Source organism: Dendrobates tinctorius, unplaced genomic scaffold (genome assembly GCF_039654945.1).
Source record: "Dendrobates tinctorius isolate UK_male_01 unplaced genomic scaffold, ASM3965494v1 ptg000022l, whole genome shotgun sequence".
In the NCBI taxonomy this organism is placed as follows: Eukaryota; Metazoa; Chordata; class Amphibia; order Anura; family Dendrobatidae; genus Dendrobates; species Dendrobates tinctorius.
Genome location: NW_027361690.1, coordinates 67,929,949 through 68,074,127, shown reverse-complemented (window position 1 = coordinate 68,074,127; position 144,179 = coordinate 67,929,949). Strand labels below are relative to the sequence as shown.

At 46.1% G+C, this 144,179-nt stretch overlaps 1 protein-coding gene across 3 annotated transcripts; it reads left to right on the top strand.

Annotated features, from left to right (window-relative positions):
* Nucleotides 1–74,641: 74,641 nt before the first annotated feature.
* RGMA (repulsive guidance molecule BMP co-receptor a) lies at nt 74,642–139,544 on the top strand. 3 transcript variants are annotated; one of them, XM_073568755.1, is made up of 4 exons: nt 74,642–74,789; nt 104,949–105,064; nt 131,590–132,104; nt 134,776–139,544. In XM_073568755.1, the coding sequence occupies exons 1-4, from the start codon at nt 74,776–74,778 to the stop codon at nt 135,460–135,462; spliced, it is 1,332 nt and encodes a 443-aa protein (XP_073424856.1). In that variant the 5' UTR covers nt 74,642–74,775; the 3' UTR covers nt 135,463–139,544. The 3 variants fall into 3 exon arrangements, with proteins under 3 accessions (XP_073424856.1, XP_073424855.1, XP_073424858.1); XM_073568754.1 differs by lacking the exon at nt 74,642–74,789 and adding an exon at nt 104,593–104,612; XM_073568757.1 differs by lacking the exon at nt 74,642–74,789 and adding an exon at nt 104,669–104,811.
* The last annotated feature ends 4,635 nt before the right edge of the window (nt 139,545–144,179 follow it).

Genomic DNA, 144,179 nt, shown 5'->3' with positions numbered 1-144,179 from the left:
TGAACACAGCACTAGAGATGATCTGCACGTTTGCCAGATTATAAGGTCCAATGGGTGATTTTCTTTTATTTTAATGAATCTACCATAAGTAAAATGTAAATATCTGAAGTTTATCCTAAAAACCGATAAATACCGTAATAAAAATTTAGAGTCCTCAGTAAATTATACTGTTTTTATAGCAATACCTAACTCCACATTCTAAGTAGCTAACATATTTTTCCAATTCTAATAACTGATAGGTGATAAACTGTTTTGCAAATTGGTAAACCTAAATAACTTTAGTAATAAAATTCAGAAAATTCACAAGTTCACCAATTTGCTAAACTTCATATTATAGAACTGCTTATAAGAAAATAAATATATGAATACAAGAAATACTGGAGACATATCATTATTATCATAACTGAAAAATATTCAGAATTGAGAGTCCTCAGTGGTTGATACCTTTTAATGGCTAACTGAAAAGATGGTAACACATTGCAAGCTTTCGAGACTACTCAGGTCTCTTCTTCAGGCTAGACTAATACAAAATCTGAAGAGTCACATATTTATGCACAATACAACACAGAAAAAATGCAATGGATAAGACAAGTGACGTGAAGCAGAACTATCAATATGGGAGAGGGAGAATAAATTTATGACGACCTTTGACACTCTCAGTGCTGGAATGAATGTGTCGCATGGATTTATATCTTTTTACATCAATTAAGGAATTTGCTTTCAAGACCTGGTGGGGGCATCACAACACATTAGGAGACCCCAATCAGAGGACTATAAAAGATCCGGACTCCTTATCTACAGTATGTACTGGTCCAATATTTATGTTTCTCCCTCTCCCATATTGATAGTTCTGCTTCACATCACTTGTCTTATCCATTGCATTTTTTCTGTGTTGTATTGTGCATAAATATGTGACTCTTCAGATTTTGTATTAGTCTAGCCTGAAGAAGAGACCTGAGTAGTCTCGAAATCTTTCAATGTGTTACCATCTTTTCAGCTAGCCATTAAAAGGTATCAACCACTGAGGACTCTCAATTCTGAATATTTTTCTACCTACTGGCTAACACGGTACAAAGATATACATCTTTCCTGTATTATCATAACTTACATTATTTAAAAATAAAGTGTTTTAATAGGAAATAAAAAATAACTGTGAAGTTGTTAATCTCTACTTAGTCCTATAATAATAAGGGAAAAACTTACTCTACCAGCATTTGATTAGTAGCTGTGATTGGTGTCATGTATGAATTTTTCAAAATGATGATCATGTCATGTCATCTGGAGAGGCCATCATCATATGTAAAGGACATCATTACTCCCTGAAGAAGCCCGTGTGAAGCATGCGTTGGAGTATGGGGAGGCGAGAAAACACCTCCAGCATGAACTTGAGTCAGTAACTACCCTTTCTATGTGCTCAGGTATTTTCCTGTGCCAACTTACATATTTTGGCATATACTTCCCACAACTATTATTATATTAGTCATTTTTTGTGCACTTGCATTTTATATTTTATATACTTATGTCTCTTTTGACCAAGCACTTTACACATACCATTTCATGCTGCTGATGCTTCTTCGCATCTCCATTTATTTATCATTTTTAACCTTGTCTTGCATGTTTGTAATGTGGTGTCAGAATAAATCATTATTAATTTATTATTGATATCATGCTATTTTTACTCTTTTTTTTATCCCAAGTAGCTTTTCTTTTTTGGTTCTATAATATGTGTCTATTTATCTGAATTGTATTTATTGCATACTCTACTTTGGAACATATTCCTTATAGGTTTAATGTGTAAATGACAGTAGGGAAGAAAGGGCCAAATCCAGAATTAGGTGAGCAGAACCTGAACAGGACAATTTTGTCACCTGCAAGAGACTGAATGGTCTTGTGTTATTACCTGCAGGTCTCAGACCACTTATTACAGGTGACACCACACTTTGTCATGCCCATTGGTGCAATGAGCCAAAGAAGGGACTAACTAGAAGAGGAATATGACAGAGATGAATAAAGGTGTTTACTTGTATCACACACTGGATAATTAATGGCGTTAGTTTACTTGTCTTCCAACAAGGGCATTTCAAGAACAATGCAAATATTAAGTTTGCAGAAGGGCAAAAATAAATATCTGTTTTTAAAAAATACATATATTTTGAAGGGTTCATTCAACTATTTAATTCTCACACCAGTTCTACTATTGTTCAAAGTATTCACTTTTTTAATAAATTTGCAAAAATTTCTACATTTCAGTTTTTTTCAGTCAAGATGGAGTGCAGAGTGTACATTAACCCCTTCATGACCCAGCCTATTTTGACCTTAATGACCTGGCCATTTTTTGCAATTCTGATCAGTGTCCTTTTATGAGGCAATAACTCAGGAACGCTTCAACGGATCCTAGCGATTCTGAGATTGTTTTATCATGACATGTTGCGCTTCATGTTATTGGTAAATTTAGGTCGATAATTTTTGCGTTTATTTGTGAAAAAAACAGAAATTTGGCAAAAAATGTGAAAATTTCGCAATTTTCAAAATTTTTAATTTTTATTCTGTTAAACCAGAGAGTTATGTGACACAAAATAGTTCATAAATAACGTTTCCCACATGTCTACTTTACATCAGCAAAATTTTTTTGGAAACAAATTTTTGTTTTGTTAGGAAGTTATAAGGGTTAAAAGTTGACCAGCGATTTCTGATTTTTACAACAAAATTTACAAAGGCATTTTTTTTAAGGATCACCTTACATTTGAAGTCACTTTGAGGGGTCTATATGGCAGAAAATACCCAAAAGTGACACCATTCTAAAAACTGCACCACTCAAGCTACTCAAAACTACATTCAAGAAGATTATTAACCCTTCAGGTGCTTCACAGGAACTAAAGCAACGTGGAAGGAAAAATGGACATTTTAATTTTTCAAACAAAAATTTTCTTTTAGCATCAATTTTTTCATTTCACATGGGCAACAGAATAAAATGGATCCTAAAATTTGTTGGGCAATTTCTCCTGAGTACCACTGTTTGGGTGCACGGCAGGGCTCAGAAGGGAAGGAGCGCCATTTGACTTTTTGAATGGAAAATATGCTGGAATATTTATCGGTTGCCATGTCGCATTTGGAGAGCCCCTGTGTGCCTAAAAATTGGAGCTCCCCCACAAGTGACCCCATTTTGGAAACTAGACCCCCCAAGGAACTTATCTAGGTGCATAGTGAGCACTTTGAGCTGCCAGGTGCTTCACAAATTGATCTGTAAAAAAAAGTACTTTTTTCACAAATATTTTCTTTTAGCTCCAGTTTTTTCATTTTCACATGGGCAACAGGATAAAATGGATCTAAAATTTGTTGGGCAATTTCTCCTGAGTACACTGATACCTCATATGTGGTCATAAACCACTGCTTAGGTGCACAGCAGTGTCCGAAAGGGAAGGAGCGCCATTTGACTTTTTGAACAGAAAATTAACTCCAATCGTTAGCGGATACCATGTCGCGTTTGGAGAGCCCATTTGATGGAATGTTCTGCAAGTGTCATTTTGCATTTGTAGAGCCCCTGATGTGCCTAAACAATAGAAACCCCCCACAAGTGACCCCATTTTGGAAACTAGGGAAGGAGCGCCATTTGACTTTGTGAATGGAAAATTAGCTCCAATCGTTAGCGGACACCATGTCATGTTTGGAGAGGCCCTGTGTGCCTAAACATTGGAGTTCCCCCACAAATGACCCCAATTTGGAAACTAGACCCCCTAAGGAACTTATCTAGATGCATAGTGAGCACTTTGAACCCGCAGGTGCTTCACAGAAGTTTGTAACGCAGAGCCATGAAAATAAAAAATCATTTTTTTCCTCAAAAAATTATTTTTTAGCCCGCAATTTTTTATTTTCACAAGAGTAACAGGAGAAATTGGACCCCAAAAGTTGTTGTCCAGTTTGTCCTGAGTACGCTGGTACCCCATATGTGGGGGGAACCACCGTTTGGGCACACATCGGGGCTTGGAAGGGAAGTAGTGATGCTTTGAAATGTCAACTTGATGGAATGGTCTGCGGGCGTCATGTTATGTTTGCAGAGCCCCTGATGTGCCTAAACAGTAGAAGCCCCCCCACAAGTGACCCCATTTTGGAAACTAGACCCCACCATGGAACTCAACTAGATGTGTGGTGAGCACTTTTAATCCCCAAGTTCTTCACTTCACAGAAGTTTAGAACGCAGAGTCGTGAAAATAAAAAATCATTTTTTTTCCACAAAAATCATTTTTTTAGCCACCAATTTTTTATTTTCCCAAGGGTAAAAGGAGAAATTAGACCCCCAAAGTTTTGGGGCAATTTTTCCTGAGTACGATGATACTCCATATGTGGGGGTAAACCACTGTTTGGGCACACGTCGGGGCTCGGAATGGGGGAGCACCATTTGACTTTTGAGCGCAAAAATGGCTGGAATCAATGGTGGCGCCATGTTACGCTTGGAGACCCCCTGATGTGCCTAAATAGTGGAAACCCCTCAATTCTAACTCCAACCCTAACCCCAACACACACCTAACCCTAATCCCAACCCTAACCATAACCCTTACCACAACCCTAACCCCAACACACCCCTAACCCTAATCCCAAATCTAACCCTAACCACAAGCTTAACCCTAATCCCAACCCCAACCCACCCCTAACCCTAATCTTAACCCTAATTCCAACCCTAACCCTAATTCCAACCCTAATCCTGATTCTAACCCTAATTCCAACCCTAACCCTAATTCCAACCTTAACCCTAACCCTGATTCCAACCTTAACCCTAACCCTAATTCCAACCTTAACCCTAATCCTAATTCTAACCCTAACCCTAATTATAACCCTATACGTAATTCTAACGCTAATGGAAAAATAAAAATCTTTTCTTTATTTTATTATTTGTTTCTACCTATGGGAGTGATAAAGTTGGGGTTTATTTACTTATTTTTACTTTGAACACTGTGAGAGTTTATCACAGTGATCAAAATGAATGAATGAATCTGCCGGCCGGCAGATTCGACGGGCACACTGTGCATGCACCCGCCATTTTGCAAGATGGCGACACCAATGAAGGATCCGGGAGGGACACCGGGAACGTACACAGGTACATAGGAGGTACCAGGGGGTGAGGGGGCAAAATCGGAAGGCGGGGGAGTGGAGGGAAGGGGGAGGGGAGCAGATGCTGACGACGGCAGATCGCCGCTGTCAGTCGGTGGCGGGGGCCGATTGCCCCCGTCAGTCGTTGGGGGGTCGGATCGAGGTCTCCAGCCATAGCCGATGATATTGCAGCATCGGCCATGGCTGGATTGTAATATTTCAAATTTCATTGGTGAAATATTACAAATCGCTCTGATTGGCTTTTTCACTTTTAACAGCCAATCAGAGCGATCGTAGCCACGGGGGGCTAAGCCACCCCCCCGGGGTGAAGTACAAGGGGTCCTGTATCTGCAGGTCAGGTGACCTTTCAGTGACCCCAGTCACCTGACCTGCAGGGGGGCTATCAATTCATGACACCACATAGGCGTCATAAGTCGGCACTGACTTTCATGACGCCTACGTGGCGTCAAAGGTCGGGAAGGGGTTAATGAGAAAATTTACCAAATGGCTGCAATGAAACAAAGAGTGAATCATTTAAAGGGGTCTGAATACTTTCCGTACCCACTGTAGGTGAGGTATTGGTCGATATTTTGGCCAAGATATACAAGCTCGCAACCTGCCTAAAGGGTCTCACACTTGCGAGTCCTAACACTAAACTTAATAGCAAAGCCACAAAGAGAGGACTAAAAGTCCTTCAAAAATTCAAGAATTAATACAGTTGAAAAGGGTCAGCAGTGCTTAGCTGCCCAGGTCTCCGAACAAATGCAGAATGCAGAAAACCCATGTATTAAAGATGGTGGCAACACAGGTACAAAATACAAATAAGACAACCACTCACAGCCTACCAATTCATGGAGGGGGTGATTGCTCATTATATGAGTGCACCAAATACTGATAAAGGAAAAATATGGCTCAATCTTTGATTAGTGTTAGCAATATAATCGTAATGTTTCTTTTTACATTTTCTATAAAGTCTGGCTAGCCACTATAATTTTTTTCTATTTTACATTCTAAATCCATCTGTTCTTTTGCTCCGTTTAAAATCTATATCCACATTTCTAACATTTAAAGATGCACTCACATCAATATTTTTATCTCCTTAATATACTGCAATCATTATATTATATGGCACTGTGTACTTACAATTGCTCATTTTGCCCTTCTACCTAGCTCTTCTCTTCTCTTTGTAGAGAGGAAGTAACTTCTCCCTGCATTTATCATCCCCCTCTTCAACTCCTGACCCAGCTGCTCCTCCTCTCTGCCAAGAACTTCTGCAGTGACTTTTGGCTCATAATGGTAAAATTGACCTCCTCTTGTTTCTACATAGAGTTTAGAAGGATTCAGCTACTCAATTTTAAATCACATTATGTCATATACCTAATGGAAAAGAGAATAAATAACTGGGTAGAAAAGCAAAATGAGCAATTGTAAGTACTCAATGCTATACAATATGATGGCTGCAATACATTAAGCATAAACATTTTGATTAGAGTGATTTGGGCAAAATTAAATTAATTAATTTTAGGAAAGTCACTGGGCCTGTTGAATTATGAAATTGTCAATTCAATTCATGAGAATTGTCAAAAATACCTATTGCTATTTTACACAATGTAAAAAAGTAGCATTGGGCACAGAACACTCACATGACCTTGGTTGCTGTTAGGCGTTGGGTTCCTGCAGCGGCACAGCAGGAATCCAGAGCCTTGCATTCAGTGGTCTCTCATTCTCCATCGACCGCAGAGGAGCTTGCTCAGCAGCCCCGTTGTTCCCGACGCTCTGCTCAGATCTGCTCTGTGGTCTGGCTGTTGCTGCCACCTCTGGGCCAGCAATAGCAACGCAGGCTGCTCAGCAGTAAGCCACTCCAGAGGCTAAGTCCTTCCGTTGCTCCACTGAGCATGCTCACGAGACGATCACATGTACAGGTCCTTCTCCAGATCTGATTGGTCCATCTCAGGGTGTCATGATCCCAGTGCAGGTTTTGACCTGCATGTCAGGGGTTAATGTCTTGGGCTCAGTGCAGGCTTGACTTGCATGCCGGGGGTTAATTATTGTCGCCTCTCTTTGGCTCAAGGAGGGCTTCTTATAGCCCTGGGAGACTCCCATCCCTGTCAGTTATACTTTTGCCTTTGGCCGAGTGTGGTGACCCCTGTGTGCCTGTGCCTTCTGATTGTCTTCTAGCTTGCTTATATGGTTCTGACCCGGTTCTGTCCCCTGTTGTGAGTTTGTCTCTTGATTCTGTACTGTTTATCTGCTTCTCTGGTTTCGGACTCATTGCCTATGTCCTGACTAGTCTCTGATTGCCCCTCTTGTACTGTGCTGCTATCTCCATGTATGACTCATTGCTTATGTTCTGACTACTCTCTGCTTGTCCCTCTGGTACCGCGCTGCCCTCTCTGTGTATGACCCCCGTTTGTCCGATTTTGAGGATCCCTCTAGTAGGATCCTGCACTTATCTCCAGCAGCAGGACGCTAAGCCCCGCCCCCTGCAGTCACATGATCGTAGGTCCTTCACTGCTTTCTACCTTCAGTGACACAGGTCCTGTGAGCCTAGAACATGCATCGTCACCACTGCTGCCCCGCTCCATAGGTATATTTGGGCACAGGTTTGTACTCAGGACATGCGCACTGACTCAGTGAGCAAGTGCAGTGCGGCGTTCCTGACACAAGGATCTGGAAGCTTTCGGAAGGTCCCGGCTATAAAAGGTTCGCATGGCCGCTTGGCCATGCGCTAGTATAGACTCTAGTTGCTACCTGTGTGAATGATGGATGCATGGACTTGCAAATGACTCATTAAGAGTCCCCTCCCTCTGATATTATGTGTGTGGATAGGGAACTAGTGTTAGAGTCAGCGCCAGTCAGTGGAAAGCTACAGGCCACAGTGCATATCATCCACGGTACTAGCGTCCGACAGTGTGCCTGCTACCGGGCATTGTCGTACAGTGGCAGTGTCTGTCGCCGCGCTGCAGTCAGCAGTACTTATTGGCGTCCGCGGTTGCAACGCCGCACGCACGGTAGGTCTAGAGGGATGCTGACCCTGTGTCTTGGGCCCGAGTTCTGTGACCATATACCATGCGTGCATTCCGCTGAGTCCTGTGACGTCAACAGGCTCAGCATTTGTGTTTAACGCTTCGGCGCCTCTGTGAAGCAACAGAGACCCCCAGCGCACTCCGGGTGATGTTCAACCTATGTGCGTTATACCGCCATATTGTGCGTCTGCCATTACATAGCAGCAGCGTAACACTTTCTGCACGGTGGACCCCGGGCAGCGAACGCACTTACTACTATTTATTATTTGGTGCATTCCAAGCCCTAACATTATACTAGCACCAGGGTCTGGCTAGTAATGGCGGACCAGCAGCAGCTATGGCAGTACATTCAGCAGCTGGAGGGCAGGTTGGCGGTCCTCGAGAGTTCCACCTCAGCTGCGAATGCTACAGCGGCTGCTGCCCAGGCAGTCGCTGAGGCTGTCTCGCGTGGGTCCACATCCATGCCTGGCCGACAATATCCCGCCTCCCGTTGCCCGATAAATTTTTTGGTGACAGCGCCACCTGTAGGGGTTTTGTGAGACAGTTCTCCATCCAGCTCGAGTTACTGGCCGCGCAATTCCCTACAGAGCGGGCTAAGGTGGGGTTTATCGTCTCCTTCCTGTCGGGCAGGGCGTTGGAATGGGCCATGCCACTGTGGGAGCATGGTGACCCCGTGGTTTTGAGCGCTGCTCAGTTTCTAAAGTCCCTAAAGCAGGTCTTTTTGGGGCCCCGGGTCACTCACGACACCTCTCTCCAGTTACTTGCAATAACACAGGGATCCCTTTCGGTCAGCCAGTACGCCGTCCGTTTTCGGACACTGGCTTCTGAGCTGGAGTGGCCTGATAAGACACTCGTCCCTGTGTTCTGGAGAGGTTTGGTGGAGCATGTCAAGGATGCCCTAGCTACCAGGGAGGTTTCTGTAAGTCTGGAGGAGCTGATTGCTATTTCCACCCGCACTGATCTCAGTTTTTCAGAGCGCGGTTTGGAGCGTGCTCAATCCAGACAGGTTAGCTTGGCTCCCAACTTCTCTGAACCTCTTGAACCCCCCCGAGCTGGAAATTATACCTCCTGAGCCCATGGAGGTGTCTCACACTGGTCTCAAGCTGTGCCCGGCACAAAGCTCCGCACGCTGTTATCAGAGTCGACAGCCTGGTCACCTGGCTAACAGGTGTCCGCAGCGGTCGAAAAAACGATCACATCCAGTGGTAGTTGGTGGGGGCCTATTTGATATGGAGACTTTCTCCCCCAAACCGGCATTCCGAGGGATGTTAGATAGCGGTGCTTCCCCCTGGGAGGTAGAGTTCACGGTGGACTCCGGGGCAGAAGGGAATTTTGTGTCCTCGGCCTTTGCCCAACAGCACGCAATTCCGTTGGTGCCACTTCCTCACCCCGTGCCCATCAGGGTGGTCAATGGTTCGACCTTACCATCCCAGATTACCCACCAGACAGCACCCCTTAGGCTCTCAATCCCACATCTCACAATGAGACACTGTCCCTGCTCATTATGCCAGAGGGCATCGACCAGGTGCTCCTCGGAGTTCCCTGGCTCTGTTGCCATTCCCCTCATAAAGAGTGGTCCTTGGGGAGAATACTGGGATGGAGCAAGGACTGTGAGGGAAGGTGCATGGGGGGCAGCATCCAAGTAGCCTCTGCGGAGGTGCCCACGGATCTTTCCGCGCCCCCCACTGAGAATCTGAGGACCGTGGCTCTGGTCGCCCTTGAGTCAGTGCTGCCGGGCAAGACCTTTATCCTTCCTTGCCTGCGGCCAAAGGTTCTCGCGTGGGCACACGCGTCCAGGGTGGGTGGTCACTTTGGCTACAAGCGGACCACAGAACTCCTAGCAAGGTCTTATTGGTGGCTGCACAGGGCTCGGGACATGAAAGAATACATTCAGGCATGCACCTCTTGTGCTTGGAACAGGTCCTCTAGGCAGAGGCCGGCTGGGTTACTGTATCCCTTGACATAGTAACATAGTAACATAGTAACATAGTTATTAAGGTTGAAGGGAGACTTTAAGTCCATCTAGTTCAACCCATATCTTATCCTAACTTGCCCTAACATGTTGATCCAGAGGGTGGCAGTGGCGGGTCGCAGACCGGGCAGACCGGGCAGTGGAGGGTCGCGACATTTGGGATCACACCCAGCATGCCATTCTAGCCTCTAAGGAGAGAATGAGGGCGTCCGCCGACACACATTGGCACCCCGCTCAAACTTTTGCCCCTGGCGACAGTGTGGCTCTCTGCCCGAAATATCAGGCTGCGAGTCGAGTCCACCAAGTTCACGCTGCAATACATTGGTCCCTTCAAAATCCTCGAGCGGATCAGCTCGGTGGTCTATCGTTTGGCTCTTCCACCACACTTGGCCATCTCTGACGCCTTCCACGAGTCCTGTTAGGGCTGGCGGAACGCACCACATTATAAATAATAGTAGGTGCGTTCGCAGCCCGGGGTCCACCGTGCAGAGGTGGTACACTGCTGCTAGGTAATGGCGGAATAGAGTGGCGTGAAAACAGTCACACGTGGGTTACGTCACCCAGTGTGAACAGGAGCGAACTCTGTTGACTCACAGAGCCGCACAGCTGCTGAACACAAATACCGGAGCCTGTTTAGCTCACAGGGCCCGGCCAAAAAGCGCACAGAAAGCGGCCACAGAACTCTTCCCCAAAGACACGGGGTTAGAGTTCCTCTAGGCCCTCTGAGCGCACGGTGTCGCTGCCACCAACTCCGCTATAGACACTGGCTACGGAGTGTGGAGCACGTGCACTGTGGCATGCCGAGTCACTGATGGGGACTAATGCCTGACTCCGACTCTGCCCTACCTACACCTAAGCCTGGACGCTAGCAGGCTAGGTTGCACAACACATGCGTACCAAGGGTAGGGGTTTCATAATGAGTCAGTCACCAGAGACATTCATATGTGCATACATCACTCACTCCTCATAGACTGAAAATACAGTGTATCTTAGCGCATGGCCAAGCGGTCATGCAAACCTTTTATAGCCGCGAGCGTCCGGGACCTTCCTGGCTTCTCGGATGGGCCAATCCGAACAGGACCAGGACCTGAGCACATGACCTTCGATCTCCAATGGGAGATCACTCCACGGGCATGCTCAGTGGCCCGACATGAGGACTTAGTCCCTGGAGAATCTCGCTGCTGAGCAGCCTGCATTGCCATAGCTGTGCCAGAGGTGGCAGCAGCAAGCAAACCCATGGAGGTGGTCTGGGCAGAGTGCTGGGACAGACGAGTTTGCTGAGCAACCTCCTCTGTGGCTGGGGAGGAATGGGAGACCGCCTGGAGCAGGGCTCGGGATTCCTGCTGTACAGGAACCTGACGCCTAACAAGTCCCTTCTCAAACCTGTTCACATGTCCCGGTTTTCCGAGTCATCTGCCAGGACATAAGACTTGTCTTCGGATGAGTTTGAGGTCAATGCCATTGTGGGGTGCAGGGTGGTGCGTGGCAAAAAAATTTATTTGGTGGATTTGAAGGGTCATGGTCCAGATATGGGAGCCAGTGGAGAACATCCACGCCCCGCTCCTTATCGCGGCATAAGAGCATAGCAAGGCTCAGAGGGGAGGGGGGTAATGTTAGGCATCTGGTTCCTGCAGTGGCACAGCAGGAATCCAGAGCCTTGCATTCAGCAGTCTCCCATTCTCCATCGACCACAGAGGAGCTTGCTCAGCAGCCCCATCATTCCCAACGCTCTGCTCAGACCTGCTCTGTGGGTCTGGCTGTTGCTGCCACCTCTGGGCCAGCAATAGCAATGCAGGCAATCAGCAGCAAGCCACTCCAGAGGCTAAGTCCTTCCGTCACTCCACTGAGCATGCTCACAAGACGATCTCCCACTGGAGATCGGGAGTCACATGCACAGGTCCTTCTCCAGATCTGATTGGTCCATCTCAGGGATCTGGAAGCTTCTGGAAGGTCCCGGCTATAAAAGGTTTGCATGGCCACTCGGCCATGCGCTAGTGTAGACTCTAGTTGCTACCTGTGTGAATGATGATGGATGCATGGACTTGCAAATGACTCATTAAGATTCCCCTCCCTCTGATATTATGTGTGTGGATAGGGAACTAGTGTTAGAGTCAGCGCCAGTCAGTGGCAAGCTAAAGGCCACAGTGCATATCATCCACGGTACTAGCATCCGACAGTATGCCTGCTACCAGGCATTGTCGTACAGCGGCAGTGTTTGACGCCGCGCTGCAGTCAGCAGTACTTATTGGCGTCCACGGTTGCAACGCCGCACGCACGGTAGGTCTAGAGGGACGCTGACCCTGTGTCTTGGGCCCCAATTCTGTGACCATATACCATGCGTGCATTCTGCTGAGTCCTGTGACGTCAACAGGCTCGGCATTTGGGTTTAACGCTTCGGCGCCTCTGTGAAGCAACAGAGACCGCCCAGTGCACTCCGGGTGACGTTCAACCCGCATGCGTTATACCGCCATATTGTGCGTCTGCCATTACATAGCAGCAGCGTAACACCTTCTGCACGGTGGACCTTGGGCGGCGAACGCACTTACTATTATCTATTATTTGGTGCGTTCCGCCAGCCCTAACAGGTGCTACCAGGCAGGCTGTCCAATAATGCTTTGCACCTATCACAAAAACACAACAGCCATCACAAAGTATAGAACAGCCCATCATGGTCTATATAAAAGCTGAGGCAGGGAATGCAGCACAGCAACTATATTGGGGTGACTTGTTTTAGTGAGAAGATGTCACAGTTCCCAGTTAATAAATAGAAATAGGGAGTAAAAAGCCAAAAAAAACTCTGAGTACATGGTACAGATGCTGTGTGACAAAACAGCAGTGAAGAACAATCACCAGGTTTTTGTTACCCCATCTGAGAGCAGCATGATGTAGGAGCAAAGACTCTGATTGCAGTAATGTATCACTTACTGAGCTGATTGCTGCAGTTTTGATTAAAACCTATTTTAACTGCTGCTGATCTACCAGTTCTTTGAATGCTCACTCTGTATAACCCCATCCACATGACTGATTTGTAGCTTTCTTTGTACATTTTGCATAGGCAGAAAGCTGCCAACCCGTGTTGAGGACATGGCTGGACTACCTAGCAGCAGGTTTACTAGTCCTCTACTGATAGTCTCCTAGTGATAAAAAAAATTATTGTTATAAAAACTACTCTAAGCAGCCCTGCAATGATATATCGCTGGAATCAGTGTCTCTGACCCAACATCATGTTGATCTCAGATTGTCTAGCAAAATCCTGGTGACAGATTCCTTTTAAACAAAGTTTTAGTATATTTGGAGAGGGGGTTATGCGCTCACCCCATGCCATGCCGTATGATGCTAAAAGTTGAAATCTGTGTGTCGGGTGCCGATCCTGCTGGTGAAGTTGAGCCAAAGGTTTGAAGAAAGGAAAGTAAGCGGCACAATTGTCCAATGATATATAAAAATTATTTCATGCTTTATTGAAGATTCATTAAAAATATGGAGTCCAAACATATAGAAACCTGACGCGTTTTTGGCGTCCAAGCACCCTTTAGTCATAGTCTTAGCATTAATGAATCTTTAATAAAGCATGAATTCATTTTTATATCATTGGATGGATGTGCCGGTTATTTTCCTTTCTCCGAATATATGGTTTTAGTATAGTTGAAAATACATGGAGATTTTAGTTAACTGACTCCAGTTCTGAAAGACTGCAGTGCTATCCACCAATTCAATGTAACTCCCACATAGAGAATACCACAGTCATAGTGAAAATGTCATTCAGACTGAACTTAGCTGTAAGTCGCCTCATAAATAAAGTTTAATTAATGCACGCTCATCTTGTCAGTGAGTCCTGCATATATTACGTCTGCTTTCTTACTAATGGATGATCTGGCTGCAGATGCACATCACGCACCCTCTGTTTGGGTATTTGTTTCATTTGGTGTTAAATAGCCTGGTAAAAATAGCAGATGCTTATTTAATGCAGCGTTTGGATTCAGAATGCACAAGTTGTACATTTTAGCTGTGGGCAAACAACAATACACACTTTGTTCAAGCAAGAGCTTATTTCTACGAGACTAGTAGCTAATTCACAATCTGTTATAACAGCTTGGGTCTGGGAATGTGTGTTTTTGGGATCATGCAGACAGGGCAGGCAGTGGGAATAATAATTCCAGTGACTAGTACACTATAAGAAAATCCTGCATTGAGTTTACCAATTTGGGTCAGTTTTTCGGAATAGCTTATGTTATTAATAACCAACCATTTATTACAATTGTCTATAAAAAAACAACATGATTTAAAACTCAAAACCATAATGAAAATAATCTATTCTATTATTTCTAAACACAGTTTTTTGGTGATTACTTTGTATCTCCATTTATACTCCACCCACAAACACAAATGATTCACCATTTGAAAGGTAAACTTGCTCCCTTCAGCAAGAAAAAAGACAAACAAACCACACATCCACGATTTGAAAACAAAATACAGTTTAAACATTAATTTTCATAAAACTGCAGTAAGGAAAATGACCTGCAGGTGGCACCACAGTACCCCAAAGAACACTACCACAAAGCTGCTTACAGACATCACAAACAAATCCAAACATTTGCCTTTGGGGATTTCCAGCTTGCCGAACTGCTTGCCCAGCCTATTTCAGGCAAATTGGAGGATTGCACACTTCACTGCAGGTGAGGCACATATGCAAACACATTTGTAAACATGCACTGCCTACTGAATTGCACACTTGCTCAATTCATACTCCACCCGCACAAACAAATGATACACCATTTGAAAGGTCAAATGACCTGCAGGTGGCATCACACCACCCCAAAGTACACTACCACAAAGCTGCTTACAGACATCACAAACAAATCCAAACATTTGCCTTGGGGTCTTTCCAGCTTGCCCAAGTGCTTGCCCAGCGTATATCAGGCACATTGGAGGATTACACACTTCACTGCAGGTGAGTCACATATGTAAACACATTTGTAAACATGCATTGCTTTTTCGCTGATTACTTCGCCTCACACACAAATGATACACCATTTGAAAGGTAAACTTGCCCCCTTCAGCAAGAAAAGAGCGAATCAAACCACACATTCATGATTTTACCACTAAATACAGTTTAAAAATTCATTTTCATAAACCTGCAGAAAGAAAGAATGACCTGCAGGTGGCACTTCAACAGGAAAACATTTTTTGGCCTCTACTTATCAAAACAATTTATTGTATTACCAATCTACATATATAAATACCTGTCTGTGTTCATCATCTCATGAAATACATTTACATTTGAACGGCTTCCTTTTTCTAAAATTGCCTGCGCCCCCGACGACCAATGTGCGAAAATTTTGCACGGGCCGACTAGTTAGTCTATATTTATATAGTGTCAGGAACACCGCACTGCACTTGCTCACTGAGCCAATGCGCGTGTCCTGAGTACAAAAACTGTGCACAAAGATACCTGCGGAGCGGGACAGCAGTGGTGACGATGCATGCTCCAGGCTCACAGGACCTGAAGCATGTGACTGCTGGGGGTGTGGCCTAAGCTCCACAGAGCAACAGTTGTGGCCAAAAGTATTGACACCCCTGCAATTCTGTCAGATAATATTCAGTTTCTTCCTGAAAATGATTGCAAACACAAATTCTTTGTATTATTATCTTCATTTAATTTGTCTTAAATGAAAAAACACAAAAAGAATTGTCCTAAAGCCAAATTGGATATAATTCCACACCAAACATAAAAAAGAGGGTGGACAAAAGTATTGGCACTGTTCGAAAAATCATGTGATGCTTCTCTAATTTGTGTAATTAACAGCACCTGTAACTTACCTGTGGCACCTAACAGGTGTTGGCAATAACTAAATAATAATAATAATAATCTTTATTTATATAGCGCCAACATATTCCGCAGCGCTTTACAGTTGAACAGTTTCAAACACAACAGTCATAAGTAACAACGTTAACAATACAATAATTAAAGCGAAATAAGACGACCCTGCTCGTGGAGCTTACAATCTACAATGAGGTGGGGGGGATACAAAGCACAGGTTTGTATTTACAATGATGTATTTACAATGACAGTCCAGCCATCTTCAGGGGGTGGGGGTTAGATGGAGATAGTGAATGGGCTACACACACACAAACATGACTTTGATTACTGAATGTGATAGGCCGCTCTGAACAAATGTGTTTTGAGCGAGCGCCTAAAACTATGCAAATTGTGGATGGTCCTAATATTTTGGGGTAGAGCATTCCAGAGGATTGGCGCAGCACGGGAGAAGTCTTGGAGTCGGGAGTGGGAGGTACGGATTCGGGCAGAGGTTAGTCGAAAGTCATTTGCAGAGCGTCATTTAAATCACACTTGCAGCCACTTGACATGGATTAAAGTTGACTCAACCTCTGTCCTGTGTCCTTGTGTGTACCACATTGAGCATGGAGAAAAGAAAGAAGACCAAAGAACTGTCTGAGGACTTGAGAAACCAAATTGTGAGGAAGCATGAGCAATCTCAAGGCTACAAGTCCATCTCCAAAGACCTGAATGTTCCTGTGTCTACCGTGCGCAGTGTCATCAAAAAGTTTAAAGCCCATGGCACTGTGGCTAACTTCCCTAGATGTGGACGGAAAAGAAAAATTGACAAGAGATTTCAACGCAAGATTGTGCGGATGTTGGATAAAGAACCTCGACTAACATCCAAACAAGTTCAAGCTGCCCTGCAGTCCGAGGGTACAACCGTGTCAACCCGTACTATCCGTCGGCGTCTGAATGAAAAGGGACTGTATGGTAGGAGACCCAGGAAGACCCCACTTCTTACCCCGAGACATAAAAAAGCCAGGCTGGAGTTTGCCAATACTTACCTGAAAAAGCCTAAAACGTTTTGGAAGAATGTTCTCTGGTCAGATGAGACAAAAGTAGAGCTTTTTGGGCAAAGGCATCAACACAGAGTTTAAAGGAGAAAAAAAAAGGCATTCAAAGAAAAGAACACGGTCCCTACAGTCAAACATGGCGGAGGTTCCCTGATGTTTTGGGGTTGCTTTGCTGCCTCTGGCACTGGACTGCTTGACCGTGTGCATGGCATTATGAAGTCTGAAGACTACCAGCAAATTTTGCAGCATAATGTAGGGCCCAGTGTGAGAAAGCTGGGTCTCCCTCAGAGGTCATGGGTCTTCCAGCAGGACAATGACCCAAAACACACTTCAAAAAACACTAGAAAATGGTTTGAGAGAAAGCACTGGAGACTTCTAAGGTGGCCAGCAATGAGTCCAGACCTGAATCCCATAGAACACCTGTGGAGAAATCAAAAAATGGCAGTTTGGAGAAGGCACCCTTCAAATATCAGGGACCTGGAGCAGTTTGCCAAAGAAGAATGGTCTAAAATTCCAGCAGAGCATTGTAAGAAACTCATTGATGGTTACCGGAAGCGGTTGGTCGCAGTTATTTTGGCTAAAGGTTGTGCAACCAAGTATTAGGCTGAGGGTGTCAATACTTTTGTCTGGCCCATTTTTGGAGTTTTGTGTGAAATGATCAATTATTTGCTTTTTGCTTCATTCCCTTTTGTGTTTTTTCATTTAAGACAAATTAAATGAAGATAATAATACCAAAGAATTTGTGTTTGCAATCATTTTCAGGAAGAAACTGAGTATTATCTGACAGAATTGCAGGGGTGTCAATACTTTTGGCCACCACTGTAGGAGCTGCAGGAAAACTCCTAAAAAGGTAACTACTGGACAATGTTACCAAGGGGCATAGACAGAGACAGAAACCAGATCAAGACGAGGTCACAGCACGAGATCGCACGACAGTACCAAAGGGTTAGACAGAATGGATAGTCGGGACGTAGCAATAGATCAGAAAACCAGAACAGGCAATAGATGGTACAATAGGGACAAACTGTAACGGAGTAACGATAGCCAAGCCAGGAGGTCAGAATCGGAAAAGACAATAGTACCAAAACGAGAGATGGAGTACAGAGTGAGGGGATGGACCGGGTCATACACGGGAAGCTAACAAGCAATGCAATATACAAGCACACCAGGGGCGTCATACACACAGCCAGAATAACAGTATAGCTGACAGAGAACCCAGGTAAAGAGTGAGTATAAATACCCCTCCCAGATCCAGAAAGAGGCCATGTACACTTAACCCTGTGAGTGCAGGGCAAGAACTCTGATCAAACCATGACCTATAGCACCAAGATATTTCACATGGTTCAAACCAAGTACAGGTACTCGGTGCACCCTTGGCGTGGCCAAACTTTTAAGTCCACCTTCCCACCTACTTATTTCACATCTGTCTCCACCCTCCCTCTACTTTGATTGACAGCTCTGCCTTTATAGTCAGAGAAAGGTGGAGATAGTTGTGCGCACAACTAAATGACACAGCGGTGACAAGGTGCCACAGAGGGGATGGTGAGCCATCTTCCTACATAAGACTCTCCTGATGAATCTAATGGAGGAAACGTGCCGAGAGCAGATAGAGCACCGGCGCCTTATCCTGGACCAGACAGGCTGAGCATTGGACCCACACCAGAGGTACCTGTCGGACGGGATTATACAACCCCTAGAAACCACAAACATGGTGAGAGCATGTTGATTTTGTTTTTTTAAATGTTATTATAACTCTCATTATTGGACAGGGGAAGACATATTTGTCATAGTGTTGGTGATTTAGCAAGGCACAAATTGCATATATATATGTATATATATATATATATATATATATATATATATATGGGGAGCAGTAACAGCTGCCCCCCAAATCATCAACACACCACTAACAGAGTGATGATACCCGGTAAGGGAAGCAACGTGAATTACCCTAAAAACTCTGTTTAAGTGCTTGTATAGTTTATTTCTGCACTTTTTTTTAGCACTTTAAGCCAAAAGTGTTTCATTTCATGTTGGTCTCAAGTATACTTTAAAGAAATAGATTAAAAGTTAATTTTGATAGCACTCATTTCGGAGGCATGCAGACCACTGGACAGGGTTCATATCTTTCTGTACACATCCTAAAAAGCACCGCGCACATGAGGGCCGTAATATATAGCCATTGCACTGTAATGTGTGGCAACTTATAAAGGTAATATACATGAAAATTATATTTTAGGTATAACTATTTAACCAAATTAGATTTGTGAATGTTGAATTAGAAGGAAGATTTATTTCGTCTTATTTTGCTTTAATTATTGTATTGTTAACGTTGTTACTTATGACTTGTGTTTTGAAACTGTTAAACTGTAAAGCGCTGCGGAATATGTTGGCGCTATATAAATAAAGGTGATTATTATTATTATTATCTACAACATCTTCTAATGTCAGTGAGACATATGGTGGTCCCCACAGAGACATCATAACTGCTAAAATGACAGGATCTCAGACTCAGTGCTCCTCAAGGATATATAAAAATATGTATTAACATAACCTTTCCATTACATATTTTGCAGTGAAAATGCCATGATTCTATGCATATTTTACAGGTATTTGTGGTAATATTCATACATGGATTTTTCCTCATTAGCTGTTCACCAATAATGAACCTTTGAACTGTGTCTTAGGGCTCATTCAGATGAGCGTGGTATACGCACCATGGACCACACATGAAGAGCTCCTATACTCATTGTAGTCATAGTGCCAGTGTACATGGCCGATTTTTCACAGGAACCAATGGTCTGGGTGGAAAAAATTGTAACACATGCTATTCTGGTCTGATTTACAGATCGGACTAGTGCATGTATATAGCAGGCAGGTCCTGCACTCATTATATGTGGATGAGAACACAGAACTGCACACAAAACCTAGAACGAATGACCCGAGTTTTAGTATGGTCGTCTGAACCCAGCCTACGGTATCATATTCAGATAATAAGTACCCTGCTCTGCCCTGATGAGGGGCAAGAACCTCGAAAGTTTTGTTTACAGAAGTGTCTCATCAAAAAAGTAAAAAAAGAAAACTTTAAAGATATCACCCATAGCAACCAATCAGACCTCAGCTTTAATTTTCTAAATGGCTCTGGTAAATGAAGGGTGTGATGATTGGCGGTTGAGGGCAACACAGACAATTTTATTTTTAGTCTATTTTTGATAAATCTGCTCCATTGCTTGTAGCACATCCTTGCTTTTGCCAATGGCTCACGGTCAATATCTGGTCTCAGAAAAATTCCTGAAAAAGCATTGCAATGAATGACTAATTTTTGCAAAAAAAAAAAAAAAGACATGTGAAACTAGATTTTTGGGGTATATTGCATGATATCTTTTTCAGGCAAAGAGTTTGCTCTGAAGCCCCACCTAAAATGTCAGAACACTTAAAAGGATGAACATATACATTTCTACTAATGATGAGCGAACGTGCTCCGATAACATGTTATCCCAGCATGCTTGCATGTAATCCGAGCGTCTTCAAAGTGCTCGGATAATATGTGCAAGTCTCTGCGGCTGCATGTTTTGTGGCGGTAGACAGCCACAACACATGCGGGGGGGGTTGCCTGTTTGTTAGGGAATCCCCAGATGTGTCGAGGCTGTCTACAGCCACAAATCATACAACCGCAGAGACACAAATATAATATATGAGGAAGCCCATGATAAGGGCAGCACGGTGGCTCAGTGGTTAGCGCTGCAGCCTTGCGGTCAGGATCGCTGGTGCATCGCTAAGTGGTCGATAGTGAGCTGCCACACAGGCAGATCTCACCAGCGACATCGCAGGGGACGGGGATCGCTACTTACCTGTCAGACGCGGCGATCCTGCGTCCTCCCGCCCGGCTCCACGCGTCGCTCGTCGGCGCCACAGGAAGCCCAGCAGGAAGTGGCCGACGAGGAATGGTCCAGGAGCTTCTCGCGCGATCAGCAATAACCAGCGGGGGAGCCAGTTGTAGGTAAGTATCACATGCAGCGATATCGCTAGCAATATCGCTGCTACGTCACAAAATCGGTGACTTTACAGCGATATTGCTAGCGATATCGCAGTGTGTAACGGGGGCTTTAGAGAAGTGAGCTGACCATTCTTCAGACATTTTCTGATGAAGCTTTGTACTTTACAATACATGTTAAAGAGTAGGCTGAAAAAAAACACCCAGAAGATGACTGGGGATATGTTCGAGCTTTTTGTCAAAAATGTAAATAAAATGATCAGGAAAAGATAACAAACATTAAAAAGACGCTTCAGGTTTACAAATGTCAGAGAAATGGAGAGTTTCTCTTCCGCTTGAAAAATGCACATTTTGGGTGAGTCTGAAAAGCACCTTGGGTGCAAATATCTTTTGGACTCCCTGAGCAGAAACAATGGAGTTTTTCATATTCAATGAAGCTCTTTAATTCAGAAATTGAGTGATGGTCCAATATCACCAACGTGATATTCTCACTTGTTTTTATGACAAATTAGATCATTTTTTCTCAATTTCTCCTTTAAGAGGATAGAAAAGGTGGAATGGTATTGCTGAATCTCAGGATCCAGGTGTTAATAGTGAAGCGTATCTTTCATAGATACAGTTTGTAGAACTAATTGCTGTTTATTAGCTGCTCATTAAGTACAGGTTTAATTGCATCCACAGCCGGCACAACTGTCTGTTCTTCTGCACTCTACAACTGCTCGCTGTCCATCATCCTCTGCTGTCAGCACGCCTCATTATGTTACCACATTCCTTAATAAGGTGTTACTAATTACTAATGACATAATCAGTACGCCAAACTGATTCAGAAATGATGTAATAAAACAATGGTGGCCTTATTATTTACTAGGTTTCATTAAATCCACAGACTTGTAAGAGACATTGGCATCACTTTACACATTTTTATGAGAACTCATGACTTTGTAGCCTTTGGGTGAGTTGTTAATATCATTACAGAAAAAGAGCTGTACCGGCGCAGGAGACAAGAAACCACTGATATCTTAAAGGGGTTTTCACATTAAGAAAAGTGAAAACAAAATGCTTTTGTATATGTAAAATAACAAACTGAGCAGGTACGCACCCTCCCTGGGTCCAGCACTGGCGACTCACCTTGAATGTTACACACCTGGTCCGGGTATCCTGGGCTCCGCTCCCTTTTCCTGGGTCAGCTGCCCTATGTTGTGCTCCAGGTCGAGGCTTGCAAGGTTGCCCTGCATGGATCTACGACATCATCTCCTTAGACCTATTTAAAGAGAATCTGTCAGCAGGTTTTTTATGTAATCTAAGGACAGCATAAGGTAAGGGCTGAGACACAGATTACAGGAATGTGTTACTTGTTAGGCTGTGTGCTGTTGTTTCAATAAAATGAATTGTCACCAAGAGATTATCACTGCCTGGACTGCTGATCTGCTAGACCGACAATGCCCTCTCCTCAATTTAGCGGCTTACTGTTAATGTTATACTATGGGGAAGTGAAGATCTTTTTTTTCTTTTCCTCATACCAATTAAGCATCAGAAAACGATCACAGCATGCTGTGGGTGCATCCGATGATTGTATCATGTGCATCCATATAAGTCTGTGAGTGCATGTGAAATATCGGACTGTACTCGCATGCCATCCGAGTACAGTCCGTTCATCGCAGATAGAGACAATGGAGAAGATGCACAAATTAAGTTCCCCGTCTTCTCCGCACCTGATTCACTCATGCGAGAGAATTGGCTCACACTAAGGTGACACTCAGATCAAACTCTGACAGTTTGATCCGAGTGGCATTAGCATAATCGGTCAAATGACAGAATCTATACTAGTGTGACCCCAGCCTTAAAGTGTCTCTATCATCAGATTATGTAGATTATGTAGAGAAATAAGCAAAAGGTGGCTAAGGCTACTTTCACACTTGCTTTTTTTTGCAGCGCGTTTTTCCCGCAAAAAAACGCATTGAAAAAACGCATACAAAAGCATACAACTGCTGCGTTTTTTTCAAGCATTTTTATGAGCATGCATGAAAAAAACGCAGCGTTTTTATGCGTTTGTACGCATTTTTAGTGCGTTTTTACCGCGTTTGCGGTTTTTTCCAACATTAGGTGGCCCCTCACACTAACCCAAACCATGACTTTACTAACCCTAACCCTGACCCTAACCCTAACCAAACCATACCCTGATCCTAACCCTAACCCTGACCCTGACCCTGACCCTAACCCTAACCCTGACCCTAACCGTAACCCTAACCCTGACCCTAACCCTTAACCAAACCATACTAACCCTAACCTGGAATCATTGGGCTGTCTAGGGACCAAGAGAGAATGTAGAAATTACTATTGCCCATAGGAGAAGAGACCCAGTGGTACAGCAAGCGGTGGATGTAGAGGAATGTCGGTCGCACCGCATTCCTCTACATACCTCTACGTCCACTGCTTGTCACACCACTGGGTCTCTTCTCCACAGGGAATAATGACATATAACATAACAAATATTTTGCAGAGAGAAAACTTGGCACTCAAAAAAATTTTTTTTGGAGTAAAAGATTCCATTTATTAACATCCAGGTGACACCTGGGTGTTAATAAATGGAATCTTTTACTGCAAAAAAATTTTTACGTGCCAAGTTTTCTCTCTGTGGATAAAGACGGGCTGGATACCCTACTTGAGCACCAATACTTCATACTGTATGAGTGCCGTGTTTATCTATATTGATGAAAAATATTTTGAATTAATATTGCACACGTATAACACAACGCATTTGCTGTTACCTGTGCCCGTCAGCAGTGTGTTAGATGACTAATCAGAATTCAATACATTTTATTTCTACCATTGGTTTTGCACGACACATCACACAGACATTTCATTATGTGGAACACTTTCCTAGCCATACCTGGTGTAAAAGCTGTCTCTCCTAGAATCACACTTTTTCTAGGGAATAATTCTATAGTTAGGGGCCCGTCACACATAGCGAGATCACTGATTTTGTGACGCATCAGCGACTGCCCTCCCTGTCGGGTATTGCTGATTGTGAAGGAATGTCCTGGGCCATTTTTTGATCATTGGTCTCCCGCTGGCCAGCGCGCATCACTGCGTGTGGCAGCAGAGACCAACGATCAGCAAGCTCCCAGCGCTGTAAGCAGACGCTGGGAGCTGGTATCCAAGGTAAATATCGGGTAACTAAGCGCGCGCAGCGCTTAGTTACCCGCTGTGTACCTTGGATACCAGAGAGCTCGCGCTGGGAGCTGGTATCCAAGGTAAACAGCGGGTAACTAAGTGTTGCGCGGGCTTAGTTACCCGATATTTACCTTGGATACCAGCGTCCTCGCTGGTCCTGATCACTGGTGAGGTCTGCCTGTTTGACAGCTCACCAGCGATCATGTAACGATGCACCAGCGATCCTGACCAGGTCGTATCATTGTAGGGATCGCTGGTGCATCGTTTGGTGTGACGGGACCCTTAAATTGCAAACCCCTCTTTAAAGCGGTTGTCAAGGATTAGAAGAAAGACTACCTATTTTAGGGCTCATGCAGAAGAGCAAATAAATCAGACGTGTGCGGTACGATTTTTAACTGGATAGCACACATAGCACTCTGAGCCAAGTTATTCACTTGGGCTGTTTTTTTCTCTCGGTCTAACTATCTGTGAGAAAACAATCGAAGCATGCAGTACTTTCTTCCAAGTCTCCGATGAGCCCACCCATTCAAGCCTATGGGTGCAAGAAAAAAATCGGATCCCATTCAGAACTTCTGAATGGCATCTGATTTTTACAGGTGCATACCTTTTATAAACCTAGAAATTATATTTGATCATGTACATTTTTTATTTTAGATGTATGAAAATGGACCACACACGGACAGCACACGGATGTCGCAGGGATGTAAAAAAACAGACACATAGCACACGGATGAAAATTAGAGAAAAAATTGTTACGAGTTTTCTGGATGAAACTTGGCCAATTTTTCAAACACTCATCCACAGCCGGCCTTAGGCTACTTTCACACATCCGTCTTCCGGAATCTGGCACGATGCGGCGAAAATGTAAAAAACCTGATCCGGCGCCGGTTGGCACCGGATCCGTCTTTTTCCCCATTGACTGTTATTATCGCCGCATCGTGCCGGATGGGCATGCGGCGTGTCAGGTTTCTGCCGGAGAAGGCAAAAATGCGCCGTCCGGCGTCTGCAAAAAACGTTCCCTGGAATGTGTTTTTGACAGCGCCGGAACGGTTTTCCGAACAGCGCATGCCCGGACACTTTGTGATTTAACCCCATAAGTGACTGCCGTCTGCAGGAAAAAGTCTCTCTCTCTCCCTTCTCCCGTCCCCTGGATCTCTCTCCCGCCTCCCGTCCCCTGGATCTCTCTCTGGATCTCTCTCTCCTCCCGTCCCCCGGATCTCTCTCTCTCTCCTCCCGTCCCCCAGATCATCATACCTGTCTGCGTCTCTCGCCCTCTTTGCGGTCTGGCTCCTTTAAATCTTCATGACACCGTATTCGGCTGTGCACATACATCCGGTGTCAGCACTGCACGCCACATCCGGCTGTACGGCTTATCACCGCACGGCGCCGGAACACAAAAGACGGATGTCTGAAAGTAGCCTTATAGAGACAAGACTATAGTGTTTGTTATTGCAGCTCATCTCCATTTCAGTGAATGAATGAGCTGCAGAGCCAAATACAGCTTATGGACAAGACTGGGAGGAAAAAGCAGATCTATAACTAAGGCTGGATTCACATATATCTGTTGCATGTCACTCTGTTTTTTGAGCCTGATGCAACCAGATAAAAACTAATCGCAAAACTTTTCCAAATTTGCTTAATTTGCCATAGGTCTGTTTCACCATTTTAAATGCAACATTGCGATCCAGCCACTAGACCTGTTTGGTGATACAAGTGCTGCACTGGACAGGTGGAAATTACCACACTGCAAAAAATGCCAAAGCACTGCACATGCGTGCAGGGGGGCCTAGCATAGAAACCAAAGAGAAAAAGAGGTATTCATACAACTAGGGATCACCTTAAAAAAAAATTTTCATTTATATTTGTATACAAAAAGAGACACAACCATAAACAATAAAAACATTTAAAATGCCAAAAAGGCTAACGAAACCTGACCAAATAGGGTGCTCCCTAAGACATAGACAAGGGTACACCATCAAGCACAATAGTAAGTGTCAAAATTTGACAATGTGAATACAAGCATAAAAAAGAATTAATAAGGCTAGTTTCAGATTTGCGCCTTTTTGCGCAGCGCAACATGCGCAATTGAAACGCATGCAAAAAAGTCATGCAAACGCAGCAATTTTTATACGCATCAGCGTACGCATGACGACAAAAAAAGCAAAGTTTGCATGCGTTTGCGTGTTTTATGCGCATGCGTTCTCTAGGTGTCACATTTCACAGGAGGAAAATCCTTGAAGCATACTCCACCAATGAGACACCAGTGGGTATGTGTCATGGCAATTCTTTATATAGACCCTGTTAGGCTAGTTTCACACTAGCGCTTTTGAGCGCAGCGACGGCCTGCGCACGGCCGCCGCTAAGCCTCGCCCCCTGCCGCGCCTCCGCCGGTAGCTCTGCCTACCAGCGCATGACGCTGCATGCGTCCTGCGTCCCCTATCTTTATCACTGGAGGCGCAGGCCGTGCGCAGTATGCGTTTGGCAGTGCATGCGTCCTTTTGACGGTGCGCCGACCTGCGCCAAACGCAACCTGCTGCAGTTTGGTTGCGCTCGGCACACCGTCAAAAAGGCGCATGCGCCGCCAAACGCATACTGCGCACGGCCTGCGCCCCCAGTGACAAAGATAGGGGACGCAGGACGCATGCAGCGTCGTGCGCTGGTAGGCGGAGCTACCGGCGGAGGCGTGGCAGGGGCGGGGCTTAGCGGCGGCCGTGCGCAGGCCGTCGCTGCGCTCAAAAGCGCTAGTGTGAAACTAGCCTTACAGCTCAGTTCTTCAGATTTTGCTGTGTTTCCTTTGTCACCATGGATCTGCATTGGAAGAGTTTTCGCTTCAACTTGGATCTGGACATCGCGCTGTCTCAGGCTTTTGCATTTGCTTGCTAGCAACAAAGGGAGAGAGAGAGACAGCGAAGACAGCAGCGGCGGCGTTTTTGGAGACATCCAATTATTGAAGTTCGGGAGAGCCGTGGAGCATACCACACTCTCTACAGCGAGCTCTAGACAAACCCGGAGAAATTTAGTGACTATACTCGGATGTCCCAAGAAAGCTTCATGGATTTGCTTGCTCGTTGTTCAAGGAGCCATCCGGAGACAGGACACACAGCTCCGTCGTGCGATTCCTCCTGAGATACGGCTCCTTGTCACATTACGGTACGTAATATTTAAAAACCAATGCCTGCATAATTGTTTTTGTTCTGCCATGTACTATTCCAAAGCCTGCAAAATTATTGTTCTGCCATGTAGTAAACAAAAGCCTGCAGAATTATTGTTATGCCATGTCCAAATATTTTTTCATTTCCGTGTTTTGCAAAACCCTAGACATAAACATTAGTTTTTTTCTTTCTCTGTTTGGCAGATTCCTGGCTACTGGAGAAACCCTATCTTCACTCCACTTCCAGTACCGGCTTGGAAGCTCCACCTTGTCAGGAATAGTTGCGGACACCTGCCGGGCTTTGTGGGATGTTCTCTGTACAGAATTTATGCCCCTGCCCACTGCGGAAAAGTGGATGGAAATTGCTGAAAAATTCTGGACAGTCTGCAATTTCCCCAACTGTTTGGGAGCAGTTGATGGGAAACACATCAGGATAACCAAACCTGCAAGAAGTGGATCGGAGTACTATAACTATAAAAAGTACTTTTCTACAGTACTCATGGCCATTGCGGATGCAGACTGTCTGTTTGTTGCGGTGGACATCGGGGCATTTGGCTGGGGGAATGAATCCCAGGCTTTTAAGAACTCGGACATGGGCCATAGGTTGTACGGCAACCATTTTAATTTCCCTCTGCCACGGCCTCTTCCCCACACCGAAGGTCCGCCACAGCCATTTGTAATGGTTTGGGAAGAGGCCTTCCAAATGTGCCAAAACCTGCTGAAACCCTACTCCAGCTGGGACTTGGACCACACAAGAAAAATATTTAATTACAGACTGACTAGGGCACGAAAAACTGTAGAGAGTGTGCCTTTGGTATTCTTGTCTCCAGATGGCGCATTCTCGGCACAGCCATTAATCTTAAACTGGAAACAGTGGATGAGGTGGTGAAAGCGTGTGTGGTTCTTCACAATTTTGTTATGTCTAAAGCGTGCCTTAACTTTGAACTAGATGAACCAGCTGTCAACCCATTGCCTGATTTCACTCAGCACCCTCTCAGGTCATCAGTTGAAGTTGGCCACAGAGTGAAATGAAGATGGTCAAAACGCACCATCATCAATTCACTCTTTATGATACCTGGCAAGGTGAAAATTGATATGTCTTGCACTCAACACCATCCTCTATTCAGTCTGTGCAATATTAGCAGACTGAAGGTACTGGTAGTGAAAATACAAGTTATATATTTGTGTTTTTGACAACACATATCTCCAGGACTGACACAAGAAACATGTGTCAGTACTGGAGCTATGTGGTGGCCAAAACACAAAGTGTACGTCGCAGTGTGTGTAGGCGGCGAAAGACAACAGTATTAGGCTTGTTTCACATTAGCATTTTTTAGCGCAGTGCATCGTGCGCGTCCATGCGCATGCACCATGCGCCTCTATGTTTAACATGGCGGGCGCATGGTCTAGCGTTTGCACGTGCACATATGCGTTTTCGTGCACATGCGTTTTTTGTAGTGTGCGCCTATGCGTGCTCGACGCAACCTGTTGCATTTTTGGGTCTGTCCAATGACAACAAAAAACGCATGCGCACGCTAGCACACGGAATGCGCAAAAATAACACATTGCAGTCTATGGGAGCACAATGGGAGAGGAAGGGGTTCTAGGGGAAGGTGCAACAAAAGTAGTTGGGGAATGGAGTTCAGGGATGGAACTAGAGGCAGGGTGAGACACAGTGTGAGGTGAGGGGGGAGGGAGGGTCAGAGTTTTTCGCTTTTTGTGTCTCCTGTGGCCTGGTGTGTCCTACCTGGAGTGCCTGCTACTTGTGGACCCCCTGGAGCTGGGTGACCGCATGCAGCTGGGGGACATCCTGGTAGGAACCTGTAGCTGCTACATGCTTGAAGTGGTAGAGGTCCTGCCAGGTTCCGTGGGTGCAAATATAGAATGAGGGTCCCCCTGTTGCTGCACGGGGGTGGCGGTGGTGGTGGTGGTCCAGGCAGGTGGAGTGGTGGCAGTGGTGATCCAGGCAGCCGGACTGGTTGCAGTGGTGGTCCAGGCAGGAGGAGTGGTGGCGGTGGTGGTCCAAGGCAGGAGAAGCACTTGCCATGGTGGTGGCGGGGGAGTGTCCAGCAGCACTCTGCCTTGGGGTGGTGTACTGGTGTCCGGCATGGCTTGGAATGCAGATGGCCGTGCACTGATATGTAGCAGAAGTCGGTAGTGAGGTGAAGTGAGTCAGTGGTGGCACAGTTGGAAATGCCACCAATGACTGGTGCATGTACTGACTCTGCTGCATAGCCTGCATGTAAGCAGTGTTGCAGGCCTGCATCAAAGTCAGCTGTAGCTCAGGACTAAGGTGTTCCGCCATGCCCCGTGCTATTTGATGAAACAAATGGTGCGCTGGTCTGTCGAGGTCGGCTTCCAGATGGTCAGGGCGACGATCGACAGCCTGGAAGCGATTTTCCATTAGAGTAAAACCGCTTTCAAGTCTGTCTGACAGTGCCTTGAGGCCATTCTAAAAGACCGAGCTCACTTGAAGGAACTCGGGCATGATAGTCCTGTCCGAGGCCTTCTGCCGCTGGCGGGAAGTGCCCGCAAAACCAGTGGCAAAGACCTGGGACAGGGGAACACCTGTTTGACCAGCTTCCTGGTCTCCAGCTGTCTGTGGTGCCGACCCGCAAGCTGCTTCTTGGCTGTCGGATGGCTGGGACGGGTCCGAGGTCGTTCGATTAAGGACCGCTTCAGGGACAGGTTGCAGGGAGCTGCTCCAGGTGCTGTGAAAAGAAAAGCATTAGAATAATGCATTTACAATAGTTAAAGCGCCAACTCCTGTGGAATAGAAAGACAGAGTAAAACACAATCCAATAGGGCAACAAAATACTTACGCTCTGGTGGTAAGGACCGGTCTTAAGAAGGCCAACGCCGATGGTATCTATATTTCCTTGAGGTCCTTGCACCAGCACCACTGGGAACCCTGCTCTCCTGACGTACATCCCTGTTGAAGCGGTCCTTCATCGAGTGCCAACGGTTTTCATTTTGTTCACTGTGGAAAAAGCAAAAAACAAAATTAGACAATGTACTGTAGACCGGGATAACACAAATGTGTGTGATGCCTTATACAGCCCCATCATCAGTGTACAGCACCCTCATCATCAGTATACAGCCTCATCATCAGTATACAGCTTCATCATCAGTATACAGCCTCATCATCAGTATACAGCAACATCATCATCAGTATACAGCAACATCATCATCAGTATACAGCAACATCATCATCAGTATACAGCAACATCATCAGTATACCGCAACATCATCATCAGCATACAGCCTCATCATCAGTATACAGCAACATCATCATCATCAGGTCAGTGCCGCGTCACACAGCATTTTAATACTTACGAAATTCTTTGCTCCTGCTGTTCCTCCTCACTTGCCATGGCCGATGAGGTCTGAAAAAGAACAAAAATTAATTTGGTACATGTGTAGATGCGACAGCAAATACTTACCCAAACTGTAGGGCAGGAAGGTACTCACTTCACGCTCTGCTTGGGTCAGTTCACCACAGGCCGGTCTGTATTCCTCTCCAGAAGACATGCTGCAATTAAAAAAGAGACATTAGTACATAATAAATTGAGAAAAAAGTACAAGCAGACATTAGGTTTAAAACTCACATTATTAAATTTGCTGCAAGTCTCCAAAGGACTTCTCTTCAAAAAATTCTGGCTGCTTCTCTCTTCCAGGCTGGCTGTAGAGTAGTGGACTGCCAGTCCCAACACCTTATTTTATCTACACTATCCCCCAAACAATGTTTCTTTGTTTAGGGGGTGGATTAAACCAGTGTCTAGACATGTTTACTCTTAAAACGCATGCGTTAGAAAGCGCACGCCATGTGTTCCTATAGACTACAATGCTTTGTTTCGTCGCATTCCGTGCGCACAGCGAACGCATTTGTTTTTTGACACCTTTGGGCGGAACCAAAAATGCAACATGTTGCTTCGAGCGCGTCTAGACGCACACCTGGAAAAAGCGCATGCGCACGATAATGCAGACGAACGCGTGCAATCGCAAGACCATGCGCCCCCATGTAAAACATAGGTGCGCACAACGCATGCGACCGATAGCGCATGATGCGCTGCGCAAAGAAAAACGCTAATGTGAAACTAGCCTAACAGATGCAGGTAAATTTTGAAAGTCAAATCACATTGAAAAACACAAATGAATTGATGTGGTGGTGTGCTACCAGCCCTATCTAGTGAGCTAAAGAAGATCTCAAAAAAAGTTTAACATCATTAAAATAAGCATGGTCAACAGCCAGGAAGAAATTCTCTGTTTAAAATGACGGAGCCATTACCAAATGCGGTTCCAGCCGGTATAAGCTCAACGAGCACTAGACAGCCATATGACCCTTCATTCATAAAGTGATGTGTGCAGCCAGGGAAGCAGGCACCCCACGTGTATCAACACTAAATAGTGTCTTCCTCAGGGGTGATGTTATGCCTGTGGTCAGTACCTGCCTCTTATATGTGCAAACAATAAACAATAATAATTACCAGCTGTAGTCAAGAGGTGGCACGTCCAAATCCCTGTCTCACGAGGTATATGAAGACCAATACCTGGTATTGCCGGTATGCATTTGCACAGGCATGCAATGAGAAAATCAGGGCACCCATGTGCCGCCGACATCAAAAAGACCTAGTGTGCATGCGTCTAATTTCCCATATGAGATTCAAGCACCCGGCGTTGCCAGTATGCATTTGCGCAAGCGTGCGATGAGCCAATCAGGGCACACATGTGCCGACGACGTCCAAGAAAGCTAGTGCGCATGCGTCCGATTTCCCATTACGTACAATGAAAGGAGCATTAGTGGTCAGAGATGCTTTCCACATGCGTCCAAGCTATGGAGTATAAGCTCATGACTGAACCTTATAAAAGCCTGTATACTGTATAGGAGCTACTCATTTAAGCCCAAAGGTGCTAGAGTAAATTAAAAATCAATTTAGAGTCACACCTGAGGAGCTCCATAGTAACATATTACCCTCTAATAGTGATTTTAACCCCTTCAAGACTCATCACCCCAAGACCCCTACTCGAACTGTCATGGTGTAAAAGAAAGTGAGAAGCAACTGAAGAAAGCTTCTTACCATTTTCTTTGCCGTACCCATGTTTGATAAGTGCTGCTGCACCCGACGCCTGAGATCCTGTGTGGTCTGTCCCACACAGATCTTCTGACAGCCACAGATAAGGGCGTAAACATTGTTCCTTGTCCGACAAATAAATAGGCACATGACAACCTGTAGGGAAAGATTTGGAAGTGATATAATTTGGTCAGCAATCATATGGCAGCAGATATTGCATCCGCCACAGTGATAGGAACCATTTAAAGAATTATTGGGATTTAATTTGACAGTAGCCCGTCTGAGGTGGCTTGAGCTTAAGTTATCTTTGAGGTTGCAAGCTCTTTTAGCAACCATCTTGGGGGTTGGTGAAAGCCAGGGCTAAAGTTTTGATTCGCTTAATAGAATATCCCAATTCTTCCTTAGTATGCCATATACGTCACCCCATTGGTTATGGTATGTGGTTACGAGGTTAATTGTTCAAATTGGGCTTCTCATAATGGGTTTCAGTATCTCTGTACGCTCAGATTGTTGGGAGTGATTAAAGGCCTGTGAGATAATCTTACATAATCTCTGTGTGAGTTCACAAGACTCAACATAAAAATCCTCCATAGCACTGCAATTTCGCCTCAAGCACAAAAATTGGCCCTGCAGGATGCCATTTTGCAAATAGTGCAGCAGGCTATTGATCGCCATTTCCTTACGGTTCTTTGAATAGAAATCCTGAGATCCAGGAAGTCGACCATAGTGGTGGAGATGCAAGATGTGTTTTATATTACAGGAATTGTCATTCCGACCATCAATGAAAAGATTGCATTCCTCAAAGGTGCCTGTCCAGAAGAGTAGAATGTCATCTATATAACGGTACCATTTTAATACATGAAATTGAAACAGCATCAGATTCCGCATGAGTGTTCTCCCAACACCCCATAAAGAGGTTTGCGCATGAGGCGCACATCTCGCTCCCATGGTTGTACCGGATGCCTGTCTATAGAAAGCACGATCAAAAGTGAAGTAGTTTTTTTCAAGAATCATTTTCAAAAGGTCCAAAATGAAAGAGTTGTGTTTTCTAACACTGCTGGTGTTCTGGTCCAGGAAATACACCACCTCATGGACCCCTAGATGGTGCTCTATGTTGGTGTAGAGTGACTCTACATCTAGCGTCAAAATCATGGTACCGGCTGGTATGGCAAGGTCTTCCAGTTCTGGATAAGATGCGGCGAGTCCCTGACAAATGAACCTAAGGAGTAGACAAGAGGTAGCAAAGAATAGTCCAAAAAGATGCAGGGTCGCTCAAATAGTCCACCAATCCCTGAAATTATTTGCCTACCTGGGGGGTTCACTAAGGATTTGTGCACTTTCAGCAACATATAAAACTTTGGTACCCTCGGGCAATCCGTGGAGAAGAAATTCTGTTCTTTTTTACCGATGATGCCGTGACGAAAAGCAGTGGAAACAAGTCAGTCATTCTGTCTTGAAGATCACTGTTGGATCTGAGGGCAGAACCTGATAATGAGGTGTTTAACACTTGCCATTTTTCCTCCATTTTGCTAGGGGGGGCCTAGCAGTTTCTAATACAAGGATCCACTTCGATAGATTTAGTAATCCTACACATGACATCCTTGAGACACTGCTGGGAACGCCAAGTTTTCTTAGGTGAAGCTGCTTCAAGTAAAATCTGGTGGTCTGTTACCTAAAGCAACTTCGTTAGCGGATTTGCCATCCTTTTTGCGACAAATTCATCATTTTTTTTCTATTATTTAAACTATGTTAGCAAGTGGCTTCCTAGCACATGACCATGCTACTTCTTTTAACAATTTCATGGTTTCCAAACCCGTAAGCGCTTAAAAAAAGTAACAAAAGACTAAATATGCGTGCGGCTGTAACGTGGCAGGTATCGGCTTCCGCAGGCGAAACACTAGTTTTCAGCACCCCGGCATGTTACATAAAAGTGTGGGTCCTGGCTGTGTGTGGCCTTGTGCTGTGAGGGCCTTATGCCAATGCAGGCCGCATGTAGCCAGTGTTGTGGGCTTGCCAGTACCAGATGTTTCACAGTTCAATGAGGGAGACGACCTTTCCAAAATAAACTCTTTACTGAATGGTAATTTAGTAAGGGTCTTTTTGGGGATCTGAAGACTAGATTGGGGAGTGTTTTACAACATTCCAGTATGCTGTGAAAAAAAGTCGCTAATGGTGGTGGCCACACTTTATATAGGAAAAACATGGTGACAGGTTCCCTTTAAGATGTTCATAGCAGAATTCTGGTGTAAAACAACGTAATAAGTCACAAAATTTTTGCGATACATGGAAGATGTGCAAAAATATTGTGATATTTGGCATTTACACTCCAATACAAATATAGGCATGGCAAGGGTGGTATAAGGCATGGCTATGCCCGCCTGTCAAATTCATGATAAGCTAGTGGCATAACTTGCTCCAAAAATGTACTCCAGTCCTCACTAAAGTACCGTAACTTTTTGGAAAGGGTAACAAATGTACCTAATTTTTTAAGCGGTGCCATGTGAACAAGCTGTCAGGACTCAAATGTCAGGACCCTGTCAGCGTTGGCAAACTGCTACGCCGAGCAGGGTGACTTACTCCCACTATGGGAGAGCGCGGGGTCCAATACAGTAGTGACGGTTCAAGCAGACAGGACCTGCGGCATTGAAAATAGTAAGGAGTCCCAGGACCTAGATCATGTGACTGCAGGGGGCAGGACTTAGCGTCCTACTGCTGCAGATGGTATAATGTACCTACTGCAGGGAAACTGTAGTAGAGGAAAACGCAGGTCAGACAAGCGAGGGTTCGTACACGGAGAGGGCTGTGCGGTACCAGAGGGACGAGCAGAGAATAGTCAAGTCACAGGCAGAGGGTCATACACAGAGAGGTAGCGCAGTACAAGATGGACAGGCAGAACTCGCAACAGGGACAGAACCGGATCAAAACCAAACAAGCAAGCAAGATATCAGGCACAAGGCACATGTACGCACGAGGTCAACTAACTCAGCCGAGGGCAGGAGTATAACTGACACCGGACCTAGGTCAAGTGAGCATTAAACAGCCGCCCTCTGCCAGAGAGAGGCAGAAACAATTAACCCCTGTTTGACCAGGATGGGCCAAAGACAAAGCCCATCCTGGATCATGACACTACCCTCCTCTCAATGGGGGGCCACTGGACCCCGGGTCTCTCAGGATACTTGGCGTGAAAGGCCCGGACCAACCGATCCGCATGAACCGATCGAGCAGGAACCCACGACCGGTCTTCAGGACCGTAGATTTTCCAATGTACAAGATATTGAAGGGCACGACGGACCAACCAAGAGTCAACAATTCGTTCCACCTCGTACTCAGACTGCCCGTCTACCAAAACCGGTGGTGGGGAGACGATAATCCCTCCCCACAGGACCTCACAGGTTTCAAAAGGGCCCTATGGAAAACATTGGGGATCCGTAGAGATGGCGGGCGACGCAACAGAAAAGCCACCGGGTTAACTGCTTCGGTAATTTCATAGGGACCAATAAACTTAGGTCCAAGCTTCTCAGAGGGGACCTTGAGCCTTATATTCTTGGTAGATAACCATACCTTATCCCCAATCTGGAACACCGGCCCCACGAACCGTTTTTTGTCTGCAAAAAACTTATATTTATCCTGGGCCTTCGTAATGTTACTCTGGACCTCCCGCCATACCTCCCCCAACCGCTGGATAGTCTCATCCGCCCCATGACACCCAGAGACCAAACAGGAAAACTCTCCGAAATGAGGATGAAACCGATTGTTGCAGAAAAAGGGAGATGTACCCGTAGACTGGTTAATGCGGTTGTTAAACGCAAACTCGGCCAAAGGTAATGCAGTACACCAATCATCCTGTCGGGCTGAGGTCAAGCAACGCAGAATTTGCTCCAGAGACTGATTGGTCCGTTTGGTCTGCCCATTAGTCTCTGGATGGTAAGCGGATGAAAAGGACAGACCAATACCCAACCTCTTACAAAATGCCCTCCAAAATCTGGAAACAAATTGTACTCCTCTATCAGATGTCAGGAACACCGCACTGTACTTGCTCACTGAGCCAGTGCGCGTGTCCTGAGTGTCAGCGCCGGCGTGCAGCCTCCGCTGAGCAGTGACTCACCCGCAATGTAGGGGTATCGGGGTCAGGTACAGCCAGAAAGTACCGATGCACAGGACCTGTGGATGCTGAAGTTTAGGAAGCCAGCATAGGACCTATGGTCATGTGAATGGTCATGTGACTGCAAGGGGGCGGGGCTTAGCATCCTGCACACAGAGAAGGAAGAGAACTCAGAGTCCAAGCAAAGCAGAGGTTATGCACAGTACAGACCAGCGAGGTACAGGAGAGATAAACAGATGGGAGGTCAGACAAAGCCAAAGGTCATACACAGGATCACAGTACAGTACCAGGGAGGAGACAGAGCGGATAATCAGGGTCAAGCAGAGATCAACACCAAACAGACATAGGAGGTACCAGGCAGAATCTAAAGCGATATCCAGGGAACAGACCGAGTCATACACAGAGAATCAAGTAACCAGAACACAGCACAAACACACTCGGGTCACCACACAATGCCAAGGGCGAAAGTATAACTGACAGGGATGGGAGCGTCCTGAGGCTATAAGAAGCCTCCCCCAGAACCAGGGAGAGGCCACAATCATAGCCCCAGGTGTGCAGGTAAGCCTGCACCGGGATCACAACCTTTAACCCCAGAAATGCCAGTCATCAGCACTGGTTCCAAACATTAACCCCACGTGTGCGAGTCAAACCCGCATTGAGATCATGACAGTACCCCCCTCTCAACGGGGGGCCTCTGGACCCCCAGGCTTGCCCGGGTACTTAGCATGGAAATCCCGCACCAGGCGATCAGCATGCATCAACCGGGCTGGTACCCAGGACCTGTCCTCCGGTCCATACCCCTTCCAATGAACCAGGTACTGTACCGACCGCCGTACCAACCTGGAATCTACGATATGACCAACCTTGTACTTCACCTGCCCCTCGACCAAAACCGGAGGAGCAGCAGACTCGGAGTCTCCCCGTACTGCTTCAAAAGGTTTCAGTAGAGATTTGTGGAAGACGTTAGGGATATTGAAAGAGGGTGGAAGGCACAGCCTATACGCCACTGGATTGATTTTTTTCCACAATCTTGTACGGGCCAATGAATTTGGGTCCCAACTTGGCTGACGGAATCTTTAACTTAATGTTTCGCATGGAGAGCCAAACTTTCTCTCCCACCCGAAACATGGGACCAGGTGTTCGTTTCCTGTCCGCGAAAAACTTATACCTGCCTTGAGACCTAGATATACGCCGCTGGACTTCTGCCCATGTATCTTTTAACCGCTGAACAGAATCCTCAGCCCCGGGACACCCCGAATCCAGACGAGAAAACTCACCAAAATGAGGACTGAACCCATAGTTAATCAAGAAAGGGGACCTACCAGTGGATTGACTCACCCGACTATTGAAGGCAAATTCAGCCAACGGCAGTGCATCGCACCAGTCATTCTGTCTAGCAGAGGTTAGACACCTGAGGATCTGTTCCAGGGACTGGTTAGTGCGCTCCGTCTGCCCATTGCTCTCAGGATGGTATGCAGACGAAAAGGACAGAGACATACCTAATTTTTTGCAGCACACCACGATCAGACACCACATTCAGGGGTACCCCATGCAACCGGATCACATGCTGCACAAACAACCTGGACAACGTCTCAGCTGACGGTAGTGCGGACAGGGGTAGGAAATGAGCCTGCTTAGAAAACCTGTCCACCACTACCCATACTACTGTATTACCCTTAGATGGAGGGAGATTGGTAACAAAATCCATGGATAAATGAGTCCATGGCCTTTCGGGCACTGCCAAGGGTATCAGCTCCCCTGCCGGCCGGCTATGAGAGCTTTTAGAACTAGCGCAGACCCCACAACCAGCAATGAATTTTTTTATGTCCGAACCAAGGGTAGGCCACCAAAAGATCCTAGCCACCGCCAGACGTGTGGCTGAAATACCAGGGTGAGCACTCAGCTTGGATTCATGGAACTCCTGCAAGAGTTTCAGGCGAAGTTGCTCTGGGACAAACAACTTCCCCTCCGGCTTGGCCGCCGAGGCCTGCGACTGGGCCCCCAGAATCTCCCGTTCCAATTCAGATGAGACCTCTGCTATCACAACCCCAGGGTGAAGAATGGAGGACGGTCTCTCAGTAGGCGACACCAGCTGAAAGCTGCGTGATAAGGCGTCAGCCTTGACATTCTTAGACCCTGGACGAAATGTAATCGTAAACTGAAAACGGGAAAAAAAAGTGACCAACGGGCCTGTCTGGGCGTTAGTCTTTTAGCAGACTCAATGTACGACAGATTTTTGTGATCCGTGATCACCGTAACCGGGTGACTGGCCCCCTCCAAAAAGTGCCTCCATTCTTCAAACGCCAATTTGACCGGAGATTCGGGGGACGCTAATGACACATCCCTACCCCCAGAACTAGAAGCCCCTGCATCGACAGCCTCCTGCACAGTAACTACCAACTGTTGCTGGGTCTGGGCCATCGTGCGTTGTTCCACATTGAGCTTATGGAACATTTGGGTCAGGTGCTTGACCTGATCAGACAAGGCTTGTATGGGATCCATAAGGATAACACACACCTTTTTTTTTTTTTTTTCTGAAGAAAAAAAAACTGAAATGGTCAGTGACTGCAAGGGGGCGGGGCTTAGCGTCCTGCACACAGCGAAGGAAGAGAACTCAGAGCCCAAGCAAAGCAGAGGTTATGCACAGTACAGACCAGCGAGGTACAGGAGAGATAAACAGATGGGAGGTCAGACAAAGCCAAAGGTCATACACAGGATCACAGTACAGTACCAGGGAGGAGACAGAGCGGATAATCAGGGCCAAGCAGAGATCAAAACCAAACAGACATAGGAGGTACCAGGCAGAATCCAAAGCGATATCCAGGGAACAGACCGAGTCATACACAGAGAATCAAGTAACCAGAACACAGCACAAACACACTCAGGGGTCACCACACAATGCCAAGGGCGAAAGTATAACTGACAGGGATGGGAGCGTCCTGAGGCTATAAAAAGCCTCCCCCAGAACCAGGGAGAGGCCACAATCATAGCCCCAGGTGTGCAGGTAAGCCTGCACCGGGATCACAACCTTTAACCCCAGAAATGCCAGTCATCAGCACTGGTTCCAAACATTAACCCCACGTGTGCGAGTCAAACCCGCACTGAGATCATGACATCAGACACCACATTCAAGGGTACCCCATGCAACCGCACCACATGCTCAACAAACAATATGGACAACGTTTTCCGCATTAGGTAGAGCTGCCAAAGGTATAAAATATGCCTGCTTACTAAACCTGTCCACCACAACCCAAACGACAGTATTACCCTTGGAGGGGGGAAGGTTGGTGATGAAATCCATGGACAAATGAGTCCATGGTCTCTCAGAAATTGGCAGTGGTACCAATTCGCCGGCCGGTTATGGGGGGTTTTCGCATGGGCACAATCATCACACGCAGACACATATTCCCCAACATCAGAGGCTAAAGAAGACCACCAGAATATTCTAGCAATGGCCTTCCGGGTAGCCGAGATCCCTGGATGTCCACCCAGAACTGAGTCATTTTACTCCCGGAGGACCTTGAGACGAAACTGAGCTGGTACGAAAAGTTTATCCACCGGCTTAGCTGGAGGAGCAAGAGACTGGGCTTCCCGAATCTCCCATTCCAACAAATTAGAAATACCTGCCACCACCACCCCGGGCTGAAGAATGGAGGATGGAGGTTCGGGGGGGGGAAACCGGATCCAGACTGCGTGACAAGGCATCAGCTCTGACATTTTTGGATCCTGGACGAAAAGTGATAGAGAAGTGGAATTGGGAAAAAAAAGTGACCAGCTAGCCTGTCTAGGAGTCAACCTTTTAGCTGACTCAATGTAAGCTAGATTCTTGGGGTCTGTAATTACAGTTATAGGATGGACAGCCCCCTCCAAGAAATGCCTCCATTCTTCAAAGGCCAACTTCACGGCCAGAAGTTCTCGATTCCCAACATCATAGTTTCAGGGGAGAATTTCTTCGAGAAAAAGGCGCAAGGTCTCAAATTAGTCAAAGTGGCAGGTCCCTGGGACAATACCGCCCCCACCCCCACCTCTGAGGCGTCCACCTCAACAATAAATGGTTCAGACGGGTCCGGTTGAATAAGAACCGGAGCAGACATGAAACATTTTTTTAAACACTGAAACGCCGCTATCGCTGCGGCTGACCAATTCTTGATATCGGCCCCCTTTTGAGTCATGTCTGTGAGGGGTTTAACCACCTGTGAGAACCCCCCTTATAAATTTGCGATAATAATTGGCGAATCCTAGGAAATGCTGCAGAGCTTTTAAATCACAAGGTTGGACCCAATCGACAACGGCATGCACCTTTTTAGGATCCATGCGATACTCCTCAGCAGACACAATGAACCTCAGAAAAGATAGTTCCTGAACAAAAAAATAAACATTTCTCTAGTTTAGCAAAGAGACAGTTCTCCCGAAGCCTTTGGAGGACTGCTCGAATATGACCAATGTGAGCCTGTTTATCAGGAGAGTAGATCAGTATGTCATCCAAATACACCACCATAAAACGTCCAATAAAATCAGAGAACACGTGATTGATGAAATTTTGGAAGACCGCTGGAGCATTGGTCAGACCAAATTTTTAAACAACCCTTCAGTAGTGAGAAAAGCAGTTTTCCACTCATCACCTTCCCGGACTCGGATAAGGTTATACGCTCCCCGTAGATCTAATTTCAAAAACCACTTAGCTCCGGACAACTGGTTGTACAAATCAGGAATAAGTGGGAGGGGATACGTATTTCTCACAGTTATCTTATTTAACTCTCGAAAATTGAGGCATGGGCGTAAACCACCGTCTTTTTTCTTTACGAAAAAGAACCCTGCCACCACGGGAGAGACAGAAGGACGAATGTGTCCCTTACGGAGACTCTCAGAAATGTATTCCTTCATAGCAGCCCGTTCGGGACCCGAAAGGTTATACAAGTGGGCCTTGGGTAATTTAGCACCTGGAACCAGGTCAATGGCACAATCAAATGGGCGGTGTGGTGGTAAAATCTCAGCCTCTTTTTCGGAGAAAATGTCCGTATAGTCTATTAGGTACTCCGGAATTCCTTCCAGACCCACGGACGACAGACACAGTAGCAAGACTTTTTTCAGAACAATAGGGACCCCTGTTGTGAGTTCATTTTCCTCTTCACTACTGAGGCCCGAGGAACTCCCTCTTCTGGTAAAGAAAGGTAGTGAGCCTGATTATCAGACACCTGAGACTGATGATGATGACTGGCTGAGTGGAGTTACTGACTGGATATAAGGCTGCCGACGCCCTTCTGCCCTGCGGGTGATTTCTCTGTGGGATCATTGGAGACCAGTCTGAATTCCTGCTCTAAAGCTAAGTTTTCTGCTCGGCTTTTTGCATTGGTGCTTTGACTTTGTTTTGCTTTGTTTTTCTGGATTTCTGCCATTCCCTGCTGGGGTGTGCTGAATTCCTTTAGCTCTGTCTTCTGAAAATACCTGAGTGCTGATTTAGTTTTTGAAGCCTAGCTGCTTCAGGGTCTTTTTCATATCAGCTTGTTGGCTTTTGTCTTTGATAGGGTTTTGGCAGATTGCAGACAGCAACCTTCCTTTCCTTTTCTGTTTAGTTAGCTTGGGCCCCATCGTTTGCTCAGCTTATCTTTCTATCTGTGTGAGTGTTTTTTCATCTTGCTTCACCGTCATTATATGTTGGGGGCTGCCTTTTACTTTGGGGTCTGCTCTGGGGCAGTTTAGATTTCCTTTTCTGTCTTTAGGCTATTTAGCGCTCCGGCTGTGATCGAGGGGTCTAGGGCATCGTAGGAACCCCCCACGGCTACTGCTAGTTGTGTTGATAGGTTCAGGGGTCTGCAATCTGATAGTTGCCAACTTCTCTGGTTTTCTGGACGTAGCTTCTATTTTTGTGTCTGCCTCCTACGGTGACTCAATCATAACAGACCCCATTTAACAATGTCCCGAGATTCCCAATTAATCACTGGATTATGTAATTGTAACCAGGGGAACCCCAACACCAGTCCCGCAGGCAGATTGTCCATAACAAAGCATGAAATATGTTCCTGGTGCAAGGAACTCACTTTAAGGAGAAACTCCTCTGTAAGAAATGACATCATTCTTAGCCAGTGGTGTTTTGTCAATGGCAACAACGTGGATAGGAGTCTCCAGCCTAACTGTCCCTAACTTACACCTGGACACCAAGTCAGAGTCAATAAAGTTCAACGACGATCCGCAATCCATGAAAGCAGAAGTGGGTGTGGAGAAACTCCCACAACAAAGTTCCACTTGCAATAACATTTTTGAAAATGGAAAAAAAGGTACCTGAGAGCCTGGGTGACCTCCACGACAATCACCCGGGCTCAGTCGCTTGCTGGTCAGTGGACAGGAGGGGCAATCCTTTTTCCAATGTCTGGAATCACCACAGTGAAAACAGCATTTTCCCAAGCGTCATTGTCTCTTTTCTTTCTCCTTGACGTCGATGGTTCCCATCTCCATGGTTTCCAATGTAGGACTGGCTCCCCTTCCTTGGGAAAATAATGGGGTTTCAATCTGCATCACTCCCCTGGCCCGTAGCCTGCGATCCATTTGGACGGCTTGTGTCATACCGTCCTCCAAGGAATCAGGCGGAGGGTGGAGAGCCAAGGCATCCTTCAGACAGGCCTCTATGGAACAAACCCCGGAGGGCGGCATCATTCCAGCAGACCTCAGCAGCCCAGCGTCTGAACTCTGAGCAAAACCACTCGGCTGAGTGCTTCCCCTGGCACACACTCATCACCCTGTCCTCAGCCATACGCATCCGATCAGGCTCATCATAAATATGCCCCAAGGCCTCAAAAATGCATCCACAGTCATACGCTCAGGGGCAGTGGTCGGAAGGGAGAAAGCCCAAGCCTGGGGAGCTCCCCTTAACAGAGACATAATGACCCCCACTCTCTGACTTTCATCCCCAGAAGAATGTGGTCTCAATGAAAAAAAAAGCTTACAGCCCTCCTTGAACACTTTGAATTCCCTTTTATCTCCAGAAAAGGTATCTGGTAACTCAACCGGAGACTCTGGGGAAATTAATGTAACATCCCGAGCCCCCGATGATAAAACCCCCTGTACAGTGTCAGCGATCAACTGCTGAGACTGAGCCAGGGCGAGTTGTTCCCCCAGGAGTCTCTGAGACATCTGAGTCAGCTGCTTTACCTGCTCAGAAAGAGCGTGCATAGGATCCATCACACACACAGGAGAAAGGGAGCAGAGAAAAAAAAAATGGTAACGGTCAGTTATAATGTCAGGACTCAAATGTCAGGACCCTGTCAGCGTCATGGATCATGACTAGTGTTGAGCTTTCCGATACCGCAAGTATCGGGTATCGGCCGATATTTGCCGTATCGGAATTCCGATACCGAGTACCGATACTTTTTTCGTATCGGATACCGGAATCGGAAGTCCAAAATGCAATGAGCCACTTTTGTGGCTCTGATTGGCTGCCGAAATGACGTCATCATGATGCGCTGTCTGTGCGCATCATGATGCGCCCTTAGTTCGGGCCTTCGGGGGGGGCTGTGCCGACTGTCCGGGGGTCTGTGCCGGCCTGCCGGTGGTCTGTGCAGGCTCCGGGGGTCTGTGCCGGCCTGCCGGGGGGCTGTGCCGGCCTGCTGGTGGTCTGTGCAGGCTCCGGGGGTCTGTGCCGGCCTGCCGGGGGGGCTGTGCCGGCCTGCCGGTGGTCTGTGCAGGCTCCAGTGGTCTGTGCCGGCCTGCCGGGGGGCTGTGCCGGCCTGCCCGTGGTCTGTGCAGGCTCCGGTGGTCTGTGCCGGCCTGCCTGGGGGCTGTGCCGGCCTGCCGGTGGTCTGTGCAGGCTCCGGGGGGCTGTGCCGGCCTGCCGGTGGTCTGTGCAGGCTCCGGGGGTCTGTGCAGGCATCGTCCGATGGGACTACAAGTCCCATCGGGCGATGCCTGCTACCATGACAGTGATTGACACATTAGCCAATGATGGGACAGTAGTAGTCCCATCATCCGGCTAATGTGTTGAATGTAAAAAAATAAAAAATAAAAAAAATTACATGCTACATACATGCTACATACATACAACATGCATACTACATATATACTACATGTAACATACATACTACATGCAACATGCATACTACATACATGCTACATACTACATGCATGCTACATACATGCTACATACTACATACATGCTACATACATACTACATACATAATACATATATACTACATGCATGCAACATACATACAACATGCATGCAACATGCATACTACATATATTATATATACATGTAACATACATACTACATATATACTACATGCTACATACATGCTACATACTACATACATGCTACATACTACATACATAATACATATATACTACATGCATGCAACATACATACAACATATATACTACATGCATACTACATATATACTAATTCCCACGCAGCAATGGCATAAAGTGAGACTAGGGACTTTTTTTTTTTTAAAGAGGTGGAGGAATACAGTGCGGAAGGATACCTACCTTCCGTCATTGTATTCCTGGAGCTGGTAGAGAATGGTAGCATCAGCTGATGCTGCTGTTCTCCACGCAAGATGGGCGTGGGACCCTCGTGGACTTCTGCGGATCGGGGTAAGTATATTGGTGTTTTTTTATTTTGATATTTATTCCTCAAGGGGACAATGGCTTCGGGGATCAAAGTGACAAGTGACGGTGAGTATATACTCTATGTTATATGTACTGTATGTCTATATGTATGTATTGTATGTAGTACAGTGGGGAAAAAAAGTATTTAGTCAGTCAGCAATAGTGCAAGTTCCACCACTTAAAAAGATGAGAGGCGTCTGTAATTTACATCATAGGTAGACCTCAACTATGGGAGACAAACTGAGAAAAAAAAATCCAGAAAATCACATTGTCTGTTTTTTTTCATTTTATTTGCATATTATGGTGGAAAATAAGTATTTGGTCAGAAACAAAATTTCATCTCAATACTTTGTGATATATCCTTTGTTGGCAATGACAGAGGTCAAACGTTTTCTGTAAGTCTTCACAAGGTTGCCACACACTGTTGTTGGTATGTTGGCCCATTCCTCCATGCAGATCTCCTCTAGAGCAGTGATGTTTTTGGCTTTTCGCTTGGCAACACGGACTTTCAACTCCCTCCAAAGGTTTTCTATAGGGTTGAGATCTGGAGACTGGCTAGGCCACTCCAGGACCTTGAAATGCTTCTTACGAAGCCACTCCTTCGTTGCCCTGGCAGTGTGCTTTGGATCATTGTCATGTTGAAAGACCCAGCCACGTTTCATCTTCAATGCCCTTGCTGATGGAAGGAGGTTTGCACTCAAAATCTCACGATACATGGCCCCATTCATTCTTTCATGTACTCGGATCAGTCGTCCTGGCCCCTTTGCAGAGAAACAGCCCCAAAGCATGATGTTTCCACCACCATGCTTTACAGTAGGTATGGTGTTTGATGGATGCAACTCAGTATTCTTTTTCCTCCAAACACGACAAGTTGTGTTTCTACCAAACAGTTCCAGTTTGGTTTCATCAGACCATAGGACATTCTCCCAAAACTCCTCTGGATCATCCAAATGCTCTCTAGCAAACTTCAGACGGGCCCGGACATGTACAGGCTTAAGCAGTGGGACACGTCTGGCACTGCAGGATCTGAGTCCATGGTGGCGTAGTGTGTTACTTATGGTAGGCCTTGTTACATTGGTCCCAGCTCTCTGCAGTTCATTCACTAGGTCCCCCCGCGTGGTTCTGGGATTTTTGCTCACCGTTCTTGTGATCATTCTGACCCCACGGGGTGGGGTTTTGCTTGGAGCACCAGATCGAGGGAGATTATCAGTGGTCTTGTATGTCTTCCATTTTCTAATTATTGCTCCCACAGTTGATTTCTTCACTCCAATAGCTGGTTGGCTATTGCAGATTCAGTCTTCCCAGCCTGGTGCAGGGCTACAATTTTGTTTCTGGTGTCCTTTGACAGCTCTTTGGTCTTCACCATAGTGGAGTTTGGAGTCAGACTGTTTGAGGGTGTGCACAGGTGTCTTTTTATACTGATAACAAGTTTAAACAGGTGCCATTACTACAGGTAATGAGTGGAGGAAAGAGGAGACTCTTAAAGAAGAAGTTACAGGTCTGTGAGAGCCAGAAATCTTGATTGCTTGTTTCTGACCAAATACTTATTTTCCACCATAATATGCAAATAAAATGAAAAAAAAACAGACAATGTGATTTTCTGGATTTTTTTTTCTCAGTTTGTCTCCCATAGTTGAGGTCTACCTATGATGTAAATTACAGACGCCTCTCATCTTTTTAAGTGGTGGAACTTGCACTATTGCTGACTGACTAAATACTTTTTTTCCCCACTGTATATATGTATGTTGCATGCATGTAGTATATATGCAGTATATATGTAGTATGCATGTTGCATGCATGTGGTATATATGTAGTATGTATGTAGCATGTATGTAGTATGTATGTTGCATGTATGTAGCATGTAGTGTGTATGTATGTAGCATGTATGTAGTATGTATGTTGCATGTATGTAGCATGTAGTGTGTATGTTGCATGTATGTAGCATGTAGTATATATGTAGTATGTATGTTACATGTAGTATATATAGTATATATGTAGTATGCATGTTACATGCATGTAGTATATATGTTGTATGTATGTTGCATGCATGTAGTATATATGTATTATGTATGTAGTATGTATGTAGCATGTATGTAGTATGTATGTTGCATGTATGTAGCATGTAGTATATATGTAGTATGTATGTTACATGTAGTATATATAGTATATATGTAGTATGCATGTTGCATGCATGTAGTATATATGTTGTATGTATGTTGCATGCATGTAGTATATATGTATTATGTATGTAGCATGTATGTAGTATGTATGTTGCATGTATGTAGCATGTAGTATATATGTAGTATGTTACATGTAGTATATATGTAGTATGCATGTTGCATGCATGTAGTATATATGTTGTATGTATGTTGCATGCAAGTAGTATATATGTATTATGTATGTAGTATGTAGCATGTATTTAGTATGTAGCATGTAGTATATATGTAGTATGTATGTTACATGTAGTATATATAGTATATATGTAGTATGCATGTTGCATGCATGTAGTATATATGTTGTATGTATGTTGCATGCATGTAGTATATATGTATTATGTATGTAGCATGTATGTAGTATGTATGTTGCATGTATGTAGCATGTAGTATATATGTAGTATGTTACATGTAGTATATATGTAGTATGCATGTTGCATGCATGTAGTATATATGTTGTATGTATGTTGCATGCAAGTAGTATATATGTATTATGTATGTAGTATGTAGCATGTATTTAGTATGTAGCATGTAGTATATATGTAGTATGTATGTTACATGTAGTATATATAGTATATATGTAGTATGCATGTAGTATATATGTTGTATGTATGTTGCATGCATGTAGTATATATGTATTATGTATGTAGTATGTATGTAGTATGTAGCATGTATGTAGCATGCATGTAGTATGTAGCATGTATGTAGTATGCATGTTGCATGTAGTATATATGTAGTATGTATGTTACATGTAGTATATATGTAGTATGTATGTTACATGTAGTATATATGTAGTATGCATGTTGTATGTATGTAGCATGTAATTTTATTTTTTTTTTTTACATTCAACACATTAGCCGGATGATGGGACTACTACTGTCCCATCATTGGCTAATGTGTCAATCACTGTCATGGTAGCAGGCATCGCCCGATGGGACTTGTAGTCCCATCGGACGATGCCTGCACAGACCCCCGGAGCCTGCACAGACCACCGGCAGGCCGGCACAGACCACCGGAGCCTGCACAGCTCCCAGGCAGGCCGGCACAGACCCCCGGAGCCTGCACAGACCACCGGCAGGCCGGCACAGCCCCCCCGGCAGGCCGGCACAGACCCCCGGAGCCTGCACAGACCACCGGCAGGCCGGCACTGCCCCCCGGCAGGCCTGCACAGACCACCGGAGCCTGCACAGACCACCGGCAGGCCGGCACAGCCCCCCGGCAGGCCTGCACAGACCACCGGAGCCTGCACAGACCACCGGCAGGCCTGCACAGACCACCGGAGCCTGCACAGACCCCCCGGCAGGCCGGCACAGCCCCCCGAAAGGCCCGTACAGACCCCAGAGAGGCTGTACAAGGCAAAAATAGGGTTTTTCTTATTCCGATACCGGAAGTCCCATAGACTTGAATGGGACTTCCGGTATCGGAATCGGCGATACCCGATATTTTTTTTAGATCGGCCGATACCATCCGATACGATACTTTTAAGTATCGGACGGTATCGCTCAACACTAATCATGACACAAGCCCTTAAAAAGATACTATATAGAGCTAATAAAACGTGAACATTAATTTTAAAATCAAACATATTAAGAGTAGTAAATCTGCTTTATTGTATTTAACACTTGCACCAGTATTATTCTAGACATGAAATTGCTGAATAAAGAAATTTTACTATATTGCATTTATGTGTGTGATTTTATTTTTTTGTTACTGCATTTCTGTCACCATTGTAAGGGATGGACATTGAAGCCACAAAATGATACCTATCATGTTATCCTGACCTTGTGCTTGACATTCTGGCCTTGTCCTTGACAGTGTGTAATTTCTTTTTGGTGCTTTGGTGCAATCCATAACAAGCAAATGTCATGAACAAAATGGCAATGAACAAGGTTGTGCACCTGCTGAGATGTAACAAAAAAAAATCTGTTCAATTACATTCAACACAATGACAAATATCTGACTTTAACTTGTCAATTCAATGCTAGTTTCAATATTTTTTTTTTAATTACAGTTGTTTGTATTTGTAGCATTTTATAATATTATAATTTATAACTTGTTGCTAAAAGATTTGTGCCCAATTTTAATTTATTACGTTAAAATAATAAATATAAAATGCGTCAGATAGGGGATAATTTACAAACTTGGTGTAAGTTCTTTAAGCTAGAATTACACGTGAAGATTTTACAGTATTTTGAGCCAAACACAATAGAGGATACAAAAGAGAGGAAGTGTGTGTGTCGCTGTGGATGGAGACAAGATATTAATCTTTGCCTCTTTTGAATCTCTGATCATTGTTCTTTCAAATCTTATGTGTATGGTCACCAGTCCTGCAGTGCGCAAGCATCGGGAGAGGTCTGGCGCCTGCGCACTGCAGAATTCTGCTCTGCCCTCAACAGGGCAGCGCAATGCGCCTGCGCCATTACAGGATGGGAGAAGAGGACATCATCACATGAAGAAGGGAGGCGCCGGACCGGACCGCAACACCCATCGGACCGGACCTCCCACCTTGGTGAGTATAATATAACGTGTTTTTCTTCTCTTTCAGGTTACATCGGGGGCTTATCTACAGCATTACAGAATGCTGTAGATAAGCCCCCGATGTCTATGCCGGCAGCTAATAGGGGAAAAAAAGGGTGACAGATTCCCTGGTTAATTGTATGCAGTGATATGATATGCAGTCTAATCCAAGTGTCAGATTTATTTTTCTGTGGGAGTCTCTCTGAGTAATATATAGTATGGATATAAGTTCTGTGTATATCCAGCATGCTGCGGTCTTCACTTTCTTTCTTATATCAGCACAGCTTCTATTCTGCATTTATGTCTTCTTCGTGTGTTTTCCTCCTTACCTGTACTTTGTTTTCTCTGTCCTCCCTGAATCTATACATACTTTCCCTCCTCTCCACTCATGAAATCTGTGTACTTACTTTACTCACTCAGAGGGCTGGTGCACACGGTTTGGAAAATATGTCATTTATACGTAGCTTCATGGTCTTTGTGTGCTGGTACAAGACTTTTTTCAGTGCCTTGTAGGGAAAAGTATTCTCTCTTGAAATCAACACATTTTAAAATTGGAGGCGTATGAAAGTACAGTAAAAGCTACATGGTACCCAATGTTTCTAAAGTTTCTATGCTGTTTCTTATTCTGTTACTTGATTCAATGTTGAAGTTCCATGATTTTATTTTTTCCAATTATAGTTATATATTAGGCATATATACACTTGCAATGAAAATTATTCATCCCCCATTTGTAGCAAAGCCAAGAGGACGTGTTCTGGGGTAATGCAATGAATAGCTGTTGGGCACACAAACATTGAGCATTTGTTACAGCTTTACACCTTGACTCTATCATTCTGCAAATCGTGGCTGACGAGTATCCGATTATCGAGGTGCATGTGTGCTTCTTTCTCCAATTAAGTTTATTGGAGTCACAGCCATATCTAAGAGATTTTTTTTAAGGCACCACTACAGTGAGTTTTTATATTGCAGTGACGGAGGAGTGTTGCTAATGTAAGGTCCCTGAACCTTATAGTATATACACCACTCGCCATATTCAGCACTCCCTGGCACCGCTCCAGTTCTGTGCCGCCATCTTGTGACCACAACTTCTGACTGACATGAAGTCTGAGGTAACAAGCTCCCAATGTAAGTCTATGAGAGCCAGAATGTGACCGAAACAAGGCTCTCAGACTTACATTGAAAAGTGACCTCCAGCTCGCTGCAGAAACACTGAAGAGATCCGTCAGGTCACAAACTACTGGAGACTTACAGGAACGTCACAGATAACAGCAGAAGACGGTATATGTTAAGTATAAGACTAAATGCAGGAGTCCTACATTAGTGGCACCACTACAGTGAGTTTTTATATTGCAGTGCTGGAGTGGTGCTACTAATGTAAGGTCCCATATAGTATATACACCACTCACCATATCCAGCTCTTACGGGCACCGCTCCAGTTCTGTGCCGCCATCTTGTGACCAAACTTCTGACTGACAGGAAGTCTGAGGTAATAAGCTCCCAATGTAAGTCTAGGAGAGCCAGAATGTGGCTGGAACAAGGCTCTCATAGACTTGTGAGGCGCCCCAGGGGCCGTGGGATACTCGGTACCGAGCCGGTTGTCTTAAAGGGATGTGTCACAGTGGCAGTGACCCGGTCAGTGGCCCCAGGCGTTCATGAAAAAAGGTGGAATGGAATAGGAATAAAGTTTATATGTATATTTGTGACACCACCTGTGGTATTCTGGTCAGTGGTGACTAGCGCTGCAGTGTTGCTTCTCTGGGACAGATGTTATGATGCAGTAGAGTTGGTGAAGCTCTCCACAGGCAGAGCTGTAGTCCCAGGGCAGTAGAGATCAGTTTGTAGTGTGGAGTAAAGGATGTAGCAGTGTTGAGTTGAAGACGCAGGAAGAAGACAGAGACACAGTGGCATGTAGTTCCAAGGCTTTACTTACAGTGTGGTGCACACAGATGCCCACTTCAGTGCTGCATTCTCCAGGCGAGGGGTCCAGACAACTTCCAGGTAAAATGAAGTACACCCTTCCAGCACTCCCTGTCAGTATGTACCTTTCCTGGCCGTCTCCACACAATATGCTGCTTTCCACTTTCCTTCCTTTCCAGCACTTCACAATTATCGTCCCAGGCCAGCAGCTGCGATGGCTGTCAGTGTGGAAATGAGCCCCACGGGGAGTACGCTCCAACCGTGTCTCAGAAGAACCAACTTTCCTTTTAGGCTATGTGCCCACATATGCAGAAAATTTCTGCTTCAAAACCGGACTCCTTCCCAGAAAACGCGCGTTTTATTTCCGCGCGTTTATTGCTCAAAAACCGCGCGTTTTTGATGCGTTTTTTTTCCGCGCGCATTCTGACTCATAGAAAATAGCTAAAAACGCAGACTTTTCCGCAAAATGAATTAGCATACTGCATTTTTTACCGCGAAGCGTTTTTTTCACGGAAAAAACGCATCAATGTGCACAAAAAGTGCAGAATTCATTTAGGGTATGTGCACACGTAGTTTTCTTGGTGTGCGGATTTTGTAGAGAAAATAGCAAGTAAATCCGCAGGACATATGTCCTGCGGTTTATCTGAGGTTTTGCCTGCGGTTTTACACCTCATAATGGATGAGGTGTAAAACTGCAGCGTTTCTGCACCAAACAATTGACATGCTGCGGATTGTAAACCGCAGGAAAACCGCGCGGAAAAATCTGCAGCATGTGCACAGCGTTTTTTAATTTCCATAGAAACTAAAGGTACTGTACAACGCAGTAGAATCCGCACTGTGTGCACATACCCTTAAAATGAATGGGATGCTTCTTGTATGCGTTTTTGAAGCGTTTTGACCGGGACAAACGCTTCAAAAATGCAAAAAAAACGTTTACATGGGCACACAGCCTTAGGGAACTTTCTGTCAAGCTATTCAGTCCGGAAACTTCTGCTGACTGGAGCTGCACAAGACACGTCTTCCTCCTTCCCTCCCTCTGAGGGAACTTCACTTCCTGTAATTCTCCCTCTCCAACTACGCTCCACCCACCTCCCAACCCCCTTTGTGTTCCAAAGCAGGGGCCATAAAGGGTGCTCTGCTATGCTATGTGTGTGTGGGATGTGGGATGGAATGTGGTCGGGTGTCTCCACCTTACCTGGTCGTGGGATAGCACACCTCTGGGTTAGGTGCAGCATCTCTGTGGCGACTGGACCCTCAGGGGCGCCACACTTGCATTGAAAAGTGACCTCCTGCTCGCTGCAGAAACACTGAAGAGATCCGGAAGGTCCCAAACTACTGGAGACTGACAGGCGCATCACTGATAACAGGAAAAGACAGCGGATGTTAAGTATAAGACTAAGTGCAGGAGTCTTACATCAGAGACACCACTCCAGCACTGCAATAAAAAAAGTGGCGCTTTAAAAAAAAAAAAAAAAAGAATAGTTCTATGAAATATATTTTCTCCTTAGGGCTCGCTCAGACACATGTATAATCCATCCATGTGCACCATGAACCACGCATGGACTGCACAGAGAGAGCACAGTACAGCCAGTGTGCAGTACACATGGCCAATTTTCCACTGTCTACATGAAAAAAATTGCAGCATGCACTACTTTGGTTCATTTTACATACCGGAATAACACATATAATAAACCGCAAGTACTTCACAATTCTGCAATGTGGACAATCACATGGAGCTAGTCAGGTCCACAATTTATGGTTGTGACTGGCCCAATATGGCTGTTTGAACTTGGCCTTAGGCCGGATTCAGATGACAGTACTAAAATTGTGGTTGTAACAAGCAGAGTTTTTGTGTGCAGCTCAGTATGTGAACGAGTCCAGGAGCTGCCTAATATTTACATGATATAAATCGGACCAGAATAGTGCATACTGAGATTTTTTTCTACGTAGACTGTTAGTTTGTAAGGAAAATCGTCCAAGTGCCTTGGCAATCTGGTTATAATTGATGTGCGTCTTCTCAGTGTGCAGTTTATGGTGTACATGGAACAATATTTAGAATTGAGAGTCCTCAGTGGTTGATACCTTTTAATGGCTAACTGAAAAGATGGCAACACTTTGCAAGCTTTCGAGACTACGCAGGTCTCTTCATCAGGCTAGACTAATACAAAATCTGAAGAATAACATATTTATACACAAGGCAGCACATAAATAACTCAATAGATAAGACAAGTGATGTGAAGCGGAATAGTCATTGTGGGAGAGAGATAAGCATAAATATTGGCACAGTTCATAGATAAGCAGTGTGAAGGTTTTATTGCCCTCTGATTGCAGTCTGGTTCTGTGTTGTGATGACCCCAGAAGGTCTGAGGGGCAAATTCCTTAATTGATGTAAAAAGACATAAATCCATGCGACACATTAATACCTGCATTGAATGTGTCGAAAGTTTTCATAAATTTGTACTCAGAGATTCTTTTCTCTCTCTCTCTGAGACTTGAAGTTACCTTTTAATACAAGTAATTTAATGTCCATCATGCTATGACCAGGGATACAAAAATGTTTTGCCACAGGTAGATCCATTCTTTTTTCTCTTATTGTGTGGCGATGAGAATTCATCCTTGTTCTCAGCTTTTGCCCGGTCTCCCCCACATACAGACCCCCAGTAGGACATTTAGTACAAATTATTAAGTACACCACATTAGATGTGATGCAGCTGAACGTACCTGGGATCTTGTAGTCCTGATGTCAGTTGGGGATCTTTATCTTGTCCATGGTCAAAACTGAGAACAAGGGTGAATTCTCATCGTCACACAATAAGAGAAAAAAGAATGGATCTACCTGTGGCAAAACATTTTTGTATCCCTGGTCATAGCATGAGGGACATTAAATTACTTGTATTAAAAGGTAACTTCAAGTCTCAGAGAGAGAGAAGAATCTCTGAGTACAAATTTATGAAAACTGACACATTCAGTGCAAGTATTAATGTGTTGCATGGATTTATATCTTTTTACATCAATTAAGGAATTTGCCCCTCAGACCTTCTGAGGTCATCACAACACAGAACCAGACCGGCAATCAGACGGCAATAAAACCTTCACACTGCTTATCTATGAACTTCTCCAATATTTATGCTTATCTCTCTCCCACAATGACTATTCTGCTTCACATCACTTGTCTTATCTATTGAGTTATTTATGTGCTGTCTTGTGTATAAATATGTTATTCTTCAGATTTTGTATTAGTCTAGCCTGATGAAGAGACCTGCGCAGTCTCGAAAACTTTCAATGTGATACCATCTTTTCAGTTAGCCATTAAAAGGTATCAACCACTGAGGACTCTCAATTCTAAATATTCTTCTATCTACTGGCTAACACGGTACAAAGATATCTTTCCTGTATCAACATGGAACAATATACACTCATCTGAACAAGCCCATTACTTTTGGTACAAGTTTGCAGTCACGCTATGTGACTGCAGACTTGTGAATCTTCACAGCGCGTGCACTGCTTGGTGTGCAGACATGTCCAGCCTCAGGCACTACACTTGCACATGACTGCATGTATGTAAATCGCATAGTCTCTATTGAATGGAATGATCCTAGAAGTAAATATAGAGCAACTATGAGCCGTGCAGCATGATTTAAAAAGTAAAAACTATAAATGGTCCTAACCCTTCTCTACTGAAAATCCAGTACCAATGTACTAAACTGTACTAAAAATATTATTCTCAGCTTTGCTCCATCTGACCAACCCCTCTCTAGCACATCAAGCTTAGCACTGGTGCATCTCTCCAGCTCTGCTGCACTAGACAGTCTCACGCCTGCTGCTTCTGAGACACCACGGTCTGCTGCATCTCTCCAGCTCTGCTGCATTAGACAGACTCACTCCAGCTGCTTCAGAGACACCAGGGTCTGCTGCTTCTGAGACACCAGGGTCTGCTGCATCCCTCCAGCTCTGCTGCATTAGACAGACTCACTCCTGCTGCCTCTGAGACACCAGGATCTGCTGCATCCCTCCAGCTCTTCTGCATTAGACAGACTCTCCTGCTGCTTCTGAGACACCAGGGTCTGCTGCATCCCTCCAGCTGTGCTGCATTAGACAGACTCACTCCTGCTGCTTCTGAGACACCAGGCTCTGCTGCATCTCTCCAGCTCTGCTGCACTAGGCAGGCTCACTCCTGCTGCTTCTGAGACACCAGGCTCTGCTGCATCTCTCCAGCTCTGCTGCACTAGGCAGGCTCACTCCTGCTGCTTCTGAGTCACCAGGCTCTGCTGCATCTCTCCAGCTCTGCTGCACTAGGCAGGCTCACTCCTGCTGCTTTTGAGACACCAGGCTCTGCTGCATCTCTCCAGCTCTGCTGTATTAGACAGACTCACTCCTGCTGCTTCTGAGACACCAGGCTCTGTTGCATCCCTCCAGCTCTGCTGCATTAGACAGACTCACTCCTGCTGCTTCTGAGACACCAGGCTCTGCTGCATCACTCCACCTCTGCTGCATTAGACTGGCTCACTCCTGCTGCTTCTGAGACACTAGTGTCACGGACGTGGTGTGTGGAACCGCTGTGCCATGGACCGTGGAGAGCCTGGAAGGGCGTGACTAAGTGAACACCTGACTGTTCCCTAGAGCCTCTGATGGTGAGGTTAGACTTGGCTCCTGATGAACGCCAGGTCCCACTCCAGGACAGACCAACGTACGCACAGCAGCTGGACCCAGAGGACAGACTGGAGGGAGCAGCGTTTGTATTAGAATGCAGCAGAGTTTCCATCAGAGTGCAGCAGAGTTTGTATCAGCGTGAAGTAGGCAGGACTTGCACCAGAGTGCAGCAGGGACTGGCATGCAACCTTACACAACTTAGATTGCAAAACAGGAAGGGTTCTCAGGCACCTCCCCAGTGGAAAGGAAGCAATATATACATAATGCCTCTCAACCATTGGCTGGGGAGGAAATAACAAGTGCACATGCTGACCCTTTAAGAGGGCAGAAGTGCGTGCGTCCCTAAGGACATGGCTGGAAGTGCTGCTGGGAGCATGCAGAGCTTGAGGACGAGAGGAACTGACCACAGCCCAGGTGAGTGAAATGACACGCCGGAGACCCTGCCTGTCAGAGCAGGACTCTGGCGTGGTGCTAATAACTAGGCTCTGCTGCATCCCTCCAGCTCCAATGCATTAGACAGGCTCACTCCTGTGGCTTCTGAGATACTAGGCTCTGCTGCATCTCTGCAGCACTAGACAGGTTAACTCTTGCTGCTTCTGAGACACTAGGCTCTGTAGGGAGGAGGACCCCCGGAGAGTGTCCGGGCCGGAACCAAGGGGACCGCCTTCTGAGTTCCTAAGGAAACAGTACCCGGGGACCAGAGGAGGAGAGTGGACTGCTGAGAGTGACAGGACAGCAAGGGGAGGGGCGTACAAAAGAGACAGGGAGCGCGCAGGGGAGTCAGTTGGTGATACATCAGACACGAAGCAGGAGGCGGAGGGGGCGTGAGCGAACGAGGAGGACATAGACAGTTCAGAGAGGAGACCAGCAGCAGAGGGTAGATACGCAGTGGCCCTCAGGAGAGAGGCACCGAGCTTACTGACAGGGGACTGCCTCTTCACCCCAAGCCTATCCGCTGCCCCTCCCGGCCACTGCCATGTCACTTCAGCCCGTGGTTGCGGCCTGTATATCACCGCTCACAGCCGCCTTTACCCCGCTGCAAGTAATAGAAAAAACTGACAGCACATCTAGAACTAGTCTGAATAGGTGCATACCAAAAGGCAACTTACATATTAAATAGAAAATGGTAGCACACCAAATATGAAATATGTGAAATACGAATAGCAAAATGGCTTTAGTAATACATTTCATAATGGCTTTTGTAAGGCATATCAAATATGAAATAAGTGAAACATGAATAGCATAATGGCTTTTGTAATCTAGAAAAACATATGAGATACTTAGACAAAATTTGGCCAAAAGATAGCCAGAGGTCAGTTCACACCAGGCAGTCAGTTTAGGGACCCATTCAATCTGAGATCACCTTGTCGTTGGTGAATGGGCTCACATCTTTTGGCCAAATTTTTACCCCGCTGCAGACGGCAGTTGGGGCCTGTTCCTCGTCAACAGAGACACTTTGCACACAGCCTCAGGCTGTGCGCGTGGCCAGTAAACCGCCACTCTTGAAGACTGCGACACAACCCTGTTTGAGTACAAGAGTCCCATTGAACTCGCTAACAAGCGCAACCCCGCTATTACTACAGGAGGTTACTTCATCGCAAGACTCCATCAGGGCCTGTTGTGCCCCAACTCCTCCTGGGTGCTGGGGCGCCCAAAGACTACTCCAAATCTTCAGCGGCTGGGCCCAGCGGCTGCATCACCAAAGCAGCCTCACCAAAGACGCCAAAGCAGCCTCACCAAAGACGCCAAAGCAGCCTCACCAAAGACGCCAAAGCAGCCTCACCAAAGACGTCAAAGCAGGTTCATCCGCAACGCAGCTCCAACAGAGACACCGAGGGACGTCAAGACGGATAAGTGACATTATAAAGTATAAGGACCCGTAGACGGCCATACCGCGGCCCCATAGTCACCAGCCTTGGCCGGGTTTGTCGTGTTCATTTCAAATAGTGTTTAGTTGTACTGAATCCCTGCGAGGACAACTTTGTTATCCCTTTTTGGTTGCTTAGTACAGCCCTAGCGGCTTCAATTTATAAAAGTTTGCTTTCCAAAGTTCAACCAGTCTCGCGTCTCGTCACTGCATCCTGCGAACCTGCTGTTACCTACAGCTTTGCTGCATCTTTCCACCTCTGCTGCACTAGACAGGCTCACCCTGCTGCATCTCTCCCGCTCTGCTGCACTAGACAGGCTCACTCCTGCTGCATCTCTCCAGCTCTGCTGCACTAGACAGGCTCACCTCTGCTGCATCTCTCCAGCTCTGCTGCACTAGACAGGCTCACCCCTGCTGCATCTCTCCCGCTCTGCTGCACTAGACAGGCTCACTCCTGCTGTATCTCTCCAGCTCTGCTGCACTAGACAGGCTCACTACTGCTGCATCTCTCCCACTCTGCTGCACTAGACAGGCTCACCCCTGCTGCATCTCTCCAGCTCTGCTGCACTAGACAGGCTCACTCCTGCTGCATCTCTCCTGCTCTGCTGCACTAGACAGGCTCACCCTGCTGCATCTCTCCAGCTCTGCTGCACTAGACAGGCTCACCCTGCTGCTTCTCTCCAGCTCTGCTGCACTAGACAGGCTCACCCTGCTGCATCTCACCCGCTCTGCTGCACTAGACAGGCTCACCCTGCTGCATCTCTCCAGCTCTGCTGCACTAGACAGGCTCACCCTGCTGCATCTCTCCAGCTCTGCTGCACTAGACAGGCTCACTCCTGCTGCATCTCTCCCGCTCTGCTGCACTAGACAGGCTCACCCTGCTGCATCTCTCCCGCTCTGCTGCACTAGACAGGCTCACCCTGCTGCATGTCTCCCGCTCTGCTGCACTAGACAGGCTCACCCTGCTGCATCTCTCCAGCTCTGCTGCACTAGACAGGCTCACCCCTACATCTCTCCCGCTCTGCTGCACTAGACAGGCTCACCCTGCTGCATCTCTCCAGCTCTGCTGCACTAGACAGGCTCACCCTGCTGCATCTCTCCAGCTCTGCTGCACTAGACAGGCTCACTCCTGCTGCATCTCTCCCGCTCTGCTGCACTAGACAGGCTCACCCTGCTGCATCTCTCCCGCTCTGCTGCACTAGACAGGCTCACTCATCTGCATCTCTCCCGCTCTGCTGCACTAGACAGGCTCACCCTGCTGCATCTCTCCAGCTCTGCAGCACTAGACAGGCTCACCCTGCTGCATCTCTCCAGCTCTGCTGCACTAGACAGGCTCACCCTGCTGCAACTCTCCCGCTCTGCTGCACTAGACAGGCTCACCCCTGCTGCATCTCTCCAGCTCTGCTGCACTAGACAGGCTCACCCCTGCTGCATCTCTCCCGCTCTGCTGCACTAGACAGGCTCACTCCTGCTGCATCTCACCCACTCTGCTGCACTGGACAGGCTCACCCCTGCTGCATCTCTCCAGCTCTGCTGCACTAGACAGGCTCACTCCTGCTGCATCTCTCCCGCTCTGCTGCACTAGACAGGCTCACCCTGCTGCATCTCTCCCACTCTGCTGCACTAGACAGGCTCTCTCCTACTGCATCTCTCCTGCTCTGCTGCATCTCTCCCACTCTACTGCACTAGACATGCTCACTCCTGCTGTATCTCTCCCGCTCTGCTGCACCTCTCCCGCTCTGCTGCACTAGACAGGCTCACTCCTGCTGCATCTCTCCCGCTCTGCTGCACTAGACAGGCTCACCCTGCTGCATCTCCCCCACTCTGCTGCACTAGACAGGCTCACTCCTGCTGCATCTCTCCAGCTCTGCTGCACTAGACAGGCTCACTCCTGCTGCATCTCTCCCGCTCTGCTGCACTAGACAGGCTCTCTCCTGCTGCATCTCTCCAGCTCTGCTGCACTAGACAGGCTCACCCTGCTGCATCTCTCCAGCTCTGCTGCACTAGACAGGCTCACCCTGCTGCATCTCTCCCGCTCTGCTGCACTAGACAGGCTCACTCCTGCTGCATCTCACCCACTCTGCTGCACTAGACAGGCTCACTCCTGCTGCATCTCACCCACTCTGCTGCACTAGACAGGCTCACTCCTGCTGCATCTCTCCAGCTCTGCTGCACTAGACAGGCTCACCCTGCTGCATCTCTCCAGCTCTGCTGCACTAGACAGGCTCACCCTGCTGCATCTCTCCCGCTCTGCTGCACTAGACAGGCTCACTCCTGCTGCATCTCTCCCGCTCTGCTGCACTAGACAGGCTCACCCTGCTGCATCTCTCCCGCTCTGCTGCACTAGACAGGCTCACCCTGCTGCAACTCTCCCGCTCTGCTGCACTAGACAGGCTCACCCTGCTGCATCTCTCCAGCTCTGCTGCACTAGACAGGCTCACCCTGCTGCAACTCTCCCGCTCTGCTGCACTAGACAGGCTCACCCTGCTGCATCTCTCCAGCTCTGCTGCACTAGACAGGCTCACCATTGCTGCAACTCTCCCGCTCTGCTGCACTAGACAGGCTCACCCTGCTGAATCTCTCCAGCTCTGCTGCACTAGACAGGCTCACCCTGCTGCATCTCTCCAGCTCTGCTGCACTAGACAGGCTCACCCTGCTGCAACTCTCCCGCTCTGCTGCACTAGACAGGCTCACCCTGCTGCATCTCTCCAGCTCTGCTGCACTAGACAGGCTCACCCTGCTGCAACTCTCCCGCTCTGCTGCACTAGACAGGCTCACCCTGCTGCATCTCTCCAGCTCTGCTGCACTAGACAGGCTCACCCTGCTGCATCTCTCCAGCTCTGCTGCACTAGACAGGCTCACCCTGCTGCATCTCACCCGCTCTGCTGCACTAGACAGGCTCACCCTGCTGCATCTCTCCAGCTCTGCTGCACTAGACAGGCTCACCCTGCTGCATCTCTCCTGCTCTGCTGCACTAGACAGGCTCACTCCTGCTGCATCTCTCCAGCTCTGCTGCACTAGACAGGCTCACCCTGCTGCATCTCACCCGCTCTGCTGCACTAGACAGGCTCACTCCTGCTGCATCTCACCCGCTCTGCTGCACTAGACAGGCTCACTCTGCTGCATCTCTCCCGCTCTGCTGCACTAGACAGGCTCACTCCTGCTGCATCTCTCCAGCTCTGCTGCACTAGACAGGCTCACCCTGCTGCATCTCTCCAGCTCTACTGCACTAGACAGGCTCACTCTGCTGCATCTCTCCAGCTCTGCTGCACTAGACGGGCTCACTCTGCTGCAACTCTCCTGCTCTGCTGCACTAGACAGGCTCACCCTGCTGCATCTCTCCCGCTCTGCTGCACTAGACAGGCTCACCCTGCTGCATCTCTCCAGCTCTGCTGCACTAGACAGGCTCACTCCTGCTGCATCTCTCCCGCTCTGCTGCACTAGACAGGCTCACCCTGCTGCATCTCTCCAGCGCTGCTGCACTAGACAGGCTCACTCTGCTGCATCTCTCCAGCTCTGCTGCACTAGACAGGCTCACTCTGCTTCATCTCTCCCGCTCTGCTGCACTAGACAGGCTCACCCTGCTGCATCTCTCCCGCTCTGCTGCACTAGACAGGCTCACCCTGCTGCATCTCTCCATCTCTGCCGCACTAGACAGGCTCACTCCTGCTGCATCTCTCCAGCTCTGCTGCACTAGACAGGCTCACCCTGCTGCATCTCTCCCGCTCTGCTGCACTAGACAGGCTCACTCTGCTGCATCTCTCCCGCTCTGCTGCACTAGACAGGCTCACCCTGCTGCATCTCTCCCGCTCTGCTGCACTAGACAGGCTCACCCTGCTGCATCTCTCCCGCTCTGCTGCACTAGACAGGCTCACTCCTGCTGCATCTCTCCCGCTCTGCTGCACTAGACAGGCTCTCTCCTACTGCATCTCTCCTGCTCTGCTGCATCTCTCCCGCTCTGCTGCACTAGACAGGCTCACCCTGCTGCATCTCTCCAGCTCTGCTCCACTAGACAGGCTCACTCTGCTGCATCTCTCCAGCACTAGACAGACTCACTCCTGCTGCATCTCCCCCACTCTGCTGCACTAGACAGGCTCACCCTGCTGCATCTCTCCAGCTCTGCTGCACTAGACAGGCTCACCCTGCTGCATCTCTCCCGCTCTGCTGCACTAGACAGGCTCACCCTGCTGCATCTCTCCCGCTCTGCTGCACTAGACAGGCTCACCCTGCTGCATCTCTCCATCTCTGCTGCACTAGACAGGCTCACCCCTGCTGCATCTCTCCAGCACTAGACAGACTCACTCCTGCTGCATCTCTCCCGCTCTGCTGCACTAGACAGGCTCACCCTGCTGCATCTCTCCCACTCTGCTGCACTAGACAGGCTCACCCTGCTGCATCTCTCTCCAGCTCTGCTGCACTAGACAGGCTCACCCTGCTGCATCTCTCCCGCTCTGCTGCACTAGACAGGCTCACCCTGCTGCATCTCTCCCGCTCTGCTGCACTAGACAGGCTCACCCTGCTGCATCTCTCCAGCTCTGCTGCACTAGACAGGCTCACTCCTGCTGCATCTCTCCCGCTCTGCTGCACTAGACAGGCTCACCCTGCTGCATCTCTCCCGCTCCGCTGCACTAGACAGGCTCATCCCTGCTGCATCTCTCCAGCTCTGCTGCACTAGACAGGCTCATCCCTGCTGCATCTCTCCCGCTCTGCTGCACTAGACAGGCTCACTCTGCTGCATCTCTCCCGCTCTGCTGCACTAGACAGGCTCACCCCTGCTGCATCTCTCCAGCTCTGCTGCACTAGACAGGCTCACTCTGCTGCATCTCACCCGCTCTGCTGCACTAGACATGCTCACCCCTGCTGCATCTCTCCAGCTCTGCTGCGCTAGACAGGCTCACTCTGCTGCATCTCTCCCGCTCTGCTGCACTAGACAGGCTCACTCTGCTGCATCTCTCCCGCTCTGCTGCACTAGACAGGCTCACTCCGCTGCATCTCTCCAGCTCTGCTGCACTAGACAGGCTCACCCTGCTGCATCTCTCCAGCTCTGCTGCACTAGACAGGCTCATCCCTGCTGCATCTCTCCCGCTCTGCTGCACTAGACAGGCTCACCCTGCTGCATCTCTCCAGCTCTGCTGCACTAGACAGGCTCACTCCTGCTGCATCTCTCCCGCTCTGCTGCACTAGACAGGCTCACTCTGCTGCATCTCTCCAGCTCTGCTGCACTAGACAAGCTCACTCTGCTGCATCTCTCCCGCTCTGCTGCACTAGACAGGCTCACTCCGCTGCATCTCTCCAGCTCTGCTGCACTAGACAGGCTCACCCTGCTGCATCTCTCCAGCTCTGCTGCACTAGACAGGCTCATCCCTGCTGCATCTCTCCCGCTCTGCTGCACTAGACAGGCTCACCCTGCTGCATCTCTCCAGCTCTGCTGCACTAGACAGGCTCACCCTGCTGCATCTCTCCTGCTCTGCTGCACTAGACAGGCTCACCCTGCTGCATCTCTCCCGCTCTGCTGCACTAGACAGGCTCACCCTGCTGCATCTCTCCAGCTCTGCTGCACTAGACAGGCTCACCCTGCTGCATCTCTCCAGCTCTGCTGCACTAGACAGGCTCATCCCTGCTGCATCTCTCCCGCTCTGCTGCACTAGACAGGCTCACTCCTGCTGCATCTCTCCCGCTCTGCTGCACTAGACAGGCTCACCCTGCTGCATCTCTCCAGCTCTGCTGCACTAGACAGGCTCACCCTGCTGCATCTCTCCAGCTCTGCTGCACTAGACAGGCTCACTCCTGCTGCATCTCTCCCGCTCTGCTGCACTAGACAGGCTCACCCTGCTGCATCTCTCCAGCTCTGCTGCACTAGACAGGCTCACCCTGCTGCATCTCTCCAGCTCTGCTGCACTAGACAGGCTCACCCTGCTGCATCTCTCCAGCTCTGCTCCACTAGACAGGCTCACCCTGCTGCATCTCTCCCGCTCTGCTGCACTAGACAGGCTCATCCCTGTTGCATCTCTCCCGCTCTGCTGCACTAGACAGGCTCACTCCTGCTGTATCTCTCCATCTCTGCTGCACTAGACAGGCTCACCCTGCTGCATCTCTCCCGCTCTGCTGCACTAGACAGGCTCACTCTGCTGCATCTCTCCAGCTCTGCTGCACTAGACAAGCTCACTCTGCTGCATCTCTCCCGCTCTGCTGCACTAGACAGGCTCACTCCGCTGCATCTCTCCAGCTCTGCTGCACTAGAAAGGCTCACCCTGCTGCATCTCTCCAGCTCTGCTGCACTAGACAGGCTCATCCCTGCTGCATCTCTCCCGCTCTGCTGCACTAGACAGGCTCACCCTGCTGCATCTCTCCACCTCTGCTGCACTAGACAGGCTCACCCTGCTGCATCTCTCCCGCTCTGCTGCACTAGACAGGCTCACCCTGCTGCATCTCTCCCGCTCTGCTGCACTAGACAGGCTCACCCTGCTGCATCTCTCCAGCTCTGCTGCACTAGACAGGCTCACCCTGCTGCATCTCTCCAGCTCTGCTGCACTAGACAGGCTCACCCTGCTGCATCTCTCCAGCTCTGCTCCACTAGACAGGCTCACCCTGCTGCATCTCTCCCGCTCTGCTGCACTAGACAGGCTCATCCCTGTTGCATCTCTCCCGCTCTGCTGCACTAGACAGGCTCACTCCTGCTGCATCTCTCCATCTCTGCTGCACTAGACAGGCTCACCCTGCTGCATCTCTCCCGCTCTGCTGCACTAGACAGGCTCACTCTGCTGCATCTCTCCAGCTCTGCTGCACTAGACAAGCTCACTCTGCTGCATCTCTCCCGCTCTGCTGCACTAGACAGGCTCACCCTGCTGCATCTCTCCATCTCTGCTGCACTAGACAGGCTCACCCCTGCTGCATCTCTCCAGCACTAGACAGACTCACTCCTGCTGCATCTCTCCCGCTCTGCTGCACAAGACAGGCTCACCCTGCTGCATCTCTCCCACTCTGCTGCACTAGACAGGCTCACCCTGCTGCATCTCTCTCCAGCTCTGCTGCAGTAGACAGGCTCACCCTGCTGCATCTCTCCCGCTCTGCTGCACTAGACAGGCTCACCCTGCTGCATCTCTCCCGCTCTGCTGCACTAGACAGGCTCACCCTGCTGCATCTCTCCAGCTCTGCTGCACTAGACAGGCTCACTCCTGCTGCATCTCTCCCGCTCTGCTGCACTAGACAGGCTCACCCTGCTGCATCTCTCCCGCTCCGCTGCACTAGACAGGCTCATCCCTGCTGCATCTCTCCAGCTCTGCTGCACTAGACAGGCTCATCCCTGCTGCATCTCTCCCGCTCTGCTGCACTAGACAGGCTCACTCTGCTGCATCTCTCCCGCTCTGCTGCACTAGACAGGCTCACCCCTGCTGCATCTCTCCAGCTCTGCTGCACTAGACAGGCTCACTCTGCTGCATCTCACCCGCTCTGCTGCACTAGACAGGCTCACCCCTGCTGCATCTCTCCAGCTCTGCTGCACTAGACAGGCTCACTCTGCTGCATCTCTCCCGCTCTGCTGCACTAGACAGGCTCACTCTTCTGCATCTCTCCCGCTCTGCTGCACTAGACAGGCTCACTCCGCTGCATCTCTCCAGCTCTGCTGCACTAGACAGGCTCACCCTGCTGCATCTCTCCAGCTCTGCTGCACTAGACAGGCTTATCCCTGCTGCATCTCTCCCGCTCTGCTGCACTAGACAGGCTCACCCTGCTGCATCTCTCCAGCTCTGCTGCACTAGACAGGCTCACTCCTGCTGCATCTCTCCCGCTCTGCTGCACTAGACAGGCTCACTCTGCTGCATCTCTCCAGCTCTGCTGCACTAGACAAGCTCACTCTGCTGCATCTCTCCCGCTCTGCTGCACTAGACAGGCTCACTCCGCTGCATCTCTCCAGCTCTGCTGCACTAGACAGGCTCACCCTGCTGCATCTCTCCAGCTCTGCTGCACTAGACAGGCTCATCCCTGCTGCATCTCTCCCGCTCTGCTGCACTAGACAGGCTCACCCTGCTGCATCTCTCCAGCTCTGCTGCACTAGACAGGCTCACCCTGCTGCATCTCTCCCGCTCTGCTGCACTAGACAGGCTCACCCTGCTGCATCTCTCCCGCTCTGCTGCACTAGACAGGCTCACCCTGCTGCATCTCTCCAGCTCTGCTGCACTAGACAGGCTCACCCTGCTGCATCTCTCCAGCTCTGCTGCACTAGACAGGCTCATCCCTGCTGCATCTCTCCCGCTCTGCTGCACTAGACAGGCTCACTCCTGCTGCATCTCTCCCGCTCTGCTGCACTAGACAGGCTCACCCTGCTGCATCTCTCCAGCTCTGCTGCACTAGACAGGCTCACCCTGCTGCATCTCTCCAGCTCTGCTGCACTAGACAGGCTCACTCCTGCTGCATCTCTCCCGCTCTGCTGCACTAGACAGGCTCACCCTGCTGCATCTCTCCAGCTCTGCTGCACTAGACAGGCTCACCCTGCTGCATCTCTCCAGCTCTGCTGCACTAGACAGGCTCACCCTGCTGCATCTCTCCAGCTCTGCTCCACTAGACAGGCTCACCCTGCTGCATCTCTCCCGCTCTGCTGCACTAGACAGGCTCATTCCTGTTGCATCTCTCCCGCTCTGCTGCACTAGACAGGCTCACTCCTGCTGCATCTCTCCATCTCTGCTGCACTAGACAGGCTCACCCTGCTGCATCTCTCCCGCTCTGCTGCACTAGACAGGCTCACTCTGCTGCATCTCTCCAGCTCTGCTGCACTAGACAAGCTCACTCTGCTGCATCTCTCCCGCTCTGCTGCACTAGACAGGCTCACTCCGCTGCATCTCTCCAGCTCTGCTGCACTAGACAGGCTCACCCTGCTGCATCTCTCCAGCTCTGCTGCACTAGACAGGCTCATCCCTGCTGCATCTCTCCCGCTCTGCTGCACTAGACAGGCTCACCCTGCTGCATCTCTCCAGCTCTGCTGCACTAGACAGGCTCACCCTGCTGCATCTCTCCCGCTCTGCTGCACTAGACAGGCTCACCCTGCTGCATCTCTCCCGCTCTGCTGCACTAGACAGGCTCACCCTGCTGCATCTCTCCAGCTCTGCTGCACTAGACAGGCTCACCCTACTGCATCTCTCCAGCTCTGCTGCACTAGACAGGCTCATCCCTGCTGCATCTCTCCCGCTCTGCTGCACTAGACAGGCTCACTCCTGCTGCATCTCTCCCGCTCTGCTGCACTAGACAGGCTCACCCTGCTGCATCTCTCCAGCTCTGCTGCACTAGACAGGCTCACCCTGCTGCATCTCTCCAGCTCTGCTGCACTAGACAGGCTCACTCCTGCTGCATCTCTCCCGCTCTGCTGCACTAGACAGGCTCACCCTGCTGCATCTCTCCAGCTCTGCTGCACTAGACAGGCTCACCCTGCTGCATCTCTCCAGCTCTGCTGCACTAGACAGGCTCACCCTGCTGCATCTCTCCAGCTCTGCTCCACTAGACAGGCTCACCCTGCTGCATCTCTCCCGCTCTGCTGCACTAGACAGGCTCATCCCTGTTGCATCTTTCCCGCTCTGCTGCACTAGACAGGCTCACTCCTGCTGCATCTCTCCATCTCTGCTGCACTAGACAGGCTCACCCTGCTGCATCTCTCCATCTCTGCTGCACTAGACAGGCTCACTCCTGCTGCATCTCTCCATCTCTGCTGCAGTAGACAGGCTCACCCTGCTGCATCTCTCCAGCTCTGCTGCACTAGACAGGCTCACCCTGCTGCATCTTTCCCGCTCTGCTGCACTAGATAGGCTCATCCCTGCTGCATCTCTCCCGCTCTGCTGCACTAGACAGGCTCACCCCTGCTGCATCTCTCCAGCACTAGACAGGCTCATCCCTGCTGCAACTCTCCCGCTCTGCTGCACTAGACAGGCTCACTCCTGCTGCATCTCACCCACTCTGCTGCACTAGACAGGCTCACCCCTGCTGCACTAGACAGGCTCACTCCTGCTGCATCTCTCCATCTCTGCTGCACTAGATAGGCTCATCCCTGCTGCATCTCTCCCGCTCTGCTGCACTAGACAGGCTCACCCCTGCTGCACTAGACAGGCTCACCCTGCTGCATCTCTCCCGCTCTGCTGCACTAGATAGGCTCATCCCTGCTGCATCTCTCCCGCTCTGCTGCACTAGACAGGCTCACCCCTGCTGCATCTCTCCCGCTCTGCTGCACTAGATAGGCTCATCCCTGCTGCATCTCTCCAGCTCTGCAGCACTAGACAGGCTCATCCCTGCTGCATCTCTCCCGCTCTGCTGCACTAGATAGGCTCATCCCTGCTGCATCTCTCCAGCTTTGCTGCACTAGATAGGCTCATCCCTGCTGCATCTCTCCCGCTCTGCTGCACTAGACAGGCTCACCCCTGCTGCATCTCTCCAGCTCTGCAGCACTAGACAGGCTCATCCCTGCTGCATCTCTCCCGCTCTGCTGCACTAGACAGGCTCACTCCTGCTGCATCTCACCCACTCTGCTGCACTAGACAGGCTCACCCCTGCTGCACTAGACAGGCTCACTCCTGCTGCATCTCTCCATCTCTGCTGCACTAGATAGGCTCATCCCTGCTGCATCTCTCCCGCTCTGCTGCACTAGACAGGCTCACCCCTGCTGCACTAGACAGGCTCACTCCTGCTGCATCTCTCCATCTCTGCTGCACTAGATAGGCTCATCCCTGCTGCATCTCTCCCGCTCTGCTGCACTAGACAGGCTCACCCCTGCTGCACTAGACAGGCTCACTCCTGCTGCATCTCTCCCGCTCTGCTGCACTAGATAGGCTCATCCCTGCTGCATCTCTCCCGCTCTGCTGCACTAGACAGGCTCACTCCTGCTGCATCTCTCCATCTCTGCTGCAGTAGACAGGCTCACCCTGCTGCATCTCTCCAGCTCTGCTGCACTAGACAGGCTCACCCTGCTGCATCTTTCCCGCTCTGCTGCACTAGATAGGCTCATCCCTGCTGCATCTCTCCCGCTCTGCTGCACTAGACAGGCTCACTCCTGCTGCATCTCTCCATCTCTGCTGCAGTAGACAGGCTCACCCTGCTGCATCTCTCCAGCTCTGCTGCACTAGACAGGCTCACCCTGCTGCATCTTTCCCGCTCTGCTGCACTAGACAGGCTCACCCTGCTGCATCTCTCCATCTCTGCTGCACTAGACAGGCTCACTCCTGCTGCATCTCTCCATCTCTGCTGCAGTAGACAGGCTCACCCTGCTGCATCTCTCCAGCTCTGCTGCACTAGACAGGCTCACCCTGCTGCATCTTTCCCGCTCTGCTGCACTAGATAGGCTCATCCCTGCTGCATCTCTCCCGCTCTGCTGCACTAGACAGGCTCACCCCTGCTGCATCTCTCCAGCTCTGCAGCACTAGACAGGCTCATCCCTGCTGCATCTCTCCCGCTCTGCTGCACTAGACAGGCTCACTCCTGCTGCATCTCACCCACTCTGCTGCACTAGACAGGCTCACCCCTGCTGCACTAGACAGGCTCACTCCTGCTGCATCTCTCCATCTCTGCTGCACTAGATAGGCTCATCCCTGCTGCATCTCTCCCGCTCTGCTGCACTAGACAGGCTCACCCCTGCTGCACTAGACAGGCTCACTCCTGCTGCATCTCTCCATCTCTGCTGCACTAGATAGGCTCATCCCTGCTGCATCTCTCCCGCTCTGCTGCACTAGACAGGCTCACCCCTGCTGCACTAGACAGGCTCACTCCTGCTGCATCTCTCCCGCTCTGCTGCACTAGATAGGCTCATCCCTGCTGCATCTCTCCCGCTCTGCTGCACTAGACAGGCTCACTCCTGCTGCATCTCTCCATCTCTGCTGCAGTAGACAGGCTCACCCTGCTGCATCTCTCCAGCTCTGCTGCACTAGACAGGCTCACCCTGCTGCATCTTTCCCGCTCTGCTGCACTAGATAGGCTCATCCCTGCTGCATCTCTCCCGCTCTGCTGCACTAGACAGGCTCACTCCTGCTGCATCTCTCCATCTCTGCTGCAGTAGACAGGCTCACCCTGCTGCATCTCTCCAGCTCTGCTGCACTAGACAGGCTCACCCTGCTGCATCTTTCCCGCTCTGCTGCACTAGACAGGCTCACCCTGCTGCATCTCTCCATCTCTGCTGCACTAGACAGGCTCACTCCTGCTGCATCTCTCCATCTCTGCTGCAGTAGACAGGCTCACCCTGCTGCATCTCTCCAGCTCTGCTGCACTAGACAGGCTCACCCTGCTGCATCTTTCCCGCTCTGCTGCACTAGATAGGCTCATCCCTGCTGCATCTCTCCCGCTCTGCTGCACTAGACAGGCTCACCCCTGCTGCATCTCTCCAGCACTAGACAGGCTCATCCCTGCTGCAACTCTCCCGCTCTGCTGCACTAGACAGGCTCACTCCTGCTGCATCTCACCCACTCTGCTGCACTAGACAGGCTCACCCCTGCTGCACTAGACAGGCTCACTCCTGCTGCATCTCTCCATCTCTGCTGCACTAGATAGGCTCATCCCTGCTGCATCTCTCCCGCTCTGCTGCACTAGACAGGCTCACCCCTGCTGCACTAGACAGGCTCACCCTGCTGCATCTCTCCCGCTCTGCTGCACTAGATAGGCTCATCCCTGCTGCATCTCTCCAGCTTTGCTGCACTAGATAGGCTCATCCCTGCTGCATCTCTCCCGCTCTGCTGCACTAGACAGGCTCACCCCTGCTGCATCTCTCCCGCTCTGCTGCACTAGATAGGCTCACCCTGCTGCATCTCTCCAGCTCTGCTGCACTAGACAGGCTCACCCTGCTGCATCTCTCCAGCTCTGCTGCACTAGACAGGCTCACCCTGCTGCATCTCTCCAGCTCTGCTCCACTAGACAGGCTCACCCTGCTGCATCTCTCCCGCTCTGCTGCACTAGACAGGCTCATCCCTGTTGCATCTTTCCCGCTCTGCTGCACTAGACAGGCTCACTCCTGCTGCATCTCTCCATCTCTGCTGCACTAGACAGGCTCACCCTGCTGCATCTCTCCATCTCTGCTGCACTAGACAGGCTCACTCCTGCTGCATCTCTCCATCTCTGCTGCAGTAGACAGGCTCACCCTGCTGCATCTCTCCAGCTCTGCTGCACTAGACAGGCTCACCCTGCTGCATCTTTCCCGCTCTGCTGCACTAGATAGGCTCATCCCTGCTGCATCTCTCCCGCTCTGCTGCACTAGACAGGCTCACCCCTGCTGCATCTCTCCAGCACTAGACAGGCTCATCCCTGCTGCAACTCTCCCGCTCTGCTGCACTAGACAGGCTCACTCCTGCTGCATCTCACCCACTCTGCTGCACTAGACAGGCTCACCCCTGCTGCACTAGACAGGCTCACTCCTGCTGCATCTCTCCATCTCTGCTGCACTAGATAGGCTCATCCCTGCTGCATCTCTCCCGCTCTGCTGCACTAGACAGGCTCACCCCTGCTGCACTAGACAGGCTCACCCTGCTGCATCTCTCCCGCTCTGCTGCACTAGATAGGCTCATCCCTGCTGCATCTCTCCCGCTCTGCTGCACTAGACAGGCTCACCCCTGCTGCATCTCTCCCGCTCTGCTGCACTAGATAGGCTCATCCCTGCTGCATCTCTCCAGCTCTGCAGCACTAGACAGGCTCATCCCTGCTGCATCTCTCCCGCTCTGCTGCACTAGATAGGCTCATCCCTGCTGCATCTCTCCAGCTTTGCTGCACTAGATAGGCTCATCCCTGCTGCATCTCTCCCGCTCTGCTGCACTAGACAGGCTCACCCCTGCTGCATCTCTCCAGCTCTGCAGCACTAGACAGGCTCATCCCTGCTGCATCTCTCCCGCTCTGCTGCACTAGACAGGCTCACTCCTGCTGCATCTCACCCACTCTGCTGCACTAGACAGGCTCACCCCTGCTGCACTAGACAGGCTCACTCCTGCTGCATCTCTCCATCTCTGCTGCACTAGATAGGCTCATCCCTGCTGCATCTCTCCCGCTCTGCTGCACTAGACAGGCTCACCCCTGCTGCACTAGACAGGCTCACTCCTGCTGCATCTCTCCATCTCTGCTGCACTAGATAGGCTCATCCCTGCTGCATCTCTCCCGCTCTGCTGCACTAGACAGGCTCACCCCTGCTGCAGTAGACAGGCTCACTCCTGCTGCATCTCTCCCGCTCTGCTGCACTAGATAGGCTCATCCCTGCTGCATCTCTCCCGCTCTGCTGCACTAGACAGGCTCACTCCTGCTGCATCTCTCCATCTCTGCTGCAGTAGACAGGCTCACCCTGCTGCATCTCTCCAGCTCTGCTGCACTAGACAGGCTCACCCTGCTGCATCTTTCCCGCTCTGCTGCACTAGATAGGCTCATCCCTGCTGCATCTCTCCCGCTCTGCTGCACTAGACAGGCTCGCTCCTGCTGCATCTCTCCATCTCTGCTGCAGTAGACAGGCTCACCCTGCTGCATCTCTCCTGCTCTGCTGCACTAGACAGGCTCACCCTGCTGCATCTTTCCCGCTCTGCTGCACTAGACAGGCTCACCCTGCTGCATCTCTCCATCTCTGCTGCACTAGACAGGCTCACTCCTGCTGCATCTCTCCATCTCTGCTGCAGTAGACAGGCTCACCCTGCTGCATCTCTCCAGCTCTGCTGCACTAGACAGGCTCACCCTGCTGCATCTTTCCCGCTCTGCTGCACTAGATAGGCTCATCCCTGCTGCATCTCTCCCGCTCTGCTGCACTAGACAGGCTCACCCCTGCTGCATCTCTCCAGCACTAGACAGGCTCATCCCTGCTGCAACTCTCCCGCTCTGCTGCACTAGACAGGCTCACTCCTGCTGCATCTCACCCACTCTGCTGCACTAGACAGGCTCACCCCTGCTGCACTAGACAGGCTCACTCCTGCTGCATCTCTCCATCTCTGCTGCACTAGATAGGCTCATCCCTGCTGCATCTCTCCCGCTCTGCTGCACTAGACAGGCTCACCCCTGCTGCACTAGACAGGCTCACCCTGCTGCATCTCTCCCGCTCTGCTGCACTAGATAGGCTCATCCCTGCTGCATCTCTCCAGCTTTGCTGCACTAGATAGGCTCATCCCTGCTGCATCTCTCCCGCTCTGCTGCACTAGACAGGCTCACCCCTGCTGCATCTCTCCAGCTCTGCAGCACTAGACAGGCTCATCCCTGCTGCATCTCTCCCGCTCTGCTGCACTAGACAGGCTCACTCCTGCTGCATCTCACCCACTCTGCTGCACTAGACAGGCTCACCCCTGCTGCACTAGACAGGCTCACTCCTGCTGCATCTCTCCATCTCTGCTGCACTAGATAGGCTCATCCCTGCTGCATCTCTCCCGCTCTGCTGCACTAGACAGGCTCACCCCTGCTGCACTAGACAGGCTCACTCCTGCTGCATCTCTCCATCTCTGCTGCACTAGATAGGCTCATCCCTGCTGCATCTCTCCCGCTCTGCTGCACTAGATAGGCTCATCCCTGCTGCATCTCTCCCGCTCTGCAGCACTAGACAGGCTCACTCCTGCTGCATCTCACCCACTGTGCTGCACTAGACAGGCTCACCCCTGCTGCACTAGACAGGCTCACCCCTGCTGCACTAGACAGGCTCACTCCTGCTGCATCTCTCCATCTCTGCTGCACTAGATAGGCTCATCCCTGCTGCATCTCTCCCGCTCTGCTGCACTAGACAGGCTCATCCCTGCTGCATCTCTCCCGCTCTGCTGCACTAGACAGGCTCATCCCTGCTGCATCTCTCCCGCTCTGCTGCACTAGACAGGCTCATCCCTGCTGCATCTCTCCCGCTCTGCAGCACTAGACAGGCTCACTCCTGCTGCATCTCACCCACTGTGCTGCACTAGACAGGCTCACTCCTGCTGCATCTCTCCATCTCTGCTGCACTAGATAGGCTCATCCCTGCTGCATCTCTCCCGCTCTGCTGCACTAGATAGGCTCATCCCTGCTGCATCTCTCCCGCTCTGCTGCACTAGACAGGCTCATCCCTGCTGCATCTCTCCCGCTCTGCTGCACTAGACAGGCTCATCCCTGCTGCATCTCTCCATCTCTGCTGCACTAGATAGGCTCATCCCTGCTGCATCTCTCCCGCTCTGCAGCACTAGATAGGCCCATCCCTGCTGCATCTCTCCCGCTCTGCAGCACTAGACAGGCTCACTCCTGCTGCATCTCACCCACTGTGCTGCACTAGACAGGCTCACCCCTGCTGCACTAGACAGGCTCACTCCTGCTGCATCTCTCCATCTCTGCTGCACTGCACTTTAACACACAGTGTAGTGATGCAGTTACAAGGTGAGCTCAGCTCCATCTGACAGTCGTGCTCCACACACTCGTGTGCTGCATGTTTCACAGCGTGCAGGATGCCGTCCGGCCAGTGCCCAGCTCTAGAAGCCTCTGCCAGGAGGAGGAGCCGGGGGAGTGCCCGCAGCGCCGCTCGCTGAGTGTGCCGGGGCAGACGTGTCTGTGTCGGGCTGAGTGCTGCTGCGGCATGTGGGGGAGACGCGCGGTGCCCCCCATGTGAGCGCTGGACATATCCTATGGGAGGGAGACCCCCGGCTTGGGCAGGCTCATGAAGCCGACAAGGTGAGACACTCCGGACTTCTCCTGCAGCTCAGGCTCCTCTTTGTCACAGACGGGCAACTTCTCTGCCATGTGTACCCGTGCCAGTGTGGGCATTGCAGGGAAGAGACAGTGTCGGCATGCGATTAACCCTTCAGATGCTTGATTGCCTTATGAATGTACCCACATCTCCCTGTGATTAGCAATGATATATACTTATATTCTTATTTCCAGGCCCCCAGAGGGAGAGTTAGCAGACACGGGCTCATGGCTTGATCTGATTAATCGCTTTGCCTGTGGGTCATTGGGGTAATGGTGATCTTCTATAGCTTACTGTGGTGTGAGTATAGTCCTACTGATTAGTCCATGGTACTGAGCTGTCCGGCTCTGCACACCTGTCATGGGGGGATTCTGGGGAGATCTATGTGGAGATCTCATGGGGGCATCATGGGCTCTAATTCCTCCATATCCCAGCACCCATTATTACCTGGGATTTCTGGATGGTACATGTGGAGATTGCTGCATTTGTTGCTTCCTCCAACAAGGCTGTGGCCGTAAATCAGGGGATGATTGCGGGTGGTCACACAGTGTGCCCACCGGAGAACTGCTTTGTAATGTGGCACCTTTATACCATATAGGATTTTATGTTATGTGCGGATGTATAAACTACAGCAACATCCGAGGACGAATTTAGAGACTGTGTGACATATAGAACATATATATGCATACCATAGACGTACATCTATATGACTTGTCAGGTGTAGCTTCATTATTTCATGCAAACTGCTCACTGAATAATTGCCATTATATGTTATCTCATCCCTTCTTAACTTCTAATTGTCTATCTATCCATCTCGCATGTATCTATCCCCTATCTATTGATCCAACAATTTGATATCCATCTATCTATTGTCTATTTTATATCTATCCCCAACCATCTATTAATCCATCCATCATCGCTCTGTCATATCTGTGCCCTTGTACTGGTGCTTGCTCTTCTAGGCACCTACACGATCTGGTCTGTACATTGCACAGAAATGAGCCCGCTACTTGCATCCGTATTTTCTCGCTGTGCTTTACAGACCTGGTTGTTTCCGTGTCTCCCCATTCTGACCAGACCCAATCAGACTGATCCCAATCTTGCGCCTGACACCATCGGACCTGTAAAGAAATATTACTACAATCAGAACATTTATTCCCGTAGGACGCGGAATACATGACAGCAAATACAAGGCTGAATCTTCTCCCCTACATTGCCCATTACCAATGTCACCATTTCTATGCACCCCCCTCTCTCTGTTATACCCCATCTAGGCAGGATATCTATTTAATCGCTATTCCTGCACACGCTCTGCCCACCATACTGACGTTATACTGAACCCCTTGCCTAGGATAATTGATGGGCGCAGTGACTTTGTATGTGATTATATCTATACATAGTGTGTGTCTATACCTCTATATTAGGGGAGGCTATAGGGGCGAGCAGCGCCCTGTATAATCACAGCTTGGTCTCGCAGGATGATGGGAGTTATCTGATGCAAGACATATTATTCCACATGATTTGGACTCTGCCGAAGCCCCGTGCAACCAGCGGAACATTACAATGACTGATTTGGGATATGAAGCCATTTTATCGTTAATCTGTCAGACTAATGGTGATTGCAGCTATGTATCGCTATAAAGTAGCATTGAACAGATGAATAGCCGCCAGCTCCATTCATCTTCATATTTGATACTCAGCATGTCTAATTTAATTACAGCTTAATGATGGCACCTTGGGAACAAGTTATTCAATTCTCGTCCATAGTTCCCATTATTTGACACCCAAAACGTCCAGAGTCGGAGAACGTCTAAGATTCAACGGGAAGAATCGTTTACAGTCGCTTTTTATCTTTCTCTAGGAAACGTACAGCGGCAGGTGGTGTCATTTCATTAATTAGATTCCCCGTGCTTAATTAATACGCTGCTTGGAAATATACCAGCCTCACAACATCAACATTCTAGCAGACGTATGTACACTGCATGTAGAATACTGAAAATCATACTTCAGCTGGCTCAGAGCAAGATTAGGGTGAAGAGCGCCACCTACTGCTAACAATCAATGTGACACTACATGTAGATAGTATACAGCCGGGATCTGTTCATCATGCAGATAGCAAGCATTACAATCTAAATTTAGGATCTATTCTCCGAGCAATCTGTAGATCAGCCTAAGGAAGGAACATGTCTGCAGAAGTGACAGGAAAGGCCGCCCTAAGAATGTTCTAGTGCACCCAGCACCAAGTATAATAACCCTGCCGTCATTTTCAGAGCTTAACCAATACTCTTTTGGACATAGCTAATCAATACACAAGGTGCCATTGACAGCCTGCAGCAATGCCACTGCTTCCTCCATATGACCGGTGAGGGAGTATTTGCCTGAATATTGATTAACCCATAAAGCGGCAGCCTACACGGTGTCCAGGTGTCAGATGCACTTTACAGATTAACGTCCTTGTCAAATGGATCACTTAATGTGTATACATCTTCGTCCGGTTGCAAGAGGAGGGGACAAGCCAATCACTTGTCAGTGTCGGAAGGTCATAAAAAGCCCCTAAGAATCGAATGGCTATTGTGCTTTGCAGTTTGCATTCAGTATTTAGCGCCACTGCTAATAGGAATCACAGGGAACTTGGTTTTCAGCTGCTTTTTGAATACAGTAAGATTTGGACACAGTGAAAATTAGGACATAAATCCTTGGATGTTCCACGTAAGATTGGAGCACAGTTCACACCAGGCAAGTTTCTGACCCATCAGTCAGATCTTACAGATGGCGATACTGAATTGTGTTGACCGTTTACACAGGAGTTTTTTTTGCTGGGATGATTGTCCTAAAATAACACCCTCCTATTTCCTATAATGGGGTTGTCTTTTAGACGCTACTTACATGTGTCAATCAATGCGACTGTGCAGAAAAAGTTCTGTCAATCTGTTTTCAGGCAGATTAGAAATGGATCTTTTGGCCTCTTACATGGGAGGTGAGGGTAAGGCCACGATTCCACGCTGTTGAGACCCTTTGTGCTTTTAAAATCGCCTATTTAACAATGATTTGATTTTGAAGTGGAAATTGCCGTTTCACCCCCAAAACCGCGGTCACAATATTCTTTGATGCCATGCATCCGCACCTGGCATTATCCTAAACATGGCCAGCGGTTATGATGCGCCTCTTTTATGCTGGTTACACCATTCTCACGGGTCAGCGGCACATTGACCAAGGTGCTTCTACCATGTAAAGTAACGGGAGGTGTGTGAGAGAACCACTGCATAAAAAATCATTTGTATGAATCCTTATCAAGAGCACTGTTACATGTAATTAAAGTTTTGACATTTTGGAGAATATTGGTATCACAAGGCCAAATATACAATTCTTCTCCTTTGTAAAAACACTCAAACCTTGAAGTCTCACGATGCCAGTCACACCATCGTCGCCTTTTCAGTTCTGTAAACTGGGCGACGAGTCACCAGCATAGGTGTGAGATTGACATGTCATGTTTAAAGGTGTTTTTTTGCTTAAACAGTTCTTTCTTGTGGCATTTTATGTGCTGAGATAAGGGGGAGCAACAGTGAAGACACCTTGATTTTGGCTAAAGACCCCCTTCCACATTAAACTAATGACGAACCCCTCGATAAGGATAGATTTGGCAGACGGTCTAATGTGTATGGAGACACCGGCCGATTTATGAATATGAATGTCCAATTTCGGACTGCCGATCGCTTTTGGAGATAAACTTCTGGCCATTCTGCAATAGCAGTTGTTGGCGATCTCCGAGAGCTGCTAGTGCGCAGGCGGCGCCATCTTGGTGGAGGACATTTTTTTTTCTTCTCCAGCAAGATGGCGCCCCCAGAGCCTGCGCAACCGGTAGCTGCTACTGCGCAGGCGCCCGGGGCGCCATTTTCAAAATTACAAATAGAAACAACCACAAGACTTACTACCTCAACCAAGGTATCATTTTATTCAGTATAACGGCGCCGACCTGACACTGTGTGTAGGTTACTGTGCACAATCCTGCTGACAGGTTCCCTTTAAGGGGTTAAATGCGCTAACAACCCATATGAGTTTATATTAAGCATGTTGCAGTTTTAGGCTGTACAACAGCTCCATCTAGTATCGCACACCCTCGCTGTGAGCCAGGAGCAGCCGCTGCGGTCGCACCTCCATCCCCTGCACTTTGATAGTGTCTGAGATATGTTTCATGCTCATATAAGGGTGTGATCTCCACAGTTCTGGCAGCGCTGACCTCTGCGTCCTGCCAAAGCCTGTAGTGTGAACCAAGGTACGGCAGAGTTATACAATGTTCTTGTGTCATGGAAAAGTCAACCCCGTCCAGTGTTTGGAAGAAGAATGTCTGATAGTCGAAAAAACCTGTGAAACAATCACAGCGGTTTCCACTCCAAGGTTTTAAACTTTTCTTCCCAAACTTTTGAAATGTTTGGTTATGTGGTGTATTAGGCCGGGATCACACATGCCAGGAATACGGCCGAGTCTCGCATGTTAATACCCGGCACTGCCGCCGGCACTCGGATCAGAGCGTGTGGCTCCATGTATTGCTCCCTAGTGCGGGGTATTAACATGCGAGACTTGGCCGTATTCTTCGCTTGTGTGATCCCGGCTGGATATAAGGAGATCAGATGAGATCCATGTGGAGAAAGAAAGGGGCAACTACATTCTGAGGACTGTCCTGTGCAATATGATGGCGCTGTACAATTAGGAGATATAAAAGCAATATCTGTATAATATGAAACACAGACCCTGAGCGGTTTTATTGGACCTGAATCACTATAAGGGTCTGTGCGCACATTGCAGAAATCTCATGCACACACTGTTTTTTTTCTGACTGAATTGGAAAACTGCTGTGTTTTTTAAAATCGCAGCTTGTCACTTCTTTCAGCATTTTTGCAGTGTATTTTTCACCCATAGAAAGCAATGAGTAAGTGCCAAAGTGCAGCAAAAAACACAGGTATCAGGTTTTGTTGTGTTTTTTATGCAGAAAAACTTGCTTTTTGTAAGCAGCTTCTTATTGTCAAGAGAGAGCAGGTGTAGCCTGCAGAAAATAAACAGCAAAAACGCAACGTGTGAACATAGACTAAGGATATGTTTTCATGGGCTGGATATCATCAGGATTTGCTGCGGAATGAACACTGCGTACAGCCACAGCCTTTATTCAGCAGCATCCAGATGTTACAGCATAGTGGAGGGGATTTTATGAAATCCCGTCTCCACTGTGCGTAGTAAAACACGGGTGACACACCCACGAAACCGGACATGCGGCGCGTCTGTTTATCTTGCGGAGACGCTCAGCCTCCGCAAGATAAATAGCCCAGTCTATGGATATGATGAGGTGATTCTGCACGTGTTCAATGAGCACTTGCGGAATCACCGTGCGTAGAACGGGGTGGCGCTTTGGGCGGAGCGTGCTTTCCGCTCCATCCAAAGCGCAGGGTTTCCAGACCTTGGAAACACACCCTAAGGGTTTCCTATTGCCAGCAAAGTGAATGAGAATCCTGAAGTGTCATGCACACGTTTCTTATTTTTGACTTGCAGATTTATATCTGTAGCATGTGAATTCTTCCGGGGTTTTTGCTGCAAATTTCACTAATACTAATGAGTAGGGAAAAATCCCCGCCAAAACCGCATCTAGAAAATGCATCAAAACGCGCCTATTCTACAAAGTGTTTTTCCTAGAGATACAGAAATGGTGCAGAAATTTCTGCACCAAATACGTAAGGTGTGCACATACTCTAATGATCCCTATGTTGATCCGAGGTCTGTTGCAGAAGTAATATGGGCCAGAACATGTGGATGTGATCTCAGCATAGGGCCGGAGTCACACTGGCGAGGAATACGGGTGCGTGAGAGGCGCAAAAAGCACGCAATAGACATGGACCAATGATTCTCTATGGGGTCCCTCGCACCAGGCGTATATTTCTCCTCCGTATCCTCCGCTCCGTGCCACTCGCAGCATGCTGCGATTGTCAGCGTACTATGCCCGTAGTACGCCAATGCAAGTCTATGGGTGCGCAAAAAATACGGATTACACACGGAGCACACATGTGACCTGCGAGAAATACGCACCCGGTGTCTTTTAGCAAAGCCGGCAATTCAGTGCGCTATACAGTAAACTCACACTGACCGTTTTAATAAAGAAATGAAAGAATAGATATAGACACATAGAATACATATATATATATATATATATGCATTCTATGAGTATATATCTATTCTTTCATTTCTTTATTAAAACTGTCATAGGGCTCCATTATATGTCCATTTTGCAAGCCTGCGAGAAAATCTCACCATACGGATGCCATACGGATTACATACGGATGCTGACATGCGCAAAATACGCGACCACACCTTGATTACGGATGACATACGGAGCACTGTTTAGGGGTCTGTCATCCGTATTACGCATGTAAAATACTGACCGTATTTTACGCAGGTTAGTGTGACTCCAGCCTAAGGGTTCATATTCACTTGCGAGAGACTCGCACTCGGACTGGAGTGTGTGGCGGCATAGAAATACATGTAGCCACAAGCTCTGATCCGAGTGCCGGCGGCAGTGCCGGGTTTTCATGCGAGAGACTTGCGCGAGAATTGTGGAAGTCTCTCACAAGTGAGTATGAGCCCTTAGGCTGGCGTTACATTTGTGAGTACGATGCAAGAAACTCGCACATCAATACCAGGCACTGCCATCGGCGCTTGGGACCGGAGTGGGCGGCTGCATAGAAAGACATGCAGCCACACACCCCGATCCCGAGTGCCAGCGGCAGTGTCGGGTATTGATGCGAGTGTCTTGCATCGTACGTGCAAGTGTGACCCTGGCCTTAGGATGGAAATATTGACAAATAATCCGTCATCATCAGTTTTGTGGCCTTCTTGTTTCGGCATGTGGATGTGATGTAATTGGGTAGAACTACCGTATTATTATGTTCTGCACAGTTGAAAGTCCACCTTATCTTTAGTATCACTGCCTTGTAACTAGATCACACACACTAGGGTCCATAAAACTATATGAGCCTGTTTCTGGACTGCTCAGCAAAGAAAAGAACAAACCAATATAGGAAGCTGAAGTGCCAAGTGTCAAAATGTGACACACTCCACCTGCTCTGCTTTTATGGGGCAATTACCTCCATAGTAGACTGCAATTATTTTATACATACCTTCTATTTAGTAGGTCTGAGAGACTTGGCACATTAATTGTATTTTTAGCTGCGGTTTCAAACTAGTGGCTCAAAAGACAATCGCTCATTTGTAAAGACTAAGGCCATGTTCCCACGTGTGAAAAAGCTGCTTTTTTTCCCCACTGTGGTTCTGCAGGTGTCGGCAAGAAAACATGCAGTAGCAATCTGCTCCGATTATTGAGTTTTTGCTGCCTTTTTTTTTTTTTTGCATTTTTGGATATTTTTGATACAGATTCGATTTAGCGTTTTTATATACTTTTTTTTACTGCAGAACTGCAGGAATTCTACACTTAAAATGCAATTGTATTTCTTGATTGCGTTTTTCAGGCTTTCCATAGACGTCAATAGAGATAAAAATGCGCCAAACATACAAAGTTGAATAGTAACTTTAGACGAACCATAGTTAGTGTTTTTATTAAAATCACATATTTTTGCTTGAACTGCTGAATGCAGAAGATTTTGTACAAAAAAAATGCAGCAGAAATAAATGCAGTGTGGGAACATGGACTAAGAGGATATAGACAACGTAAACAGTGTATTATACTGGCTGGTCTATTGGAAAGAGCCAGTTGTGGCATAGATGTATATATAAAAATACTTTAGGATTCCTTCGGTGTTTTTCATTGCTCAATCCCCTTCTGACCAGTACATAAATTAAGCTACGGTAATCTGTAGTTAGCAGTCAGAAATATCTAATATTAATCCAGGAAAGATATATATCTTTGTACCGTGTTAGCCAGTAGATAGAAGAATATTTAGAATTGAGAGTTAGAGTCAGTTAGCCATTAAAAGGAGTGGAACAATCAGAGGAAAAGTATAAGGGCTCATACTCACTTGCGAGAGACTCGCACAATTCTCCGTGTGTTCAACGTGTGCACATGTTCGGGACGCTTTGCCGTCTGTGATGAAGGCAAAAAACAGACATGTCAGCTTGTTTTGCCCATGGACACACGGTCCATGGAAACACTCTGACATGTGCATAGACCCATTCATTTGAATAGGTCTGCGTGTGTACGTGTCTCTGGTACGTGTGAAAACTGTCACCACACGTCCCAGAGACACAGACGTATGAAAGGGGCATATCAGATATGCCTGTATGAAGTTTGACAGCTGGGAGAATCAGGATCAGAGAAACAAAGCTCTGCACTCCCTTTTCTAATTCTCTGCATCTTTGCTCCTATAGATGGATTATACTTTACAACAGGCAGTAGAGAGCAACTAAGAAACTCTACCTATTTATCAGGAGTCTGTCCAGATTTTGTCAGAATTGCAGTTTGTACTGGTGGAAACTAATCACGAACAAATATGATGGAACCTTTCAGATGACATGACATCACTATTGCACATGGAGGGTGGTAGAACCAAGTAATGAGGGTTATTTACCTTAATTTCATCAAGAGCTGTAGTTATTATTAATAATAATAATGATGATGATGATTGTATTTATATAACACTAACATATTCCATACCATTTTACAATTAAGTGCGGACATGTACAAACCATAAAGACATTACTGAGCAACACGTAGTTTAACGGTTACATGAGGAGTGAGGATCCTGCTCAAAAGCTATAAGGAAATAGGGGCACACTCTTGGTAAAAAGTGCTTTTGTCATGTAGTTGTCAATGTGCGGTCGCCACAAGACTTGGAAAAATTTGTATTTTTTTTAAATATAATGATAAATGAGAAAATAAGATAATGACTATTTGAATAACAGAAGTGTATTTTTTACACGACACATAATAAATGTAACACAATGAAACCTTTGTAATGGAAGCCTGTTGACAAAGAAGTGTTCCTGTTTTGTTGGCTCGATTGACACGCGAAAGCTTCCAGTTTCTTGTCCAGTTCTCCAGGAGCAGCTCCAGCTAATCAGACAATCATACCCCTCTGTGGAAATAGAACACGGCTAAAGGCCCCTTTACATTTAGCGATGCACCAGCGATCCCGACCACGATACGACCCGGTCAGGATCGCTGGTGCATCGCTAAATGGTCGCTAGTGAGCTGCCACACAGGCAGATATCACCAGCGATGTAGCGATGCTCGGCGGTCGTACTTACCTTTCAGACAAAGCAATGACCGCCGTCTTCCGCCTGCGTCCATAGCTCGCTCGTCGGCGCCAGCAGGAAGCCGACGACGAGGAATGGCCGTGGATGATCTCGCCGCGATCAGCGACAGCGGGGGAGCCGGTCGGAGGTAAGTATCACAAATTTTGTGCTGTGTCACAAAATCGGTGACGCGCTATCGATATCGCTATGTGTAAAGCCCCCTTTAGAGATTTAATAGTGTGGGCACAAATTATGGGTGGTTAATGGCCACAGCCGTTAGGATTTAAAGGGGTGTTTCTCCCTGTTTGATTACATGCGGTCCTTGTAGAATTAACAAGATTATATATGTAAAGGCTTCTTGACCATCTCTCAATAAGGTTATCTGGCCACTCATTAAGTCATAGTCATAAAGTCAAGCTCCTTGATATAAAGCACCCACTTCATATGTTTCTTGTTAAATACAATTTATAGGTCACCTTTATTAAACACATTTCTTATATCCCTGTGATCACAAAATCTTGGAATGCCCCCAGAAGACAGGCTCGTGTATAGTATTGCATTGCAATGATAAAAGAAAGCAGTAACATAAACCACAGAAATGATATTTATTAGTGTGTGGGAGCTCTAATCTACAGCGCTTAAGTCTTACAATTTGTAATTTGTAAATCGGGCAGCTAAATGGAGGCTTGTAAAACCAGGCAATCAAAAGTCATTTGTAAGTCCTGCCTTTTACTCTAGAAATGGAGATATTTTTTTTTTTTCCTTCTGCTAATACACCTAGAATTCAATGCGTTTTTACAAGCCTCATAAACCTCACCTAGTTTTTATGAGAAGATAGATCCTGTCAAACTTCCAGGTGGCTCATCTCACTTATTTTCCGCTTTATGTTTTTACAAGAGGTTGAGCGTAAGGACTAAGGGGTATGCACATACACACTCATTTGTCTTGTTAGAGATTTGTTTAATTTTACACAGAACAGGACTTGCCTATACCTTCCTCCAAACCGGTGTGTACAGTGGGGGAAGTGATAAAGCCCTGAAGAATATGAGACAAGGATACTGTACAGAACACTTTAAGTTTTGTTTCATATGTGTGGGATTTTAGGAATGTTAAAATAATTTTGGATGAGAAAAGTGCCCTAGGAAAGGCAAAAAAGTCACGTCCCTAGAGATCTCTGAGGAACCTCCAGAAAGTAATCATAAAAATAGATTGTTTTCTTGACTTTCTCAGTACTCCAAAGGGGTTGTTCACTACTCAGACAACCTCTCCTCAGTCTCTATTTCTCCCTTGTAAAATAATAACACTAAGGCCGGTGTCACACTTGCAAGTGTGATGCGAGAAACTTGTGCGAGTCTCTCACATCAATACCCGGCACTCGGGACCGGAGTGTGCACCTGCATGTATTCCTATGCAGCCACACTCTCTGGTCCTGAGTGCCGGCGGCAGTGCCAGGTATTGATATGCATGAGTTTCTTGCATTGTTTTCGCAAGTTTGACCCCAGCCTTATACTCTCCTCCGGTGACAGCGCCGTTCAGGCAGTTCCAGCTGCCAATCCATGCTTGCTTCACTCTCCCCACCGAAGAATGCATCACATACACCCAGAGAAAGTGAGAGAGCAGCAGCCCTGAATCTTCCTGATGTATGTGATTGGTCCAAAGTCGAGGAAAGCACAGCCAGTGCTTATTGGCTGCAGGGAACCCCAAGACAGCCAGTTCCGACACTGCGGGAAATGCCCTGGCACTGGACAATAGAAACATTTGAATATTAAATAGAAATGATAGTGGATTTTTCTAAAATAATATATAAACACAGTATATATTTCAAATGTTTATATGGTTAGGAGGCAAATAGGCGGTCCTATGGACTGACCGCTCCCAACCATGGAGTGAGACTACCCATTATACTCCTAAGTCTAGAATGAGCAGGAGTTTAATATATACCAATATATTTATATATCTGCTCAGCTACTCCTCCTTTGTAGCATGATAACGGATCAGATTGCTGCATGTTCAGTGTTACAGGCCCCCTTTAAGATTAGACTATCAGTTTTCAATTTTTGCTGGAAATGTTAGAAGATCACAATAGTTAGACCCTGTTTTGATTAGGAAGTCCAATAGGAGAGAAAGCATTGGTGGGCACTGACAGGTGTAACCTGAAGCTCTTTGGCCTTTTGCTACAGTATATATAAAGGCCCCGTCTCACATAGCGAGATTGCTAATGTGTCACCGATTTTGTGACACAACAGCGATCTCGCTACATGTGACACACAGCAGCGACCTGCCCCCTTACTGTATATCGCTGATCGTGCAGGAATGTCCTGGGCCATTTTTTCGTCGTCGGCGTCCCTCTGGCCAGCATGCATCGCTGTGTTTGATCTCTGGATCGTTGCTGCGTCGCTGAAGAGATCTGCCTGTTTGGCAGCTTACTAGCGATCATTTAGCGACGCACCAGCGATCCCTACCAGGTCGCATCGTTGTCGGGATCGCTGGTGCGTCGCTAAGTGAAACGGGACCTTAAGGGTTATTTTATGGTCCTTTAGGCATCAGAACTCAGATGCGACTCATGCTTTTGGACTCTCTCTGACTCAGCCCCTGTAGGCTGTAAATGTGGCCTAATCTAACATCAGTGCCCTTGTAAATAACATCATATGCTACCTACTACCAGCTGTATATGTGCTCCTCACAAGTAAGATGATACTTCCAACACGCCAACAGGCAAGTAAAAGGTGTAGTTTCCTGATGCCTGGCATTATCCGTAGCCCTCGCCGAACAGTCACATATTGTACAAGGATTTGATCCTAGGACACATTCCGATTGCAGCCAAGTGAAAGCTCTTGTATCTGATTAATCATTCACATACTTGTTAATGGAAGAGGATGACATGGTGCTTATCTTTCCTCACCATGGACTTGCTTTTATCAGCTCTCTGTATAACATATTTTTAAATGTTTATGCTAAAAGCCTGGCAAAAATTATTCATCTTACCTTGATTTGACACTTCTCCTTAACCCTTACGCTTCCAAGGGGCCATCTAAGAAGACAGTAGGGCTTAGAAACCTATTGATTATCAAGAAATGTTAGAAGGGAAGTGACTTGAAGAAATGCAGTCATCTTGCGGGTGGCCTTATGGGGGTGTTGCCTGTGCAATCAAGTTTGAACCATCTAAAAGTCAATTAGAAGACATTTATGAATTTGGAAACATAATTAGAGATAAAATGATCTCACCTCACCCGATCTCTGGAAATGATTCTGCCTTCAACAGATCGTACCATATGACTGTTCAAATATTTTAGTGATCTCTACAAAAGGGACATTTTTTCTATTTGATTAATGGCCTTGTGTTAGAACACTAACGAGAATGTTTTGCCTTCTAGAATTTCTGAAAAAGTTTTAGCGTCTAGACTCTTGGAATACGCTTTACTTAATAATCCATATAGATCAAAATACAAAAAACAACAAGATGCATGATTATTGTCTCCAATGTTACTCTCTTACTGTACCCAGGTTGTGACACGCCATCTTTACTCTAGAAAATATGTTTCTGATGCTGTTTACCACCTACCTGACGCTAAACCTGGCTCTGTGCCACTTAGACTGAGGGTCCCATGCTTGAAGGAAGCAGCAGTGAGCATGTGCGACCATTGCCTGTTCACGGTCTGTATTGGTCACACATGCTCACTACCACTCTATACAGGGGACTTTGTGCCCCTTCTTCCTGAGCTCAGTGGGAATCTCATAGTCGGAATTCTTACGATAATATCTTTATCATCTATCCTCCTATGGATGGATGACAAATGTTGTTTATAGGAATGTCCCTTTAGTAATGGTTTTGAGCTTAAGCATATGTGAGAATGAACCTGCCCATGACCTGACAAAAGCTATAGATATAAATTTCAACACCTGCACAGATCAGTAAATATATACTCACTTTTGTAAACCTTCATGTAAACTTCTATGTATATTCCTAGGTTTATGTAATTCCTTTGTTGTGGATGTATGTCACCATATATTTTCCCAGTGGAGTGACTTGGAAAAGGAGCTGTGTTATGCAGACAATCCCTGTCCATATGGACGCCACACAGGGTGGTCCTCTACTTAAGATCCCGTTAACGAGCATTAACGAGAACCTGTCAGATCCTCATTCTGTCCAAGACCACTAATATAGCTGTATACTATTATCTGCCACATTCTGTACTCTGTTAAATTGTTTTATGCAGCACAATAACGTTTTTTTTTTTTTCAATGTGCTGCATGACATTAATGAGGCTGGGGAGTAAACTGGCAGGCCCTTGCAGCCTCCAGACTAGTCCTGCCTCTCATCCTCTAATCACGCCCAACCTCAACGTAATGCACGTCCATGACACAATGCCCATCTTGGTAGCACTGCTGGAAATCTCGCGCAGATGTGCAACATGTTGGAAGTCCTAGCAAGGCAAAGGCCAAAATGTATACATATTTTCCTGCATCTGGCCGTATGCCTCTGTATGCCATTTATTTTACCATTTTGTAAGTGCAGAAGTATACGTTAAGGACAATGCAGTATAAAAATTACACTTATTATTTACCAACAGGGATGAGCGGATCTTACAACAGTCAAATTCGCCAAATCACATAGATTTAACTTACAAATTAGATCCTCCGAAATTTATTTTACGAAAATTGAATATCTGTTATTACGCCCGGGAGTTTTGAAATGATAAACATAAGATGTAAAAAAGAAAAAAACAAACAATACCTAACCTCTCATTAATGGAGCTGACTGTCCCTTTTATAGTTCTCGGAGTCATAGAGAGCCGGCAAAAGGTTAAAAAAAAACACAAACAAAATCTAATACTCGCCTTACCGTTCATCTTTCTGTCCACCTTCGCCGCTCCCTCTGCATGCACAGGGATGTGCCAGGCAGAGTCGCAGCTAGAAGTCTCGGCCTAACGTAAAGATGCCTAGGATTTCAGCACGTGGCGGTGGTGAAAAGAGGTGCCACGAACTATACAGGGAAGAGCGTGAAAAGCGAGTATCAGCTTTTTTTATGGGATGTTGGGAGTCTAGTATGCCTGTTTCAAGGTTGTGGCACACATCGTGACGCAACAACGTCACAGAGACTTTGCAGCGTGCATGTGCAGAGACGTCAAATGCCACTCGGATAAATTCACAAAACTCTGTTTAACAAATCATGCGGATTGATTGCGAAATAATGTCATGCAGTTATTGGCCACTCCTGAAAACAATCAGACATACTCCATTTCTGAGCCTAACTTGTTACAAGTGCTACATGGTATGAGCTCAGGTTTGCAAATAGTTAATAGGAAACCTATAACTTGAAGTGATTTGTCTGTCCAGACCACAAGCTGAAACATCTCACTTCTAAAACTTGCACAGCGTGTTCTTTATATTTGACAGGTTCTAAGAGGCAAATATGTCTTTGTGTATGTGCGGGATATGGAGGATGGGATATTTGTGTCTACTTCCCTGATACATTATATCATTAGGGTATTGCAGGATGTTGGTAGAGACACCGGGGTAGTCACCAATAATGTGAGCAAAAAATTACACTCTACAGATTTATGTTCGCTAGTGGAAATAGAAGTGTGAGCATGAGTAGCACCTCATAGTGTATGTCGCTGGGCGTACAGCGTAGTGCATAGTTCATATACAGCCGGTGAAATAAGTATTGAACACATCACCAGTTTTTTACAAAGTCACACCTGAGCAATGCATGCTGCTAGTTTCTCAATACAGGAGGCAACTTGAAGCTGTAATCAACAACAAAGGTTTTTGTATGAAGTATTAAATTACAATAAGCGTTCGCAATACTTTTTTCCTGTGTCATTTCTCGTTATTACACACGACTTAATATATGGACATCTATGGTGTGATTTCTTTGGCTTTGTGAATTGTATGGGTTCTTAACGACATCTGGTGAGAATTAACTAATAGCATCTTTAGAAATATATTTACCTTATATACTCGAGTATAAGCCGAGTTTTTCAGCACATTTTTTGTGCGAGTGCAGTGAATATTCATTTCCCTTTAGCAACAGGCACACATAATCGTTCTGCCGCTGCGGCTGCTGGCATCGGAACAAGACGCAGGGACAGTTAGTAGGATGGTTTAATTTTTTAATGTTTTTCTGCAATGAATATTCATTCCTCTTCAATAGCGAGCACAGTAGTCTCAGCCGCCGGCTTCCTGCAGCGGCAGGGCCATCACATGTGCCTGCTACTTAAGGGAATGACTATGCACTGCCCACCACACCTATGGATGTGAAGTGCAGTGAATATTCAGTCACTTAAGTAGCGGGCACATGTGATCGCCCGGCTGCTGCAGGAAGCCAGCGGCTGAGACTACTGTGTAAGCGCAGTGAATATTAATTTTTAGCAGCAGGCACACATGATTGCCTCGCCGCTGCAGCTGCTGGCATCAGAACAAGATGCAGGGACGGTAAGGAGGATGGTTTATTTTTTTTAACATTTTTCTGCTTGGGGCCATGCATACCAGGATAGGGATGAGGAGGCCATTCATACCAGGATAGGGATGATGGGGCCATGCATACCAGGATGGGGATGAGGGGACCATACATACCAGGATGGGGTGAGTGGTCATGTATACCAGGATAAGGATGAGGGCACAATGCATACCAGGCTTATACTTGAGTCAATATGTTTTGCTAGTTTTTTGTGGTAAATTGGATGCCTTGGCTCATACTCGAGTCTGCTTAAACTCGAGTATATACAGTACTTTTAAAATTGGTGTGATGTTCAATACTTCTTTCACCCGCTGTATACGGCTGATTATAAGAAATGAAAAACTTACCAGAAGTGGAATTTTTCTATCCTTCTATTTTGTATAGTTCTTTACTTTAGTATGATCAAATTGAGGTCCTAAGCCTGAGACTGCACTAGTGAGGGATTAGAAGAGGACCCGTCGGCATGTTTTTACATATAGAAGTAGTGGCATGGCTGTGTAGGCGCTTTTTGTAGAGAGTCGAAATGCCAGTCATGAGAAGTCTAATAACGAAGCCATATGGAAATTAGGCTGGTGGTTCACTTGGGGTCGGTCAGTGCACTTGGAAGAAGCAGATTATAAGCACCGACGCCCCTAGTGCACGTCCAGCCTGATTTGCATTTGGAGTCTACTCTACACTAGATTTTTCATCACTGGCACATCAGATGTTTAGAAAAAAAGCTGCATTTTGTTGTGGAATTATGGTCTATACCAGTGTTCCCAACTCCAGACCTCAAGAGCCACCAACGGTTCATGTTTTCAGGATTTCCTTAGTATGGCCCAGGTGATAATTGCAGTACCCACACAGGCAATAATTCCATCACCTGGGCAATACTAATGAAATCCTGAAAACATGAACCGTTGGTGGCTCTTGAGGACTGGAGTTGGGGAACACTGGTCTATACATTCATACCACATTTTCCTTATATAAAGCAGCCTGACGAGTTTTCTTTAAGTGGATCCGAATCACCAGATCCATCAGAATCTGCATCTTAACTGGTTATATGACTGTTGAATGTGGACAATCCCAAGTATTTGGAAATGCATTGGCACTGGAGTACATGGAGTTTCTGCTACATTGTGGCATAAATTAGGATGAATTTGTCAAACACTCAAGCCTTGAGTGTCAAGTTACACTCAAGTTTCAAAAAGTTGTCAGAGCTGCTCAAGATTACCCTAAATTTGCCAAAATTTGCAGAAAGTTAGTAAAATTACAAGAAATTTGTTTAAAAAAATTGCATGTCATACAGTTTTATGCCAGAATTTGGGCAACAATTGGTTGATAATCAGCCCTTATGTGTTGCATAATTCAGAAGTGGACATGCCATCTGGACAAATCCGTAAACTTTTCCAAGGATAAAACACTGGAGGAAGCAACATTTTTTTCTCTTTCCATGCATTTTTGGGGTGTTGTTTCTTGAACGTTTTTTTCATTGTTTATATCCATCTGTGGGTTTTGGAGCCATTTCTTTGAAATTTAAAGTATAGAGCATCTTCAGAGCAGGAAACACCTAAGGAATGGTCAGCTCACTTGTTTTAACTGATCGGTGTCTTTGGAAATGTGAAGCAGTTAAAACATGCTCAAACAATATACAGTCATGGCCAAAAGTGTTGGCACCTTTGAACTTATTCCAGAAAGTGAAGTATTTCTCCCAGAAAATTATTACAATTACATGTTTTGTTATACACATGTTTATTTTCTTTGTGTGTGTTGCAGCAACACAAAAAAAGAGCAAAAAAGGCAAATTGGACATCATTTCACACAAAACCCCCAAAATGCCACTGACAAAATTGTTGGCACTCTCAACTTAATAATTGGTTACATACCCTTTTGAATAAATAATTGCAATCAATCGCTTTCTACAACCATCAACAAGTTTCTTATACCTATCAACTGGAATTTTGGACAACTTTTCTGTTTGAAACTGCCCCGGGTCTTTCATATCTGAAGGGTGCAATTTTAAGATCTCTCCACAGGTGTTTAATGTGATTTAGATCCGGACTCATTGCTGGCCACTTCAGAATTCTCCAGCGCTTTGTTTCTATCCATTTCTGAGTGCTTCTTGAAGTATGTTTTGGCTTATTATAATACTTGAAGACCCATGACCTAGGACGCAAACTCAGCTTTTTGACACAGGACACTACATTGCGACCCAAAATCCTTTGGTAATCTTCAGATTTCATGAAGCCTTACCCACAGTCAAGGTACACAGTGCCAAAGGCAGGAAAACAACCCCAAAACATCTTTGAACCTCCACCATATTTGACTGTAGGTACTGTGTTCTTTTCTTTGTAGGCTTCATTCTTTTTTCGGTAAACTCTCGAATGATGTGCTTTACCAAAAAACTGTCCACAAGAAGCTTTTCCAGAAGGATTTTGGCTTACTCATATACATTCTGGAAAACTGCAGTCTAGCTTTTTTATGTCTCTGTGTCAGCAGTGGGGTCCTCCTGGGTCTCCTGCCATAGCATTTCCTTTCATTCAAATGTTGACGGATAGCTTGCTCTGACACTGATGCATTGTGAGTCTGTAGGACAGCTTGAATTTCTTTGGAAATTGATTGGGGTTGGTTATCGAGTCAGACTCTCCTGATCCATGGGCTATGCCATATATCTTACTCCTGTTGTTAATATTATTATTTATTATTATAGTGCCATTTATTCCATGGCGCTTTACATTTGAAAAGGGGTATACATTATAAAAACGAGTAAAGTAATCCTTAAACAATACAAGTCACAACTGGTACAGGAGGAGAGAGGACCCTGCCTTCGAGGGCTCACAATCTACCAGGGATGGGTGAGGGTAGAGCTGGTCATGCAGTAGCTTGGTTGATTGGTGGTTACTGCAGGTTGTAGGCTTGTCGGAAGAGGTAGGTCTTCAGGTTCTTTTTGAAGGTTTCCATGGTAGGCGAGAGTGAAATATTGTGGTAGAGAGTTCAAGAGTAGGGGGGATGAGAAATCTTGTATGCGATTGTGGGAAGAGGAGATAAGAGGGGAGTAGAGGGTGAGATCTTGTGAGGATCGGAAATTGTGTGTAGGTAAGTACCGGGAGACGAGGTCAGAGATGTATGGAGGGGAGGACAGGTTGTGAATGGCTTTGTATGACATGGTTAGGGTAATGGGGAGCCAGTGCAGAGATTGACAGAGGGGAGAGGCCACGGAATAGCGAGGGGACAGGTGGATTAGTCGAGCAGCAGAGTTTAGAATAGATTGGAGGGGTGCGAGAGTGTTAGAGGGGAGGCCACAGAGGAGGAGGTTGCAGTAGTCAAGGTAGGAGATGATGAGGGCATGGACTAGGGTTTTTGCAGATTCTTGGTTGAGAAATGTACGGATCTGTGAAATGTTTTTGAGTTGAAGTCGGCAGGAAGTGGAAAGTGCTTGGATATGTGGTTTGAAAGCAAGATCAGTGTCAAGGATTACCCCAAGGCAGCAAGCTTGTGGGACTGGGGAGAGTGGGAAGCCATTTACTTTAATGGATAGGTCCGTTAGGGGGATCAAGTGAGATGGGGGAAAGATGATGAATTCTGTTTTGTCCATATTAAGTTTTAGAAATCTAGCGGAGAAGAAGGATGAGATAGCAGACAGACATTGAGGGATTCTGGTTAGTAGGGAGGTGATATCTGGTCCAGAGATGTAGATCTGTGTGTCATTAGCATAGTGGTGTTACTGAAAGCCGTAAGATTCTATGAGCTGTCCGAGGCCGAAGGTGTAAATGGAGAAGAGCAGGGGCCCTAGGACTGAACCTTGCGGGACTCCAACAGGGGGCGAGGTGAGGAGGTGGTGTGCGAGTGGGAGACGCTGAATGTCCAGTCTGTTAGGTATGAAGAGATCCAAGATAGGGCCAAGTCTGTGATGCCAAGAGATGAGGGGGTCTGTAGTAATAGGGAATGGTCCACTGTGTCAAAGGTCCTGGAGGAGGAGGACAGAGTAGTGTCGCTTGGCCTTGACGGTTAATAGGTCATTGGTGACCTTAGGGCAGTTTCAGTGGAGTGGTGCAGCCGGAAGCCAGTTTGTAAGTGGTCGAAGAGGGAGCAAGAAGAGAGGTGGGCGGACAGTTCAAGATGGCCGTGTTGTTCCAGTAGTTTTGAGGCATAGGGGAGAAGTGATACTGGCAATGGCTAGATAGGGAGGATGGGTCAAGAGAGGGCTTTTTGAGGATAGGTGTGATTGAGGAATGTGTGAAGCATGAGGGGAAAACACCAGTTGTTAGTGATAGGTTGAAGAGATGGGTTAGGGTTGGGATGAGGACTGGTGAGGTTAGGGACTGGAAAGAGATTTCTGGCCTATAGAAAACCACAGCTCTTCATAAATTTGATGAGCTGTGGTACCATGCACCCAGGACGCTCCCATCCTTTCCCAGCTCTGCCAAAATGGGAGGAGCTGGGAAAAAACTGAAGTGAATACACCAAAAGTTGCAACATTTTGGAGCAACTTCAAAGTGCAACAAAAATTTTTCGACTTTTCAAAGATTTCACGTCTTATTTTTGGCATAAAAGCTTTGATGAATTGGCATTTTTGTGTGTACATACCCTTAGTGTTTCAGTCTCAGGCATTGGGCCTAGAGTGTATTTGTCACCATTGATGCACATGCCGTAGATTGTTCTGACCTGGTTAGTTACCAGTTTGTTCATCAGCAAATCGTTTTTTGAATGTAGAGTCAATTCTATACATAACCAGAACAAATACTCATTACTACGGTCTAGTGGTGCAACATTTTAGTTGGATGTGAAAAATCACACTGAATTTCGTTAACCTTCCAATCTTTAACTGTAAAGATCAGTTTAAAGCCCCCGTTACACTAAGCGATATCACTAGCAATATCGCGGTAACGTCACTTGTTTTTGTGACGCAGCAGCGATATTGCTAGCGATATCGCTGTGTCTGATACTTACCTCCGACCGGCTCCCCTGCTGATTATCGCTGATCGCGCGAGAACGTCCTGGGCCGTTTCTCATCGGCCACTTCCTGCTGGGCTTGCTGCTGTGGCGACGTGTGGATGCGGGCGGGAGGACGTCTTCATCGCCTCGTCTGACAGGTAAGTAGCGACCCCCGACCGCTGCTGTGTCGCTGGTGAGATCTGCCTGTTTGGCAGCTCACTAGCGACCACTTAGCGATGCACCAGCGATCCTGACTGGGTCGTATCGTGGTCGGGATCGCTGGTGCATCGCTAAGTGTAACGGTACCTACACCACTACTGTGAGTGCTGAACTATCAGCTCAGAGGGAGGTCTGTGACTGCAGATGTCATCATAGGTGTTGTGTAGGAGGTGTAAGGACAGTTGTCCTACCCTTGTAAGAGTAGTTGAATTTTTAACGGGGTGTGTAATATATGGCACTCTCTGCTGTAATTTGGTCCCTGATAGCAGAAGTATGGTATGATTATACACGGACTGCGCGAACATAGATCCATGTGGATACATAAATGACATAATATCACTGAAATCTCAAATACCTACCGTCAGGAAGAAACATTCTGCATCAGTGTTATCATCCGGAATCACTTCCATGGTCATATCTTTATTGTATTTCTGGTGAAAGTAATTTTTCAGTCTTATCCCTCGCTCCGGAGTGGGAGATCTCCAGGATATTAATGGAGAAACCAGACATATGACATCACTTGGCAGCAATAACGCTGCAAATGGAAAAAGGGGGATGATTATGTCATGAAACAATGTGAGGTAAAACAAACAAATCAAGGAGGAAACATGGTGTTCTTAATTGAGAAATCCAGACTTAGCAGAGCTGAATTTGTCATTATAAGTAGTGTACTGTGCACTTTCGTAAAATCATAAGTCCTTTCCCGTATTCAGCCCAGCACTAAAGCTGTAGTTTTTCAAAAGTTTCATTTTTTTGTGTAAGCCAAACTGGTGCATAAAATATCAACTTTTGCCCCCATTTACCAACTTTGACTTTTTTTTTAGAAAAGTTGCAAACTGGTACATACAATGTCAACTTTTGCCCTCTTCTACGAACTTTGGAACTTCTCTAAGAAAAAAAAAAGGTGGTGGTTTTAGGGGGAAAGAATGAATTGGAAAGAAGTGGATTTACTATAATTTATGCCAGAAACTTGAACAATTTATAATGGAAAACTTCATCAGCTCATATCTCGCCTTAGCTACCCAATGAGTGTTAAATTTGACACATTTTAGTCACGCTCGTTTTTTTTAATTGAAAAAAAAAACTACTTCAAATACTGTAATGAAAAACATCCAAAATAAAAGGGAAAAAATGGGTGCAATAAGGGTACTTGCACATAGCGTCTTTTTCAGGTGGATTCCGCCTGGAATCCACTGGGAAAAAGTGCAGTAAAAGTGTCCGATAAAATGAATATAATTCACAGCAATGTCAAAACAGCTGCTGTGCACATATTCCGTCTTATGTCACTTCTTTTAACCATTTAAGAGCTCAGAAATACCTGAAGTGGTTAAAAAAAGTGACATGTTCATTCTCCAGGCGGCTTCTGCGAGGAAGCTGCCCACTCTTTATACTTGAAAGTACAGAATAAAAGACGCCGACGGTGCCACAAAAACATCTGTAAGGACATCGCTTTCCTGAAGCGACTTTGCCCTAAAAAAAAACCTGGCAGCTGCATTGTCATCAAAAGGACACCATATCATATGCACATACCCTAAGGGTATGTTTCCACGCTGCGTAGTAGCAGCGCTTTGGACGCAGCGGAAAGCCCGCTTCGCCCAAAGCGCTGCCCCCTTTTTTATGTGCGGTGATAACGCATGTGTTCATAGAACACATGCGGAATCACCGCATCCTATCCTTAGACTGGGCTATTTATCAAGATAAATAGACATGCTGCGGTCTATAAAGACGCGCCGCATGTCCGGTTTCGTTGGTGTGTCACCCGCGTCTTTGTACGCATAGTGGAGACAGGATTTAATAAAATCCCCTCCACTATGCTGTAACATCTGGACGCTGCGGCTGTACGCAGCGTTCAGTCCACAGCAAATCCTGATGTATTGCGCCACGTGAAAACATACCCTAACAGGAGTTTGCCACTGAAATCAATACATTTATTCAAAGAGTTTTTGAAGCATTTTATGTGGATTTTGGCGCACTAACTCTACAGTCTGGTGGAATGTACACTGCTCAAAAAAATAAAGGGAACACTTAAACAAGAGAATATAACTCCAAGTAAATCAAACTTGAGTGAAATCAAACTGTCCACTTAGTAAGCAACACTGATTGACAATCAATTTCTCATGCTGTTGTGAAAATGGAATAGACAACAGATGGAAAATAATTGGCAATTGTCAAGACACTCAATAAAGGAGTGGTTCTGCAGGTGGGGACCACGGGCCACATCTCAGTACCAATGCTTTCTGGCTGATGTTTTAGTCACTTTTGAATGTTGGTTGTGCTTTCACACTCGTGGTTGCATGAGACAGACTCAACAACCCACACAAGTGGCTCAGGTAGTGCAGCTCATCCAGGATGGCACATCAATGCGAGCTGTGGCAAGAAGTTTGCGGTGTCAGTCAGTGTAGTGTCCAGAGGCTGGAGGCGCTACCAGGAGACAGGCCAGTACACCAGGAGACGAGGAGGGGGCCGTAGGAGGGCAACAACCCAGCAGCAGGACCGCTACCTCTGTCATTGTGCAAGGAGGAACAGGAGGAGCACTGCCAGAGCCCTGCAAAATGACCTCCAGCAGGCCACAAATGTGCATGTATCTGCACAAACGGTTAGAAACCAACTCCATGAGGATGATCTGAGTGCCCGATGTCCACAGATTGGGGTTGTGCTCACAGCCCAACACCGAGCAGGACGCTTGGCATTTGCCACAGAACACCAGGATTGGCAAATTCGTCACTGGCGCCCTGTGCTCTTCACAGATGAAAGCAGGTTCACACTGATCACATGTGACAGAGTCCGGAGACGCCGTGGAGAGCGATCTGCCTGCAACATCCTTCAGCATGACCGTTTTGTCAGTGGGTCAATAATGTTGTGGGGTGGCATTTCTTTGGAGGGCCGCACAGCCCTCCATGTGCTCGCCAGAGGTAGCCTGACTGCCATTAGGTACCGAGATGAGATTCTCAGACCCCTTGTGAGACCATATGCTGGTGCGGTTGCCCTGGGTTCCTCCTAATGCAGGACAATGTCAGACCTCATTTGGCTTGAGTGTGTCAGCAGTTCCTGCAAGATGAAGGCATTGAAGCTATGGACTGGCCCGCCCGTTCCCCAGACCTGAATCCGATTGAGCACATCTGGGACATCATGTCTCGCTCCATCCACCAACATCACGTTGCACCACAGACTGTCCAAGAGTTGGCGGATGCTTTAGTCCAGGAATGGGAGACCCCTCAGGAGACCATCCGCCGCCTCATCAGGAGCATGCTCAGGCGTTGTAGGGAGGTCATACAGGCCCGTGGAGGCCACACACACTACTGAGCATCTTTTCTTGTCATGAGACATTTCCACTGAAGTTGGATCAGCCTGTAATTTGATTTTCCACTTTGATTTTGAGTATCATTCCAAATCCAGACCTCCATGGGATACTCATTTTGATTTACATTGATAATTATGTTTTATTGTTCTGAATACATTCCACTATGCAATGAATAAAAATTTGCAACTGGAATATTTCATTCAGAGATATCTAGGATGTGGTATTTTAGTGTTCCCTCTATTTTTTTGAGCAGTGTATTTGCTGTGTACCTCTTGCAGCGGAGGTCACTCACTGATACCCGCAGCGGTACATACCATTGTGGAATGGTGAAAAAGATTCTGGAAAACTGCACAGCTCCTGTTAATTTACAGTGCAGATATATTTTGCCGCGTGTGAAAGAAATTTCTTAAAATCTCATGCACTTAGCTGGCCCTGTAAAATACAGCAGATTTTCCAGAAGCAAATACACAATGGAAAATCTACTATGCTTTCACACTGTGAGAATTTAGCCTTAAGGGCCCGTTACACTAAGCGATATTGCTAGCGATATCGCTATGTGTGATACTTACCTCCGACCGGCTCCCCCGCTGATTATCGCTGATCGCGCGTGAACGTCCTGGGCCGTTTCTCGTTGGCAGCTTCCTGCTGTGGCGACGCGTTGACGCAGGCGGGAGGACGTCAGGATCGCCTCGTCTGACAGGTAAGTAGCGACCCCCGACCGCTGCTATGTCGCTGATGAGATCTGCCTGTTTGGCAGCTTACTAGGGACCACTTAGCGATGCACCAGCGATCCTGACCGCGTCATATCGTGGTTGGGATCGCTGGTGCATTGCTAAGGCTAGTTTCACACTAGCGCTTTTGAGCGCAGCGACGGCCTGCGCACGGCCGCCGCTAAGCCCCGCCCCTGCCACGCCTCCGCCGGTAGCTCCGCCTACCGGCGCATGACTCTGCATGCGCCCTGCGTCCCCTATCTTTATCACTGGGGGCGCAGGCCGTGTGCAGTATGCGTTTGGCTGCGCATGCGCCTTTTTGACGGTGCGCTGGCGCAACCAAACCAGCAGGTTGCATGCGCCGCCAAACGCATACTGCGCACGGCCTGCGCCCCCAGTGATAAAGATAGGGGACTCAGGACGCATGCAGCGTCATGCGCCGGTAGGCGGAGCTACCGGCGGAGGCGCGGCGCGGGGCTTAGCGGCGGCCGTGCGCAGGCCGTCGCTGCGCCCAAAAGCGCTAGTGTGAAACTAGCCTAAGTGTAACTGTACCCTAAGGGTAGGTTCACACGTTGCGCATTTTTTGCAGATTTTGTAGTGGAAAGTTCTGTAACTATCACATTAATCTGAAACTACCCCATTTAGATGAATGGAACTGATTTTTATAATCTTCTGCTACAAAATCTGCAGCATAGGAATTCTCCTTAAGGACATGTTCACACATTGTGTGTTTGGTGTTGATTTTACTTTTGTATTTTACACAGAATCTTAGGTTATATTCACACGTTGCGTTTTTGACGTGTTGTTTTGTGTTTTTTTTTTCCCGCAGGCAAAACATGCTCTCTTAGCAGTAAAGTTTTTTTTTTTACCTCAGTATCTGTAAAGGGCCTGTCACACTAAGCGAAATCGCTAGCAATATCGCTATAACGTCACTGGTTTTTGTGACGTTATAGCGATATTGCTAGCGATATCGCTGTGTCTGATACTTACCTCCGACCGGCTCCCCCGCTGCTCATTGCTGGTCGCGCGAGAACGTCCTGGGCCGTTTCTCGTCATCAGCTTCCTGCTGTGGAGACGAGCGACGCGTGGACGCGGGCGGGATGACGCAGGATCGCCTCGTCTGACAGGTAAGTTGCAACCCCCGACCCCTGCTATGTCGCTGGTGAGATCTGCCTGTGTGGCAGCTCACTAGCGACCACTTAGGCCGGGGTCACACTAACCAACGCAAAATACGGTCAGTATTTTACATGCGTAATACAGATGAATGGTCCCTAAACAGTGCTCTGTATGTCATCCGTAATGAAGGTGTGGTCGCGTATTTTGCGTATGTAAGCATCCGTATGTAATCCATATGGCATCCGTATGGCGAGAATTTCTCGCAGGCTTGCAAAATGGACACATAATGGAGCCCTATGACAGGTTTATAACACAAACCAAAGAATAGATATAGACACATAGAATGCATATATATATATATATGTTATATATATGTATTCTATGTGTATATATCTATTCTTTCGTTTCTTTATTAAACCTGTCAGTGTGAGTTTACTGTATCGTGCACTGAATTGCCGGCTTTGCTAAAAGACACCTGGTGCGTATTTCTCGCAAGTCACGTGTGGTCCGTGTGTAATCGTATTTTTTGCGCACCCATAGACTTGCATTGGCGTATTACGGCCGTAGTACGCTGACAATCGCAGCATGCTGCGATTGGCACGGAGCGTAGAATACGGATGAGAAATATACGGCTGGTGCGAGTGACCCCATAGAGAATCATTGGTCCGTGTCTAATGCGTGCTTTTAATGCCTCTCGGCCGTATTCCTCGCCAGTGTGACCCCGGCCTTAGCGATGCACCAGCGATCCTGACCGAGTCATATTGCTGATCGGGATTGCAGGTGCATCGCTAAGTGTGACAGTACCTTTAGCCAAAACCAGGAGTGGGTGATAAATCCAGAAGTGGTGACGTGTTTCTATTATACTTTCTCTCTGATTGTTCCTCTCCGGGTTTTGGCTTACAAATACTGAGGTAAAAAACTAACCCAAATACTGAACGTGTGAACGTGGCATAGTTCCAGGAAAGTGGATGGGATTTATAGAAATGTCATGCCCACTATTTTTTTTAACTGATTAAACTGACCTGCGGTGCGTATTTCAAATCTGCAACTTGTCAGTTTCTCCATAGACTTGAATTAGATGTGGAAAATGTGCAGGTAAAAAGTGCACATATGTTTTTAGTGCATCAATTCATCAAAAACGCATGAGAGTCGAACGATTACCGGTATGTATTAATAAAGTTTTGTCAAACCAAATACAAGGAAGTATCAAAAACAAAGCAGCTTTATTTAAGACATGACACATCAGAGACAGAAAATGCTACAACAAAAACTTGACAAAAGCGCCTCAAAATAGAACGCAATGAAAAAAACGCAAGTAGCCTAGTTTAAAAAATAATAGGGGCAGAAATGCTGCAGAAAAATCTACAACATCAAAAACTCACCAAAAGCTCATCATGGGAACACAGCCTTACCTAAAGGCCCCTTTACATTTAGCGATGCACCAGCGATCCGACCACGATACGACCCGGTCAGGAGCGCTGGTGCATCGCTAAATGGTCGCTAGTGAATGGTCGCTAGTGAGCTGCCAAAAAACAGGCAGATCTCACAGCGATGCAGTGACGCAGCAGCGGTCGTTACTTACCCTTCACACGCAGCGATGCTGACGTCCTCCCACCTGCGTCCATGGCTCGCTCGTCGGCGCCAGCAGAAAACGCCCGACGAGAAATGGACCAGGCCGATCTCGCGCGATCAGCGACAGACAGCGGGGGAGCCGGTCGGAGGTAAGTATCACACATAGCGATATCGCTAGCAATATCGCTGCTGCGTCACAAAATCGGTGACGCTTTAGCGATATTGCTAGCGATATCGCTATGTGTAAAACCCCCTTAAGGCTTTATAGGCACATTGCTGACTTTTGTCTCAGGCCGGGGTCACACTTGCGAGTGTGATGCAAGAAACTCGCGCCTCAATACCCAGCACTGCCGCCGGCGGTTCGGACCGGAGCGTTCAGCTGCATAGAAACATTCCGATCCCAAGTGCCGGCGGCAGTGCCAGGTATTGAGGCGAGTTTCTCTCATTGTAGTCGCAAGTGTGACCCCGGCCTTACGCCAAAAACGGATGTGCATCGGTGTTTTGGGCAGATGGCGCATGGGTGAAATTTGTGCGCTTTCTGTGACTTCCTAAATTCATACTTGGATCAAAAACAGACATATCTCCGTTTTATTTTATTTGCATTACTGAAATCGCAGTGACAAGTGCAACATTGGCTATAATGATTTATTTTGGTGTCACACTGCAGCCTGCTGTGTTTCCAAATGTTTTGGTTTTTCTGCCGCTGGTCGGACATTAGTCATGGACTCCAAATGCGACTTTTTTGCTACTTGGATGTTGTACAACCAAACCATAACTCTAACATAGGTGACAGCAATTTGCAGACGCACTGATGTTTTTGTTGCGCGACTTTTCACAGAATTGCTGTTCGACGACACGTGGCCTTGTAGCCCAGCTTCGCTCTGAGGGTAAGTGCACACGTTGCGGATTGTGCTGCGGATTTTGCAAAATCCGCAGGTAAATCCGCAGGTCAAAAGACCTGCGGTTTATCTGCGGATTAGCCTGCGGGTTTAGCCGTGCGGTTTGACACCAGTACAGTGGAGCAGGTGTAAAACCGCTGCGGAATCCACACAAAGAATTGACATGCTTCGGATTAGAAACCGCAGCAAATCCGTGCAGAAAAATCTGCAGCATATGCACAGCGGTTTTTGTTTTTCATTGATTTTAATGGTACTGTACAACGCAGCAGAAACTGCTGCGGATCCGCAGGGCCAAAACCGTTGCGGATCCGCAGTAGAATCCGCAGCGTGTGCACACACCCTAAGGGAAGATGCACACCACCGGATTTTCAGTCCTAGTACAATCCATTAAAAAAGTGGATCGTACTCCAACATATGTTATTAAGTGGAGCAGTGCAGACGAGCGATTTTTATTTCACTGACCTGTGAAAAAAAAATTGCCGCATATCTGAATTTCTTCCATAAATCGGATGAGATTCACCCGTTCAAGTCTATGGGTGCAAGAACAAAATCGAATACCACAGTACAGCATCTGTTTTTTATGGATCCATTGCTATTCTCTAACATAGGAAACTGGAAATAGTCCTGTTGGGCCACGTTCACACGCTCAGTATTTGGGCTGTATTTTAGGAGAGGGTGATAAATCCAGAAGTGGTGGATACTTTTCCTCTGACTGTTCCACTCCTGGTTTTGGTTTACAAATACTGAGGTAAAAAACTGACCAAATACTAAGTGTGTGAACGTGGCCTAAATGATTAATAGCTACTGTAAAAAAGCGGATTGTATACGGCTGATAAGTGAGAAAAAATCGTCCCACTTTTTTGGATGAAACTCTGATTTTGTATTTATAGTCGTGTGAACCGACGTTAAGGCTGAGTGCAGACGGACTTTTTGGCCCTGCGGATTTTTCCGTGCAGAATGGAAGAAATCCGCAGGTCAAATGACCTGCATTTTTCCTGCGGATTTCTTCCATTTTTCCTTCGGTTTTTGTGCGGTTTTCCACTGCGGATTCCCCCCTGCGGATTTGGAGACAGGGGAGGTGGAAAACCGCACAAAAGAAGTAACATGCTGCGGATTTTGTACCGCGGAAAAATCCGCAGCGTCTGCACAGCGGTTTTTTTTTTCCATTGATTTTAAGGCTACTGTACATCACAATGCGGATATGCAATGTTTCTGCGCGGTAAAATCCGCTGCGGATCCGCTATATATCCGCATCGTGTGCACACAGCCTAACAGTGCAGTCCTATGTAAATTCCCTTGTATAGGAGGAATGTGGGCCAAATGCAGCAAACCAATTCAGCTGCCAATTGTTCCATCAGTTTGGCACACAAGTGTGACATGTGGTGAGGAGGGGGCGTCCATAGGTACTGCGCCTACTATGCAGGGAAGTGTTTTCTCAGTTGCTGGATGTGTGAGGAGGAATCTCTGCTGGGGACTCCTCCTTGGTAGGCCTGTGTAACTGGAGAGGAGCAGTGGGTGGGTCAGTGTGGAGGCTGGGAGAGAAGGGGAGAGCCCTGATTGATGGCTGCCCTGTTGTGGAAGGTAAGGAGGGAGGGAAATGTCCAGGGGGAGTGTGTAATGCCTCATTGCACTGCTGCTGGCTCCAGCTCTTTTCACAACTTGATGTCTGCTGGAGTGTGATATTCTCTCTCTCTTTTTTCTTTTGACTGTTCGTGCAGGGCGAGGGTGGTGGTTAAAGCCCGAGCTGGATGGATGGGTATGGGGAGAGGGGCAGGACCCACAGCCCTGGGACTCTTCAAAATCCTCACCGTCTTCTTGTGCACATTCCACACAGGTAAGGAAATCCCTGGCTGTCTTCTGTCTGAAAAAGTCTATTAGAAGGCTCTCCTCTCCCCGAGAGGGGCCCCTGAATAGGAGCCACATGTGCCAGCATTGTGCCTTCCTGTTATTAATTTGCAAAGTTCTTAATATTTATTTGCATTAGATAAAGGTGCTAGAAACAGTGTTAGAAATTGTATTGTTGCAGTTTATTATGTATATATAATTTTTGTGTCCAGTAAGTGGTAACCTTATAGTAGTATGTTAGTCGCTTTATTGATATTTTGACCACTCAGATCACTGTAACTTTTCCTTCGTGTCCCCGTTCTTGGCCCTGCTCTTCCCTGGTAAGAACACTGCTGGGATCAGGGAAATGCTTATTTGTGGTGTCTGCCTGTTTATTACTTTTCGAGGTAAGGGCCGCAGGACCTATAGAATGAGACCCGGGGTAGGCATCTGTTTCCAATGAATCCTAGTGTTTTCCTGGCTTGATCCTTGCTTGCAAATTCCTGCCAACCTTGTTTTTGTTGGGGGAGGAGGGCAGACTCTACACTGGGGGTTTTGTTCCTTGCAAAGGCTCAAGTTTCTGCAGACTTAAGGTTTTTATTCACCTGGAAATGTAGTCCTGTTAAATCCTGAAATAATTATTTAGAAGTATCTCTGTATATTGTATCCTTATGGCATCTAGGAGGAGCAAGTGTTTCTAGTTACCTGGCCAATAATCGCTCTGTTCTTTTTATATTAAAGTTGTGTTCTGGCCCTTTAAGAAAAGTTTTTCTTTTCTCCTTCAGACAATGCCGCTTTTTATTGGTATCGGAAATAAAATAATTGTTCATTTATAGCCTATAATTAAGCTTATAATGAAATCAGTATACGCGAGTGGCCACAGTTTAGTGTCATTATTTTATAGCATTAGGTACGTCTTATAATTCATGGACACGTTTTATTCTTAAAGTCCTACTTATCTGATTTCGGGTGACAGCTAGTTGTAACCTTGTAGTATGTGCCTATTTGCAGATCTACCTACCTGCACAGAAAAGTTTAAATCCAGGACTGTAGAAAAGTTTTATAGAACTAGAAAGCTACTAAAAAGCCACTTAATATCTAGTGTGCCATTTTGTGGAAGATGAATATTTGCAGTGTTTAGTCTTTGACCCTGATGGCCGAGTATTTGAATATATCCAGTAATTGACTGAAGTGCTTTGTAGAAGTAGGCGCACACCTCAGGGCCTGGACTGGAGTTATTAGCCTTAGGTGAAGGTCTTGCATTTCTGAAGATTTTTTTTTTCCACTTGTTTGATGAATCCCCTTTGTCCCGCAGTGAGGTTCCCATTGAATATTTGGGGGGCTAAGGGTTAACTACCCCCTCTTCCTGGAATAGCAGTGTGTCTTCTATCCACAGATGAAGCGCAGATGTGAAAATATTTTCTTTGCAGGCCATGTGTCTCCATTCTGCTTTTTTTTGGTATTTGTTACTTTGTATTAGTTTGTTAAACACATTTCACTGTTTCTTTCCAATCTCTATAGGAACTTTGTATAGATTGCGAGCTCTTGGGAACAGCCTGTGTAGTGCTCACAGGTGTGAAATGTTGATGTTATCCATAAATCCCGCTCTGTCAGATCCTTATCTGCTCCTCCTGAGGAGAAAAAGAAGTTGAAAGAAAAGGCCTGTTTTTTTATTTTGTGAGTGGTTGGAGGGTGGCAGTGAAATGTGGCTAACACCTGATTCTTTGTGTCCTGTATTTACACATCGAAATTTCCATTACTGCTTTACTGGGTTAATCCTCTGATGGGGGTTGTCACTCCCCTGTAGGTGTAAATGAAAGGTATAATGTGACCTTCCAGCACCCTGCTATCTGTGGCTAAATCACTGTTAGGCCAAGTTTCAGAATTGGAGATTAGGGCCTTAAGTAAATTTACATAACCCAGACCTGATTGATCTGTCCTTGCTATCTGTCAGTATTACTAATTCAGGTATCCCTAGAGGTCACTCGCCATGCAGCCAGCCAGCCTGGGCATCATACACTCCCTATGGGTATGTTCACATGTAGCTGCTTTTTAGCAGGAAAAGCCAGAGTGATGGCAGGAAAATAAGACTAGTTTGACTTTTTTTTTTATTTTATTTTTTTATGCATCGTTTTGTTCACCCTCATTCGTTAATAGGGTAAAAAAAAATGCTGAGAAATGCTGCAGAGTTTAACAAAAAAAAAAGTTGGAGGAAAAAAAACAATGGTGTGCATGAGTTTTTTTGTTTTTTTTTTCAATTTGCTGGTACTGTAAAACAGTTTTGCCACACGAAAAACCCTGCAACAATGCCACGTGTGAACAGACATTCACTATCTTGTCACTTTTAGCTGCATTTTTTTTCCTCCAAACCTGTCGTGTTTGCCCCAATTTCTTAATGTTACAGATGACCACAGAGTGGTTTTTTTTTTTCTTACATCTGTCCTTTAGAAAGTTAAGTAGCCTCCTACAGTTCATATTCTATGGAACCAAAGAAAGTTACGGATACCTTGAAGGTTCTTGTATTATGGTGGTCACCCAGCTACCCCATGAATTTCTGTGCCCTTCTGGTCTCGACCCCATGGCGCTCTAGCTTTTGCAAAACTAGATATCCAAACATGAATGATGGGAGATGTTGTTTAGCAGCAGCTAATTTGGAGACTACTGCTCTGTGAAGACGGCCTCACATCTGTATTGGGGGTCCTGTTTAAATGTTTGACTTAAGAAGCTGGAAAAACAGAACGGACATTGTGGAGGGGACTTGGATCCTACTCTAGTCAGTGGAGTCCGTCATGTGATGGATCCGTCTTGGCATTGGCAGTTTTTCTGGCCCCATGACAGAACCATAAAATGTAACTTTTTATGCAGACATGAATCTAGCCTAACCAAGGAACGACTGAGAAAAAAACACGGTGCCCGATTCATCATTTGAAGGGTTTTCTTCCAGATATATAATTTGTCTTGTTGCAAATGCTGGGTAAAAAAAAAAGTCACAAATACATAAGAGGGATTTAGTGTCCATGGGGGGGTGAAGACCGGACAATATTTGTTCAACATATATTCTGACTCATTGAAACATCTGGAAACCCCCAAAATGGCGACCGTAAAAGAAAACCAGGGGAACGTATGAAATATACTTTTAAAAAGGCACAAATTATAAGAAGAATGAAGTCTAAATGCAAATGATGAATTGGGACCAAAGTTTATGCTGCCGGACAGGACTCGTTGCTTTTAGGGAGAATCCTTTTCTAGGGAAGGGAAGCAATGCACCAATATGATACCATCCAGGCGACTTTGGCTCGGGGGATTTATTATGGTCAGACCCTTCTTTCAACAAACTGCTGCATTTAGCAAGATGGTTAATTGGTGGCGGCTTCATGAGTTCCAGCACCTGTGTACACGCCGCTCTGAACCAACCTAGATTGGCTTCCTGTTCTAACATAGGAGGCTGTGTATACACCTGGTCAAATAATTGGTCCTATTAACAGGCAATTATTTCAGTGAATTGTAACTGCTCTGTTGCCCCCAGCCGTACAGATGGTGCGGATCACTACACCCCTGCAGTTGCTGGGGAGGGTGACATCATGCCCACATATATGTGCGAGATCCTAATAAAAAGCCACAGAGATCCGACTATATGTGGTCACCTGTACGTGTGCCTCTCGTAAGGAATGCAGCACAGTTTTAAGCAGTGTTTTACAATACCAGCAAAAGCCACGAGATTTCTGAAATGTCATGCACACTCTTTTTTTTTCTTTTACTGATCGATTTGGAAACCTGCTTGCTGTGTTTTTGCAAAGCACAGCTTGTCACTTTCAGCGTTTTTGCTGCGTTTTATCACCCATAGAAAGTAATGTGTAAGTGCAAAAACTCAGCAAGACCTGCTTTTTTTGTAAGCAGCTTCTTAACTGCCAACAGAGCAGGTTTTGCATGCAGTAAAAACGCAACATGTGAACATAGCCATATAGTTTATGGGTAAACCTCATCTCTTCTGTTTAGATTGTGATGACGGCCTCTTATATATTATTACTTTTAATTGTCGCAGCAAAATGAAGTCCCTTTACCCCCAGCACACCTCCCCTCCGCATCCCTTGAGGCTGTTATTCCTCCCATCAGAAGCTCTTTGTCTCTCCTTTTGCAGGGTGACACTGTTGGACATCACTGTTTTGAGATAAGCAAATTTCTGCCGAAAATCCCAACCTCCTCATTCACAGAAAGTGTTGTCTGGTTTCCAAGTTTGAGGGGGGTTTTTTTTGCAATTTTTAAATCTAAGGCTACATTTTTTTTTTTTTTTTTTTTTTTTTCTGCGTCTTACAGTTCCAGCAAAGTGGATGGGATTTATAGAAATCTCATTCCCACTGTGCTTCTTTCTTTTTAAAGCAGTGTAAACTTGCCTACAATGCGAGCTTGAAATCCACAGCTTGTCAGTTTCTCTTGCGGATATGCTGAGTGTTGTGTGGAATTTCCCCATAGAGTTGTAATGGGGAATTCCACAGGTAAAAAACGTGAATGCATTTTTAGTGCATTTCTGCGGCGGAAACGCATCAAAGATGCATGTAATCCACACCTATGTCAATAAAGTTGTCAAAGTTAAATACTAGGCAGTATCAAAAACAAAGCAGCTTTTTTAGAAACATAACACCCCAAAAGGCGACAAAAACCACAGCACTAAAATCACATATTAAAAAAAAAACGCACCCAAATGCAAAAAAAAAGCAGGTTACCTAATTTAAATAATAAGTTCAGAAATTCTGCAGCATCAATAAAACGTACCAAAAGCTCGTCGTGGGTACATAGCCTTAGGGTGCTTTCACACTGCGGTCAGGCATCCGTTCGTTGGCCCCATTGGGGCTTACATCTGATCCCTCCCGCAAAACGAAATTATAGGTTATGCATCGACGGGGCCATAGACTATATAATGGTGTCGACAGAGCAAATGTGTCCTCAGTCGTGCATCATTTTCAGGCTTATACGCCTACTGGAGGCAGACCACTCAGATGCAGTCTACTACGTCTGTCTCCTTCTACAGTAGGCGTACTCGCCCGAAAGTGATGCACGACTGAGGACACATTTGCTCTGTCTGCACCATTGTACTCTATGGTCAACGAACGGGTGCCAGAGCGCAGTGTGAAAGCACCCTTAAGCCCCTGTCACACACAGCGATCTCACCAGCGAGATCGCTGTGTGTGACACTTAACAGCGACCGGCCCCCCTGCCAGGTATTGCTGATCGTCCTGCAATAGCCAGGACATTTTTTTGATCGCTGGTCTCCTGCTGGCCAGCACGCATCGCTGCGTGTGGCAGGCGGGAGACCAGCGAGCTGGCGCTGGTAACTAAGGTACACATCGGATTTCTAAGCGGTGGGCAGCGCTTAGAAACCCGATGTGTACCTTAGTTACCAGCGCGCTGGTGCAGGGAGCTGGTAACCAAGGTACACATCGGGTTTCTAAGTGCCGCACGCTGCTTAGAAACCCGATGTGTACCTTGGTTACCAGCTCCCTGCACCAGCGCGCTGGTAACTAAGGTACACAGTGGGTAACTAAGCAAAATGAGTCGCTTGTTACCCGCGTGTCGCTGGTGCTGATCGCTGGTGAAGCTGCCTGTTTGGAAGCTCACCAGCGATCCTGACAGGGTCATATCGTTGTCGGGATCACTGGTGCGTCGCTATGTGTGACGGGGCCCTACCTGGCACTGCCGCCGGCACTCAGGACTGGCGTGTGCGGCTGCATGTATTTCTATGCAGCCACACACTCCGATCCTGAGTGCCGGCAGCAGTGCTGGGTATTGATACAAGAGACTCGCACGAGTTTCTCGCATAGCAGTTGAAAGTGTGACCCCGGCCTTAGGGTCCCGTTACACATAGCGATGCTCCAGCGATCCCGACAACGATACGACCTGGTAAGGATCGCTGGTGCGTTGCTACATGGTCGCTAGTAAGCTGTCAAACAGGCAGATCTATTCAACGACGCAGCAACGATACGGCGATCCATATAACGACCTCGGCAGTCGTTGGTACCTTATCACACAGCAGCTATTCTGATGACTCACGCCTGCGTCCCTGAGTTCTGCGTCGCCAACTAGGTCGTTCGTCGGTGTCAAAGACAGCGATGCATGTTGGCCAGCGGGATGCCAACTATCAAAAAATGGCCCAGGACATTCGAGCACGATCAACGGTATCCAGCGGGGGGCCGGTCGCCGCTATGTCACACGTAGCGAGATCGCTGTTGCGGCACAAAAGCTGTAATGTTTCAGCGATCTCGCTAACGATCTCATTATGTGAGACGGGGCCTTTAGCAGAGCAGATTCAAGAAAACTAGAAATCTGTCTTTTTATTTGCAGGTATCTGCAGTTTGATTCATTCCTGGCTTCAGGCTCAGAAACCGCATTCTAAAAGAATTTGTTCTTGTTCGCACAGCGCACTTTTTAATGCAGCTCTTTACAGTAGAAGCAAAATAAACAATTCCTAAAATCTCAGTGCGTTTTTTTTTTATGTTGACAGTGTCTGTAAAAGAAAAAATGAACGTAACCTATCAAACTCACAGACTTCCAAATCAATGGGTCTGTTAAAAATGAACACAATTTAGGTGTTATCCAAGTGCTGTGTGTGTTTTACTGTTTTAATGGGTAAGAGAAGCTTGGTAATGTTTTTTTGCATGCAAGAAAGTAATGGCACAATGATGAAATGGGCACATGGACCAAAATGGATGAAAATCATGTCTCCCTGATTTGGGGGGGAGACTGTAATGATGTATATTTTTTTCCCCTATATGCAATTAACCTATAAATTTGGAGTAAAATTAAAGCTGTGGGAAGCATACAAACTCCATACATAAAGACTCATGCTTGGTTAGATATCAACCTCTCCATCGCTCCTGATAGTGGTCTCGTGAGTTTTACCGGTTTCACCGGTCCTATATTGCTTGACATCTCTAGTAGCTACTAACTACTGTCGTAATGTCCTGATGGTTTTTTGTTTTTGTTTTTTTTTACATCCAATTAATTGCAGCCACACACCTGTATGGAGATTGTCTAAGCGGTATGTCTTGTGCCGGGTAGGATAATATTTGATGTGGTTGCATGGAGTTTCCCAGTACACGTGGTGGAGGTTGTAGGCCTAGCTGAGTGTGAAGCCCAATTCTTTTGGCTTTTTGGAACATGGTGACAGCTTTGGGAAGTCGGTTTCTTTATCAGTAGATAAGTGTGTCAGGCAGGATTTGTACAAGCATTATTCAAGGCCGGCATGATGATTTACTAGGTGAGAATAACAAGCTGATAAAAGGCTGCTTTCTCTCTTGCAACTCTTCAAATACCATGTTTGCTGTAGTTTAATAGGATGCTGTCTCATGGGATAAAGTTGGCAATGGATGTAACTGGTGTTGTTTGTTTGACATATCTCCTTTCTTTGCAGTCCAGCTCTCAGCGATGATGACCTCTTTTACATGATGATAATGCTTAGTTGGTGTTTTGATTTTTCCTTTGCAAGAGATTCTGGGACAGGATATGGGTAAGATGATATTGCTCACAATAGAGCTGTTAGGCTTGCAGAAGCTCAGGCTCTGGTTACTTGGATGGAGCGCTGTTTTACAAGATAGATAGATATATCTAATTTTTTTTTTTTTTTTTAAAGCTACTGTCGCACAATATATTTTACAGCGATGCCAACCTGATCCATCCATGTGGTTGCTTTTCAGCATCTCCTCTTACTTTCTAGAGTTATTTTGTAATCGCAGAAATAAAACCTTATTTTATATCCATTTTTAAATTACCGTGTATACTCGTGTAAAAGCCGACCCCCCCCACCCCCCCTAATTTTGCCACAAAAAACTGGGAAAACGTATTGACTTGCGTGTAAGCCTAGGGTGGAAAATGCAGCAGCTACTGGTAAATTTCAAAAATAAAAATATACCAAGAAAAGTAAAATTAATTGAAACATCAGTAGGTTAAATGGTTTTTGAATATCCATATTGAATCAGGAGCCCCATATGCTCCATACAGTTCATGATGGCCCCATAAAATGCTCCATGCAAAATACACCCCATGTAATGCTGCACAAAGGTTAATAATGCCCCCATAAGATGCTCCATAGAATCATATGCTCCTTGAAGGTTATGGCCCCATAAAATGCTCCATAGACTATGCCCCCATAAGATGCTCCATAGATTGCTCCATAGAATATGCTGCTCCATAGAATATGCCCCCATATGCTGCTCCATAGAATATGCTGCTCCATAGAATATGCCCCCATATGCTGCCCCTATAGACTATGCTCCCATATGCTGCCCCATAGACTATGGCCCCATATGCTGCTGCTGCAAAAAAAAAAAAAAAAAAAAAATGCCATACTCACCTCTCCTGCTCAGGACCCGGCACCTGAGATATTAACCTGTCCGGGGTCCATCGCTGCTCACCGCTGTCTACCCGCCACCCTGTGTCATAGTAACATAGTAAGGCCGAAAAAAGACATTAGTCCATCCAGTTCAGCCTATGTCACAGCAGACAGCAGTGAGCAGCTAGACCCCGAACAGGTTACTATCGCTATACTTACCCCCTCCTGGCGCGGTCTCTGCAGACCCGCTTTTCCACGGTCTCCCTTCCTGCCTTCAGCCGTCGTGTGATACCGCTCATTACACTCATGAATATGCGCATATTCATGAGTTTAATGAGCGTTACCACGTGATCACTGAAGGGAGACCTGGAGAAGCTGGGGGCAGCAGAGACTGCGCCAGGAGGGGGTACATAGGATCCCTGACACCCCCGCTCCCCCTCCCCCGCCGACCCCCAGGTATAGGACTCGTGTATAAGCCGAGAGGGGGACTTTCAGCCCAAAAAAAGGGCTGAAAATCTCGGCTTATACACGAGGTTATACGGTACCTCTCTAATAAGGCCTCATCCCGACATTCGTTTCTCACTTGCGTGTTCTATCGGTGAATTTTTTTTTTTTTTTTTTCCACAGGTCTGTTTTTGTGTTTTGGTAATTTTGCAGGAAGTAAGCCACAAAAAAATCCCGACAACATCCGCATTCTGCTTGTGTTCTATCCAGAATTAATATTGCAGTGGGTAGGAGAAGTTTTATTTTTTTATTTTTTTACCAGTGATACTGATGGAACTCGAATCCAAAACACAGATGAACAACTATGTGCATTTTTATATACAAGAAAAATCACAAAAGTCTGAATGGGGTCTAAGAAATCCTTAAAGGGGCACCCTTGTTATTTTTATTCCTCCCCCACCTCTTTTGTTAGCAATGACTTGTGTATATGTAAGATTTTCAGGAATGTACTCACCGGTCGTAGTCTTCTACCATTGTCAGTGCTGCTCCAGTCCGCTCTGTCTTCACGTGACTAAGTTGTGACCTGCTGGACTCCATATTGTCTGCTGTATGGAGCAGGAGTCACTCTTTAAATTTTCATAACGCCACTCAGATTCAGAATGAGGCTGGAAAGCTATGGTCCGAGTCTCGTAGACTAACATTGAGAAAGTAAGCGCTGCACTACACAGCAGACGCTGTGTGATCCGACAGGTTACAAATGCTGCCACGTAAAGCCACAGTGGACTGAAGCATCACGGAAAATGGCAGAAGGCGGCTACAGGCATGTGTAAGGAGTATAGTAATATGCTTCTTATTGGTACAAAAAAGCAAATTCACCAGAGCAGTCCATTAAATACAAGTCCCAAGGTTTTGATACTTCTCTTCTCATGGACTGTCAGCACAAAATGACTGTTGAAACCAAGTACATGCATTTGGTGCATCAGTGTTGTGGCCAAACAATTAAGTGCGCCATCCCACCTACTTGTTTTTGCTCTATCTCCACCACCTCTTCTGTGGGTTCATAAATGTGAAGATAGATGGAAAGTAAGTGAGAAGGTGTGCTTAAATGTTTGACCCCACTGTGATGCACCTGTACTTGGTTTCAAGAGTCATTTTGTTCTGACTGTCCCTTTAACCAAAGCTTTACCTTCTGGCTCCATTCATTCACATGCATGATCAAGTAGGCCAAGTGTGCATGTGTTCTCGGTAGCCAAAGTGCAAATTACACCTGATTTCTTCTTATCTACCATGACACCAAAGGATTGAGCGTGCGGAGATTCTAAATGCCTGATCTTTTGTTTCCTTCTCGAGTTATACTGAGCAAACGTTAGCTGAAAATCTTATAGACAGATGGTTGGTCCTGACAGAATTGCATGTTTAGCCAAATATGTGTGTGCCTCCCTTTTTAGTGGTCATGTAAACCTACAGAAATAAAAGATGCTAGAGATCGGAGAGAGATGTAGATCGGTAACGGTATGGCAAATGATTTGGTGTAATGTACAGGTCTGTTCCCTCCTGCTACTAATGTACCTATACCCGACATTGCCATTTCCGTGTGTGGTTCTGCTATTACTCCTCAGCAACATGCCCACTGTCTTGGGGTCATACTTGACTCTGAGCTTTCCTTTGTCCCCCACATCCGATCACTGGCTCGCTCTTGTTATCTGCACCTCAAAAACTTTTCTAGAATTCGACCTTTTCTTACTTTTGACTGTGCAAAAACTCTTACTGTTTCTCTTATTCATTCTTGTCTCGACTATTGTAACTCCCTTCTAATCGGTCTCCCTCTTACCAAACTCTCTCCCCTCCAATCTTTCTTGAATGCAGCTGCCAATATCATATTCCTCGCCAATCGTTACACCGATGCCTCTACCTTGTGCCAGTCATTACACTGGCTACCCATCCACTCCAGAATCCAGTACAAACTTATTACCCTCACCCACAAAGCCCGCCATGGCTCAGCACCACCCTATATCTCCCCCCTTGTTTCAGTATACCATCCTACCCGCGCCCTCCGTTCTGCTGATGACCTGAGGTTAGCATCCTCAATAATCAGAACCTCCCACTCCCGTCTTCAAGACTATACACGTGCTGCGCCAATTCTTTGGAATGCACTTCCCAGGTCAATACGATTAGTCCCCAATCCCCACAATTTTAAGTGTGCCCTGAAAACGCATTTATTCAGACTGGCCTATCGCCTCAACATATTAACCTAATCTATGCCTGTGTGGCACAGCCAAAAGTTTTTTACCATAACCAGGTTCCCCACATCATGTTCCCACATGCTTTATGCATCCATTAGCCCTCTGTGTCTGTACTGTTACACACTTAACATTATGGCTGATCCAAACAATCAGGGCAACTGTTACCACCCACCTTTCGTGTCTCCCTTTTTTCCTCATAGACTGTAAGCTTGCGAGCAGGGCCCTCATTCCTCTTGGTATTTGTTATGATCTATGTGATTATTGTTATGCTGTAATGTATATTGTCTGTACAAGTCCCCTCTGAAATGTAAAGTGCTGCGGAATATGTCAGTGCTATAGAAATAACATTTATTATTAGGTCTACTATGTACGATGCTTTGGGTTTATGTTGGGCACTGTTGTACAAACAAGAGCATAAAATAATAGGACAGCACAGTCGAGGTGGCTTTGGGTGTTTATATTTTTGGGACTTTTCTTTTCCCTCATTGGCTGCGAAGTTTACATGCAGCTGACATAAATCAGAGGAACGTAGTCATAGCTTTACCTGTGATATGACTTTTATATAGTTTTTTTATGAGAAGCAAACTATTTTCCTTGGCAGTTTATGGTTTTTGAAAGTAGGTGTGATCATCCAGATGTTTAATGCCCAGCTACATGAATACAGACATAGAACAAATCCTGCTATTTACCATATGTATTAATTGAGCTTCAACCTACAGGTCTCAGAAGATTTCCTGTTGTGAAAGCTCTGCATAAAAGAAGCTCTTTCTCTTTAAGAGTGCACAGATTTTTTTTTTTTTTTTTTTCCCTCCCGCCTTTGCCCATCCCCCGCCTGTGTAACTGAAACCTGATCTAATCCCTTTGCACATGGGGTAATTTATTGGCCTGTTGGGCTTTTCTTGATGGCAAATTGCATTGTCTTTCTTCTTCAGTTGGAGCTTTAGTGAAGCTGCCACATTCCACAGGCTCTATTCTCAGCTGATCTTTCACACCCCTCTGAGTACAGGCAAATACGTTTTATTGGGCGGCTTTGTTATGCAAACAAGACAATAATAATCAGACCATTATTCCCGAAGATTGCTTGATTAGCAGTTCAAAGGAGGTCACTGGAAGGACCCCGAGCTCACAAACAAGTTCTCCCAACTCTTGCCTGTCTAGAAGTTTTTGACTTCATTATACTTTGGAGTAATGTAGTCGTCTCTACAGTAAGAGATCACAAATATATTTCACTCTAGCACAAAAGAAAAGTAAAAAGAAAATGGCTATATACCCATAGGGGCATTCCTTCTCTTCACTGCCTTTCTGGGCAACCAATAAACAGTTGTATTCAGAAGTGATTTTCAGGACATAGAAATGCAAATCCTTTCATTAAGATGGTGATTATTGAGGCTTTTGATCAGCTAAGCACCTTAGTTGTGGGGGAGGAAAAGCTTTGGTAACTAAATTTCAACCAAGGTATTTGTGAATTTGGTTTTGGCTGAAACTCCACGGGACGTTTCCGATCAGTGTCAGACTGAGGTGCCAAGGGCCCACCAGTTACATTGACTCTGGTGGCCCACTGTTCAGCTGCATCCCAATATTACCTTACCCTCATGCTCAAATGTACCGATTCTTCTATATAATAATAAACTTACCAATTTGTTACATAAATGAGATGCTGCCTTTGGATTTAGTCAATCGAGTGTAAGGTGCCAACTGCTGCTCATATAGAGAGAATGGGGGGTCGCAGTCTTCTATAGGGACCCACCGGGAGATTCCTTCGTTCCCCGGTGAGCCAGTCCGAACCTGATTGCAATGCAGCATCACATCAGAGGATTGCATGAGATAAGTACATTGTGATCTTGAGATATTGCAGACAATAAATTTAATTTTATACCATTTTTTTTTTTTTTTTTTTTTTTTTTTTTAAGCGGGGGTGGAAACTTTAAAATCTCATTAAATCACAATTCTGTGTAGCTTTGACATCCCTATAGATTGGGAAATCGCAACCATTTTCTAATAGTCACAAAAAAATTGTAATTTTTTTTTATTTAGCACAAATCCTCATCACACCATAAGTGGCCCATGCAAATGGACATTTCGGGTTAGATTTTCTGTAAGCAAATTATTTTCGTTGGACATCCAGTCCTGAAATGAGACTAGGAATGGGAGTAGCGGCATAATGGTTTGTGCATAGAGAACACTTTCCAGTACTACTGAGCACAGGCACCATTACATAGGCCGCCTGTCCCGTGACACTTTCCATCATTGTTCTACATGTGAGATGTGAACAATGCAATTAAAGCTGCTGATTTCTTACTGGACTCGGCAGATGACTTATTGCCTGGACTTTTAGGATATTACAACCTCCCAGTTTTAGAGCCAGCAATTCTCATGTAAACTAACAGACATCCAATTTTATTATCTCTGCGTGGCCTCCAATTGATCGGGTTGTTAAATTATTAAAACATGCATGCATCTTTTATAATGGCCTAAAAATATACTGGTCTGTGTCAGCGCTGGCAGCCAGTCGGCATGGAGTGAAGATTAGAGGAGGGAACACTACAATTAAAATCAAGTGATTTCAATAATTAAGTAAACACCTGTGTGAATAAAGTGTCCACTCCCAAGAAATTGGATGACAGACCATCCGGTTTCAACAATAAAAGAACCAACTGAAATGGTGAGAGAAATCCAATGGGGGCCGTATCAGTGACAGATATAAAATATAAAAAAAAAGTCAGACATGAAAATTGCTTATTAAAATAGCCTTAATTATAATATTTTTTGGCTCAACAATATACATTTGTTTTTATAAAAAATTAGTACATAAGGCAATTGAACCGCTATATCATGAGTATATATGATGCATACATGAGAAGGATAATTAGGCAACCCCTTGCCCGCTCTTGCCGCTTACACCTAAAGAACATCTCTAGAATCCGCCCTTTTCTCACTATGGAAACAACAAAAACCCTCACTGTTGCATTGATCCACTCTCGCCTGGATTACTGCAACGCTCTATTAATTGGCCTCCCCGTCACTCGACTATCCCCTCTCCAGTCCATACTCAATGCAGCAGCCAGGATCGTCCATCTGGGTAATCGGTACTCGGACGCGTCCGCTCTTCGCCAGTCCTTACATTGGCTGCCCATTCATTATAGGATCCAATTCAAAGTACTTGTTCTCACCCACAAAGCTCTCCACTGTGCGGCATCCCCCTACATCTCTTCTCTCATTTCTGTCTATCGGCCTAGCCGGTAGCCCATTCACTATCTCCATCCATCCTTCACTCCTGCAAGATGGCTGGACCTTCATTGTAAATACACCATTGTAAATACACACCTGTACTCTGTATCTCCCTCACCTCATTGTAGATTGTAAGCTCTCACGAGCAGGGTCGTCTTATTTCGTCTTATTTTGCTTTAATTATTGTATTGTTAGCGTTGTTACTTATGACTTGTGTTTTGAAACTGTTAAACTGTAAAGCGCTGCGGAATATGTTGGCGCTATATAAATAAAGATTATTATTATTATTTATTAAATATCTACTGATTTCATAAATATCTCAGTAGCACACAACCTGGCATAAATTTTGTAAAAAAGCCCATAAAAACAGTCAATATATTAGCAGCAAGGAAAAATGTATAAAGTGCAAATTCATGCTTCATAAAATATAATTTTATTGGAATAGACCCATAAAAAGGCCAATATATTAGCAGCAAAAAATAATAAAGTGCAAAAAATAGTGCAAATTGATGCCACAAAAATATGAATGGACCTATGTAATAATGCAAAAGCAAAGTGGAAGATGTAATACAAATTGTGCAAAATAGTTAAAATACTACAAAGTGCAAAAAATGTGCAAAGTATCATACATAACATGTAATGGACATAACATATATAAAAAGACCAAACAGTGATGTACAATTATGAAAATGTGCAACAAATGCAAAGTGCAATGGAAAATGCCAGTAAAAACACACCACAATAGTAAATACCATATATATGCTACAAATGCAAAGTGCAATGGAGGATGTGGGCTTTCATATATGCGCTAAGATATTGGGGCAAGGGCCAGCTAATAAGGCCAAAGTGGGCGATAATATAAAGATAGGACAAAGTACCTGTGATGCCAGGGAGGAGAAGAGAGCGGTGTGCCAGATAGAACACGCCCCGACGCGCGTTTCGCCAAACTCCTTTGTCGGGGGATGATGTAATTCAGCTTGAGGAATTATTTATAGGCCAGTGAGTCCGGGGCATGAGATAATGGGGCACATGCGCGGTCGTCGTGAACCGGCAATGACGCAGCAAGAGGTGTCATGCGAGCAACAACCGCCCACTGGGGCCGTGCTGCAGCACAGAGAGACGCCATTGCCGCGCAACGAGCCGACACGTCAGGCCTCTCATGCGCACCACCCACTGCCCAGGACATATACACCGGACAGAGGGACACAAATATAATGCTGCGTAGGAATGTATATTTGTGTCCCTCTGTCCGGTGTATATGTCCTGGGCAGTGGGTGGTGCGCATGAGAGGCCTGACGTGTCGGCTCGTTGTGCGGCAACGGCGTCTCTGCTGCAGCACGGCCCCAGTGGGCGGTTGTTGCTGCGTCACTTCCGGTTCACGCCGACCGCGCATGCGCCGCATTATCTCATGCCCCGGACTCACCAGCCTATAAATAATCCCCCAAGCTGAATTACATCATCCCCCTGACAAAGGAGTTTTCTGAAACACGCGTCGGGGCACGTTCTATCTGGCACACCGCTCTCTTCACCTCCCTGGCATCACAGGTACTTTGTCCTATCTTTATATTATCGCCCTCTTTGGCCTTATTAGCTGGCCCTTGCCCCAATATCTTAGCGCATATATGAAAGCCTACATCCTCCATTGCACTTTGCATTTGTAGCATATATATGGTATTTACCATTGTGGTGTGTTTTTACTGGCATTTTCCATTGCACCTTGCATTTGTTGCACATTTTCATAATTGCACATCACTGTTTGGTCTTTTTTTATATATGAAATGTCCATTACATGTTATGTATGATACTTTGCACATTTTTTGCACTTTGTAGTATTTTAACTATTTTGCACAATTTTTATTACATCTTGCACTGTGCTTTTTCATTATTACATAGGTCCATTCATATTTTTGTGGCATCAATTTGCACTATTTTTTGCACTTTATATATTTTTTGCTGCTAATATATTGGCCTTTTTTATGGGTCTATTCCAATAAAATTATATTTTGTGAAGTATGAATTTGCACTATTTTTTGCACTTTATACATTTTTCCTTGCTGCTAATATATTGACTGTTTTTATGGGCTTTTTTTACAAAATTTATGCCAGGTTGTGTGCTACTGAGATATTTATGAAATCAGTAGATATTATTTGCCTAATTATCCTTTTCATGTATGCATCATATTTACTCATGATATCATAGCGGTTCAATTGCCTTATGTACTAATTTTTTATAAAAACAAATTTACGGTATGTTGTTGAGCCAAAAAATATAATAATTGCTTATTAAAATAGCCTTTATTTTCATGTCTCTTTGACTTTTTTATATTTTATATCTGTCACTGATACGGCCCCCATTGGATTTCTCTCACCTTTTCAGTTGGTTCTTTTATTATGGCATGGAGTGAAGTAATAGTCATGAAAAATTTGCTTAGGTGCTACATTACACTAGGGAGAACAGGGATAGTAGAAGTGTAATAATCACCCCACTACTGTACTATCAAATATATATATATATATATATTTTTTTGTAAGGGGACTAATTTGGTTAAACAACTTTTGGTCATGCCCCAAAATAGTTAATCTGTTGAAAGTTGTGTATATCAACCTTTTTACATGCTTTTTTTAATTAGTTTTCTTTTGTTATTGAAATCAATAAGGAAATGCACAATAGACAGCAAAAATGGCAAAAAAAATCCAAGATGCTCAAAAAAATGCAATGTGTTAATGGAAACTTCCCATGTTTCCTTCTACATTATGTTGAAAAAACAACCTAGGATCTCAATAAATTGAGGATTAATGGACTGAATCATATATTGGATGCAAGAGGCAACAAAAGGAAAAAAAATTGGGAATATTCTGAAAACAAGCTTTTTGTTCTTTCCCTGATATTGTATATTTAGTAGGCCCTCTGTCATACTGAGATCTTTGGAGCCTGAGACATTCGAGAATGTCACAGGTGAAGAATGATGCTATTGCCAATTAGCTTACTGAAAGGAAACCCATTTCTGAGGCCACTAGACATGGTTGCACTTTCTTTTAGCCCCTTTTTCTTGGTGAAGGGAAAATAATTAATTTTGAATAAATCTTTTTAGTGTTCATTTCGATCAGCTAATTTTCAAATCTTCTGATTGGTCTGTTGAAATATCTGGCAGCTGAAAGCCAAGATATGTTGGCACGTTGTCGTCTTTTTTTTTTTTTTTTTTTTTTTCTCCTCTCTGTGTCAGAACCAAGTAAATAAAGTTCTATGGGTGTGGATGCCAACAATACCAACATCCCCTGCCAGGCATGAGTCACACAGAAAGATTTTGTGATCTCTCCAGGTTTTAAACAACTGCGCCATTGAGCGAATGTCTCGTACTGAAATCTGCGTCTCGTATGAGTCGGATCACTGGGTTTCGGAGATCTGCTCTTTGTGTTCGTTTTAAAGTATACATAGCCTAATTTTAGGGAATGTAATTTCTATTGCACTCCTTCAACCTTTTATGGTGTCTGATGAAGACACAACAGTCGATAAAACTGGTGAAGGTTTATAATAATGTTGATCCCTAGGTACAAAACCATTACTTGCAAAAAAAAAAAAAAAAAAATCTTCAGTCTAAATATTTCAGTAATTCTTTGTATAAATTGTGCTAATATTCTAATAAAATATGTATTGAGGAATATCAAAGGTGATTGCTAAGGTTATATAAGCCCATGTGAACATGGTGAGAATATACAGTGGGTACAGAAAGTATTCCGAGCCTTTTAAATTTTTCACTTTGTTTCATTGCTGCCATTTAGTAAATTCAAAAAAATCATTTTTTTTCTCATTAATATTCTCTCTGCACCCCATGTTGACTGAAAAAAAACAGAAATGTAGAAATTTTTGCAAATTTATTAAAAGAAAAAACTGAAATATCACATGGTCATAAGTATTCATTTCCTTAAAAGCCTCCTTCAGATGTTTCTACTCCTTCATTGGAAGCCAGCTGTTTAATTAAAGTGATAGGACTTGATTTGTAAAGGCACATACCTGTCTATATAAGAGCTCACAGTACATGCCAGACCACATGAGAATCATGAGGTAAAAAAACTGGCCAAGGAGCTCAGACAGAATTGTGGCAAGGCACAGATCTGGCCAAGGTTACAGAAGAATTTCTTCAGTGCTCTGGGTTCCTAAGAGCACAGTGGCCTCCATAATCCTTTAAATGGAAGAAGTTTGGGACCAGCCAAACTGAGCAATCGTGGGAGAAGAGCCTTAGTGAGAGAGGTAAAGAAGAACCCCAAGATCACTGTGGCTGAGCTCTACAGATGCAATAGAGAGAAGGGAGAACTTCCACAAAGTGAACTATTACTGCAGCCCCCCACCAGTCGAGCCTTTATGGCAGAGTGGCCCGACGGAAGCCTCTTCTCAGTGCCAGACATATGAAAGCCCACATAGAGTTTGCAAAAAAACACACAAAGGGCTCCCAGACTATGAGAAATATGATTCTCTGGTCTGATGAGATAAAGATAGAACTTTTTGGTGATAATTCTAAATGGTATGTGTGGAGAAAATTCCAATACAATTCCAACAGTGAAACATGGTGGTGGCAGAATCCTACTATGGGGGTGTTTTTCGGCTGCAGGGAAAGGACGACTGGTTGCAATTGAAGGAAACACTGTCTCTCCTGCTGCCATTTCCTACCGTGGCTTACAATTCTCACTCCCCCGAGACCCACAAACAGACATGGTGGTGGAGTCGGCATACTCCTGTCCCCACAGTGCACTTTCCAGGTCATTCCCCCCCCCCCCCAGTTCCATCACTCTCATTCCCTTCTTTTGAGGTCCACACCATCAAGCTCTTCCATCCCCTCTCCCTCAGAGTAGCGGTCATATACCGGCCCCCAGGCTCACCCACCCACTTCCTTGACCACTTTTCAGCCTAGCTGCCGCACTTCATGTCCTCAGAACTTCCATCCCTTATCCTGGGAGACTTCAACATCCCCATTAACAGCCCTACTTCCACATCTGCATCCCAGCTTCTATCACTAACCACCTCTCTAGGCCTCTCGCAGCTTTCAACCTCTGAGACACACAAGGTAACACCCTTGATGTGGTCTTCGGCCGGCTCTGTTCAATCTCCAACCTAAATAACTCACCGCTTCCACTCTGACCACAACATTCTCTCCTTCACGCTCACAAATCCTCGCCCACCCCAGCTCACTCCTACCTACCACACAGTCAGAAATCTACAAGCCATTAACCCTCAGACACTTTCAGATTCCCTACACTCATCACTGTCCCCAATCTCCTCTTTTTCCTGTCCTAATCTGGCTGTTCATCACTACAATGACACTCTTAGAAGCACCCTTGACCAAGTAGCTCCCCTCACCCTCAGAACCTCCAAGCACAGAGTAAAACAGCCCTGGCTTACATCGCAAACTCAACTTCTCCAGCGATGCTCTAGGAGTGCTGAACGCCTATGGAGAAAAACCCATACACCAGAAGACTTCATCCGCTTCAAATTTATGTTAAGAACCTATAACGCTGCCCTTCACCACCCTGATCTCACTAGCCAACAACCCCAAGAAACTTTTTGACACTTTTCACTCCCTCCTCAGGCCAAAAGCACAAGCCCCTATCACAGACATTTGTGCTGATGACCTGGCCTCCCACTTTACAGAAAAAATAGATAATATCCTTCAGGAAATCTGCTCCCAACCACCAAGTGCTGTGACTCCCATCCCTTCCTGCATCTCCCCTGGCTCACTTTCCACATTTGATCCCATCACAGAAGAAGTCTCCAGACTCCTCTCTCCTCGTCCGACTACATGCACTAGCGACCCCATTCCCTCACATCTCCTCCAGTCTCTCTCTCCAGTTGTCACAACCCACCTAACTACAATCTTTAATCTCTCCTTCTCCTCGGGCATTTTCCCATCCTCCTTCAAACACACCATCGTTACTCAATTACTAAAGAAACCCGCTCTCGACCCATCCTGCACAAACAACTACAGACCAGTCTCCAATCTCCTCTTCATCTCTAAACTTTTGGAGTGCCTAGTTTACTCCGCCTTACTCGTTACCTCTCCACTCACTCCCTTCTAGACCCTTCACAGTCTGGCTTCCGCCCCCTACATTCGACTGAAACTGTACTCATCAAAGTGACCAATGACCTTCTGACAGCAAAACGTAACGGTGACCACTCTGCTCATTACTTCTTGACCTATCTGCAGCTTTCGATACTGTTGACCACCATCTCCTACTCTCTAGGCTTCAGTCACTAGGCATTAAGGACACTGCTCTCTCCTGGTTCTCTTCCTATCTCTCTGACCGCTCCTTCAGTGTTTTATTTTCTGGCTCCACATCATCTCCTCTTGCTGTCGGGGTACCTCAGGGCTCGGTCCTTGGGCCCCCTTCTTTACTCTCTACAAGGCCCCAATTGGACATACCATCAGATTTGGCTTTCGGTACCATCTTTATGCTTTTGACACACAACTATATACGTCTTCCCCCGACCTTACCCCCGCTGTACTACAGAACGCCAGTGACTGTCTGTCCGCAGTCTCCAATTATGATGTCCACTCTCTATCTGAAACTCAACCTCTCCAAAACTGAACTTCTTCTGCTCCCGCCGTCTACTAACCTCCCTAAATCTGACATTTCCCTCTCCGTGGGTGGTACCACGATAACACTCCGATAACACTCCGGCAGCAGGCGCGCTGTCTGGGTGTTATGTTTGACACCAATCTCTCCTTCACATCCCATATACAATCTCTTGCCCGCTCTTGCTGCTTACACCTAAAGAACATCTCTAGAATCCGCCCTTTTCTCACCATGGAAACAACAAAAACCCTCACTGTAGCATTGATCCGCTCCCGCCTGGATTACTGCAATGCTCTATTAATTGGCCTCCCCGTCACTCGACTATCCCCTCTCCAGTCCATACTTAATGCAGCAGCCAGGGTCGTCCATCTGGCTCATCGGTACTCGGATGTGTCCGCTCTTCGTCAGTCATTACACTGGCTGCCCATTCATTTTAGGATCCAATTCAAAGTACTTGTTCTCACCCAGAAAGCTCTCCTCAGTGCGGCATCCCCCTACATCTCCGCCCTCATTTCTGTCTATCGGCCTAGCCGATCGCTGCGCTCTGCAAACGACTTTCGCCTAACCTCTGCACTAATCCGTACCTCCCAATCCCGACTCCAAGACTTCTCCCGTGCTGCTCCTATCCTCTGGAATGTTCTACCCCAAGAAATTAGGACTATCCACAATTTGCATAGTTTTAGGCGCTCGCTCAAAACACATTTGTTCAGAGCGGCCTATCACGTTCAATAATCAGTCATTCTATGTGTAAGTGTGCGTGTGTAGCCCATTCACTATCTCCATCCATCCTTCACTCCCTCAAGATGGCTGGACCTTCATTGTAAAGACACCGTTGTAAATACACACCTGTACTTTGTATCTCCCCCCACCTCATTGTAGATTGTAAGCTCTCATGAGCAGGGTAGTCTTATTTCGTCTTAAGGTACTGTCACACTTAGCGATGCAGCAGAGATCCCGACCAGCAATATGACGCGGTCAGGATCGCTGGTGCATCGCTAAGTGGTCGCTAGCGAGCTGCCACACAGGCAGATCTCACCAGCGACATAGCAGGGGTCGGGGGTCGCTACTTACCTGGCAGACGAGGCGATCATGACGTCCTCCCGCCCACGTCCACTCGTCGGCGCCACATGAAGCCCAGCAGGAAGCTGATGACGAGAAACGGCCCAGGACGTTCTCGCACGAACAGTGCTAGCCAGCGGGGGAGCCGGTCGAAGGTATCAGACATAGCGATATTGCTAGCAATATCGCTATAATGTCACAAAACCAGTGATGTGATAGCGGTATTGCTAGCGATATCTCTTCTTGTGACAGGCCCTTTATTTTGCTTTAATTATTGTATTGTTAACGTTGTTACTTATGACTTGTGTTTTAAAACTGTTAAACTGTAAAGCGCTTCGGAATATGTTGGCGCTATATAAATAAAGATTATTATTATTATTATTATTATTATTATGAATGTGGCCAAGTACAAAGAGCTCCTGGATGAAAACCTCGTCCAGAGTGCTCTGGACCTCAGACTTGGCCGAAGGTTCATCTTCCAACAAGGCTATGACCCTAAGCACACAGCTAATATAACAAAGTGGCTTCAGAACAACTCTGTGACCATTCTTGACTGGCCCAGCCAGAGCCCTGACCCCCAATTGAGCATCTCTGGAGAGACTTGAAAATGGCTGTCCACCAACATTCACCACCCAACCTGACGGAACTGGAGAGGATCTGCAAGGAAGAATGGCAGAGGAGAAGACTCATGGCTCTACTAGCTCAAAAGGGTGCTTCTACGCAATACTGAGCAAAGGGTCTGAATACTTATGACCAAGTGATATTTCAGTTTTTCTTTTTTAATACATTTGCAAAAGTGTCTACATTTCTAGATTTTTTTTTTTTTTCACTCAAGATGGGGTGCAGAGTGTAATTGAACTTTTTTGAATTTACCAAATGGCTGCAATGAAACAGAGTGAAAAAATTAAAGCGGTCTGAATCCTTTCCGTATCCACTGTATCCTCCATGCAGACCTTGTTTTTGACTGATTTAAATCCAAGACTGCCATCATAGAGAGAACTGGTGTGAAGTGGACAGTTTTTTTTTTTTTTTGTTTGTTTGTTTTTTTTCGTTTTTTTTTTATTCCTGTTGCTCCAGATTATAGTGTTAAATTTTGTTTTGTTTACATTTGGGGCGGAACTCGCTGGGTAATACAGAGCGGCCTATATACACCTCCCCTTGTTAAAAACCCATAAAGATTGGCACTACATAAAAAGGCTTAGCTCTCTGGTACCTTATGGCTAATTTATAAAAACCAAAAGGAATACTCAGTAGGGATAAAACAGACTACTTTTGACCTGGTGACGAGTCCTCTTTAATAGGAGTCTTCAGGCAAAAAAAAATTGTATAGAAATCTGCTTTAAATAGTTCTACAACTTGTTAGTGGACTACTTATTTTAGTAGCAAAGCCAGCCCCCCTTCCCTGTGTCTGGGTTATAGAATGGGTCTGGCTTTTTACATGTGACATGGTACTGGTGCCCATGTATTTGGTACCTTGGCACCTCCAGTCACTTTGTTTCAGAAGTCAACAGTTTATTAAATGTGTCCACACTGTTTTAATAAATTGGTCAGTGTTCGTCCTACAGAGACGGCCTGCTATTTTTGTTCTATTTTTCTCTTTTTATCCATTGTACCTTTGCTGTGGCTGACGTTAAGATTTAGCTTGTTAGGGAAGTGAATGATCTTAGAAATTCTTCAGTTATTATTGATGGCCAGAATAGGAATTAAGACGACCCTGGCACTGGTTAGTTGTAGATGGCTGACGCCACCTCTACAGCTACAGAGTTCAACCCTGATTTATTGCTACGTTTCTATACACTGTTGACTGTATGACTTCTGTGTTTTGCTCCTTGGGTGAGGTGGAGAGATGCCAGGGACTTGTACTAGATGTAAGGCCGGGAAGAGAGGCAAGTGCTTATCCAGGACTGGACGCAAGTTCCTGCTAGGAGTTGTAGTTCATTAACTTTGCGTTATTGTACTGTATCATGTGAGCTCCCTCCGTCAGTCATCAGGCTTGATCTGCTGAATATTCTATCAGTTCCCAGTTGTTTATTGGGTTTATTTTTTGGCAAGAACATAGCCATTCATTCACTAGCTGCAAGACACCTAGACACGTCACTGCAGCGTTCAGACGTATGCTATTACTGCCTGCAGCCAGTATGTGCTCTTGAATACTGTGGATGTTTGGGAAGGGAGGTGGGAGGAAATGAGACTCTTAACAGCCTCACCTGGGAACACAGCTGTCCTGCATCGCCTCAGGGTTGTATTTCACAGCTCAGCCCAAGCACAAGTTAATACACTGTACACATAGCATTTTTCTGTTTAAAGTCTAACAAAAAACTTTCTTATTGATTTCCACCCCCCGTATACTTAGCAGGGTATTGAACTGGCTGCAGATCAATAAGAGTCTGCGTCCTGAGACCGCTACCGATCACGCACTAGAACCTCAAGAATCGTGCACACCTCTGTGGGCAGGAGCGCCCCCACCTACGTTTCTATTGAATCCGTAATCTGAGGTATGAGCTCCTGTCTGCAGAGGTACCAACTCCTGATGTGGTATGGGGGTGTCTAGTACATGATAAAAGGGGGTCTTTGGACCCGAGCCTCCATCCTTCTAAAGTCAACTGAATTGCCTGCTAAATATGAAAGATCCATAAGAAACTTTAGTTACCAATTAGTATTCTCTGTAGATGCAGAAATTCTATTTCCAGCTAATGTAGCAATTAACGAATTAGAATTTTTCAGTTCATCAACAAAAGCTAGCAATACAGCACTAGAAGAGCAAGGGTATGTGCACACGGTCAGGAATTGGCAGCACTTTGGATGCAGCGCATGTCTGACGCGTTTAGAGCGCTGACGTCTATTGAACACAGGTGATTCCACATGTGTCCACTGAACCGTGCGGGAATCGCTGCGCCCAATACATTGTATGGGTGAGATTTATCTTGCAGATGGTATTTGAAAATAAAGTGCTTAGTGCCAATATAAGCTCAATATAAAGTGCCTGATGATAGAGGGGACTGCTGCAGCGAAACGTGCGTTGGGCACAGCGGTAAGCAGTCCCCTCTATCATCAGGCACTTTATATTCTTATTTTGGCACTAAGCACTTTATTTTCAAATACCATCAATTTTGCGTGCCTTGTTGGTCAATCTATGTGAAATTTTGCCACCTGGCTCCTTTTTCATTGTTCATTTTTTTGCACTTTAATATATCCAACATGGATTTATATTTACATTTAAGGGCATAGGTGCAATAATATCCTCTGTGGTGCTACTTTATGAATTCATTATTACCTGTTATCTTGTTTATTACTTACATTTGCCTGAGTACCCGGTATTATGTGTTAATTCCCTTTTGTGCAATCCTCATTCTGCTGGCTGCTAATGTAACCATGTATTATATGCTGATGTGTCATTTCTTTCCGCTCACCGCATTTACTTTCTGTTGAGAGATTATTTATTATTTCCGTAACGTTAGTAAAGATGTATGAAATTTACTACAGTCGTGTCTCCTCTCTATAGGTTTGGCAGCACATCCCTTGTTACATAAGGCAATGTGCTGCCATATGCAAACCAGTGCTTAGTACTGAGCGCCAATATGTATAAACTGTCCTATGATTAAATGTTTCTATTAACGATCGTTTGTGAAAACAGGCCTTTGGTAATGCAACAATTTCATCAAGGTCGTAAAACTATAGTGACAAGCATTCATAATTTTACGCAAGTCACACTAAAAGGCGGATCTCATAGTGCTTTTTTTTTTTTTTTTTTCTTTTATGCATAATTTTTAAGGAAGAAATGTGACTGTCCGTAATCTAGTTGGGGAAAAGTAAAGTTCTTATCTTTATACTTTTTCATCTGGTTGGCCTCTGTGAAGTTTCAGTTGTTGTTAAAAATAAAAAAAAAAAAAAGTTGCAGAAAATTGTGATTTTTCGGCTTCATGGCTTGCTCTTGAGACGTCTCGCAGGCTTTTCATTCAGTAATATATTGCAGAACTCCAGAGAGCCCCAGCGTCGCGCCCCCATCCCCCTCCTTTTCACAAGTATGTATCATAAACATCTGTATCTCATAAACATCAAATAAATTGTGGTTGCTGTGTGGGTGTGGGGACTGGTGTCAGGATTAGTGAAGCACTTCCAGCTTGTACTGTGTTTTACTGCCTGCTACGTGATAGCCGCTCACTTTCCTGCTCCACTTGTACTTTGTTTCAGTCCAGTGTAAACCACCATTTTTTTTTGTTTATCTGTAGCCAGCACAGCACGTATACCGTAGTTGTTCAATATTACTACAGGACTGAAAATGTCGCGTTTACTGAGACGTTACTAGGAAAAAAAACTACTGAAGAACACTTGTAACTATTAACCTAGAATGGCCGATCATAAACAGTGGAGGTAGATTGTTCCCAATAGTCAGGAGATTGTCCAAACAGCTAGGAACTAGTGACGTCAAGGAAATATGAGGCACCTTGCACCTCATATGTGAATTATGGTGCTTCTGCAGAGTTCCTGAGCAGTGTCACTGGTGACCCTTTTGTCTGTCGTGTAAATGTGTTTATCGACGTCAAAGTACAGGGATTAGTCCTGGCTTTGGGGAGCCTGTTAAGTTTTTATAAATGGTGCATAATTTTGAAAATGTTCTAGATAAAATGTAATAAATACAATATGAATTCCCTTATTTTTTTTATTTTCCAGCTTTCAGCTCATCGTGTCGAATACTGAAGTGCAACTCTGAATTTTGGTCAACCACCTCAAACTCCCACCACGCAGGAGCTGAAGACACGGTGGAATTTTGCACGGCACTGCGAACCTATGCTCATTGTACCCGTCGTACGGCTCGCTTCTGTAGAGGAGATTTGGCTTACCATTCAGCTGTCCATGGCATTGATGACCTCATGAGTCAACACAACTGCTCCAAAGATGGCCCCACGTCCCAGCCACGTGTGCGCACCCCACCACCATGGGACAGCCAGGAAAGGTCCGACAGCCCAGAGATTTGTCATTACGAGAAGAACTTTCATCGGCACTCTGCAACCCCTAATTACACCCATTGTGGTCTTTTTGGGGATCCCCATCTAAGGACATTTACTGACACTTTCCAAACCTGCAAAATACAAGGGGCATGGCCTCTCATAGACAATAATTACTTGAATGTACAAGTTACCAACACTCCAGTACATCCAGGATCAACTGCAACAGCTACCAGCAAGGTAAATGGAGGTTTTATATTGATATGATCACTAGATTAGCCTTTAAGGATAAACTGTAAAGATATGAGCATTTTTTTTTTTTTTTTTTTTTTATTTAGTCCAAAAACATTGATGCCATTGAGAATTTTGGCAAGCCCTGTATTCTGCAAACATTAAAGGCCCCCATAGTCATTAGACTAAGGTCTGCCAAAACTTGTTGGCCAACAGTCTGTGTATGTGTGCCTCCACGTTTCCTCTCCTCACTAAAGCCCCCGTCACACTGCTGCTGAGTCACAAGTTTTGTGACGCAACAGCGAGATCGCTGTGTGTGACATTAGCAGTGACCGGCCCCCCTGCCTGATATCGCTGATCATGCTGGAATGGCCAGGTCATTTTTTTTAATAGTTGGTCTCCTGCTGGCTAGCATGCATCGCTGCGTGTGGCAGGCGGGAGATCAGCGAGCTGGAGCCTGGTAACCAAGGTAAACATCGTGTTTCTAAGTGCCGCACGGCGCTTAGAAACCCGATGTTTACGTTAGAAACCAGGGCGCTGGTGCAGGGAGCTGGTAACCAAGGTAAACATTGCGTTTCTAAGCGGCGCTTAGAAACCCGATGTTTACCTTGGTTACCAGATCCCTGCACCAGCGCGCTGGTTTCTAACATACACAGCGGGTAACTAAGCGTCGTGCATCGCTTGTTACCCACGTGGTTCTGATCACTGGTGAGATCTGCCTGTTTGACAGCTCATCATCGATCATGTAGCGACACACTAGTGATCCTGACAAGGTCATATCGTTGTCGGGATCGCTGGTGCGTCGCTATGTGTGATGGGGCCCTAACAGATGTCTAATGAACAGAGGGACAGACCTGTTCAATTTCATTGGCCAATTATTTTGATCTCTGAAAGATAAGCCACTGTCTGAGGAGTCTGACAGTGACTTTCATAGAAAACAAAGGATGTACAGTATGTGGGGAGTCGCGAGAGTTGGCGTGCCTCGACCCATTGTTCTGCTGACCGTTATCCAATGTATATGGAAGCCTTTACTTTTTCTTAATATAGTGTCTCCTCTTATGTTGCATAGTCCTAGTTATATATTTGTTGCCTGTCTTTATAATCCTTAGAAGAAAAGATTTGTTTTAATTGTGGTTCTTACTGTCCCTATGGCAAGTTTATATATGATCTATATACATGGAGGATAGGGGCAGTTATTATAATAGCGGGCAGCAAGAACACTAACCCACAGCCAAAGCTAGTGTTATTGATTGCAACCTCTGTAAGTTAAAATAATGGGGATGAAAACTGATGTATCGGTGCAAATAAAAGTCCTTAATCAATCAGTGAATCCACTAAATATTAGGAACCTGCACCCTGCAACATCACTCAAATAAGGCATAAGTAAGGGCATACGTTGACATAACAAGGGCGAGAGAGGCATCTTTTTTGTGTCAACTTTCATTTAATAATACTGATGGTAAATTTGCAGTTGGTAGCTGCAATTTGAAGTGGTTACTTGCTCGGGACAATTCCATCTTACTGCTACTCCATACATATTAAAGTTTTCCAGTTTAAAAGGAAATGTCTGCAGTCAACTTGCACACTGTCACGATTCGGCAGTCTGAAGTCACAATGTGCTCCCTGTCAGGATTCCCCTGTGTTCCCTGTGTGGGTGGATCCAAATGTTTGCAGTTCGCAGCCTTGCGGTCACGTGCTGACTAGACTCAATACTCTATCAGTGGAAAGTCTAGTCATCATATGACTGCCCACCTGCACTGGGAATACAGGGTAATGTTAACATTGTGTGCATTTGGCAATCTGGAATCACATAGAGTGCAGGCTTTTCTTCTTAATATGGACAACACCTACAAGTTAGTTATGGCTGTCTCTCATCTAATGTATGAGGACCTTCCACCTCTCCCGTGATGCATGACGTCAGGGAACAGAAGTATGGGGCCATTTGATTTTAAATGTTCCCTTTTCCTCAATTACTTTTTAACACAGGGTGTCCTGCTGTCAGGATAGCAAGTGTTCATTTGTCCAGACCTGCACAGGCCAAATAAAGCACTACACACTGAAATATCCTCTCTAATTCATACGCTGTATATAACCGTTCCTTTAGAATGAGTGTTTCTAAAACAGACAGCTCCTTTTAATATTCAGATCCTCGTTTTACAGTTTGGAAGAATTTGCAAAAAAAAAATCGCCAAAAAATCAGTAATGAGAAAATGGTAAAATAAGGAGGAACACTTTATTTTGAGCAGACATTTTGCAAGTACATAAAGATAGCTGTCACTTTTTGTATCTTTCTCATACAATTTTGAATTCTGTACTCATTATTCAGGATCTTGTGAAACTCGTTAGACCTTTTAAAGATAGACATCTGTCCCAATAGGTGGAAGCCTGTAGATACCTGTAGGAAAATGCAGATTGTAATAAATCGTTCAGCCTTCATATCTATGTCAAGGCAAGATTTTAAATATTCATATCTTAAACTGCTTTAAAACATATTCTTTTCCCAATGATTACTGGTTGGCTGTATAAAATCCTATTGATGGGAGAATCTTCCAGACATTTTATACTTAAATGGCGTTTTCATTATCATTCCATACATATCTAAGACGCTGATCTGCTTAAATCGAAGAAACAATATTTCTCCAAATTTTATATTTCTATTCTATTTTTTTTGTTTCTTCAGATTACAATAATCTTTAAGAATTTCCAGGAGTGTGTGGACCAGAAGGTTTACCAGGCTGAAATGGATGAGCTTCCAGCTGCTTTTGTAGATGGCTCTAAGAATGGTGGAGACAAGAGTGGAGCAAACAGCTTGAAAATTATAGAAAAAGTGTCTGGGCAACACATAGAAATACAAGCCAAATATATTGGTACCACAATAGTGGTACGGCAAGTTGGCCGCTACCTGACCTTTGCAGTGCGCATGCCCGAGGAGGTGGTGAATGCAGTGGAGGACAAAGAAAACCAAGGACTTTATCTTTGCCTCCAGGGTTGCCCTCAAAACCAGCAAATTGACTTTCGAACCTTCCATTTGCAAACCCCAGATACCGGCTCTAAGAAACATGGGACTGGATCAAGTGACTCCTCATTCACCCCTCAAATGGCAGGAGCCAAATGCAAAGAAAAGCTGCCCGTTGAGGACCTCTACTTTCAGTCCTGTGTCTTTGACCTCCTTACGACAGGGGATGTGAATTTCACTCTAGCTGCTTATTATGCCTTTGAGGATGTGAAGATCTTGCACTCCAACAAGGACAAACTCCATTTGTATGAAAGGACCACAGATTTGTCATCTGGAAGTGCAGCTTCTCCATCCGGCCTGGGAATGGCCATGATTCTTGTGGCTTTTGTGTGTGTTTCAGTGTTTCTGTAATGTTGTGTTTACTGTGTAAATGAGTTGTAGTGAGTGGTTGAAGAGGTGCAGGCTCAATTACCCAAGAAGCATTTGTTTCTGTGAAAGCACAATGTGTGACTGCTATATTGACCTACTGTGTTTGATCAAGTACAACCATCACAGATCCCAGGCTTTTGGAATCGCCATTTCTTCTATGGGTTTGTTCTAGCCAAGCTATGCCAAAGCCTACAAAGAATGCAAAGGTCACCGAAGAAATGTATCTCTCACAAAATAAGGTGTCTCGCATTGCTGTAGGACATGTGTTCAACCCTTTGGGATATGAGCTGAATTAAGACCTATTTAACCTTTTCTTGTGCATCTCTTTGATGCCAGATAATTACGGCGCAAAAGTGTTGCTTGTCCATCAAATCTGCCTAGTGGAGCTAATGTGAACCATACCTCATCTATAGAAGTCACAGAGAGAAGACTTTCCTCTGGCTATCCTGGTACTGCAGATATCATGGTGGCTGTGAAGTGTAGTGTTTTGTGATTCGTCATAGGCTGTAAGTGCATGATTAATTTATTGATACTCGCTAGTATCAGACGGTTCATGACCAATGACCATTGTGTATGTGGACATGCAGCAATAAGCTTTCCCATGTCCGCTATGCCTTCATACTTGTGCTTCATACAACCAAACTTGGCTTGAAACATGCTGGTACCAAGCAGTAGTTTGTGGCTAATGAAAAATGAAATGTCAAAACCTTGAAAACTGGGATCTTAGCAGATCTGTGTTACTACGGTGCATTTTACAATGTCAGATCTCGCTGTTAAGGGAGCACTTTTATGAGTGTGTTGGTCAAGGTACATGTTGCTTCCCTTTAGCTACAGATGCATCCAGATAAGAGCCGGTAGAAACGAAATGGCAGGTAATTCAGAGAGCCTCTGGAATAGGATTCAGAGCGCTCATGTCGCCGTGGTGCCACTTCTCGTGGCCGGTTATATTGGGCTATAAATTCTAGGGGATGCATAGAAGAGCTTGGTCTTTAGACCCGTGATCATAGTACAAACTGTTTACTGGTATGACACTGATTACTGGTATGACACTGATTACTGGAGCAGATGTATAGTGTACATATAAACCTTTAGGAGTCCGATGTAAAGCAAAATAATGCAACTTGGGTTGGATATAACTTATCTCGTCTGTAAAATGTGGAACTTTTGTAGTTCTGTTGTGTGTTTTTTTTTTTTTGTTTTTTTGTTTTTTTTTAATCGTGTCACTGTAAATAGGATATCTGTAATGTGTTCCAGTGTACTAGATGTGGTAACTACTTTTCATGTCATTACATAGAATTTTAACTGACCCTAATGTGCCACGGACATGTGAAGCATGCATGGGTACATTTTATAGTTTTGTTTAAATAGCTGCAGATACTTTTTTCAGCAGAGGTGGCCATTTTTTGGTCCCACCAGTTTTTAGTTATTCAAATCGCTTAGAAACCAGCACTGGAGATATACGTTAGTTCCACCTCATGCGTGTCTTATAAATTCTTAGTAAGGCCAGTTTCACATATCCGTGCTTGGGTCGAAATTCCCGGCCCAACCGCAAGGAGTTCTTGCCTTAGCTAACTGTCTCATAGACTTGTGACATTCATCTAATGTGTGTGATTATCTTTGGCTTATCCTTTTTCTCCAAAAAATGTCACCATTTTAGTCCATTAATGAATAGTTAAAAATTTGCAAAGGACTCCATAAAATGGTTGCCCTACTAAATTACTAGTGTTTCCACTGGTTTTATCCTCCCCTTATACGAACTGCAAAATGGGTTAATTGCATCAACCTCCTTTTCTATCGGAATCGATAGTTTTTTTTGTTGTTTTTTTAAGCAACCTCCATGAATTGAAGGGCCCATATTCAGTTAAAGTAGTGGATGTACAGATATTTATTCACTAATCCACTGTGAAATAGCCATTCAGATGGCCTTCATTGTACAGTGTCTTTATGAACTTGTAACCATGGGCTAGTCCTGGATTGTATGCTTTGCAGGTAGCTGTTGGCGCTTGGGAAGGCAACAACCTAGCTTGCTTTGAACCTCATTTATCAGCATTGTGAGGATTTTTAGTGGACTTAAAGGGAATGTGCCTTCGGAAAATGATATAATGTTAGTGTTTTCATATAAAAATGTTGGATATGTAAAAAAAATATATATATACATAAAACAAAATCCAATCTGTATCAAAAATAAAAAGCAGAAATATTACAATTTTGTCACTGGCCTCTTGGGCTTTTTTAGACTGCAACTTCCTTTTGTTTCAGGAAACACAAGTACATGGCAACAATGGTCTGACCTCCAATCTTACCTTTTGTACTGAAACATAGCCTGAGCAAAGGTAATTGTGAAAGGAGTGGGCAGCAGGGGCAACTGTGACATCTCCTATTGTCATTGATGGATTCTGTGTTACCATCTGTGTATAGAGGTGTGTTACCTGTTAGGCCTCTTTCACACTTTAGTTTTTTGCATCAGTCAAAATCCGCCAAAACGACGGATTCTGGATCCGTTTCGCAGCCTGGAAAAGGAGAGAGAGAGAGAATTTTTTTTTTTTTTTTTTTTTGTCCGGCACCCAGAAAGAATTTCGGGTTAAATGAGTGTCTGGAGGATCCGCCAGAAAAAAAAAACGTTGCAAGCTCCGTTTTGAAATCTTTGAGGATGGTGACGGACAGCAACTTTTGGCGGATCCTCAAAAAAAACGGATGCAACGGACAGCAATCCGTCACAATCCGCCATTAATGAAAGTCAATGGAGAAAAAAAACGGATCCTCAAAAGAAAATTGAGGATCCGTTTTTTTCAAAACCTGGCGGATTGTGACTGATTGTAAAAAACTGAAGTGTGAAAGAGGCCTTATTGTAATCCTGCCTCTACTGATGAGGAACTTTGCTGAAAACTTTCTGAAATGACTGGAAGTAAGAGTATAAAAAAGCCCTAGTGGCCAGTATGAAAATTGCAAGATTGTATTATTTTTTTTTTAATAGATTATGCGGGGGAAAAAAATACTGTAACACAAAAACTTGATTTCAGCATTAAGGTACCATCATATTTAGCGATGCACCAGCGATCCTGACCACGATACAACCCGATCAGGATCGCTGGTGCATCGCTAAATAGTCGCTAGTGAGCTGCCAAACAGGCAGATCTCACAGCGATGTAGCGGCGGTCGTTATTTACCTGTCAGACGTGGTGATGAAGAAGTCCTCCCGCCCACGTCCACGCGTCGCTCGCCGGCGTCAGCAGGAAGTGGCCGACGAGAAACGGCCCAGGACAATCTCACGCGATAAGCGGCGGGGGAGCCGGTCGGAGGTAAGTATCACACTTAGCGATATCGCTAGCAATATCGCTGCTGCGTCACAAAATCTGTAACGCTTAAGCGATATCGCTAGCAATCTCGCTTAGTGTGACAGGGCCTTTAGGTCATTTTCTGATGACTTCCCTTTAGGGCATAGTAGGATTGTTATAAGACATTGGCGGTCCAGATCTTGTAAAGCTAAAACTTGTATAACTTTCAGTGCAGTTGGTTATGCCATAGCAATAAACCTATATTAGACATTTTTGGTTCCTGAAGCTTTTTCCCTTGTTTCTTTATGAACTCCAGGGATCCCAATGGTTGACTTGCTCCATCTTCCTTATTCATACATTAGGTTCAGTCAATGACAACATCTACCACAATTCTTGTTTGTATGTTCTTCCAAGTGCTAGTAGTTAATACAATGTGATCTGTATCCCAGCAAGCATGTTGCAAGGTGTGTGAATGTGTGTAGTTTGCTGAATATTACTTACCCATAGGATTTCCATTTGAGTTGCCTGCTCTGCAGTTCACACCACTGTCATTTATAGGGTTAATAATAAACTGGTAAATCAATGTTCCGAAAAAGTGACGCACTTTATTCTGGTTTGGCTTATCAAGTTTACAGTCTAAAATCTGCCAAGATCGACCTGACGGACGTAGAAATTGCACAATGGCAAAAGGGAAAACATGATGAAATCATTGTTCTTAGATATTCTCATTGACTCGTGTAGATACTGTAAATTATTTATTGAAAACGCAAGTAAAGGTTTTTAACATTACGCCTGGCTTTTTCTCTTTATTTCTTGAAAATTAAACCGTTTTTGTGACCCCTTAAAAGCTTAATCTACAGCGCTGTCTGATCACAAATAGGACATATGACGTGTGCCATACAGTCGTGTGCTGGCCACCAGCTTGCTGTCACCACTTGGCCATCTGTACTTTGTACTTTCTGTGGACTTCCATCTGCTATCAATGTGGAATTTCCTGCATTTCATAAAATTGGTATGCTTTTATCACGTTCCAGTTATATTCTGCATCATCTCCACCTCCAAACTGCACTGAGAACTTTAGAATTGGTTTAACGTTCAATATAGATCATTCTAAAAAGAGCGATGGGTCCCAAATAATAGGGCACATGTAAGAATCACTCTTTATAAAAGGAACCTGACTGGAGATTCATGGTCTCTGAAGAAGAGGCAGTATGAAGCACACAATGGCTGCGTTATTGCAAGGTAAAATATACTTTCAATGCCGACTATGGGTCTCAGTTGACTAGTCCATAGCCACTTCAACCCATACGGCTCCCTTAGAATCTCAGGTCTCTTACTACGAACACACAATAGATGGAGTTGTCTAGAAGTGCACAAATTACTAAGTATTTTTTTTTATTCAAAATGGCATCTGTTTGCAAGTTTTGGATAAGTTATCAATAAAAAAAAATGGTCCAGTTGGTAATCCCCCTAATTATAGAGATCTGTCATGCTGTTCTGTCCTGTCTACAAGATAGAACTGGAAACCAGTAGGTGGGATGGGGCACTTCTATGTTTGGTTTGAACAGTCATTCTGTACTGACACACACCTTTATAAACTAGCCATACACATAATAATAATCTTTTTATATAGCGCTAACATATTCCACAGCGCTTTACAGTTTGCACACATTTTCATCACTGTCCCCGATGGGGCTCGCAATCTAAATTCCCTATCAGTATGTCTTTGGAGTGTGGGAGGAAACCCACGCAAACACAGGGAGAACATACAAACTCCCTGCAGATGTTGTCCTTGGTGGGATTCGAACATAGGACCCCAGCGCTGCAAGGCGCCACCGTGCTGCCCTAACACGGCATAGCTGTCAGCTCCACATGTATAACTGCTCAGCAGACATCTATCTCTCCCAATTACCCCATATACGAGCCTTTAGCTTGATCGTTCATGTGTGGAGAGTGAGCAGATAAAGCCAGTCGCCTGATCCAACCGGATGTTACTGAAATGAAAGGATCGGCCTTGGAAATTCCCAACTACCCAATGCTCTCCCTTTACATTATTGTTGGGGCAGTGTCAGGGGGCCTCCATACATGAAAAATTGGGCCTTTACCTATAGACTGTTAAGAACATACTTGAAGAAACAAGTCTTTACATTTACACTGCTCCATGGTTAAGAAGGTTGCTGGAAAAGTACTGCTCTATGGTTAATGGAATAGCAGGTCTGATTACTGGCCAAGACTTTCAATCTCACTGATATTTACAATGTGATTTTCCTGAGTAGCTTTCCAGATTTTCCATGTATTCACTTGATGACATTGGATCACAATGCCAAGATATATAATTCTGTGCAGGAGATTGTTGATTGCAGTTATAAAAAGTCATATACTGTGTTTAAGGTTGTAATTCTGCCAAGCAGCTACACAAGTATAAAATTGATCTTCTAAGGTTTATGTTTTCGTTACGAAATAAAATATATAGACGTAATGGGAACCTAACATTACACCTACAGGAGCTTTTATGACATATCATTAAAGTCCATGGACCGAGTCATCCCCCACCTTGCAGATATAACAGCTTCCACTCTTCTGGGAAGGCTATGCACAAGGAAGTGCGGTGTGTTTGTGGACATTTTTTTTCCCATTCATTCAAGAACATTTGTGAGGTCAGGTACTGATATTGGACAAGAGGGCCTGGCTTGTAATCTCCATTCTAATTAATTCCAAATGTGTTTGGTAGTATAGAGGTCATGGCTTAGTAAGGCTAGGTTCAGATTTGCGTTCAGGAGGGCTGCGGATGGCAGCCTACTTCCTCCTTTCTTCCTTTGTGAAGCCCCGCCTACTTCTGCATGCATCCTGTTTCCCTGCGTAGGAAAATGGAGCTTCACGGAGGAAGAAAGGAGGAAGTAGGCTGCCATCCGCTGCCCTCCTGAGCGCAAATCTGAAACCAGCCTAAGGGACAGTAAAGGTCTACATCAACCTCACCCAACCAAGCCTTTTTGGACCTTGCTTTGTACTCTTGGGGCACAGTCATGATGGAAGACTAAAAGGGTATTCCCACAAAGTTAGATGCACACAGTTGTCCAAAATGTCTTCATATATTCAAGCATTAATAATTCCCTCCTCTGGATGCAAGGGGCCTATGCCCACCCCTGAAAACAACCTCATAGCAATATCCTTCCTCCAGCAAACGTTATAGTTAGCACAATACAATAGACAGATAATATTATCCATCAAATAAAGATTCGGCCATCATACAGCCATGGAGAGAAGTGTGATTCATCACGCCACAAAACATTCCATGTTTCCACTGCTCCAGGGTCCAGTGGCAGTAACATAGTAACATAGTTATTAAGGTTGAAGGGAGACTTTAAGTCCATCTAGTTCAACCCATATCCTATCCTAACTTGCCCTAACATGTTGATCCAGAGGAAGGCAAAAAAAACCCATGTGGCAACAGTAAGCTTCACATTAGGGAAAAAAATTCCTTCCCGACTCCACATGTGCTTTACACCACACATGCTTGATGTTCTTAGTCATCTTAACACTTGCACGTAGCTGTTTGGCCATGAAAATCCAATGAAACTCCCAATGAACAGATTTCGGAGCTCTGAAAATATTCTGTCAGCAGTACACTGGAGTGCACACTACTATGTAACTTTACATAAAATGGAATTGTATGTGGTCACCTACTTTGTGGCTGACTTGTAGTTTTTCCTTTTCTCCTTCACCTCATTGGGGGACACAGGACCGTGGGTGTATGCTACTGCCACTAGTGACACTAAGTGAACAGAAAAAAATTTAGCTCCTCCTCCGCAGTATACACTTTCACGCTGGCTCTAAGCGAACCAGTTCGTGCTTAGTGTCCGTAGGAGGCACACGGGTCTGTTTTTTTTCTCAGACTATATCTTTTTTTTTCTTCCTCTTTTACCATGAAGACGAGAGGGACGAATCTCCCAAACCAACAGGTGAGCATGTGGAGTGTCGCCTCCATGCATCCTCTCCTGCGACGTGGGACACTACGCCGGACACAGCCCTGACCAGACTAAGGTAGAGAAACCCTAAACTGTACAGAGGCATAAATTATAGTCCATGCGGCCCCCACTGCATCACCAATGCTAAGACTGCGGTGATGGAAGGAGGCGGACGGTCCCTCTCCTCATCCCCCATAGGGAAAGAAGGATTAAGGGTGCCTGCACCATCCTTTATGCAGCCCCCCTCTAACCTGGCGAATCTGCAATATGGCGTTTCATAGGCTATTAGCAGGGAGCATGGAAAGAAGGGAGGGCTCCTGTGGCAGCAGTATCCTCCAGCCAGCGTGAGAGCCCGGCATGCCCATTGTCTTCCCCAGCTGCGAGTGCAGCTTACAGCCACAAGCGATTAGCGCCACTTCTGGCATCACCGACGCGCCTCCCCTTCCCCATGTCCTCCGGCCAGCGCCGGAACTTTAGGCTTCGGCCTGCACTAGGCCGCGGCTGGATGTCCCGCCCCCAGGCGCGTCTATTTCCGGGAGCTCCGCCCACATGCTGACACAACCCAGGTGCCGTTTTTGAATCCAGGAACAAGCTGCAGGACTTTCGGCAGCCTTCCAGCATGCCCAGGGGCACAGGACCGGGGTAAGTGCTGCTCCCCCTTTTTTTGCATAGGCTGTGCTAATCCCTTTAAAGCTAAAACTCTGTTTTTACACCACCCCGACAGCTGCAGGCCATAGCAACTAAGGTACAGCATGTCCAGAAGGGCCAAGACTCATACGGTGTTATTCACCTCATGTACCTCCTGTCCGTCAGCTTTTCCACAGGCCCAGAGCAAGCAATTATGCGAAGCCTGCGATTCCGAACGAGCCCAGGAGCCCTCCACTGCGACCGAGCCTAGTGTACCCAGTCCCCCTGAATGGGTTTCATCTCTGACGTAGTCTATGGCATCTCTAATGAGAGCAATCGAGTCCCTTCAGGCCCCTAATAGGGGTAGGGACAGTGGTTCGCCTGTCTTGGAAGGATCCTCCACCTCACAGGAACCATCGGCCTGCAGGGGCCTCTCTCACTTGAGACAGACGAGGGGGAAATGAACCCATACGGCGTCTTCCGGCCCTTCCGGTGCCTCAGCATCCGCAAGCTCTGTCTCTCGCTCACCCTCCCCAGCGTACTATAGCGAGCACAATTTGGATTATGTTTCAGAGGGGCCCCTCAATTTGGATGCGCCTGGTTACCAGGAGACAGTTGACAGCCTCATTGAGGCCGTCAATCAAACCCTGGAAATTGATGATGAATCCACCTTGACTACATGTCACAAGGTGTAATTTAAACGGGACAAGTGGCCTCATAGAGTGTTCAGCACTCACCCAGAGTTTGAGGACATAGTGCAGCAGCACAGGGAACGGCCAGACAAGTGTTGCTCAGGGCAGAAGGCGCTGGACGCAAGATACCTGTTTGCTTC

Bases quoted from the DNA above. Each gene is read 5' to 3' on its own strand.
- RGMA (XM_073568755.1), top strand. The intron at 105,065-131,589 runs GTAAGGAAATCC...TTTATTTTCCAG, and splicing joins CTTGTGCACATTCCACACAG to CTTTCAGCTCATCGTGTCGA. The intron at 132,105-134,775 runs GTAAATGGAGGT...TTGTTTCTTCAG, and splicing joins CTGCAACAGCTACCAGCAAG to ATTACAATAATCTTTAAGAA.